Below are 136576 nucleotides of genomic sequence, written 5' to 3' on the forward strand. Positions count from 1 at the left end.
AAGCTTCTGTGAGGCTAATTGACATAATTTGAGGCAATTGGAGGTGTACCTGTGGATGTATTTCAAGGCCTACCTTAAAACTCAGTGCCTCTTTGCTTGACGTCATGGGAAAATCAAATGAAATCAGCCAAGACCTCAGAAAAAAAAATGTGGACCCCCATAAGTCTGGTTCATCCTTGGGAGCAAGTTCCAAACCCCTGAAGGTACCACATTCATCTGTACAAACAATAGTACGTAAGTATAAACACCATGGGACCACGCAGCCGTCATACCGCTCAGGAAGGAGACGTGTTCTGTCTCCTAGAGATGAACGTACTTTGGTGCAAAAAGTGCAAATCAATCCCAGAACAACAGCAAAGGACCTTGTGAAGTAGCTGGAGGAAACAGGAAGTAGCTGGAGGAAACGGGTACAAAAATATCTTTATCCACAGTTAAACGAGTCCTATATCGATATAACCTGAAAGGCCACTCAGCAAGGAAGAAGCCACTGCTCCAAGACCACCATAGAAAAGCCAGACTACGGTTTGCAACTGCACATGAGAACAAAGATCGTACCGTTTGGAGAAATGTCCACTGGTCTGATAAAACATAAAGAGAACTGTTCTAGAATTCACCAAATGTATTGTGGGAAGCTTGTGGAAGACTAGCCGAAACGTTTGACCCAAGTTAAACAATTTAAAGGCAATGCTACTAACGCCTACAATGTGAGAAATGTAAACAAGATGCTATAATAGTGTGTGTGGTTTGAGCTCCAAAAAAAGACATGAGTGTGATGTGCCCCTCTGTTTTAATGTTGAAATGCCATGAATGGAAGATGACAAAGGAGATAGTGATGAGGGTGAGAGCGTCCAGTATGAAAATAAAGACCCCATGGGATCTAAAATGAGTGTGGGGGCCCTCTAGTGTCTCCTTTCTGTCCGTTTGAGGATACTACAGTCACCCCTGGTGAAAGGATCTTGGAACACTGCTATTTAAGAGGTTGATTAAACCTTCAACGGTGGTGGTGCTATGTTGCATGTTATCTTGAATACCAATCAGCAGTTTGAGGACAGAATGAAATGGTGTAAACTTAACAGGTTGAACTTGTTGAGGACACTCTTCTAAAAAGGGGTTCCAACAGGGTTCTTGGCTGTTACCGAAGGAAAATCATTTTTGGTTCCAGGTAGAACCCTCTGTGGAATGGAGCCCAAAAGTGTTCTACCTCGGCACAGAAGGGGTTCTACCTGGAACCCAAAAGGAATCTCCTATGGGGACAGAGGAATAATCCTTTTAGGTTGTAGAAAGCACCTTGTTCTTAGTGTAGGTCTATATTGCAGTGGTGGTTCAGTGGTTTTCTGTAATAAAATAAATGGTTCATTGGTGGTGGGGAGTTAAGATGATCTGAAATAATATGAAACACTTTTAGCACTGCCTCTGATCTGGCGGTGTAACGGCGTTCTTCGTTTGTTGAAAGAGAGTCGGACCGAAATGCAGCGTGGTGGTTACTCATGATCTTTAATGAAAATAAAGTGACGATACATGAAATAACTAATAAATACAAAAACAACAAACGGAACGTGAAACCTAAATACAGCCTATCTGGTGAAACTACACAGAGACAGGAACAATCACCCACGAAATACAAAGTGAAACTCAGGCTACCTAAATACGGTTCCCCATCAGAGAAAACAAGAATCACCTGACTCTGATCGAGAACCGCCTCAGGCAGCCAAGCCTACACTCGACACACCCCTAATCAACCACAATCCCAATGCCTACAAAACCCCCAATACGACAACACAATAACCCATGTCACACCCTGGCCTGAACAAATAATAAAGAAAACACAAAATACTAAGACCAAGGCGTGACAGAACCCCCCCCCCCCCAAGGTGCGGACTCCCGGACGCACCTCAAAACCATAGGGAGGGTCCGGGTGGGCGTCTGTCCATGGTGGCGGCTCCGGCTCGGGACGTGGACCCCACTCCATAAATGTCATAGTTCCTCCCCTTCGCGTCCTGGGATAATCCACCCTCGCCGCCGACCATGGCCTAATAGTCCTCACCCAGAACCCCACAGAACTGAGGAGCAGCTCGTGACTGAGGGGCATCTCGGGACTGAGGGACAGCTCGGGACTGAGGGGCAGCTCGGGACTGAGGGGCAGCTCGGGACTGAGGGGCAGCTCTTGACTGAGGGGCAGCTCGGGACTGAGGGGCAGCTCGGGACTGAGGGGCAGCTCGGGACTGAGGCAGCTCGGGACTGAGGGGCAGCTCGGGACTGAGGGGCAGCCCGGAACTGAGGGGCAGCCCGGAACTGAGGGGCAGCCCGGAACTGAGGGGAAGCCCGGAACTGAGGGGAAGCCCGGAACTGAGGGGAAGCCCAGTACTGAGAGGAAGCCCAGTACTGAGAGGAAGCCCAGTACTGAGATGAAGCTCAGGTAGGTAGTAGGCTCCGGTAGATCCTGGCTGGCTGGCGGATCTGGAAGATTCTGGTTGACTAGCAGATCTGGAAGATTCTGGTTGACAGGCTGATCTGGAAGAATCTGGTTGACTGGCAGATCTAGAAGATCATGGCTGACTGGCGGATCTAGCTGCTCTATGCAGACTGACAGCTCTGACTGCTCCATGCAGGCTGACAGCTCCTTGCAGACTGACAGCTCTTTGCAGACTGGCAGCTCTGGCTGCTTCATGCAGACTGACAGCTCTGACTGCTCCATGCAGACTGGCAGCTCCTTGCAGACTGACAGCTCCCTGCAGACTGGCAGCTCCTTGCAGACTGACAGCTCTGACGGCTCCATGCAGACTGGCAGCTCCTTGCAGACTGACAGCTCCTTGCAGACTGGCAGCTCCTTGCAGACTGGCAGCTCCTTGCAGACTGACATCTCTGGCTGCTTCATGCAGACTGACAGCTCTGACTGCTCCATGCAGGCTGACAGCACCCTGCAGACTGGCAGCTCCTTGCAGACCGGCAGCTCCTTGCAGACTGACAGCTCCTTGCAGACTGACAGCTCCTTGCAGACTGGCAGCTCTTTGCAGACTGACAGCTCTGGCTGCTTCATGCAGACTGACATCTCTAACTGCTCCATGCAGGCTGACAGCACCCTGCAGACTGGCAGCTCAGGCTGCTTCAAACAGGCAGGAGGCTCCGGCAGCGCTGTAGAGAAGGAAGGCTCTGATAGTGCTGAACAGGCGGGAGACTCCGACAGCGCAGGAGGGAAGGAAGGCTCTGATAGCGCTGAACAGGCGGGAGACTCCGACAGCGCAGGAGGGAAGGAAGGCTCTGATAGCGCTGAACAGACAGGAGACTCCGGTAGCGCAGGAGAGGAGAAAGGCTCCGACAGCGCTGGAGAGGCGGGAGACTCCGACAGCACAGGAGAGGCGAGGCGCACTGTAGGCCTGATGCGTGATGCTGGCACTGGTGATACTGGAGCGAGGACACGCACAGGAAGCCTGGTGCGGGGAGCTGCTACCGGAGGACTGGTGTGTGGTGGTGACTCTGGATAGACCGGACCGTGCAGGCGCACTGGAGCTCTTGAGCACCGAGCCTGCCCAATCTTACCTGGCTCGATGCCCACTCTAGCCCGGCCAATACGAAGGGCTGGTATGAACCGTACCGGGATATGCACCCGCACTGGAGACACCGTGCGCTCACTAGCATAACACGGTGCCTGCCCGGTCTCTTTAGCCCCCCGGTAAGCACAGGGAGTTTGCGCAGGTCTCCTACCTGGCATAGCCATACTCCCTGTAAGCCCCCCCCCCAATACATTTTTGGGGCCGACTCTCAGGATTCCATCCGCGTCGCCGTGCTGCCTCTTCATACCAGCGCCTCTCCGCTTTAGCCGCATCTAGTTCTTCCTTGGGACGGCGATATTCTCCAGGCTGAGCCCAGGGTCCTTTTCCATCCAGTTCCTCCTCCCATGTCCAATTCTCCAAGTGATGCAGCCTCTCCCACTGCAACTGCTCTTCACGATTAGCAGGGAGAGTTGGCTCAGGTCTGACACCCGACTCAGCCACTCTCCCTCTGAGCCCCCCCCCAATACATTTTTGGGGCTGCTTTTCGGGTTTCCTTGCCAACCGTGTTCCCTCGTATCGTCGGCTCTTATCTCCGGCTGCCTCTGCTCTCCTAAGTGCCTCCACCTGTTCCCATGGGAGGCGATCTCTTCCAGCCAGTATCTCCTCCCAAGTGTAACAACCTTTGCCATCCAATACGTCTTCCCATGTCCATTCCTCCTTTCGCTTTTCCTGCCTGTTACCACGCCGCTCGGTCCGTGTGTGGTGGGTGATTCTGTAACGGCGTTCTTCATTTGTTGAAAGAGAGTCGGACCGAAATGCAGCGTGGTGGTTACTCATGATCTTTAATGAAAATAAAGTGACGATACATGAAATAACTAATAAATACAAAAACAACAAACGGAACGTGAAACCTAAATACAGCCTATCTGGTGAAACTACACAGAGACAGGAACAATCACCCACGAAATACAAAGTGAAACTCAGGCTACCTAAATACGGTTCCCCATCAGAGAAAACAAGAATCACCTGACTCTGATCGAGAACCGCCTCAGGCAGCCAAGCCTACACTCGACACACCCCTAATCAACCACAATCCCAATGCCTACAAAACCCCCAATACGACAACACAATAACCCATGTCACACCCTGGCCTGAACAAATAATAAAGAAAACACAAAATACAAAAGGACTTGAAAGTTACAGAAATGGTGTCAACTGTTAGGACAAGAGATAACAGCTAAATTAAATCCAACTGCTGCCATTGTGTGAAGATACACGCAAGCTGATATTGACTATTCTTGACTGCTGTCATATCGAGACTTACATTAATTATAATGGCATTATTGTTTTGTGCTGAAATTCACTATTTATCAAGGCTACTTGGCGATGATAATGATGTTTGTTCTACCAATGTTTTCATCATTTGACCTCACGTCTTGGTGGTTGGGGTATTTGATTTATTTTGTTGTTATAAAAAGAAGCTCTTACTGTGTTCCAACACCAATGCTTTCTGTTTTATAGTCGTAACAAAGACACTCCATGAATACAATTGATTGAACACTTGATTGTGGTGTTTTTAGTGTTTCATTTGTACCTATAGCCGACAGGAACATAAACCATTGAAAATGCTACTGTGTTATTTGAAATCAAATAAAACTGGTATTCTAATTATACCCATGGCTTTCATAAACACAACCAAATGATTATTTTTGCGATAACATATGAAATGTATTACACTGTTAGAATGTCCTAGTCAATATGACTGCTCATTAGAATGATGGGGGGTGTCTTGAGGCCCAGAGGTTTGTCATATATATATATGTAAACATTCATACACATAGCTCATATATTATACAGCGCCAAGCCAAACCGCCTGACTCAAGTCATCTTACGTACCCCTGCTAAAACAGGAACTAGCTCACACAGCCAGCAATAAAACTACCCCCCTAACACTATCCCCTCAGCTTTGTTGTCTCCCGACCCCAGGAAACAAAGACATTCCATCGCAAGAACACATACACCCAGCCATAAAACTGACCCCCTCTACTGGTCAGGGAGCTCAGAGAACAAGACTCTGCTATGCACCAATGGGGCCCGCTTCTGGCTAGAGCAAGGCCCGCCTCCAACCCTTTGTGACCAGTCAGAAGACCAAAACGACAAGACTCCACCTACTTTATTCTATGTATAAAAATGAATGTAACCTTTGTATAAGGCCTCTTTTTCACCTGACTCCTTGCCGAGTTATATGAACTAGATCCGTGCACGTAAAACTGCGGGACAAGATATCTTTGACTCATTAAAACTGTCTTTTGTTACAACTGAAATCCACTCCGTGATTTGGTCTCAACTCTCCAATATATAAACACCAATCATAACAGGTTCTAGAAGCCACATCAGTCTGGTCAGAGTGACTCAGTGTCACGACTTCCGCCAAAGTCGGCTCCTCTCCTTGTTCGGGCGGCGTTTGACGTCACCGGCTTTCCAGCCATCCTCGCTCCATTTCTCATATGTCCATTTGTTTTGTCTTGTTTCATACACACCTGGTTTTCATTCCATAATCACACTTTCTCTACCTCTCAGAGACATGGCTCCATAAACACTCTCCATGTGCTGCTTTGGTTGTGCCTGGCTACAATGTTTTCAGGAGAGACAGGATTGAGGGAAGAGGAGGGGGTGTGATGATTTACATTAAAGAACATATCCGATGTAAACAAATTGAGTGGTCATGTGATAATGAACTAGAATGTATCGGCCTGAACGTTACACTGTCTCCCCAAATGTCTTTTACCCTCATTGGAATGTATAGGCAACCTTCCACCAAAAGTGTGTTTTTTGATCAGTTTAATACCATGCTTAGGGAATGTGATTTTGGGAAAGAGGTCATCTTAATGGGAGATTTTAACATTAATTATGAAGACAAGTGTTGTAGGAAAACCCTCAAACGGATCACTAATACCTTTGACCTTACACAGCTAGTTAAAGGGCCAACCAGGGTGACTTGTTGCTCTAAAACACAGATTGATTTGGTGTTCAGTAATAAACCAGAGAGAGTGACTAAATCATTCAATATGGTTACTGGGCTGTCTGATCATAATCTGACACTTATAGCCAGAAAGCTGTCTAAGAGCAGGTTTAACCTCTCTACTGTTAGAAAGCCGGATCAACTCAGAATACCTAAGAGTGAATTAAATAATTTTGAAAAAGCAATTAAGGGAATAAACTGGAATGATCTCTTGTCCTATACAGACGTGGAAGCTGATAGTCAGGTTTTTCTATCCACAATCCAGACTACAATAAATGGCTTCCTAAAGAAAATCACATCCAAACCCTGCCAAAAGAGCACTTTTCCTTGGCTAAATGGAGAAATCTGGAAATTGATGAAAGAACGAGATTATGCTCTAAAAATAGCCCTAAAATCTAAATTAGAGCATGACAGACGTAGGTTTACCATGTTGAGAAATAAGGTGATGAAAGAAATCAGACAGGCCAAGGCAAACATTTTATTAACATAATTGGTGAAGCAAAGGGAAATTCTAAATTGATATGGGAGAATCTAAAAAAGTTAACAGGGAAAGACCATAGTAACACTGCAAAAAGACTAGAAATCATGGTGAATAACAATCTAACACAGGATGCAGTCGAAATAGCAATAGCCTTCAATTCCTACTTTATTGACTCTGTCAGGGTACTGACTCTGAACCCCTACACTTGTTTCTTGGGCTCAGTGCTAGTGAATGACACTCAACCTGTCTTCATCATAAGGGAGGTTTCTGAGTCAAAGGTGAACAAGGTGATTAGCTCACTAAAGAACTCTAAAGCCAAAGATGTGTTTGGGATGGACTCTACCTTTCTTAAAAACTACAAAGAGTCACTCATTGGCCCCATTACTAAGGTCACCAACACATCTATTGGTCTCGGTGTGTTTCCAAGGATATGGAAGTCGGCCATAATAACGGCCATCTTTAAATCAGGCGACCCTGCTAACGTGAGCAACTACAGGCCCATTAGTATATTACCTGTGGTGTCAAAGGTTGTTGAAAAGTGTGTAGCAGAACAACTGATTGCCCACCTCAACAACAGCCCCTTCACATTACACTCCATGCAGTTTGGCTTCAGAGCGAAACACTCCACAGAAACGGCCAACTGCTTTCTTCTGGAAAATGTGAAGTCCAAGATGGACAAAGGGGGTGCTGTTGGGGCTGTGTTTCTGGACCTAAGGAAGGCTTTTGATACTGTTAACCATGAGATTCTCATCACAAAATTGTCCAAGTTAAACTTTTCCCCTGATGCCTTGAGATGGATGAAATCATACCTTGAAGGCAGAACTCAGTGTGTCAGAGTGAGCAATGAGCTGTCGCCCACTCGTAGCTATGATGTGGGCGTGCCCCAAGGGTCAATACTGGGGCCCCTACTGTTCAGCCTGTACATTAATGATCTGCCTTCTGTCTGTACTGGGTCTGAAGTTCAAATGTATGCAGATGATACAGTGATATATGTGCATGCAAAGAGCAAACAACAAGCTGCACAAGAACTCACTACTGTAATGGTCCAGGTTACAAAGTGACTCAGTGACTCGTGTTTGCATCTCAATGTGAAAAAAACTGTTTGCATGTTCTTCACAAAGAGGGCAACAGATGCTACTGAGCCAGATGTCTATGTGTCAGGGGAGAAGCTCCAGGTGGTATCCGATTTTAAGTACCTTGGCATCATACTTGGTTCCAACCTTTCTTTTAAAAAGCATGTGAAAAAGGTAATTCAAATAACCAAATTCAACCTAGCTAATTTCCGATTTATACGAAATTGTTTGACTACAGAGGTAGCAAAACTGTACTTCAAATCTATGATACTCCCCCACTTAACATACTGCTTGACTAGTTGGGCCCAAGCTTGCTGTACAACATTAAAACCTATTCAGTCTGTCTACAAACAGGCTCTCAAAGTGCTTGATAGGAAGCCCAATAGCCATCATCATTGTCACATCCTTAGAAAGCATGAGCTCCTGAGTTGGGAAAATCTTGTGCAATACACTGACGCATGTCTTGTATTCAAGATCCTCAATGGCCTGGCTCCCCCTCCACTCAATATTTTTGTTAAACAGAAAACCCAGACATATGGCAGCAGATCCACAAGGTCTGCCATGAGAGGTGACTGTATAGTTCCCCTAAGGAAAAGCACCTTTAGTAAATCTGCATTCTCTGTGAGAGCTTCCCATGGGCCTCTTGGGCCTCTATAACTATATCTATTGTTTTTATTTTTGTTGTTGTTGTGTGATTTGGATTGATCCCCTCTACCACACGGAACCCCACTAATCTACTGACGGAGCGCAGGAGGTGGCTAACAACAGACCTCCATCCTATGCTAGCTTGCTACCGATGCCCTGGCTAGCTGTCTAAATCACCAACCAACCTCTCCACTCACCGGACCCTTTTGATCACTCGACTAAGCATGCCTCTCCTTAATGTCAATATGTCTTGTCCATTTCTGTTCTGGTTAGTGTTTATTGGCTTATTTCACTGTAGAGCCTCTAGTCCTGCTCACTATACCTTATCCAACCTATTAGTTCCACCACCCACACATGCAATGACATCTCCTGGTTTCAACGATGTTTCTAGAGACAATATCTCTCTCTTCATCACTCAATACCTAGGTTTACCTCCACTGTATTCACATCCTACCATACATTTGTCTGTACATTATACCTTGATGCTATTTTATCGCCCCCAGAAACCTCCTTTTACTCTCTGTTCCAGACGTTCTAGACGACCAATTCTCATAGCTTTTAGCCGTACCCTTATTCTACTCCTCCTATGTTCCTCTGGCGATGTAGAGGTGAATCCAGGCCCTGCAGTGCCTAGCTCCACTCCTATTCCCCAGGCGCTCTCTTTTGACGACTTCTGTAACCGTAATAGCCTTGGTTTCATGCATGTTAACATTAGAAGCCTCCTCCCTAAGTTTGTTCTATTCACTGCTTTAGCACACTCTGCCAACCCGGATGTTCTAGCTGTGTCTGAATCCTGGCTTAGGAAGACCACCAAAAACTCAGACATTTTAATTCCAAACTACAACATTTTCAGACAAGATAGAACTGCCAAAGGGGGCGGTGTTGCAATCTACTGCAAAGATAGCCTGCAGAGTTCTGTCCTACTATCCAGGTCTGTACCCAAACAATTTGAACTTCTACTTTTAAAAATCCACCTCTCTAAAAACAAGTCTCTCACCGTTGCCGCCTGCTATAGACCACCCTCTGCCCCCAGCTGTGCTCTGGACACCATATGTGAACTGATTGCCCCCCATCTATCTTCAGAGTTCGTGCTGCTAGCCGACCTAAACTGGAACATGCTTAACACCCCAGCCATCCTACAATCTAAACTTGATGCCCTCAATCTCACACAAATAATCAATGAACCTACCAGGTACCTCCCCAAAACCTTAAACACGGGCACCCTCATAGATATCATCCTAACCAACTTCCCCTCTAAATACACCTCTGCTGTCTTCAACCAAGATCTCAGCGATCACTGCCTCATTGCCTGCATCCGTAATGGGTCAGCGGTCAAACAACCTCCACTCATCACTGTAAAACGCTCCCTGAAACACTTCTGCGAGCAGGCCTTTCTAATCGACCTGGCCGGGGTATCCTGGAAGGATATTGATCTCATCCCGTCAGTAGAGGATGCCTGGATATTTTTTTTAAATGCCTTCCTAACCATCTTAAATAAACATGCCCCATTTAAGAAATTTAGAACCAGGAACAGATATAGCCCTTGGTTCTCCCCAGACCTGACTGCCCTTAACCAACACAAAAACATCCTATGGCGTTCTGCATTAGCATCGAACAGCCCCCGTGATATGCAGCTGTTCAGGGAAGCTAGAAATCATTATACACAGGCAGTTAGAAAAGCCAAGGCTAGCTTTTTCAAGCAGAAATTTGCTTCCTGCAACACTAACTCAAAAAAGTTCTGGGACACTGTAAAGTCCATGGAGAATAAGAACACCTCCTCCCAGCTGCCCACTGCACTGAAGATAGGAAACACTGTCACCACTGATAAATCCACCATAATTGAGAATTTCAATAAGCATTTTTCTACGGCTGGCCATGCTTTCCACCTGGCTACTCCTACCCCGGACAACAGCACTGCACCCCCAACAGCAACTCGCCCAAGCCTTCCCCATTTCTCCTTCTCCCAAATCCATTCAGCTGATGTTCTGAAAGAGCTGCAAAATCTGGACCCCTACAAATCAGCCGGGCTAGACAATCTGGACCCTTTCTTTCTAAAATTATCTGCCGAAATTGTTGCCACCCCTATTACTAGCCTGTTCAACCTCTCTTTCGTGTCGTCTGAGATTCCCAAAGATTGGAAAGCAGCTGCGGTCATCCCCCTCTTCAAAGGGGGGGACACTCTTGACCCAAACTGCTACAGACCTATATCTATCCTACCGTGCCTTTCTAAGGTCTTCGAAAGCCAAGTCAACAAACAGATTACCGACCATTTCGAATCTCACCATACCTTCTCTGCTATGCAATCCGGTTTCAAAGCTGGTCATGGGTGCACCTCAGCCACGCTCAAGGTCCTAAACGATATCTTAACCGCCATCGATAAGAAACATTACTGTGCAGCCGTATTCATTGATCTGGCCAAGGCTTTCGACTCTGTCAATCACCATATCCTCATCGGCAGACTCGACAGCCTTGGTTTCTCAAATGATTGCCTCGCCTGGTTCACCAACTACTTCTCTGATAGAGTTCAGTGTGTCAAATCGGAGGGTCTGCTGTCCGGACCTCTGGCAGTCTCTATGGGGGTGCCACAGGGTTCAATTCTTGGACCGACTCTCTTCTCTGTATACATCAATGAGGTCGCTCTTGCTGCTGGTGAGTCCCTGATCCACCTCTACGCAGACGACACCATTCTGTATACTTCCGGCCCTTCTTTGGACACTGTGTTAACAACCCTCCAGGCAAGCTTCAATGCCATACAACTCTCCTTCCGTGGCCTCCAATTGCTCTTAAATACAAGTAAAACTAAATGCATGCTCTTCAACCGATCGCTACCTGCACCTACCCGCCTGTCCAACATCACTACTCTGGACGGCTCTGACTTAGAATACGTGGACAACTACAAATACTTAGGTGTCTGGTTAGACTGTAAACTCTCCTTCCAGACCCATATCAAACATCTCCAATCCAAAGTTAAATCTAGAATTGGCTTCCTATTTCGCAACAAAGCATCCTTCACTCATGCTGCCAAACATACCCTTGTAAAACTGACCATCCTACCAATCCTCGACTTTGGCGATGTCATTTACAAAATAGCCTCCAATACCCTACTCAACAAATTGGATGCAGTCTATCACAGTGCAATCCGTTTTATCACCAAAGCCCCATATACTACCCACCATTGCGACCTGTACGCTCTCGTTGGCTGGCCATCGCTTCATACTCGTCGCCAAACCCACTGGCTCCATGTCATCTACAAGACCCTGCTAGGTAAAGTCCCTCCTTATCTCAGCTCGCTGGTCACCATAGCATCTCCCACCTGTAGCACACGCTCCAGCAGGTATATCTCTCTAGTCACCCCCAAAACCAATTCTTTCTTTGGCCGCCTCTCCTTCCAGTTCTCTACTGCCAATGACTGGAACGAACTACAAAAATCTCTGAAACTGGAAACACTTATCTCCCTCACTAGCTTTAAGCACCAACTGTCAGAGCAGCTCACAGATTACTGCACCTGTACATAGCCCACCTATAATTTAGCCCAAACAACTACCTCTTTCCCAACTGTATTTAATTTTTATTTATTTATTTATTTTGCTCCTTTGCACCCCATTATTTTTTATTTCTACTTTGCACATTCTTCCATTGCAAAACTACCATTCCAGTATTTTACTTGCTATATTGTATTTACTTTGCCATCATGGCCTTTTTTGCCTTTACCTCCCTTCTCACCTCATTTGCTCACATTGTATATAGACTTGTTTATACTGCATTATTGACTGTATGTTTGTTTTTACTCCATGTGTAACTCTGTGTCGTTTTATCTGTCGAACTGCTTTGCTTTATCTTGGCCAGGTCGCAATTGTAAATGAGAACTTGTTCTCAACTTGCCTACCTGGTTAAATAAAGGTAAAATAAATAAAATAAATAAATAAATAAATGTCTGGAATACACTGCCATCAGACACACATAACTGCACCACATATCACACTTTCACCAAATGCTTGAAGACATGGCTAAAGGTCAATCAGATTTGTGAACATGGTCCCTAGCTGTGTGTTGCCACTCTCCATGTTGTCTGTTGTCTGTAGCTTGTGAGGTGTGGAAACACTTTGTTGCTTTTATGAATTTTGTCTTGCTGCTTTTTGTTTTATGCTTCTCTGTCTGTATGCTACGTCTTGCTTGTCCTATGTTGCTCTGTCTGTATGCTATGTCTTGCTTGTCCTATGTTGCTCTGTCTGTATGCTATGTCTTGCTTGTCATATGTTGCTATGTCTTGCTTGTTCTATGTTGCTATTGTCTATATTGTAATTGTTTTTAATAACCTGCCCAGGGACTGCGGTTGAAAATTAGCCGGTTGGCTAAAACCGGCACTTTTACTGAAATGTTGATTAATGTGCACTGTCCCTGTAAAAATAAAAATAAACTCAACTCAACTCAACTCAACTGCATGTATTTAGTCCTCTCTTCCCCTCCATGTCTTTGTGTGTAATTGTGTCTTGTTATGCGAGTATTGTAAGGCGCTATACCTTTGTTAAATTCCGTACTTTGGAACGCCTATTTACTACATTCTGATCTCCTGGAGGAGTCGAGGAGCCAGTCCAGGAACATTCGGCTATGTTATATCACCTTGGTGCCATGATGGATCGTGTTGACTATGGACCACTGGGAGAGACAGGAAGTCTCCCCAGTGCCTCGACTAGCGCAACCGGGGTTGTCTCTACCCGTCTCATCCGGAGCAGGGTACGGGTAGAGGTAACCGGGGACGAGGAGGGCCCAGGAATTCGCCCTAGAATTCAGGACATTGGCCGCCGGAGCAGGCTGGAACGACAGAGCCGTCTTCGACCACTATCAGTGCAGCCTACGCGAGGTGTTTAATTTTGACCTATAGCCGACAGGAACATAAACCAATGAAAATGCTATTGTATTATTTGAAATCAAATAAAACTGGTATTCTAATGTTACCCATGGCTTTCATAAACACAACCAAATGATTATTTTTGTGACAGCATATATGAAATGTATTACACTGTTAGAATGTTGCAGTCAAAATGACTGCTCATCAGCTTGATGGGGGGTGTCATGAGGCCCAGCGGTTCTAGTGTTAACAGAGACCCTGAATCAGTCAGTTTGATTGTGAATCAGTAAGCTTGACTCTGAATCATGTGTCAGTCAGTCTGGTCAGAGTGACTCTATAAAGACAGACTGAATCAACAGAGAGTTAGAGAGAGACAGAGAGCGAGAGGGAGACTGTCTAGACTCAGACTGTTTTAACAGTATTGGTTTGACCACCAGAGAAAAGAAAGAAAGTAGTTATGAGCTGAACAATATGCCAGTGGAAGGGAGGACAGTACCAAGTAACCCAATTGTGGTTTGTGACTATTATGATTTCCCATTGTAGCCAATTCAGTTGCAGTGGAATAGAAACTCAGTGGCACCAGTTATGTGATCCAGACCCCAGATGGTAGGTGTTCTGCCCGTGTGTCATGTTAACATGCTGAAAGGGTATTATATGCGTGACTCTCCAGACAGCTCCTCAGGTAAGCCGGTCCAGCCCGTCTCCAGTGTGTCTGCGGTGGTGCTGAAGCCTAGCTGGGACCTAGAAGAGGATAAGGAGGACGGGTTGGAGTTACTCCATACGTTACAGCAGTGTGAACACAACAAGTTACCCTCTCAAATGGAACATGTGGCGAACAAATCAAAACTAATGATCTTATCCTGTTGATAAATAGTTTTCTCAATGTGTTTCAGGACGTTCCAAGTCGCACGTCCATCTTGGAACATGACGTGGATGTGGGGAACGCTGCTCCTATTCGTCAGCATCCGTACCGGGTTAACGCACATAGTCCATCTGTAAATAGCCCACCCAATCTACCTACCTCATCCCCATATTGTTTTATTTAATTTTCTACTCTTTTGCACACCAGTATCTCTACTTGCACATCATCATCTGCTCATTTATCACTCCAGTGTTAATCTGATCAATTGTAATTACTTCTCTACTATGGCCTATTTATTGCCTTACCTCCTCAAGCTATTTGCACACACTGTATATAGACTTTCTTTTTTTCTATGGTGTTATTGACTGTATGTTTGTTTATTCCATGTGTAACTCTGTGTTGTTGTTTGTGTCGCACTGCTTTGCTTTATCTTGGCCAGGTCGCAGTTGTAAATGAGAACTTGTTCTCAACTAGTCTACCTGGTTAATTAAAGGTGTTCTCAACTAGCCTACCTGGTTAAATAAAGGTGAAATAATAAATAAAAACCCTAAGAAAAGGGAGGTAATGAAAAGTGAAATAGCTTATTTATTACAGAATGACATGTGAAAACCCAGTAACAGCTCCTGTTGTTCCCCATGTATTCTTGTTCCTGAGCCTGACGGTACGTCCCGCTTATGTACGGACTATCGTCGTGTAAATTCGTTACAACATCTGATTATTTTCCTCTACCTCAACTTTAATGACTGCATTGATAGAATTGGCTCTGCTGCTTAAGTTAGTAAGTTAGATTTGCTAAAAGGTTATTGGCAGGCGCCTCTGAACTCTCGAGCTTCTGACATCTCGGCTTTCGTTACGCCTGATAACTTCGTACAATATATTGTGATACCCTTTGGAATGTGTAATGCACCTGCTACTTTTCAGCGCCTAGTTAACATTGTGTTCGTGGATGTGCCAGATTGGACTGTTTAAATTGACGATGTGTTTACTTGGTCTGATTAAATTGACGATTTGTTTACTTGGTCTGATTATCTTGCCACCTTGAAAAGGGTGTTTCAGCAGTTGGAGAAGGCTTCAACTAAAGAATGCTTCTTTAACCCCCAATTTGGCCCAAGTGTGAGTTTGGGAAGGCTACTGTGGCTTACTTGGGGAAGCAGGTGGGACGAGGTCAAGTGTGCGCCCAATAACTGGCAAAGTGGAAGCAATTGTTGCTTTTCCTGCTCTCACGACATGACGCCAGTTGTGCAGATTCCTGGGGATGGGAGGGTACTATCGTACGTTCTGTAAGAATTTTTCGACGGTATTAGCTCTCCTTACATCTCTGCTTAGTCCCAAAGTACCATTTAAGTGGTCCAAGGAATGTAACTATGCTTTAGATTCAGCGAAAGCACTACTTTGTAGTGCCCTAGTGCTTGTCGCCCCCCAACTTTGACAAACCTTTCAAGTTGGATGTAGACGCTAGTATAGTGGGGGTGGGTGGGTGCGTGAAGTCCTATGAGTGCCATCAGATGAAGATCATCAAAGGTTAGTGATTCATTTCATCTATATTTCTGCTTTTTGTGACTCCTCTCTTTGGCTGGAAAAATGGCTGTATGGTTGTCTGTGATTAGGCGCTGACCTAACATAATTGCATGGTGTGCTTTCGCAGTAAAGCCTTTTTGAAATCGGACTCTGTGGTTGGATTTACAAGAAGTTTATCTTTAAAATGGTGTATAATACTCGTATGTTGGAGGAATTTTAATTATGGGATTTCTATTGTTTTGAATTCGGCACCCTGCAATTTCACTGGCTGTTGTCGAGGTGGGTCGTTAGCATCCCACTGGCACCAGAGAGGTTTTTAATTGAAATTGTTCCCGGAAATTATTGGTGAATTATTCTGTTTCATTTGTTCCTGGGGAACACACCTTGGGAGTGTTTAGGCAAGAGGCCTGAGGGCATTCATAACCAGTAGTATTTAATCTGTCTATGCACACTAGGTAAGACGTGGGTGAACCACCCCCTGTATTGTGGTTAGTGCACCAAGTGGTGCTAAAGTTTAGGTAAGAAGTGGGAAGGCAGGTAAGGTAGGAGAGGGGACTCTTTAACCTCTAACTTTTCTTTGCTTTGCTTTGGTTCAGTCCAACTCCTTTTCCCCAATTTACCGTGTTTAGGAATAATACATTCCTGGTAAACTCTGTCGTCCTTCCCAGCACCTACGATCACATACCTTTTTCACTCCACAGGGAGTTGAGATGTACATAACATTCGGTTACAGATTTTTGGGTTACGGAATTATGAGTTTTAATCACTTAATAATTCACAAACAAAATATACATCAGAAAGCTCCACCATTACTTGTTACTTCTGTGAACTTTCATTATCCACCCTCCTCAAAAAGACAAATGTGAAAATATCTTAATATCTTACGTTTTAAGACTTTTTCTGGTGATGTTTTCTAAGATCTCTTTTACATCTGTTGATACAGAAATCAAAGTCTTCAATTGTTGAAAAACGGATCTAGAATTACATTTCCCAAAAATATACACTCTTAGATTTGATTTGACACCCAATTACACATGCTCCAATTAACATCACATTGGTTCTCATGCGTCCTTTTACATGGAAATGCCCTACTGTACCTCTAGAGATACTATCCATCCCCAACTAGTAATAAAGTGGTTGGACTGGTTGCTACTGGCCTCTCCAGCTTCAGGCTGAATCACACCCATGATGAGAGGAGGTTTACTGGACACACAGGGAGAACCTACAGGCTGAATCACACCCATGATGAGACTACCTTTAAGGCATAAGGGTTTGGTTAATGTTAGGGTTAAGGTTAGTGTTAAGGTTAGGGTCCGTTTTAGGTTTTGGTCAGACGGGCTGTCAATGGGATGTTGGTCAGAAAAGTCCATTTAGTCTTTCCCTTCTCAAACATGTCCTCCCCCTAAACAGCTCATATCATGTATTCCACCACCAGCACACCTGATTCACTAGTCAGAGGTTTGGATGATTAGTTGACCAGTGGTACAAAGTGGACTGGATCTAGGTGAACTATGTGGAGAGTCTTCCAGGGACAGTACAGTACAGACTGAGAAGCTAACAACAGTGTAGTTTACTCAACTCATTCAAACTATCATGAATATTGTTTAGAGAGAAGATGTGCACAAGGGCATAAAGTTTAAGATATAGCAAGAAAGGACAATATGCAAGGTAGCCAAAGTGGAATCAAAAGTCATGGGCCTAATCATCAATCAAATATGAAATATAAAACCCACATATAATCTACATATAAAGACAACATGTCATCTACATGTGTTATAGAATAGCTCCCTTCTCACATCCCAGGTCATGTTTGGACTGGAACGGGACAACTCAACGGGCTATGCGCATCTCCCCAATAGCCTACAGACAACTTTCCTGAGTGCAATGTCATTAATGTGACCGATATGTACAGTATAATAAGCAGAGTGAAGAAGGAAAAGATCCCACCTCTGACGCACAGCAGAGACATCACTGCTGAGATTTCCTCTGGAGCAAGAGTCCCTCTAGAATTTAAAAACAGTCATTGCGTTTCAATGAATGTCCTCCCCAAACGCTTGTTGCATCGTGAACTATCCTCCCAGTCCCTTGGGAGTTCATCGGATGGATGATGCGCCGCTGCCATTTACTTGGACGAGAAGTTGGACGAACGCTCCTCCAGCTCACGATACGAAATGGTGGAGAACTACAGTGTAATGATGTGTCGTTCACGAACGAACGGATCTTTTTGTTGAACCTCGGGAACCGAATTGCATCGGTGAAAGAACCGTTCATCTGGCTCTATGATTTGCAAACTGCTACTACTGCTTGTTGAGCTCAGAACAACGTTTTTCTGTAGATACATTACAACATCATTATCTAAAGGGGGTGAATCCTCAGTGCAGAAATAATAAATAGTGGGGAGAGTGGGTCAATCTGGTCCACGAGGATTTATTTCATTGAACTTTGGGCCCATACAAAGACAAATCACACAACATAGAATTCCAAATAACCTTAGGCAAAAATACACGAAATAAAAGTCAAGTGAAAATAGTTATAAATGTCTTTATCAATTATGAGTAGCTAAACATTATCGACTTTTGGACACTGATGCGCAGGAGAACCCCTAGCTGTCAATCAAGCAGGCGCGGTGAACGGATTATGACGCTCAAGCGTTCCAAATGACGCAACAATACAGCTCCAGAACAGAGAAAGTTAATGCGGAAGTTATTATTCGGTTCAACACTAAGACTGAGGTTTGACACGTGTGACTTGAGGTGAGTCAAATATTTACAAAAGTTTACAATACATTAACCATCCGCTTCGTTATATCTGTTGCTATCAATCACTCCATCTGTATCTACTCTTCTGTCTGTCTGTCGGACTATCTGAATTGTCTGTGTACTGTCTAGCCAGCATATGCCAGAAAGGTTCTTTCACATAGGCTCATATTCACAAAGTCTCATAGAAGGAGTGCTGATCAATTATCAGTTTGTCTTTTAAATCAAACTGAATACGTTTTGATGGACAGGAGGCGACCTGATCCTAGATCAGCACTCCTACCCTGAAACACTTTGTGAACACAATCCAGGTGTACTGTGATTATGAAGTTGTGATGAGGTATTATTATATTAGTTGTGCTGATGCATGATGGGTTGTAGGCTAGAGCTTGAGGACTCAACTCTGAAGACTGTTTCTGAATTCACTGACCTGGTGAGTAAATGTTGTGTACAATGGCACCATCTAGTGACAGAAACATAGAAACACACATTGTTGCTGAACGAAGGCATCTCTTTATTTTCCAGAAATAAAACTTGTAGACCTTTCCTGCAGTCTCTGAGGAGATGGACACCTCTTCTTCTTCTGGACGATCTCCGTCTCCTACTGGGACTGTCTTCTTACCCCCTCCTATCATGTGGAACAGTCTGTAAGTCATTCATCACATAACCTAGCTCTGGTCCAGGGCATTATGTGCGGCTTGCTGAAGGAAGGCTCAGTGTCTGCAAGCTGTACGTAACGCCCTGGACCAGAGTTACACATTACCCACCTCTGGCCATCATGGACAGTCAACTCATCACATTCACGTACTGTAAGTCACAGTTGTGTGATTTGTGTTATTAAAGACAGTTAAATTGAGCAGAAGTTGAATTATTATTTTAATATTGTAGTAAATTGTCTGAGTTCACTTCCTAAATAATGTGTTGACATTCCTTTGCTCCCAGCTACAGGCAGGCAGAGATGGAGGTTCACTTCCCGAGAGAAGAGAAGAAGACCTATACAGAGAAGGAAGCCCACATGCTTGAGTTGAGGGGGAAGGATCGAACGATCCGAAACCAGAAGAAGGAGATGGACAGACTTCAAGTCTGCCTCTGGGAGGAGGAAAAGAAGAAGAGGAATGGTGGAACAGAGAAGGACAAGATAATTGAACAATTACAGTCTGAGTCAGACAATCTAAGAGCCCTTTTAAAAGATGAAAGGAGGAGAAGAAGAGTAGAAAGGGGTATCATGACAGAGTGGAAGGCTGAGATCCTGAGACTGAGGGAGGCAGAGAGCCAGAGGGAGGCAGAGAGCCAGAGGGAGGCAGAGAGCCACAGGGAGGCAGAGAGCCAGAGGGAGTCAGAGAGCCAGAGAGATGCAGAGAGAGAGAGAGAAGCAGAGAGACAGAGAGAAGCAGAGAGCCAGAGAGATGCAGAGAGACAGAGAGAAGCAGAGAGACAGAGAGCAGCAGAGAGACAGAGGGAAGCAGAGAGACAGAGGGAAGCAGAGAGACAGATGGAGGCAGAGAGACAGAGGGAAGCAGAGAGAGCCACAGAAGCAATGGTGCACCAGAGAAAACTGCAGGAGATCCACAGACTCAAACAACTGCTGGATCTACTGATGGTGGACCTACAACTGGCCCACGTAAGACATGTCATTGTTATTATTAAAAGGCAGTGTATATTTACCCAGCTGAAAATGAATAGTGGCAGACAGCGGTACGCTAACCTAATGTTAACTTTTATTCCTTTCCTTAACCCTTACCTTAACCTCACTGAAACTATACCTAACCTTTACCTTAACCCAACCCTAGGTCCTGAACCTAACCTTCATTTATCTCAACCCCTATGCCTTTCTTCTGCCGGTTGAATATCCACTTCCTTATTAACGTCATTACTGTTGTTGTTGTTGATAACTGTATCTGTGAAGGTTGTAAATAGTTGCATTAGTGAAGCATCATTTGTAGGAGTAATTTCTACAAGCATAAACATCAGAGGCAACATTGTTGTAACATCACACAAATTGTAATTGGAATTTCTCAAAACCCTAACTGAATGGGCAAGAAGGTTGTGTGTTTGTATTTGTACACATTGTGGACATTGATACCATAAAATGTCTCGTAATTTTTTCAAACCATGTCAATACATTAATTGAGAATGAATTGTCCAGATGAATTGATCAAAATGACCCTGCTATTGATGTTGTCCAGTGTTTGATTCAATTACCTAGCTCTAGGTTGTATTTCTGTGTATCGTTCTCTGCAAATCCTTTGAAAGTATGTCTTGGTCATAGATTATCACTAATTTCACCTTTTAAAATGAAGCAAGAGATTGAGAGATTGAGGCTATGGCAGAAAGTCATGGAGGATCAGCGACCAAGACTGGCCTGGAACCACAAACCTATTGAAACAGGAAGAGAGAGGGAAAGAGAGAGGGAAAAAGAGAGAGAAAGGGAGATGGAACGTGAGAGAAAAGCAGAATCGGAAAGACAAGAAATGAAGAAGAAAGTGGAACAGGCAGAAGAAACGATAAAAGTGTTAGAACGAGAGATTGAGAGATTGAAAGAGATTGAGAAGGAAATCATATTTGAAAGAGAAAGAGACATGCGTATTGGAGAGAATGAGAAAGTCAAACTGGTTAACGAAAAGGTAAAAGAGTTAGAGAGAGAGGTTGAGAGACTGAAAGAAGATATGACAACAAAAGAGATTCAATACAAAATCAAATTTGAAAGAGCGAAAGAAGCGTTTAGAAGACAGAATGAGAGAGTGAAACAGGTTCACCAAAATGTACTAGTGTTAGACAGAGAGGTTGTGAGAATGAAAGAAGAGATTAGATGGAAAGACGAGACTGAACCAGAGAGAACATTTGATAGAGACAGAGAGAGAGAAAATGATTGGAGACGAAGTGAAGAGGAGATGAAAAATAGAGTGGAGAGAGAGATGGAGATGGAGACAGACCTCATCAATGACAAAAAGACGTCTGAATTGGAGGAAGTCTTCAAGAAAATCAAGGAACAGCAGATAGAATTAGAAAATATGGAAACAGACAAATATAAATGGAAACAGAACCAAATGGACATGGAGGAGAAGATGGAGGGTGAGCACAACAAACAGAAAGAGGTAGAAAGAAAGAGAATGGAGAAAACACCAAAACAGAGACAACAAGAAGATGAGAAGAAGAAGATGGAGAGAGAAGAAGAGGAGAGACTCAAACAGAAGCACATAGAGATGGAAGAGGAAGAAAGAGAGAGGGAGAAAGAGAGACAGAGACAGATCAGAAGACAGAGAATGGAGAAGAGACAGGAAATTATGGAAAGAGAAGAAGAGAGACAGAGAGAGATTGAAAGAGAGATTGAAGAAGAAAGATATAAACAGAAGCAAATAGAGATGGAAGAGGAAGAAAGAGAGAGGGAGAAAGAGAGACAGATACAGATTGAAAGAGAGATTGAAGAAGAAAGATGTAAACAGAAGCAAATAGAGATGGAAGAGGAAGAACGAGAAAGGGAGAAAGAGAGACAGAGGGAGATCAAAAGGAAGAGAATGGAGAAGAGACAGAAAATGATGGAAAGAGAAGAAGAGAGACAGAGAGAGATTGAAGAAGAAAGATGTAAACAGAAGCAAATAGAGATGGAAGAGGAAGAACGAGAAAGGGAGAAAGAGAGACAGAGGGAGATTGAAGAAGAAAGATGTAAACAGAAGCAAATAGAGATGGAAGAGGAAGAACGAGAAAGGGAGAAAGAGAGACAGAGGGAGATCAAAAGGAAGAGAATGGAGAAGAGACAGAAAATGATGGAAAGAGAAGAAGAGAGACAGAGAGAGATTGAAGAAGAAAGATGTAAACAGAAGCAAATAGAGATGGAAGAGGAAGAACGAGAAAGGGAGAAAGAGAGACAGAGGGAGATCAAAAGGAAGAGAATGGAGAAGAGACAGAAAAATATGGAAAGAGAAGAAGCGAGACAGAGAGAGATTGAAAGAGAGATTGAAGAAGAAAGATGTAAACAGAAGCAAATAGAGATGGAAGAGGAAGAAAGAGAGAGGGAGAAAGAGGTACAGATACAGATTGAAAGAGAGATTGAAGAAGAAAGATGTAAACAGAAGCAAATAGAGATGGAAGAGGAAGAACGAGAAAGGGAAAAAGAGAGACAGAGAGAGATCAAAAGGAAGAGAATGGAGAAGAGACAGAAAATGATGGAAAGAGAAGAAGAGAGACAGAGAGAGATTGAAGAAGAAAGATGTAAACAGAAGCAAATAGAGATGGAAGAGGAAGAAAGAGAGAGGGAAGAAGAGAGACAGAGAGAGATAGGTGAGAAAGAGAGACGACAACAACAAGAGGAGAGAAACAGAACGTTTGAGAGAGATCAAGAAGAAGATATATGGAAACAGAAGCAAATTGACATGGAGAAGGAGGGAAGAGAGGGGGAGAACAAGAGACAGAGAGAGATAGAAGAGATACAGAGACGACAACAACAAGAGGAGAGACAGAAACAAAAGGAGAAGGAGAAAGAAAGGGAGAAAGACAATGAGAATCAGAGAGAGATGGAATTAAGAGATCAGCAACAGAAAGAGATGGAGAGAGAAAATATGATTATGAGAGAAAGGGAGGAAGCAGGAAGAAGAAAGGAGGGGCAGAAAAATATTTGGGGGGAAATTGAGGGACAGAATGAACTGGAGATAGAACAGGAGAGAGAGATGGAAGAAAAGCAGGAAGTGATTAAGGAAGCAGAGGAAGTGTACAGGGAAAGAGAAGAGAGAGGAAAGGAAGTAAGCATGAAGAAACATGTAGTAGTTAATGTTAAAGCAAAAGCACGGGAAGTCTTCAATAGGCGTAAAGAGAGGAGGTTAGAAGTGTTGAAGGGGGAACGAGAACACATAGAAAGAGGACAACAAATCAGGAGGGAGAAGGAGGAAAGACGGCTGGAGATGGAAAGAAAACAGGAGAGGGCAAGACAACAAGAGGAGCAGGATAGAAAACAAGACATTGAAATTGCTAGACAGAAAGAAATGTTCAGACTAAGAGAGGAGGAGAGGCAGAGAGAGGAAGAGAGAGAGGAGCAGAGAAAGAGAGCCATTGAAGGCCATTTAGCTTTAATCAGAGAGAGAGAGAAGATTTTAGAGGTAAAGAAAAAAGAGGAGATGGTGGAAGAGGAAAGAAGGGAGATCCCTGAGTACAAGAGGGGTGACTTAGAGGACACTGAAGAGGAGGAGGAGAAGGAAGATGAGAAGGTGGACATTCTCCCACCTGATAAAAGTATCCGAAGGAGAGCTGTGGGCTGGGTAAACAAGAAGTGGGAGAAGAGGAACCTCAAAAAGATAGAGAGAACCTGTCAGAGAGAAGCTGAGGAGGGCGATAAGATCGTCCACATAGGTAAGACCTGTTTTCCCTCTACTTATGACATCATCCTCTGTAGTCTCCTCTACACACATACGTTCCACACCAGTCATCATGTTGCATCATTGTTTCAATATAAAACTACTGTCCAAAATGGTCAAGCTGATCTGGTATCAACTTAAATGTAATGTACACAGGGAATTTAGAATGGAAAACTCAACTGGATCTCAATGACCCTGGTCTAAAGTAGTGCATCATAGCCTTTTGAGGCCCTAAGAAACATTTTGTTCAGGTTTTTGACAATCTACACTTTGCAACGCGGCATAGAGAACATATTGCATTTTTTAAGCAAGTTTGCTGCAATTCTACACATTTTCCCATGGGGCGGAGAGAAGAATTAGCCATTTGAAATCTATTTCCTTCAATTCTACACATTTTGCCATGGGGTGGAGAGAAGAATTTGCCATTTTGAAATCTATTTCCTTCAATTCTACACATTTTGCCATGGGGTGGAGAGAAGAATTAGCCATTTTGAAATCTATTTCCTTCAATTCTCCACATTTTGCCATGACTTATGGCATGTTAAGATAATATCTGAATGAAATTGACTAACAAAATTAATGGGGGCTCACTGTAGTTCAAGGCCCCTGGGTAATTTGACCAAAAAAGGTTTTTGGGGGGTCAGGGGGCCCCTAGTTGCCATGGGAACCTAAGCAATCGCATATGCCTAGGGCCTGGCACTTTACAAAGAATAGGTGCCATTTGGGACTCATGTTAAACTTTGGGTCAGGTCAATTCGGGAGGGGAATTATTTACATTTATTAACAAATTCCATGCCATGCTCAAATGAGAAGAGTAAAGAATCATTGAGATCCAACTGGGTTTTCTATTCCTAATTCCCTGTGTCCATTACATTTAAGTTGACTTCAGATCCACTAAGTTGAATGAGAACTCTACTTCTTCTCTCCTTCCAGTCATCCCTGGACCCATAAGGCTAACCATGACCCGGGCAGAGAGAGAGAGGGAGAAGAGGAAGGAGCTGCTGAAGGCTGAGGAGAGAAGGAAGAAGTTGGAGGATTTCAATAAGCAGTGGAGAGTGCAGTCGCTGCTTAAAAAACACACTCATCAACAACTGAAGGAGGAGAGGGAGAAGATGAAGGAAAAGTACCTGGAGCAGATTAATCTGGAGGCTGATGAGCAAATCCAGAAGTTCAGCACCCAGTACATCACCCGGTGTCCAACCACCCAACACAGCCACGACTACAACCACGGTCAGGAATTGCCGGGGTGGGCGACAGGCCAACAAGTAAGCCAAGAGCCTGTTGCATCTGGAGATGGCCAGCAGGAGGGGCCAAGGAGGCAACAGGCATGGGCAGAGAACCAGGAGGGGAGTTCAGAGAACCAGCAGGAGGGGCCAGAGAACCATCAGGGGGGGCCAGACAGCCAGCAGCTAGAAGCTCCAGAAGAGGTTGAAACATCAGAGCCAACCTCCAACAACAAGAAAAAGCCAAGCATCTGGAAGAGAATTAAGATGGGGTAAAGAATGTTTAAACATCTATTCAAGTTTTACACTGTTAATATACATGTCATCACTTTAAAAAGTGACATTATCCAAATGTGAGGGTTTAGTGTACATGCAACACACATGTAAATATGTAGATACTTACCTGTCTCTGTGATGTCTTACAGCCTTCCTGATGTGCTGTCTGCCTAGAGCTGGAACTCAATGAAGCCACAGTTCCACTGAGGTTACGTTGGTAATTAAAAGTGTCGCCCAATAATTCCTCCTCCTCTTTAAGTCATCAAGCCACATTTCCTCCTCAAAACATTATAGTCTCCTCTAGCCAGCAAGTATCCTCTTTATCAGGCAACAAACCATCGAAGGTCAGTGACCCTCCTCCCCAGAGCAGAGACTCTCATCTTTATCCAAGTTAAATTCATCTCTGATCACCACCTCTACAGTCCTAGAAAATATCCCCAAAATTGGAAATGGTTTCAACAGACGTCCTCCCCTCAGACCAGTGGCTCCACAGACCAGAGTTTCTCATCTTTATTCAAGTTGAATGCAACTCTGATCATTTCCACCACCTCTCCTGTTAAGGGGAGGTGCTGAAAAGGAGGTCTGCAGGTAGCCTGGACCGGACCGGTAGCAGCTAAGTTGCTGGCTCCATCCCCGGGCAGAGCTGCTCAAGTCAGGCCAGTGATGTTTGATGATGTCATTTTTGTTTGCAAATTTATTAAAAAGCAATATTGTTGTTACGGTGTGGCTTGTTTTGTTATTTAGTAGAATTGAAACATCCAGTAGTCATGGTAGATGTTAGACTTTCAATGAGACACCTAACATTCCATCAGTTTGATACAATGTGTGACATGTTATATTAGAGAGGAGTCCTCTATACACATCTATTTTAGACCATAGGAGAAATATCAGATTGAAATAGCTTCTCTAAGAGTCTGAGGAGAGAGCAACAGTAGACGCATCGTTAGCTCTCCCACCTCCAGTTCAGTACTCGGGTCATTCCACCAATTTAGTACCTTTTGGGGAGTGTAACTTTTATTCCACCTAATTCTAACATTCTGTCATAAAGAGCACATGTTCAACTTAATAAAAAACATGTTTCCCATCTCAAGAGTAACAAATACATACTATAGCAAGTGCCTATTAAGTGCCAAATAAAGTGACAGGGTTGACTGTAACAGAGTTGACTATTTCATCTAGAATCAACCATAGATCCCCATGTGACAGGGGGAATGGAATGCAAGCTTACCAAACACATGTAAATAGTTTAAACATTTCTAGACTGTCTATCTATAGGTAACAGGGTTGATACATTATAATTAAAAGATTAGTTCACCGTTTTTATTGGTCAATCAAAATGGAATGATTCAATCATACATTGTTTTACAGCGGTGAAGTTAGCTTGATATTAAAGATTCAGACTTTACTCTTCAATTCCTCATATAATATATTTATATATATATTAATGTAATATTCTAAATCAGCTGATGATAGTGAATAAGTTAAACCTCTTGTTTTTCCAATTCGGTGTCATATTTACTTTTTGGAGGGGAAATGTAGCTAAAAATGTGCCATCCTCTGCTCAGAGGGTTAAGGGACCGTCTTAAAACTGCATCGCATACAATTGCCTGTAATTGAAAAAGGTCAATACCTTCTCAAAGACATGAAATAGAGTTCTAAAACAAATTTGACACTGTAAAGAGACCTTTTCTCTCGAATGCAATTAGTTAGATTTTTTTACTTCTGTAAAATCTACAAAATGTTAAATAAATGACTTTACAATGAAAACATCAATATCTTCCACCCCATATGACTTTCATGAATACAACCAACTGTTATTGGTTCAGGAACCTCATCCCTCCAATCAACAACAACAAGTTTTGTATTTCCTCACTTTAAGAATTTTCTATAAATTTAAATTCACTTTACATGAAAACAAATCTTAATATCATCCACCCCATATGACTTTCATGAGTAAAACTAACTCTTATTGGTTCAGGGACCTCATCCCTCAAATCGATAGCAATTACTTTTGTATTTTTTGACTTTGGTGATATTCTACCAACTTAAATTGACTTTATATTAAAAATACTTTCTTATAACGTCAATAGCTTCCCATATGACTTTAATGAATACATGTTTATTTATATGTATTTCTCCGTTATTTTACCTGGTAAATTGACTGAGAATACGTTCTCATGTTCAGCAATGACCTGGGGAATAGTTACAGGGGAGAGGAGGGGGATGAATGAGCCAAACTGGGGATTATTAGGTGACTGAGATGGTTTGAGGGCCAGATTGGGAATTTAGCCAGGACACCGGGGGTTAACACCTTTACTCTTACGATCAGTGTCATGGGATCTTTAATGACCTCAGAGAGTTAGGACACCCGTTTAACATCCCAGCCAAAAGACAACACCCTACACAGGGCAATGTCCCCAATCACTGCCCTGGGGTATTGGGATATTTTTTTTACTCTTTTAGGAAAGAGTGCCTCCTACTGGCCCTCCAACAGCATCTGGTCTTCCATCCAGGGACTGACCTGAACCAACCCTGCTTAACTTCAGAAGCAAGCCAGCAGTGGTATGCAGGGTGGTATGCTGCTGGCAAGAAACTATCATTGGTTCAGGAACCTCATAATAAACGTCAATTACTTTCTGTATTTTTTTAAAACTTTATATTTTTTTTATGAATTTGAATGGACTTTACCTGAAAAATGTTTCCCTAAAACTTCAGTAGCTTCCACTTTTATGAATACAACAAACTGATATTGGTTCAAAGACCTCTTCCCTCCAAACCACGGTAATTACGTTTGGACTTTTGGACATTACAAATTAAGTCAAATTGAAAACATTATTGGTGTTGTTGAATTAGGTTTTCATAATAGCAAGCTAGGACTGATGGTTTGGTTATCTAAAATAGCAAGTATGTTTGTTTGGTTACCAAGGCAACTACTGTAACTATCTAGTAAACTTGCTAGCTACTTTAATGGATGTTGAACACATTTCTACAGGCAAATGTGTTAAATTATAGCCATGGTATAAAAGGGATAATCAACTCAGGGCTTTATGGTTCTCTGGAAAATAATGTAAGTCCATGGAAGGTCAGTTCCACAGTGTTCATTATTTACCATAGAACTCATAGTCCCTCGTTGATTATCCCTTACATCACTTTATGAGCTGGATTTGCAGTGGAAGCTGCTGAGGAGACGACGGCTCATAATAATGGTTGGAATGGAGTGGAAAGATGTGGTTTCCATGTGTTTGATACCACTCAATTGACTTCATTCCAGACATTATTATGAGCCGTCTTCCCCTCAGCAGCCTCCACTGTTTTGCAATTAGTTTGTTTGTTTTCCGTTGTTAGCATTTAGCTAACAGCGTCTATGTGAATTTGCTATCAGTTTGTGCTAATTTGTTAGAATTCTGGAAATAGAGGGCAATAGGTTTTTCTTGTGTTTTTGGCACCCACTCATGTGCTATGCCGGTAATACTGTAAATCCCGGTATGAGAGAAGGATGGTATGACAATATGAACATCTGGATACCGCCCAAGCCTAATCACCACAACTACTACACCTACCTACCACAACTACCACACCTACTTATCCCAACTACCACATCTACCTACCACAACTACCACCCCTATGTACCACAACCACCACAACCAACCTACCAAAACTAACACACCTACCACACCTATCATCACCACAACTACAAAACCTACCATCACCAAACCTACCTAGCACAACCACCACACATACATCTGGATTCCGCCCAACCCTAATCACCACAACTACCCCACCTACCAAACACAACTACCAAACCTACCTACCACAACTACCACATCGACCTACCACAACTATCCTACCCACCATCAACACACCTACAATCCACCAACACCACAACTATCACATCTACTATCATCAAACTTACCACACCTACCAAACCTACCACAACTACCTACCCAAACTACCACACCTATAATCACCATACCTACCATATCTATCATCACCAAACCTACCAAACTTACCTACCATCACCACTTCTCTCACACCTACATCACAAAACACACCTGCCATACCTACCTTCACCAAACCATCCATCACCACACCTACCATCACCACACCTACCATAACCACAGCTACCTCATGTACCATCACCACACCCACCAAACCTACCTATCTACCTACCACAACTACCACAACTATCACACCTACCATCACCACACCCACCATACCTACCATCCATACACCTACCATCACCACACCTATCACACCTACAATCACTTCACCTACCATCATACATACCATCACCACACCTATCACACCTACCATCACCACAAAAACCATACCATAATTACTTCACCACACCTACCATCAGACCTGACATTACCACACCTAAAATCATCACATCTACCATAACCACACCTACCATCACAACACCTACCGTCACCACACCTACCATCATCACATCTACCATAACCACACCTACCATCACTACACATACCATCACCACATCTACCATAATCACACCTACCATACCTACCGTCACCACACCTACCATCACCACACCTACAACCACTCCACCTACCATCCCGACACCTATCACACCTACCATCCCTACCACCACCACACCTACCATTATAAATGTGGATGGGTATTCTGCTTCATTCAATGATTACGGTATTGTAGAAGGTAGATACAGGAGTAGCCTATAGTCTACAATAATAACGTCATTCAATGTACTATAGTATCATTTATTTAATTGATGAATGAAATTGTAAATCGGCTCCTTCATTCAGTGAATACTGGATGTCTTTCTATCTCTGGGAGGATGTTAATGAAGGCTTTTCAGCTGTTGAACTATGGCCATGTCCAACAAATGTCTAAATCTTTCTTTCTTTTAGTCAACAAGTGATGAGCCAGATCAACCAATCAACGTCACTGCAGCTGTTCTACCCCCCCCCCCCCCCTCCACAGCTCTTCCTCCACCACCAACCTCATCCTCTTCTCCTGTTCAACTCATTTGCCGCCAGACTAGAAAGGACTGTGCATACAGTTGAAGTCGCAAGTTTACACACACACCTACCAGGTTGGAGTCATTAAAACTAATTTTTCAACCACTCCACACATTTCTTGTTAACAAACTATAGTTTTGGTAAGTTGTTTAGGACATCTACTTTGTTCTTGAAACAAGTAATGTTTCCCCCAAAAATGTACAGACAGATTATTTCACTGATGATTAACTGTATCACAATTTCAGTGGGTCAGAAGTTTACATAAACTAAGTTGAATATTGCATTTAAACAGCTTGGAAAATTCCAGAAAATGATGTCATGGCTTTAGAAGCTTCTGATAGGCTAATTGACATAATTTGAGGCAATTGGAGGTGTACCTGTGGATGTATTTCAAGGCCTACCTTAAAACTCAGTGCCTCTTTGCTTGACGTCATGGGAAAATCAAATGAAATCAGCCAAGACCTCAGAAAAAAAAATGTAGACCCCCATAAGTCTGGTTCATCCTTGGGAGCAAGTTCCAAACCCCTGAAGGTACCACATTCATCTGTACAAACAATAGTACGTAAGTATAAACACCATGGGACCACGCAGCCGTCATACCGCTCAGGAAGGAGACGTGCTCTGTCTCCTAGAGATGAACGTACTTTGGTGCAAAAAGTGCAAATCAATCCCAGAACAACAGCAAAGGACCTTGTGAAGTAGCTGGAGGAAACAGGAAGTAGCTGGAGGAAACGGGTACAAAAATATCTTTATCCACAGTTAAACGAGTCCTATATCGATATAACCTGAAAGGCCGCTCAGCAAGGAAGAAGCCACTGCTCCAAGACCACCATAGAAAAGCCAGACTACGGTTTGCAACTGCACATGAGAACAAAGATCGTACCGTTTGGAGAAATGTCCACTGGTCTGATAAAACATAAAGAGAACTGTTCTAGAATTCACCAAATGTATTGTGGGAAGCTTGTGGAAGACTAGCCGAAACGTTTGACCCAAGTTAAACAATTTAAAGGCAATGCTACTAACGCCTACAATGTGAGAAATGTAAACAAGATGCTATAATAGTGTGTGTGGTTTGAGCTCCAAAAAAAGACATGAGTGTGATGTGCCCCTCTGTTTTAATGTTGAAATGCCATGAATGGAAGATGACAAAGGAGATAGTGATGAGGGTGAGAGCGTCCAGTATGAAAATAAAGACCCCATGGGATCTAAAATGAGTGTGGGGGCCCTCTAGTGTCTCCTTTCTGTCCGTTTGAGGATACTACAGTCACCCCTGGTGAAAGGATCTTGGAACACTGCTATTTAAGAGGTTGATTAAACCTTCAACGGTGGTGGTGCTATGTTGCATGTTATCTTGAATAACAATCAGCAGTTTGAGGACAGAATGAAATGGTGTAAACTTAACAGGTTGAACTTGTTGAGGACACTCTTCTAAAAAGGGGTTCCAACAGGGTTCTTGGCTGTTACCGAAGGAAAATCATTTTTGGTTCCAGGTAGAACCCTCTGTGGAATGGAGCCCAAAAGTGTTCTACCTCGGCACAGAAGGGGTTCTACCTGGAACCCAAAAGGGTTCTCCTATGGGGACAGAGGAATAATCCTTTTAGGTTGTAGAAAGCACCTTGTTCTGGACCCAAACTGTTACAGACCTATATCCATCCTGCCCTGCCTATCTAAGGTCTTCGAAAGCCAAGTCAACAAACAGGTCACTGACCATCTCGAATCCCACCGTACCTTCTCCGCTGTGCAATCTGGTTTCCGAGCCGGTCATGGGTGCACCTCAGCCACACTCAAGGTACTAAACGATATCATAACTGCCATCGATAAAAGACAGTACTGTGCAGCCGTCTTCATCGACCTTGCCAAGGCTTTCGACTCTGTCAATCACCATATTCTTATCGGCAGACTCAGTAGCCTCGGTTTTTCGGATGACTGCCTTGCCTGGTTCACCAATTACTTTGCAGACAGAGTTCAGTGTGTCAAATCGGAGGGCATGCTGTCCGGTCCTCTGGCAGTCTCTATGGGGGTGCCACAGGGTTCAATTCTCGGGCCGACTCTTTTCTCTGTGTATATCAATGATGTTGCTCTTGCTGCGGGCGATTCCCTGATCCACCTCTACGCAGACGACACCATTCTATATACTTTCGGCCCGTCTTTGGACACTGTGCTATCTAACCTCCAAACAAGCTTCAATGCCATACAACACTCCTTACGTGGCCTCCAACTGCTCTTAAACGCTAGTAAAACCAAATGCATGCTTTTCAACCGGTCGCTGCCTGCACCTGCATGCCCGACTAGCATCACCACCCTGGATGGTTCCGACCTAGAATATGTGGACGTCTATAAGTACCTAGGTGTCTGGCTAGACTGCAAACTCTCCTTCCAGACTCATATCAAACATCTCCAATCGAAAATCAAATCAAGAGTCGGCTTTCTATTCCGCAACAAAGCCTCCTTCACTCACGCCGCCAAGCTTACCCTAGTAAAACTGACTATCCTACCGATCCTCGACTTCGGCGATGTCATCTACAAAATGGCTTCCAACACTCTACTCAGCAAACTGGATGCAGTCTATCACAGTGCCATCCGTTTTGTCACTAAAGCACCTTATACCACCCACCACTGCGACTTGTATGCTCTAGTCGGCTGGCCCTCGCTACATATTCGTCGCCAGACCCACTGGCTCCAGGTCATCTACAAGTCTATGCTAGGTAAAGCTCCGCCTTATCTCAGCTCACTGGTCACGATGGCAACACCCATCCGTAGCACGCGCTCCAGCAGGTGTATCTCACTGATCATCCCTAAAGCCAACACCTCATTTGGCCGCCTTTCGTTCCAGTACTCTGCTGCCTGTGACTGGAACGAATTGCAAAAATCGATGAAGTTGGAGACTTTTATCTCCCTCACCAACTTCAAACATCAGCTATCTGAGCAGCTAACCGATCGCTGCAGCTGTACATAGTCTATTGGTAAATAGCCCATCCTTTTCACCTACCTCATCCCCATACTGTTTTTATTTATTTACTTTTCTGCTCTTCTGCACACCAATATCTCTACCTGTACATGACCATCTGATCATTTATCACTCCAGTGTTAATCTGCAAAATTGTAATTATTTGCCTACCTCCTCATGCCTTTTGCACACATTGTATATAGACCCCCCCTTTGTTTTCTACTGTGTTATTGACTTGTTAATTGTTTACTCCATGTGTAACTCTTTGTTGTATGCTCACACTGCTATGCTTTATCTTGGCCAGGTCGCAGTTGCAAATGAGAACTTGTTCTCAACTAGCCTACCTGGTTAAATAAAGGTGAAATAAAAAAATAAAAAAATAAAGTAGGTCTATATTGCAGTGGTGGTTCAGTGGTTTTCTGTAATAAAATAAATGGTTCATTGGTGGTGGGGAGTTAAGATGATCTGAAATAATATGAAACACTTTTAGCACTGCCTCTGATCTGGCGGTGTAACGGCGTTCTTCGTTTGTTGAAAGAGAGTCGGACCGAAATGCAGCGTGGTGGTTACTCATGATCTTTAATGAAAATAAAGTGACGATACATGAAATAACTAATAAATACAAAAACAACAAACGGAACGTGAAACCTAATACAGCCTATCTGGTGAAACTACACAGAGACAGGAACAATCACCCACGAAATACAAAGTGAAACTCAGGCTACCTAAATACGGTTCCCCATCAGAGAAAACAAGAATCACCTGACTCTGATCGAGAACCGCCTCAGGCAGCCAAGCCTACACTCGACACACCCCTAATCAGCCACAATCCCAATGCCTACAAAACCCCCAATACGGCAACACAATAACCCATGTCACACCCTGGCCTGAACAAATAATAAAGAAAACACAAAATACTAAGACCAAGGCGTGACAGAACCCCCCCCCCCCCCCCCCAAGGTGCGGACTCCCGGACGCACCTCAAAACCATAGGGAGGGTCCGGGTGGGCGTCTGTCCATGGTGGCGGCTCCGGCTCGGGACGTGGACCCCACTCCATAAATGTCATAGTTCCTCCCCTTCGCGTCCTGGGATAATCCACCCTCGCCGCCGACCATGGCCTAATAGTCCTCACCCAGAACCCCACAGAACTGAGGAGCAGCTCGTGACTGAGGGGCATCTCGGGACTGAGGGACAGCTCGGGACTGAGGGGCAGCTCCGGACTGAGGGGCAGCTCCGGACTGAGGGGCAGCTCCGGACTGAGAGGCAGCTCCGGACTGAGGGGCAGCTCCGGACTGAGGGGCAGCTCCGGACTGAGGGGCAGCTCCGGACTTAGGGGCAGCTCAGGATTGAGGGGCAGCTCCGGACTGAGGGGCAGCTCTGGACTGGCTGACGGCTCTGGCAGAGAAAAACACACATAGAAAAACACACATAGACTGCCCACCCCAACTCACGCCCTGACCATATTAAATAAAGACAAAACAAAGGAAACAAAGGTCAGAACATGACACAAAAGGATAGTTACATTCCTTGGACCACTTAAATGGTACTTTGGGACTAAGCAGAGATGTAAGGAGAGCTACTACTGTCGAAAAATTCTTACAGAACGTATGATAGTACCCTCCCATCCCCAGGAATCTGCACAACTGGTGACAAGTCGTGAGAGCAGGAAAAGCAACAATTGCTTCCACTTTGCCAGTTATTTGGCACACTTGACCTCGTCCTACCTGCGTCCCCAAGTAAGCCACAGTAGCCTTCCCAAACTCACACTTGGCCAAATTGAGGGTTAAAGAAGCATTCTCCAACCACTGAAACACACTTTTCAAGGTGGCGAGATGATAAGACCAAGTTGACGAATGAATCACCACATTGTCAAGGTAAGCAGTACAATTTGGCACATCCATGAACACAATGTTATCTAGGCGCTGAAAAGTAGCAGGTGCATTACACATTCCAAAAGGTATCACAGTATATTGTACGAAGTTATCAGGCGTAATGAAAGCTGAGATGTCAGAAGCTCGAGAGTTCAGAGGCGCCTGCCAATAACCTTTTAGCAAATCTAACTTACTAACGTAAGCAGCAGAGCCAATTCTATCAATGCAGTCATCTAAGTGAGGTTTGAGGATCTGGATTTCATTTAGTTGTTATCCCTTGTCCTAACAGTTAACTCAATTTCTGTAACTTTCAAGTCCTTGACACCTGTTGACATATGTTACACGCCTCGGACTGGGATGTGGTCAGCAGATAATAAACCTGAATTAACAGGGTAAAATGATGAGACGGAGAAACGTTACTAGTGTTCAGTAGTAGGAATTCTCCAAAATGTATTAAAATACTGTTCTCTTTTGTTACCGGGGGGCTAAAGAGACCGGGCAGGCACCGTGTTATGCTAGTGAGCGCACGGTGTCTCCAGTGCGGGTGCATAGCCCGGTACGGTTCATACCAGCCCTTCGTATTGGCCGGGCTAGAGTGGGCATCGAGCCAGGTAAGCTTGGGCAGGCTCGGTGCTCAAGAGCTCCAGTGCGCCTGCACGGTCCGGTCTATCCAGAGCCACCACCACACACCAGTCCTCCGGTAGCAGCTCCCCGCACCAGGCTTCCTGTGCGTGTCCTCGCTCCAGTATCACCAGTGCCAGCATCACGCATCAGGCCTACAGTGCGCCTCGCCTCTCCTGTGCTGTCGGAGTCTCCCGCCTCTCCAGCGCTGTCGGAGCCTTTCTCCTCTCCTGCGCTACCGGAGTCTCCTGTCTGTTCAGCGCTATCAGAGCCTTCCTTCCCTCCTGCGCTGTCGGAGTCTCCCGCCTGTTCAGCGCTATCAGAGCATTCCTTCCCTCCTGCGCTGTCGGAGTCTCCCGCCTGTTCAGCACTATCAGAGCCTTCCTTCTCTACAGCGCTGCCGGAGCCTCCTGCCTGTTTGAAGCAGCCTGAGCTGCCAGTCTGCAGGGTGCTGTCAGCCTGCATGGAGCAGTTAGAGATGTCAGTCTGCATGAAGCAGCCAGAGCTGTCAGTCTGCAAAGAGCTGCCAGTCTGCAAGGAGCTGTCAGTCTGCAAGGAGCTGTCAGTCTGCAAGGAGCTGCCGGTCTGCAAGGAGCTGCCAGTCTGCAGGGTGCTGTCAGCCTGCATGGAGCAGTCAGACCTGTCAGTCTGCATGAAGCAGCCAGAGCTGTCAGTCTGCAAGGAGCTGCCAGTCTGCAAGGAGCTGCCAGTCTGCAAGGAGCTGTCAGTCTGCAAGGAGCTGCCAGTCTGCATGGAGCCGTCAGAGCTGTCAGTCTGCAAGGAGCTGCCAGTCTGCAGGGAGCTGTCAGTCTGCAAGGAGCTGCCAGTCTGCATGGAGCAGTCAGAGCTGTCAGTCTGCATGAAGCAGCCAGAGATGCCAGTCTGCAAAGAGCTGTCAGTCTGCAAGGAGCTGTCAGCCTGCATGGAGCAGTCAGAGCTGTCAGTCTGCATAGAGCAGCTAGATCCGCCAGTCAGCCATGATCTTCTAGATCTGCCAGTCAACCAGATTCTTCCAGATCAGCCTGTCAACCAGAATCTTCCAGATCTGCTAGTCAACCAGAATCTTCCAGATCCGCCAGCCAGCCAGGATCTACCGGAGCCTACTACCTACCTGAGCTTCATCTCAGTACTGGGCTTCCTCTCAGTACTGGGCTTCCTCTCAGTACTGGGCTTCCCCTCAGTTCCGGGCTTCCCCTCAGTTCCGGGCTTCCCCTCAGTTCCGGGCTGCCCCTCAGTTCCGGGCTGCCCCTCAGTCCCGAGCTGCCCCTCAGTCCCGAGCTGCCTCAGTCCCGAGCTGCCCCTCAGTCCCGAGCTGCCCCTCAGTCCCGAGCTGCCCCTCAGTCCCGAGCTGTCCCTCAGTCCCGAGATGCCCCTCAGTCACGAGCTGCTCCTCAGTTCTGTGGGGTTCTGGGTGAGGACTATTAGGCCATGGTCGGCGGTGAGGGTGGATTATCCCAGGACGCAAAGGGGAGGAACTATGACATTTATGGAGTGGGGTCCACGTCCCGAGCCGGAGCCGCCACCATGGACAGACGCCCACCCGGACCCTCCCTATGGTTTTGAGGTGCGTCCGGGAGTCCGCACCTTGGGGGGGGGGGGGGGGGTTCTGTCACGCCTTGGTCTTAGTATTTTGTGTTTTCTTTATTATTTGTTCAGGCCAGGGTGTGACATGGGTTATTGTGTTGTCGTATTGGGGGTTTTGTAGGCATTGGGATTGTGGTTGATTAGGGGTGTGTCGAGTGTAGGCTTGGCTGCCTGAGGCGGTTCTCGATCAGAGTCAGGTGATTCTTGTTTTCTCTGATGGGGAACCGTATTTAGGTAGCCTGAGTTTCACTTTGTATTTCGTGGGTGATTGTTCCTGTCTCTGTGTAGTTTCACCAGATAGGCTGTATTAGGTTTCACGTTCCGTTTGTTGTTTTTGTATTTATTAGTTATTTCATGTATCGTCACTTTATTTTCATTAAAGATCATGAGTAACCACCACGCTGCATTTCGGTCCGACTCTCTTTCAACAAACGAAGAACGCCGTTACACCGCCAGATCAGAGGCAGTGCTAAAAGTGTTTCATATTATTTCAGATCATCTTAACTCCCCACCACCAATGAACCATTTATTTTATTACAGAAAACCACTGAACCACCACTGCAATATAGACCTACTTTATTTTTGAATTTTTTTATTTCACCTTTATTTAACCAGGTAGGCTAGTTGAGAACAAGTTCTCATTTGCAACTGCGACCTGGCCAAGATAAAGCATAGCAGTGTGAGCATACAACAAAGAGTTACACATGGAGTAAACAATTAACAAGTCAATAACACAGTAGAAAACAAAGGGGGGGTCTATATACAATGTGTGCAAAAGGCATGAGGAGGTAGGCAAATAATTACAATTTTGCAGATTAACACTGGAGTGATAAATGATCAGATGGTCATGTACAGGTAGAGATATTGGTGTGCAGAAGAGCAGAAAAGTAAATAAATAAAAACAGTATGGGGATGAGGTAGGTGAAAAGGATGGGCTATTTACCAATAGACTATGTACAGCTGCAGCGATCGGTTAGCTGCTCAGATAGCTGATGTTTGAAGTTGGTGAGGGAGATAAAAGTCTCCAACTTCATCGATTTTTGCAATTCGTTCCAGTCACAGGCAGCAGAGTACTGGAACGAAAGGCGGCCAAATGAGGTGTTGGCTTTAGGGATGATCAGTGAGATACACCTGCTGGAGCGCGTGCTACGGATGGGTGTTGCCATCGTGACCAGTGAGCTGAGATAAGGCGGAGCTTTACCTAGCATAGACTTGTAGATGACCTGGAGCCAGTGGGTCTGGCGACGAATATGTAGCGAGGGCCAGCCGACTAGAGCATACAAGTCGCAGTGGTGGGTGGTATAAGGTGCTTTAGTGACAAAACGGATGGCACTGTGATAGACTGCATCCAGTTTGCTGAGTAGAGTGTTGGAAGCCATTTTGTAGATGACATCGCCGAAGTCGAGGATCGGTAGGATAGTCAGTTTTACTAGGGTAAGCTTGGCGGCGTGAGTGAAGGAGGCTTTGTTGCGGAATAGAAAGCCGACTCTTGATTTGATTTTCGATTGGAGATGTTTGATATGAGTCTGGAAGGAGAGTTTGCAGTCTAGCCAGACACCTAGGTACTTATAGACGTCCACATATTCTAGGTCGGAACCATCCAGGGTGGTGATGCTAGTCGGTCATGCAGGTGCAGGCAGCGACCGGTTGAAAAGCATGCATTTGGTTTTACTAGCGTTTAAGAGCAGTTGGAGGCCACGGAAGGAGTGTTGTATGGCATTGAAGCTTGTTTGGAGGTTAGATAGCACAGTGTCCAAAGACGGGCCGAAAGTATATAGAATGGTGTCGTCTGCGTAGAGGTGGATCAGGGAATTGCCCGCAGCAAGAGCAACATCATTGATATACACAGAGAAAAGAGTCGGCCCGAGAATTGAACCCTGTGGCACCCCCATAGAGACTGCCAGAGGACCAGACAGCATGCCCTCCGATTTGACGCCCTGAACTCTGTCTGCAAAGTAATTGGTTAACCAGGCAAGGCAGTCATCCGAAAAACCGAGGCTCCTGAGTCTGCCGATAAGAATATGGTGATTGACAGAGTCGAAAGCCTTGGCAAGGTCGATGAAGACGGCTGCACAGTACTGTCTTTTATCGATGGCGGTTATGATATCGTTGAGTACCTTGAGTGTGGCTGAGGTGCACCCGTGACCGGCTCGGAAACCAGATTGCACAGCGGAGAAGGTGCGGTGGGATTCGAGATGGTCAGTGACCTGTTTGTTGACTTGGCTTTCGAAGACCTTAGATAGGCAGGGCAGGATGGATATAGGTCTGTAACAGTTTGGGTCCAGGGTGTCTCCCCCTTTGAAGAGGGGGATGACTGCGGCAGCTTTCCAATCCTTGGGGATCTCAGACGATATGAAAGAGAGGTTGAACAGGCTGGTGATAGGGGTTGCGACAATGGTGGCAGATAGTTTCAGAAATAGAGGGTCCAGATTGTCAAGCCCAGCTGATTTGTACGGGTCCAGGTTGGCCGAGGTTGAAGTAGCCAGGCGGAAGGCATGGCCAGCCGTTGAGAAATGCTTATTGAAGTTTTCGATAATCATGGATTTATCAGTGGTGACCGTGTTACCTAGCCTCAGTGCAGTGGGCAGCTGGGAGGAGGTGCTCTTGTTCTCCATGGACTTCACGGTGTCCCAGAACTTTTTGGAGTTGGAGCTACAGGATGCAAACTTCTGCCTGAAGAAGCTGGCCTTAGCTTTCCTGACTGACTGCGTGTATTGGTTCCGGACTTCCCTGAACAGTTGCATATCACGGGGACTATTCAAATCAAATTCAAATCAAATCAAATTTATTTATATAGCCCTTCGTACATCAGCTGATATCTCAAAGTGCTGTACAGAAACCCAGCCTAAAACCCCAAACAGCAAGCAATGCAGGTGTAGAAGCACGGTGCTATTGCAGTCCGCCACAGGATGTTTTTGTGCTGGTCGAGGGCAGTCAGGTCTGGGGTGAACCAAGGGCTGTATCTGTTCTTAGTTCTGCATTTTTTGAACGGAGCATGCTTATCTAAAATGGTGAGGAAGTTACTTTTAAAGAATGACCAGGCATCCTCAACTGACGGGATGAGGTCGATGTCCTTCCAGGATACCCGGGCCAGGTCGATTAGAAAGGCCTGCTCACAGAAGTGTTTTAGGGAGCGTTTGACAGTGATGAGGGGTGGTCGTTTGACTGCGGCTCCGTAGCGGATACAGGCAATGAGGCAGTGATCGCTGAGATCCTGGTTGAAGACAGCGGAGGTGTATTTGGAGGGCCAGTTGGTCAGGATGACGTCTATGAGGGTGCCCTTGTTTACAGTGTTAGGGTTGTACCTGGTGGGTTCCTTGATGATTTGTGTGAGATTGAGGGCATCTAGCTTAGATTGTAGGACTGGCGAGGTGTTAAGCATATCCCAGTTTAGGTCACCTAACAGAACAAACTCTGAAGCTAGATGGGGGGCGATCAATTCACAAATGGTGTCCAGGGCACAGCTGGGAGCTGAGGGGGGTCGGTAGCAGGCGGCAACCGTGAGAGACTTATTTCTGGAGAGAGTAATTTTCAAAATTAGTACTGGAGAGAGTAATTTTCAAAATTAGTACTGTTTGGGTATGGACCTGGAAAGTATGACATTACTTTGCAGGCTATCTCTGCAGTAAACTGCAACTCCGCCCCCTTTGGCAGTTCTATCTTGACGGAAGATGTTATAGTTTGGTATGGAAATCTCTGAATTGTTGGTGGCCTTCCTGAGCCAGGATTCAGACACAGCAAGGACATCAGGGTTAGCAGAGTGTGCTAAAGCAGTGAGTAAAACAAACTTAGGGAGGAGGCTTCTGATGTTGACATGCATGAAACCAAGGCTTTTTCGATCACAGAAGTCAACAAATGAGGGTGCCTGGGGACATGCAGGGCCTGGGTTTACCTCCACATCACCCGCGGAACAGAGAAGGAGTAGTATGAGGGTGCGGCTAAAGGCTATCAAAACTGGTCGCCTAGAGCGTTGGGGACAGAGAATAAGAGGAGCAGGTTTCTGGGCATGGTAGAATATATTCAGGGCATAATGCGCAGACAGGGGTATGGTGGGGTGCGGGTACAGCGGAGGTAAGCCCAGGCACTGGGTGATGATGAGGGAGGTTGTATCTCTGGACATGCTGGTAGTAATGGGTGAGGTCACCGCATGTGTGGGAGGTGGGACAAAGGAGTTATCAGGGGCGTGAAGAGTGGAACTAGGGGCTCCATTGTGAACTAAAACAATGATAACTAACCTGAACAACAGTATACAAGGCATATTGACATTTGAGAGAGACATACAGCGAGGCATACAGTAATCACAGGTGTTGAATTGGGAAAGCTAGCTAAAACAGTAGGTGAGACAACAGCTAATCAGCTAGCACAACAACAGCAGGTAAAATGGCGTAGACTAGGCAACGGGGCCAACAGATAGAACAAACAAGCAGAATGGAGTACCGTGATTAATGGACAGTCCAGCGTGCATCAGCTATGTAGCCAAGAGATCAGTGTCCAGGGGGCAGCGGTGGATGGGGCAGGGAAGCTGGCCTGGCGAGTGTTATCCAGGTAAAAAAAAACTAACAATGACTAAATAGCTTGTAGCTAGTTAGCTGGTTAGCTTCTGGAGGTTCTTGAGTGTGTTCTAAAAAATAAAATAAAAATAATAGCGATTCCGTATCACATTGGGTGAGGCAGGTTTCCGGAAGGTATAAACAAATTAAAAGTCAAAAGAGATAGAAAGTAAATATGGGTCCGGTGAGCGTTTGAGACGCGGCGATTCAGGCGGTTAGCAGGCCTGTGCTAACAAGCTAACAGTTTGTAGGCCAGGGCTAGACAAGGTAGCAGTTAGCGGGCCGGAGCTGGACAAGCTAGCAGTTAGCAGGCCGAATTAGCAAGCAGGGAGATAGCGAGGGCTAGAGAGTTAGCCTTTGGGGGACATCGCGATGGGTTGAGTCTGTTTATTCCTCTTCATGCGATGACATCGGTAGACCGGTCGTGGGCCCGGGTATTGTAGCTCAGGAGTAGCACAGGTGCTACGGCTAAGTAGCTAAGCTAAGTGGGTGGAAACGCTAGCCAGGAGTAATCCGAGGTTGCGGTTTAGCTAGATAGCTAGTTGCTGAAAAATCCAGCTGAAAGATGTTCCGTTTGCGGTGGGAATCCGGGGATGAAAAATAAATAGGTCCGTTGTGCTCTGGTTAAAGTCGCGTTGTACGAACAGGCGAGAGCTTTCCGAACTACAGGTTAGCTGATGACCGGTTAGCTGGAGACCGCTAACATACCCGCTGGTTAGCTGGCTAGCTTCAGTTGAGGGGTCCCGAAGTAAATATAAATACTTTAGGAAAAATAGCTACATTGGGTGAGTCGGGTTGCAGGAGAGTATTTGGAAGCTTAGGGTTTAGCAAAATGTTTTCAAAGAGATATGTGGAGAAAATATGTAAAAAAACGAAAAATAAACGATATATACAGGGACACGACAGGACAGGACGACCTACTGCTACGCCATCTTGGTAATACAGATGAAATAGTCAACTCTGTTACAGTCAACCCTGTCACTTTATTTGGCACTTAATAGGCACTTGCTATAGTATGTATTTGTTACTCTTGAGATGGGAAACATGTTTTTTATTAAGTTGAACATGTGCTCTTTATGACAGAATGTTAGAATTAGGTGGAATAAAAGTTACACTCCCCAAAAGATACTAAATTGGTGGAATGACCCGAGTACTGAACTGGAGGTGGGAGAGCTAACGATGCGTCTACTGTTGCTCTCTCCTCAGACTCTTAGAGAAGCTATTTCAGTCTGATATTTCTCCTATGGTCTAAAATAGATGTGTATAGAGGACTCCTCTCTAATATAACATGTCACACATTGTATCAAACTGATGGAATGTTAGGTGTCTCATTGAAAGTCTAACATCTACCATGACTACTGGATGTTTCAATTCTAATAAATAACAAAACAAGCCACACTGTAACAACAATATTGCTTTTTAATACATTTGCAAACAAAAATGACATCATCAAACTTCACTGGCCTGACTTGAGCAGCTCTGCCCGGGGATGGAGCCAGCAACTTAGCTGCTACCGGTCCGGTCCAGGCTACCTGCAGACCTCCTCCCAGACCTCCTTTTCAGCACCTCCCCTTAACAGGAGAGGTGGTGGAAATGATCAGAGTTGCATTCAACTTGAATAAAGATGAGAAACTCTGGTCTGTGGAGCCACTGGTTTGAGGGGAGGACTTCTGTTGAAACCATTTCCATTTTTGGGATGTTTTCTAGGACAGTAGAGGTGATCAGAGATGAATTCAACTAGGATAAAGATGAGAATCTCTGCTCTGGGGAGGAGGGTCACTGACCTTCGATGGTTTGTTGCCTGATAAAGAGGATACTTGCTGGCTAGAGGAGACTATAATGTTTTGAGGAGGAAATGTGGCTTGATGACTTAAAGAGGAGGAGGAATTATTGGGCGACACTTTTAATTACCAACGTAACCTCAGTGGAACTGTGGCTTCATTGAGTTCCAGCTCTAGGCAGACAGCACGTCAGGAAGGCTGTAAGACATCACAGAGACAGGTAAGTATCTATATATTTACATGTGTGTTGCATGTACACTAAACCCTCATAATGTCACTTTTTAAAGTGATGACATGTATATTAACAGTGTAAAACTTGAATAGATGTTTAAACATTCTTTACCCCATCTTAATTCTCTTCCAGATGCTTGGCTTTTTCTTGTTGTTGGAGGTTGGCTCTGATGTTTCAACCTCTTCTGGAGCTTCTAGCTGCTGGCTGTCTGGCCCCCCCTGATGGTTCTCTGGCCCCTCCTGCTGGTTCTCTGAACTCTCCTCCTGGTTCTCTGCCCATGCCTGTTGCCTCCTTGGCCCCTCCTGCTGGCCATCTCCAGATGCAACAGGCTCTTGGCTTACTTGTTGGCCTGTCGCCCACCCCGGCAATTCCTGACCGTGGTTGTAGTCGTGGCTGTGTTGGGTGGTTGGACACCGGGTGATGTACTGGGTGCTGAACTTCTGGATTTGCTCATCAGCCTCCAGATTAATCTGCTCCAGGTACTTTTCCTTCATCTTCTCCCTCTCCTCCTTCAGTTGTTGATGAGTGTGTTTTTTAAGCAGCGACTGCACTCTCCACTGCTTATTGAAATCCTCCAACTTCTTCCTTCTCTCCTCAGCCTTCAGCAGCTCCTTCCTCTTCTCCCTCTCTCTCTCTGCCCGGGTCATGGTTAGCCTTATGGGTCCAGGGATGACTGGAAGGAGAGAAGAAGTAGAGTTCTCATTCAACTTAGTGGATCTGAAGTCAACTTAAATGTAATGGACACAGGGAATTAGGAATAGAAAACCCAGTTGGATCTCAATGATTCTTTACTCTTCTCATTTGAGCATGGCATGGAATTAGTTAATAAATGTAAATAATTCCCCTCCCGAATTGACCTGACCCAAAGTTTAACATGAGTCCCAAATGGCACCTATTCTTTGTAAAGTGCCAGGCCCTAGGCATATGCGATTGCTTAGGTTCCCATGGCAACTAGGGGCCCCCTGACCCCCAAAAAACCTTTTTGGGTCAAATTACCCAGGGGCCTTGAACTACAGTGAGCCCCCATTAATTTTGTTAGTCAATTTCATTCAGATATTATCTTAACATGCCATAAGTCATGGCAAAATGTGTAGAATTGAAGGAAATAGATTTCAAAATGGCTAATTCTTCTCTCCACCCCATGGCAAAATGTGTAGAATTGAAGGAAATAGATTTCAAATGGCTAATTCTTCTCTCCGCCCCATGGGAAAATGTGTAGAATTGCAGCAAACTTGCTTAAAAAATGCAATATGTTCTCTACGCCGCGTTGCAAAGTGTAGATTGGGAGGAAATGTAGTCAAAAACCTGAACAAAATGTTTCTTAGGGCCTCAAAAGGCTATGATGCACTACTTTAGACCAGGGTCATTGAGATCCAGTTGAGTTTTCCATTCTAAATTCCCTGTGTACATTACATTTAAGTTGATACCAGATCAGCTTGACCATTTTGGACAGTAGTTTTATATTGAAACAATGATGCAACATTATGACTGGTGTGGAACGTATGTGTGTAGAGGAGACTACAGAGGATGATGTCATAAGTAGAGGGAAAACAGGTCTTACCTATGTGGACGATCTTATCGCCCTCCTCAGCTTCTCTCTGACAGGTTCTCTCTATCTTTTTGAGGTTCCTCTTCTCCCACTTCTTGTTTACCCAGCCCACAGCTCTCCTTCGGATACTTTTATCAGGTGGGAGAATGTCCACCTTGTCATCTTCCTTCTCCTCCTCCTCTTCAGTGTCCTCTAAGTCACCCCTCTTGTACTCAAGGATCTCCCTTCTTTCCTCTTCCACCATCTCCTCTTTTTTCTTTACCTCTAAAATCTTCTCTCTCTCTCTGATTAAAGCTAAATGGCCTTCAATGGCTCTCTTTCTCTGCTCCTCTCTCTCTTCCTCTCTCTGCCTCTCCTCCTCTCTTAGTCTGAACATTTCTTTCTGTCTAGCAATTTCAATGTCTTGTTTTCTATCCTGCTCCTCTTGTTGTCTTGCCCTCTCCTGTTTTCTTTCCATCTCCAGCCGTCTTTCCTCCTTCTCCCTCCTGATTTGTTGTCCTCTTTCTATGTGTTCTCGTTCCCCCTTCAACACTTCTAACCTCCTCTCTTTACGCCTATTGAAGACTTCCCGTGCTTTTGCTTTAACATTAACTACTACATGTTTCTTCATGCTTACTTCCTTTCCTCTCTCTTCTCTTTCCCTGTACACTTCCTCTGCTTCCTTAATCACTTCCTGCTTTTCTTCCATCTCTCTCTCCAGTTCATTCTGTCCCTCAATTTCCCCCAAAATATTTTTCTGCCCCTCCTTTCTTCTTCCTGCTTCCTCCCTTTCTCTCATAATCATATTTTCTCTCTCCATCTCTTTCTGTTGCTGATCTCTTAATTCCATCTCTCTCTGATTCTCATTGTCTTTCTCCCTTTCTTTCTCATTCTCCTTTTGTTTCTGTCTCTCCTCTTGTTGTTGTCGTCTCTGTATCTCTTCTATCTCTCTCTGTCTCTTGTTCTCCCTCTCTCTTCCCTCCTTCTCCATGTCAATTTGCTTCTGTTTCCATATATCTTCTTCTTGATCTCTCTCAAACGTTCTGTTTCTCTCCTCTTGTTGTTGTCGTCTCTCTTTCTCACCTATCTCTCTCTGTCTCTCTTCTTCCCTCTCTTTTTCTTCCTCTTCCATCTCTATTTGCTTCTGTTTACATCTTTCTTCTTCAATCTCTCTCTGTCTCTCTTCTTCTCTTTCCATCATTTTCTGTCTCTTCTCCATTCTCTTCCTTTTGATCTCTCTCTGTCTCTCTTTTTCCCTTTCTCGTTCTTCCTCTTCCATCTCTATTTGCTTCTGTTTACAGCTTTCTTCTTCAATCTCTCTTTCAATCTGTATCTGTCCCTCTTTCTCCCTCTCTCTTTCTTCCTCTTCCATCTCTATTTGCTTCTGTTTACATCTTTCTTCTTCAATCTCTCTTTCAATCTCTCTCTGTCTCGCTTCTTCTCTTTCCATATTTTTCTGTCTCTTCTCCATTCTCTTCCTTTTGATCTCCCTCTGTCTCTCTTTCTCCCTTTCTCGTTCTTCCTCTTCCATCTCTATTTGCTTCTGTTTACATCTTTCTTCTTCAATCTCTCTCTGTCTCTCTTCTTCTCTTTCCATCATTTTCTGTCTCTTCTCCATTCTCTTCCTTTTGATCTCCCTCTGTCTCTCTTTCTCCCTTTCTCGTTCTTCCTCTTCCATCTCTATTTGCTTCTGTTTACATCTTTCTTCTTCAATCTCTCTTTCAATCTGTATCTGTCTCTCTTTCTCCCTCTCTCTTTCTTCCTCTTCCATCTCTATTTGCTTCTGTTTACATCTTTCTTCTTCAATCTCTCTTTCAATCTCTCTCTGTCTCGCTTCTTCTCTTTCCATCATTTTCTGTCTCTTCTCCATTCTCTTCCTTTTCATCTCCCTCTGTCTCTCTTTCTCCCTTTCTCGTTCTTCCTCTTCCATCTCTATTTGCTTCTGTTTACATCTTTCTTCTTCAATCTCTCTCTGTCTCTCTTCTTCTCTTTCAATCATTTTCTGTCTCTTCTCCATTCTCTTCCTTTTGATCTCCCTCTGTCTCTCTTTCTCCCTTTCTCGTTCTTCCTCTTCCATCTCTATTTGCTTCTGTTTATATCTTTCTTCTTCAATCTCTCTTTCAATCTCTCTCTGTCTCTCTTCTTCTCTTTCCATAATTTCCTGTCTCTTCTCCATTCTCTGTCTTCTGATCTGTCCCTGTCTCTCTTTCTCCCTCTCTCTTTCTTCCTCTTCCATCTCTATGTGCTTCTGTTTGCGTCTCTCCTCTTCTTCTTCTCTCTCCATCTTCTTCTTCTCATCTTCTTGTTGTCTCTGTTTTGGTGTTTTCTCCATTCTCTTTCTTTCTACCTCTTTCTGTTTGTTGTGCTCACCCTCCATCTTCTCCTCCATGTACATTTGGTTCTTTTTCCATTTATATTTGTCTGTTTCCATATTTTCTAATTCTATCTGCTGTTCCTTGATTTTCTTGAAGACTTCCTCCAATTCAGATGTCTTTTTGTCATTGATGAGGTCTGTCTCCATCTCAATCTCTCTCTCCACTCTATTTTTCATCTCCTCTTCACTTCGTCTCCAATCATTTTCTCTCTCTCTGTCTCTATCAAATGTTCTCTCTGGTTCAGTCTCGTCTTTCCATCTAATCTCTTCTTTCATTCTCACAACCTCTCTGTCTAACACTAGTACATTTTGGTGAACCTGTTTCACTCTCTCATTCTGTCTTCTAAACGCTTCTTTCGCTCTTTCAAATTTGATTTTGTATTGAATCTCTTTTGTTGTTATATCTTCTTTCAGTCTCTCAACCTCTCTCTCTAACTCTTTTACCTTTTCGTTAACCAGTTTGACTTTCTCATTCTCTCCAATACGCATGTCTCTTTCTCTTTCAAATATGATTTCCTTCTCAATCTCTTTCAATCTCTCAATCTCTCGTTCTAACACTTTTATCGTTTCTTCTGCCTGTTCCACTTTCTTCTTCATTTCTTGTCTTTCCGATTCTGCTTTTCTCTCACGTTCCATCTCCCTTTCTCTCTCTTTTTCCCTCTCTCTTTCCCTCTCTCTTCCTGTTTCAATAGGTTTGTGGTTCCAGGCCAGTCTTGGTCGCTGATCCTCCATGACTTTCTGCCATAGCCTCAATCTCTCAATCTCTTGCTTCATTTTAAAAGGTGAAATTAGTGATAATCTATGACCAAGACATACTTTCAAAGGATTTGCAGAGAACGATACACAGAAATACAACCTAGAGCTAGGTAATTGAATCAAACACTGGACAACATCAATAGCAGGGTCATTTTGATCAATTCATCTGGACAATTCATTCTCAATTAATGTATTGACATGGTTTGAAAAAATTACGAGACATTTTATGGTATCAATGTCCACAATGTGTACAAATACAAACACACAACCTTCTTGCCCATTCAGTTAGGGGTTTGAGAAATTCCGATTACAATTTGTGTGATGTTACAACAATGTTGCCTCTGATGTTTATGCTTGTAGAAATTACTCCTACAAATGATGCTTCACTAATGCAACTATTTACAACCTTCACAGATACAGTTATCAACAACAACAGTAATGACGTTAATAAGGAAGTGGATATTCAACCGGCAGAAGAAAGGCATAGGGGTTGAGATAAATGAAGGTTAGGTTCAGGACCTAGGGTTGGGTTAAGGTAAAGGTTAGGTATAGTTTCAGTGAGGTTAAGGTAAGGGTTAAGGAAAGGAATAAAAGTTAACATTAGGTTAGCGTACCGCTGTCTGCCACTATTCATTTTCAGCTGGGTAAATATACACTGCCTTTTAATAATAACAATGAAATGTCTTACGTGGGCCAGTTGTAGGTCCACCATCAGTAGATCCAGCAGTTGTTTGAGTCTGTGGATCTCCTGCAGTTTTCTCTGGTGCTCCATTGCTTCTGTGGCTCTCTCTGCTTCCCTCTGTCTATCTGCCTCCCTCTGTCTCTCTGCTTCCCTCTGTCTCTCTGCTTCCCTCTGTCTCTCTGCTGCTCTCTGTCTCTCTGCTTCTCTCTGTCTCTCTGCATCTCTCTGGCTCTCTGCTTCTCTCTGTCTCTCTGCTTCTCTCTCTCTCTCTGCATCTCTCTGGCTCTCTGACTCCCTCTGGCTCTCTGCCTCCCTGTGGCTCTCTGCCTCCCTCTGGCTCTCTGCCTCCCTCTGGCTCTCTGCCTCCCTCAGTCTCAGGATCTCAGCCTTCCACTCTGTCATGATACCCCTTTCTACTCTTCTTCTCCTCCTTTCATCTTTTAAAAGGGCTCTTAGATTGTCTGACTCAGACTGTAATTGTTCAATTATCTTGTCCTTCTCTGTTCCACCATTCCTCTTCTTCTTTTCCTCCTCCCAGAGGCAGACTTGAAGTCTGTCCATCTCCTTCTTCTGGTTTCGGATCGTTCGATCCTTCCCCCTCAACTCAAGCATGTGGGCTTCCTTCTCTGTATAGGTCTTCTTCTCTTCTCTCGGGAAGTGAACCTCCATCTCTGCCTGCCTGTAGCTGGGAGCAAAGGAATGTCAACACATTATTTAGGAAGTGAACTCAGACAATTTACTACAATATTAAAATAATAATTCAACTTCTGCTCAATTTAACTGTCTTTAATAACACAAATCACACAACTGTGACTTACAGTACGTGAATGTGATGAGTTGACTGTCCATGATGGCCAGAGGTGGGTAATGTGTCACTCTGGTCCAGGGCGTTACGTACAGCTTGCAGACACTGAGCCTTCCTTCAGCAAGCCGCACATAATGCCCTGGACCAGAGCTAGGTTATGTGATGAATGACTTACAGACTGTTCCACAGGATAGGAGGGGGTAAGAAGACAGTCCCAGTAGGAGACGGAGATCGTCCAGAAGAAGAAGAGGTGTCCATCTCCTCAGAGACTGCAGGAAAGGTCTACAAGTTTTATTTCTGGAAAATAAAGAGATGCCTTCGTTCAGCAACAATGTGTGTTTCTATGTTTCTGTCACTAGATGGTGCCATTGTACACAACATTTACTCACCAGGTCAGTGAATTCAGAAACAGTCTTCAGAGTTGAGTCCTCAAGCTCTAGCCTACAACCCATCATGCATCAGCACAACTAATATAATAATACCTCATCACAACTTCATAATCACAGTACACCTGGATTGTGTTCACAAAGTGTTTCAGGGTAGGAGTGCTGATCTAGGATCAGGTCGCCTCCTGTCCATCAAAACGTATTCAGTTTGATTTAAAAGACAAACTGATAATTGATCAGCGCTCCTTCTATGAGACTTTGTGAATATGAGCCTATGTGAAAGAACCTTTCTGGCATATGCTGGCTAGACAGTACACAGACAATTCAGATAGTCCGACAGACAGACAGAAGAGTAGATACAGATGGAGTGATTGATAGCAACAGATATAACGAAGCGGATGGTTAATGTATTGTAAACTTTTGTAAATATTTGACTCACCTCAAATCACACGTGTCAAACCTCAGTCTTAGTGTTGAACCGAATAATAACTTCCGCATTAACTTTCTCTGTTCTGGAGCTGTATTGTTGCGTCATTTGGAACGCTTGAGCGTCATAATCCGTTCACCGCGCCTGCTTGATTGACAGCTAGGGGTTCTCCTGCGCATCAGTGTCCAAAAGTCGATAATGTTTAGCTACTCATAATTGATAAAGACATTTATAACTATTTTCACTTGACTTTTATTTCGTGTATTTTTGCCTAAGGTTATTTGGAATTCTATGTTGTGTGATTTGTCTTTGTATGGGCCTAAAGTTCAATGAAATACAAACAGCAACCATAGCCTACAAACATTTCCCACACAAATACAAATGTGGGTGTTTAGTGAGAATACAAAATAATAACAGAACAGCCATAACTGTACAAACAAACATACAATCACAACTCTGGTGCACCTGTCCAGGTCGAACTGTTCAATATGTCACCATCACCAACTGCTGGACTACACCTGTTCCCCGGGGTACAAGTTGATCCAGTTGATCCGTTTTCAATTGACCACTGTTACCTCAAGAACCACCTATTCCAATGAAGTATAACCTCTTATTAGTTTGTCCCTGTGACAGTCAAATCCCAACGCCCTTACCGCCTGCCTGTTGAGTGTGTCTGTTGATTGTGGTGCTCTCTTTGGATCTCATCTCTCCGCTGTCGTAGTGATGGGCTTTCTGAGTCTTTTCGGTGAACCGGCACATTTGGCTCCGTTCAAGTAAAAGAGCGGGTTCATTTGGCTCATAAACGGATCTTCCTTCAAAATGATTAAAATCAATCTAGAACAATGAAAATAAATGCTAATATTAAATGTAAAGAACAAACCGTAGGCTTCAATTAAGTCAGATCGTGAAATGCGCGTAAAAAAAAGAAGAATTCGTTTTTAAGCATGAAATAAATCCTCGTGGACCAGATTGACCCACTCTCCCCACTATTTATTATTTCTGCAGTGAGGATTCACCCCCTTTAGATAATGATGTTGTAATTTATCTACAGAAAAACGTTGTTCTGAGCTCAACAAGCAGTAGTAGCAGTTTGCAAATCATAGAGCCAGATGAATGGCTCTTTCACCGATGCAATTCGGTTCCCGACGTTCATCAAAAAAGATCCTTTCAAAAAGATCCGTTCGTTCGTGAACGACACATCATTACACTGTAGTTCTCCACCATTTCGTATCGTGAGCTGGAGGAGCGTTCGTCCAACTTCTCGTCCAAGTAAATGGCAGCGGCGCATCATCCATCCGATGAACTCCCAAGGGACTGGGAGGATAGTTCACGATGCAACAAGCGTTTGGGGAGGACATTTATTGAAACGCAATGACTGTTTTTAAATTCTTGAGGGACTCTTGCTCCAGGGGAAATCTCAGCAGCGATGTCTCTGCTGTGCGTCAGAGGTGGGATCTTTTCCTTCTTCACTATGCTTATTATACTGTACATATCGGTCACATTAATGACATTGCACTCAGGAAAGTTGTCTGTAGGCTATTGGGGAGATGCGCATAGCCCGTTGAGTTGTCCCGTTCCAGTCCAAACATGACCTGGGATGTGAGAAGGGAGCTATTCTATAACACATGTAGATGACTTGTTGTCTTTATATGTAGATTATATTTGGGTTTTATATTTCATATTTGATTGATGATTAGGCCCATGACTTTTGATTCCACTTTGGCTACCTTGCATATTGTCCTTTCTTGCTATATCTTAAACTTTATGCCCTTGTGCAGATCTTCTCTCTAACCAATATTCATGATAGTTTGAATGAGTTGAGTAAACTACACTGTTGTTAGCTTCTCAGTCTGTACTGTACTGTCCCTGGAAGACTCTCCACATAGTTCACCTAGATCCAGTCCACTTTGTACCACTGGTCAACTAATCATCCAAACCTCTGACTAGTGAATCAGGTGTGCTGGTGGTGGAATACATGATATGAGCTGGTTAGGGGGAGGACATGTTCTGAGAAGGGAAAGACTAAATGGACTTTTCTGACCAACATCCCATTGACAGCCCGTCTGACCAAAACCTAAAACGGACCCTAACCTTAACACTAACCTTAACCCTAACATTAACCAAACCCTTATGCCTTAAAGGTAGTCTCATCATGGGTGTGATTCAGCCTGTAGGTTCTCCCTGTGTGTCCAGTAAACCTCCTCTCATCATGGGTGTGATTCAGCCTGAAGCTGGAGAGGCCAGTAGCAACCAGTCCAACCACTTTATTACTAGTTGGGGATGGATTGCATCTCTAGAGGTACAGTAGGGCATTTCCATGTAAAAGGACGCATGAGAACCAATGTGATGTTAATTGGAGCATGTGTAATTGGGTGTCAAATCAAATCTAAGAGTGTATATTTTTGGGAAATGTAATTCTAGATCCGTTTAAATTTAAATTAAAAACCTCTCTGGTGCCAGTGGGACGCTAACGACCCACCTCGACAACAGCCAGTGAAATTGCAGGGTGCCGAATTCAAAACAATAGAAATCCCATAATTAAAATTCCTCCAACATACGAGTATTATACACCATTTTAAAGATAAACTTCTTGTAAATCCAACCAGAGTCCGATTTCAAAAAGGCTTTACTGCGAAAGCACACCATGCAATTATGTTAGGTCAGCGCCTAATCACAGACAACCATACAGCCATTTTTCCAGCCAAAGAGAGGAGTCACAAAAAGCAGAAATATAGATGAAATGAATCACTAACCTTTGATGATCTTCATCAGATGGCACTCATAGGACTTCACGCACCCACCCACCCCCAATATACTAGCGTCTACATCCAACTTGAAAGGTTTGTCAAAGTTGGGGGGCGACAAGCACTAGGGCACTACAAAGTAGTGCTTTCGCTGAATCTAAAGCATAGTTACATTCCTTGGACCACTTAAATGGTACTTTGGGACTAAGCAGAGATGTAAGGAGAGCTACTACTGTCGAAAAATTCTTACAGAACGTACGATAGTACCCTCCCATCCCCAGGAATCTGCACAACTGGAGTCAAGTCGTGAGAGCAGGAAAAGCAACAATTGCTTCCACTTTGCCAGTTATTGGGCGCACACTTGACCTCGTCCCACCTGCTTCCCCAAGTAAGCCACAGTAGCCTTCCCAAACTCACACTTGGCCAATTTGGGGGTTAAAGAAGCATTCTTTAGTTGAAGCCTTCTCCAACTGCTGAAACACCCTTTTCAAGGTGGCAAGATGATCAGACCAAGTAAACAAATGTATCACCACATCGTCAATTTAAACAGTCCAATCTGGCACATCCACGAACACAATGTTAACTAGGCGCTGAAAAGTAGCAGGTGCATTACACATTCCAAAGGGCATCACAGTATATTGTACGAAGTTATCAGGCGTAACAAAAGCTGAGATGTCAGAAGCTCGAGAGTTCAGAGGCACCTGCCATTAACCTTTTAGCAAATCTAACTTACTAATGTAAGCAGCAGAGACAATTCTATCAATGCAGTCATCTAAGTGAGGTAGAGGAAAAGAATCAGATGTTGTAACGAATTTACACGACGATAGTCCGTACATAAGCGGGACGTACCGTCAGGCTCAGGAACAAGAATACATGGGGAACAACAGGAGCTGTTACTGGGTTTTCACATGTCATTCTGTAATAAATAAGCTACTTCACTTTTCATTACCTCCCTTTTCTTAGGTTTTTTAAATTGATTATTTCACCTTTAATTAACCAGGTAGACTAGTTGAGAACACCTTTAATTAACCAGGTAGACTAGTTGAGAACACCTTTAATTAACCAGGTAGACTAGTTGAGAACACCTTTAATTAACCAGGTAGACTAGTTGAGAACACCTTTAATTAACCGGGTAGACTAGTTGAGAACACCTTTAATTAACCAGGTAGACTAGTTGAGAACACCTTTAATTAACCGGGTAGACTAGTTGAGAACACCTTTAATTAACCAGGTAGACTAGTTGAGAACACCTTTAATTAACCAGGTAGACTAGTTGAGAACACCTTTAATTAACCAGGTAGACTAGTTGAGAACACCTTTAATTAACCAGGTAGACTAGTTGAGAACACCTTTAATTAACCAGGTAGACTAGTTGAGAACACCTTTAATTAACCAGGTAGACTAGTTGAGAACACCTTTAATTAACCAGGTAGACTAGTTGACAACACCTTTAATTAACCAGGTAGACTAGTTGAGAGACGGGCTGGACCGGCTTACCTGAGGAGCTGTCTGGAGAGTCACGCATATAATACCCTTTCAGCATGTTAACATGACACACGGGCAGAACACCTACCATCTGGGGTCTGGATCACATAACTGGTGCCACTGAGTTTCTATTCCACTGCAACTGAATTGGCTACAATGGGAAATCATAATAGTCACAAACCACAATTGGGTTACTTGGTACTGTCCTCCCTTCCACTGGCATATTGTTCAGCTCATAACTACTTTCTTTCTTTTCTCTGGAGGTCAAACCAATACTGTTAAAACAGTCTGAGTCTAGACAGTCTCCCTCTCGCTCTCTGTCTCTCTCTAACTCTCTGTTGATTCAGTCTGTCTTTAGAGTCACTCTGACCAGACTGACTGACACATGATTCAGAGTCAAGCTTACTGATTCACAATCAAACTGACTGATTCAGGGTCTCTGTTAACACTAGAACCGCTGGGCCTCATGACACCCCCCATCAAGCTGATGAGCAGTCATTTTGACTGCAACATTCTAACAGTGTAATACATTTCATATATGATGTCACAAAAATAATCATTTGGTTGTGTTTATGAAAGCCATGGGTAACATTAGAATACCAGTTTTATTTGATTTCAAATAATACAATAGCATTTTCATTGGTTTATGTTCCTGTCGGCTATAGGTCAAAATTAAACACCTTGCGTAGGCTGCACTGATAGTGGTCGAAGACGGCTCTGTCGTTCCAGCCTGCTCCGGCGGCCAATGTCCTGAATTCTAGGGCGAATTCCTGGGCCCTCCTCGTCCCCGGTTACCTCTACCCGTACCCTGCTCCGGATGAGACGGGTAGAGACAACCCCGGTTGCGCTAGTCGAGGCACTGGGGAGACTTCCTGTCTCTCCCAGTGGTCCATAGTCAACACGATCCATCATGGCACCAAGGTGATATAACATAGCCGAATGTTCCTGGACTGGCTCCACGACTCCTCCAGGAGATCAGAATGTAGTAAATAGGCGTTCCAAAGTACGGAATTTAACAAAGGTATAGCGCCTTACAATACTCGCATAACAAGACACAATTACACACAAAGACATGGAGGGGAAGAGAGGACTAAATACATGCAGTTGAGTTGAGTTGAGTTGAGTTTATTTTTATTTTTACAGGGACAGTGCACATTAATCAACATTTCAGTAAAAGTGCCGGTTTTAGCCAACCGGCTAATTTTCAACCGCAGTCCCTGGGCAGGTTATTAAAAACAATTACAATATAGACAATAGCAACATAGAACAAGCAAGACATAGCAACATATGACAAGCAAGACATAGCATACAGACAGAGCATCATAGGACAAGCAAGACGTAGCATACAGACAGAGCAACATAGGACAAGCAAGACATAGCATACAGACAGAGCAACATAGGACAAGCAAGACGTAGCATACAGACAGAGAAGCATAAAACAAAAAGCAGCAAGACAAAATTCATAAAAGCAACAAAGTGTTTCCACACCTCACAAGCTACAGACAACAGACAACATGGAGAGTGGCAACACACAGCTAGGGACCATGTTCACAAATCTGATTGACCTTTAGCCATGTCTTCAAGCATTTTGTGAAAGTGTGATATGTGGTGCAGTTATGTGTGTCTGATGGCAGTGTATTCCAGCCATGGGAAGCTCTCACAGAGAATGCAGATTTACTAAAGGTGCTTTTCCTTAGGGGAACTATACAGTCACCTCTCATGGCAGACCTTGTGGATCTGCTGCCATATGTCTGGGTTTTCTGTTTAACAAAAATATTGAGTGGAGGGGGAGCCAGGCCATTGAGGATCTTGAATACAAGACATGCGTCAGTGTACTGCACAAGATTTTCCCAACTCAGGAGCTCATGCTTTCTAAGGATGTGACAATGATGATGGCTATTGGGCTTCCTATCAAGCACTTTGAGAGCCTTTTTGTAGACAGACTGAATAGGTTTTAATGTTGTACAGCAAGCTTGGGCCCAACTAGTCAAGCAGTATGTTAAGTGGGGGAGTATCATAGATTTGAAGTACAGTTTTGCTACCTCTGTAGTCAAACAATTTCGTATAAATCGGAAATTAGCTAGGTTGAATTTGGTTATTTGAATTACCTTTTTCACATGCTTTTTAAAAGAAAGGTTGGAATCAAGTATGATGCCAAGGTACTTAAAATCGGATACCACCTGGAGCTTCTCCCCTGACACATAGACATCTGGCTCAGTAGCATCTGTTGCCCTCTTTGTGAAGAACATGCAAACAGTTTTTTTCACATTGAGATGCAAACACGAGTCACTGAGCCACTTTGTAACCTGGACCATTACAGTAGTGAGTTCTTGTGCAGCTTGTTGTTTGCTCTTTGCATGCACATATATCACTGTATCATCTGCATACATTTGAACTTCAGACCCAGTACAGACAGAAGGCAGATCATTAATGTACAGGCTGAACAGGAGGGGCCCCAGTATTGACCCTTGGGGCACGCCCACATCATAGCTATGAGTGGGCGACAGCTCATTGCTCACTCTGACACACTGAGTTCTGCCTTCAAGGTATGATTTCATCCATCTCAAGGCATCAGGGGAAAAGTTTAACTTGGACAATTTTGTGATGAGAATCTCATGGTTAACAGTATCAAAAGCCTTCCTTAGGTCCAGAAACACAGCCCCAACAGCACCCCCTTTGTCCATCTTGGACTTCACATTTTCCAGAAGAAAGCAGTTGGCCGTTTCTGTGGAGTGTTTCGCTATGAAGCCAAACTGCATGGAGTGTAATGTGAAGGGGCTGTTGTTGAGGTGGGCAATCAGTTGTTCTGCTACACACTTTTCAACAACCTTTGACACCACAGGTAATATACTAATGGGCCTGTAGTTGCTCACGTTAGCAGGGTCGCCTGATTTAAAGATGGCCGTTATTATGGCCGACTTCCATATCCTTGGAAACACACCGAGACCAATAGATGTGTTGGTGACCTTAGTAATGGGGCCAATGAGTGACTCTTTGTAGTTTTTAAGAAAGGTAGAGTCCATCCCAAACACATCTTTGGCTTTAGAGTTCTTTAGTGAGCTAATCACCTTGTTCACCTTTGACTCAGAAACCTCCCTTATGATGAAGACAGGTTGAGTGTCATTCACTAGCACTGAGCCCAAGAAACAAGTGTAGGGGTTCATAGTCAGTACCCTGACAGAGTCAATAAAGTAGGAATTGAAGGCTATTGCTATTTGACTGCATCCTGTGTTAGATTGTTATTCACCATGATTTCTAGTCTTTTTGCAGTGTTACTATGGTCTTTCCCTGTTAACGTTTTTAGATTCTCCCATATCAATTTAGAATTTCCCTTTGCTTCACCAATTATGTTAATAAAAAAGTTTGCCTTGGCCTGTCTGATTTCTTTCATCACCTTATTTCTCAACATGGTAAACCTACGTCTGTCATGCTCTAATTTAGATTTTAGGGCTATTTTTAGAGCATAATCTCGTTCTTTCATCAATTTCCAGATTTCTCCATTTAGCCAAGGAAAAGTGCTCTTTTGGCAGGGTTTGGATGTGATTTTCTTTAGGAAGCCATTTATTGTAGTCTGGATTGTGGATAGAAAAACCTGACTATCAGCTTCCACGTCTGTATAGGACAAGAGATCATTCCAGTTTATTCCCTTAATTGCTTTTTCAAAATTATTTAATTCACTCTTAGGTATTCTGAGTTGATCCGGCTTTCTAACAGTAGAGAGGTTAAACCTGCTCTTAGACAGCTTTCTGGCTATAAGTGTCAGATTATGATCAGACAGCCCAGTAACCATATTGAATGATTTAGTCACTCTCTCTGGTTTATTACTGAACACCAAATCAATCTGTGTTTTAGAGCAACAAGTCACCCTGGTTGGCCCTTTAACTAGCTGTGTAAGGTCAAAGGTATTAGTGATCCGTTTGAGGGTTTTCCTACAACACTTGTCTTCATAATTAATGTTAAAATCTCCCATTAAGATGACCTCTTTCCCAAAATCACATTCCCTAAGCATGGTATTAAACTGATCAAAAAACACACTTTTGGTGGAAGGTTGCCTATACATTCCAATGAGGGTAAAAGACATTTGGGGAGACAGTGTAACGTTCAGGCCGATACATTCTAGTTCATTATCACATGACCACTCAATTTGTTTACATCGGATATGTTCTTTAATGTAAATCATCACACCCCCTCCTCTTCCCTCAATTCTGTCTCTCCTGAAAACATTGTAGCCAGGCACAACCAAAGCAGCACATGGAGAGTGTTTATGGAGCCATGTCTCTGAGAGGTAGAGAAAGTGTGATTATGGAATGAAAACCAGGTGTGTATGAAACAAGACAAAACAAATGGACATATGAGAAATGGAGCGAGGATGGCTGGAAAGCCGGTGACGTCAAACGCCGCCCGAACAAGGAGAGGAGCCGACTTTGGCGGAAGTCGTGACACTGAGTCACTCTGACCAGACTGATGTGGCTTCTAGAACCTGTTATGATTGGTGTTTATATATTGGAGAGTTGAGACCAAATCACGGAGTGGATTTCAGTTGTAACAAAAGACAGTTTTAATGAGTCAAAGATATCTTGTCCCGCAGTTTTACGTGCACGGATCTAGTTCATATAACTCGGCAAGGAGTCAGGTGAAAAAGAGGCCTTATACAAAGGTTACATTCATTTTTATACATAGAATAAAGTAGGTGGAGTCTTGTCGTTTTGGTCTTCTGACTGGTCACAAAGGGTTGGAGGCGGGCCTTGCTCTAGCCAGAGCGGGCCCCATTGGTGCATAGCAGAGTCTTGTTCTCTGAGCTCCCTGACCAGTAGAGGGGGTCAGTTTTATGGCTGGGTGTATGTGTTCTTGCGATGGAATGTCTTTGTTTCCTGGGGTCGGGAGACAACAAAGCTGAGGGGATAGTGTTAGGGGGGTAGTTTTATTGCTGGCTGTGTGAGCTAGTTCCTGTTTTAGCAGGGGTACGTAAGATGACTTGAGTCAGGCGGTTTGGCTTGGCGCTGTATAATATATGAGCTATGTGTATGAATGTTTACATATATATATATGACAAACCTCTGGGCCTCAAGACACCCCCCATCATTCTAATGAGCAGTCATATTGACTAGGACATTCTAACAGTGTAATACATTTCATATGTTATCGCAAAAATAATCATTTGGTTGTGTTTATGAAAGCCATGGGTAACATTAGAATACCAGTTTTATTTGATTTCAAATAACACAGTAGCATTTTCATTGGTTTATGTTCCTGTCGGCTATAGGTACAAATGAAACACTAAAAACACCACAATCAAGTGTTCAATCAATTGTATTCATGGAGTGTCTTTGTGGTGTTGGAACACAGTAAGAGCTTCTTTTTATAACAACAAAATAAATCAAATACCCCAACCACCAAGACGTGAGGTCAAATGATGAAAACATTGGTAGAACAAACATCATCATCATCGCCAAGTAGCCTTGATAAATAGTGAATTTCAGCACAAAACAATAATGCCATTATAATTAATGTAAGTGTCGATATGACAGCAGTCAAGAATAGTCAATATCAGCTTGCGTGTATCTTCACACAATGGCATCAGTTGGATTTAGGTTACTTTGCCTGCTTGTAAATGTGGGCTAAAAGTGGGGATGTTTCATATTATTTCAGATCATCTTAACTCCCCATCACCAATGAACAATTTATTTTATTACAGAAAACCACTGAAACACCACTGCAATATAGACCTACACTAAGAACAAGGTGCTTTCTACAACCTAAAAGGATTATTCCTCTGTCCCCATAGGAGAACCCTTTTTGGTTCCAGGTAGAACCCCTTCTGTGCCGAGGTAGAACACTTTTGGATTCCATTCCACAGAGGGTTCTACCTGGAACCAAAAATGATTTTCCTTTGGTGACAGCAGAGAACCCTGTTGGAACCCCTTTTTTCAAAGAGTTTGAGTTTAGTTTATTTTTACAGGGACAGTGCACATTAATCAACATTTCGGTAAAAGTGCCGGTTTTAGCCAGCCGGCTAATTTTCAACCGCAGGTTATTAAAAACAATTACAATATAGACAATAGTAACATAGAACAAGCAAGACATAGCAACATATGACAAGCAAGACATAGCATACAGACAGAGCAACATAGGACAAGCAAGACATAGCATACAGACAGAGCAACATAGGACAAGCAAGACGTAGCATACAGACAGAGCAACATAGGACAAGCAAGACATAGCATACAGACAGAGCAACATAGGACAAGCAAGACATAGCATACAGACAGAGCAACATAGGACAAGCAAGACATAGCATACAGACAGAGCATCATAGGACAAGCAAGACGTAGCGTACAGACAGAGAAACATAGGACAAGCAAGACGTAGCATACAGACAGAGAAACATAGGACAAGCAAGACGTAGCATACAGACAGAGCAACATAGGACAAGCAAGACATAGCATACAGACAGAGAAGCATAAAACAAAAAGCAGCAAGACAAAATTCATAAAAGCAACAAAGTGTTTCCACACCTCACAAGCTACAGACAACAGACAACATGGAGTGGCAACACACAGCTAGGGACCATGTTCACAAATCTGATTGACCTTTAGCCATGTCTTCAAGCATTTTGTGAAAGTGTGATATGTGGTGCAGTTATGTGTGTCTGATGGCAGTGTATTCCAGACATGGGAAGCTCTCACAGAGAATGCAGATTTACTAAAGGTGCTTTTCCTTAATAGGCACTTGCTAGAGTATGTATTTTTTACTTTTGAGATGGGAAACATGTTTTTTATTAAGTTGAACATGTGCTCTTTATGACAGAATGTTAGAATTAGGTGGAATAAAAGTTACACTCCCCAAAAGGTACTAAATTGGTGGAATGACCCGAGTACTGAACTGGAGGTGGGAGAGCTAACGATGCGTCTACTGTTGCTCTCTCCTCAGACTCTTAGAGAAGCTATTTCAATCTGATATTTCTCCTATGGTCTAAAATAGATGTGTATAGAGGACTCCTCTCTAATATAACATGTCACACATTGGATCAAACTGATGGAATGTTAGGTGTCTCATTGAAAGTCTAACATCTACCATGACTACTGGATGTTTCAATTCTAATAAATAACAAAACAAGCCACACTGTAACAACAATATTGCTTTTTAATACATTTGCAAACAAAAATGACATCATCAAACATCACTGGCCTGACTTGAGCAGCTCTGCCCGGGGATGGAGCCAGCAACTTAGCTGCTACCGGTCCGGTCCAGGCTACCTGCAGACCTCCTTTTCAGCACCTCCCCTTAACAGGAGAGGTGGTGGAAATGATCAGAGTTGCATTCAACTTGAATAAAGATGAGAAACTCTGGTCTGTGGAGCCACTGGTCTGAGGGGAGGACTTCTGTTGAAACCATTTCCATTTTTGGGATGTTTTCTAGGACAGTAGAGGTGGTGATCAGAGATGAATTTAACTTGGATAAAGATGAGAATCTCTGCTCTGGGGAGGAGGGTCACTGACCTTCGATGGTTTGTTGCCTGATAAAGAGGATACTTGCTGGCTAGAGGAGACTATAATGTTTTGAGGAGGAAATGTGGCTTGATGACTTAAAGAGGAGGAGGAATTATTGGGCGACACTTTTAATTACCAACGTAACCTCAGTGGAACTGTGGCTTCATCGAGTTCCAGCTCTAGGCAGACAGCACATCAGGAAGGCTGTAAGACATCACAGAGACAGGTAAGTATCTATATATTTACATGTGTGTTGCATGTACACTAAACCCTCACATTTGAATAATGTCACTTTTTAAAGTGATGACATGTATATTAACAGTGTAAAACTTGAATAGATGTTTAAACATTCTTTACCCCATCTTAATTCTCTTCCAGATGCTTGGCTTTTTCTTGTTGTTGGAGGTTGGCTCTGATGTTTCAACCTCTTCTGGAGCTTCTAGCTGCTGGCTGTCTGGCCCCCCCTGATGGTTCTCTGGCCCCTCCTGCTGGTTCTCTGAACTCTCCTCCTGGTTCTCTGCCCATGCCTGTTGCCTCCTTGGCCCCTCCTGCTGGCCATCTCCAGATGCAACAGGCTCTTGGCTTACTTGTTGGCCTGTCGCCCACCCCGGCAATTCCTGACCGTGGTTGTAGTCGTGGCTGTGTTGGGTGGTTGGACACCGGGTGATGTACTGGGTGCTGAACTTCTGGATTTGCTCATCAGCCTCCAGATTAATCTGCTCCAGGTACTTTTCCTTCATCTTCTCCCTCTCCTCCTTCAGTTGTTGATGAGTGTGTTTTTTAAGCAGCGACTGCACTCTCCACTGCTTATTGAAATCCTCCAACTTCTTCCTTCTCTCCTCAGCCTTCAGCAGCTCCTTCCTCTTCTCCCTCTCTCTCTCTGCCCGGGTCATGGTTAGCCTTATGGGTCCAGGGATGACTGGAAGGGGAGAAGAAGTAGAGTTCTCATTCAACTTAGTGGATCTGAAGTCAACTTAAATGTAATGGACACAGGGAATTAGGAATAGAAAACCCAGTTGGATCTCAATGATTCTTTACTCTTCTCATTTGAGCATGGCATGGAATTAGTTAATAAATGTAAATAATTCCCCTCCCGAATTGACCTGACCCAAAGTTTAACATGAGTCCCAAATGGCACCTATTCTTTGTAAAGTGCCAGGCCCTAGGCATATGCGATTGCTTAGGTTCCCATGGCAACTAGGGGCCCCCTGACCCCCCAAAAACCTTTTTTGGTCAAATTACCCAGGGGCCTTGAACTACAGTGAGCCCCCATTAATTTTGTTAGTCAATTTCATTCAGATATTATCTTAACATGCCATAAGTCATGGCAAAATGTGGAGAATTGAAGGAAATAGATTTCAAAATGGCTAATTCTTCTCTCCACCCCATGGCAAAATGTGTAGAATTGAAGGAAATAGATTTCAAATGGCTAATTCTTCTCTCCGCCCCATGGGAAAATGTGTAGAATTGCAGCAAACTTGCTTAAAAAATGCAATATGTTCGCTACGCCGCGTTGCAAAGTGTAGATTGGGAGGAAATGTAGTCAAAAACCTGAACAAAATGTTTCTTAGGGCCTCAAAAGGCTATGATGCACTACTTTAGACCAGGGTCATTGAGATCCAGTTGAGTTTTCCATTCTAAATTCCCTGTGTACAATACATTTAAGTTGATACCAGATCAGCTTGACCATTTTGGACAGTAGTTTTATATTGAAACAATGATGCAACATGATGACTGGTGTGGAACGTATGTGTGTAGAGGAGACTACAGAGGATGATGTCATAAGTAGAGGGAAAACAGGTCTTACCTATGTGGACGATCTTATCGCCCTCCTCAGCTTCTCTCTGACAGGTTCTCTCTATCTTTTTGAGGTTCCTCTTCTCCCACTTCTTGTTTACCCAGCCCACAGCTCTCCTTCGGATACTTTTATCAGGTGGGAGAATGTCCACCTTGTCATCTTCCTTCTCCTCCTCCTCTTCAGTGTCCTCTAAGTCACCCCTCTTGTACTCAGGGATCTCCCTTCTTTCCTCTTCCACCATCTCCTCTTTTTTCTTTACCTCTAAAATCTTCTCTTTCTCTCTGATTAAAGCTAAATGGCCTTCAATGGCTCTCTTTCTCTGCTCCTCTCTCTCTTCCTCTCTCTGCCTCTCCTCCTCTCTTAGTCTGAACATTTCTTTCTGTCTAGCAATTTCAATGTCTTGTTTTCTATCCTGCTCCTCTTGTTGTCTTGCCCTCTCCTGTTTTCTTTCCATCTCCAGCCGTCTTTCCTCCTTCTCCCTCCTGATTTGTTGTCCTCTTTCTATGTGTTCTCGTTCCCCCTTCAACACTTCTAACCTCCTCTCTTTACGCCTATTGAAGACTTCCCGTGCTTTTGCTTTAACATTAACTACTACATGTTTCTTCATGCTTACTTCCTTTCCTCTCTCTTCTCTTTCCCTGTACACTTCCTCTGCTTCCTTAATCACTTCCTGCTTTTCTTCCATCTCTCTCTCCTGTTCTATCTCCAGTTCATTCTGTCCCTCAATTTCCCCCAAAATATTTTTCTGCCCCTCCTTTCTTCTTCCTGCTTCCTCCCTTTCTCTCATAATCATATTTTCTCTCTCCATCTCTTTCTGTTGCTGATCTCTTAATTCCATCTCTCTCTGATTCTCATTGTCTTTCTCCCTTTCTTTCTCCTTCTCCTTTTGTTTCTGTCTCTCCTCTTGTTGTTGTCGTCTCTGTATCTCTTCTATCTCTCTCTGTCTCTTGTTCTCCCTCTCTCTTCCCTCCTTCTCCATGTCAATTTGCTTCTGTTTCCATATATCTTCTTCTTGATCTCTCTCAAACGTTCTGTTTCTCTCCTCTTGTTGTTGTCGTCTCTCTTTCTCACCTATCTCTCTCTGTCTCTCTTCTTCCCTCTCTCTTTCTTCCTCTTCCATCTCTATTTGCTTCATTTTACATCTTTCTTCCTCAATCTCTCTCTGTCTCTCTTCTTCTCTTTCCATCATTTTCTGTCTCTTCTCCATTCTCTTCCTTTTGATCTCCCTCTGTCTCTCTTTCTCCCTTTCTCGTTCTTCCTCTTCCATCTCTATTTGCTTCTGTTTACATCTTTCTTCTTCAATCTCTCTCTGTCTCTCTTCTTCTCTTTCCATCATTTTCTGTCTCTTCTCCATTCTCTTCCTTTTGATCTCCCTCTGTCTCTCTTTCTCCCTTTCTCGTTCTTCCTCTTCCATCTCTATTTGCTTCTGTTTACATCTTTCTTCTTCAATCTCCCTCTGTCTCTCTTTCTCCCTTTCTCGTTCTTCCTCTTCCATCTCTATTTGCTTCTGTTTACATCTTTCTTCTTCAATCTCTCTCTGTCTCTCTTCTTCTCTTTCCATCATTTTCTGTCTCTTCTCCATTCTCTTCCTTTTGATCTCCCTCTGTCTCTCTTTCTCCCTTTCTCGTTCTTCCTCTTCCATCTCTATTTGCTTCTGTTTACATCTTTCTTCTTCAATCTCTCTTTCAATCTGTATCTGTCTCTCTTTCTCCCTCTCTCTTTCTTCCTCTTCCATCTCTATTTGCTTCTGTTTACATCTTTCTTCTTCAATCTCTCTTTCAATCTCTCTCTGTCTCGCTTCTTCTCTTTCCATCATTTTCTGTCTCTTCTCCATTCTCTTTCTTTTGATCTCCCTCTGTCTCTCTTTCTCCCTTTCTCGTTCTTCCTCTTCCATCTCTATTTGCTTCTGTTTACATCTTTCTTCTTCAATCTCTCTCTGTCTCTCTTCTTCTCTTTCCATCATTTTCTGTCTCTTCTCCATTCTCTTCCTTTTGATCTCCCTCTGTCTCTCTTTCTCCCTTTCTCGTTCTTCCTCTTCCATCTCTATTTGCTTCTGTTTACATCTTTCTTCTTCAATCTCTCTTTCAATCTGTATCTGTCTCTCTTTCTCCCTCTCTCTTTCTTCCTCTTCCATCTCTATTTGCTTCTGTTTACATCTTTCTTCTTCAATCTCTCTTTCAATCTCTCTCTGTCTCGCTTCTTCTCTTTCCATCATTTTCTGTCTCTTCTCCATTCTCTTTCTTTTGATCTCCCTCTGTCTCTCTTTCTCCCTTTCTCGTTCTTCCTCTTCCATCTCTATTTGCTTCTGTTTACATCTTTCTTCTTCAATCTCTCTCTGTCTCTCTTCTTCTCTTTCCATCATTTTCTGTCTCTTCTCCATTCTCTTCCTTTTGATCTCCCTCTGTCTCTCTTTCTCCCTTTCTCGTTCTTCCTCTTCCATCTCTATTTGCTTCTGTTTACATCTTTCTTCTTCAATCTCCCTCTGTCTCTCTTTCTCCCTTTCTCGTTCTTCCTCTTCCATCTCTATTTGCTTCTGTTTACATCTTTCTTCTTCAATCTCTCTTTCAATCTCTCTCTGTCTCGCTTCTTCTCTTTCCATCATTTTCTGTCTCTTCTCCATTCTCTTCCTTTTGATCTCCCTCTGTCTCTCTTTCTCCCTTTCTCGTTCTTCCTCTTCCATCTCTATTTGCTTCTGTTTACATCTTTCTTCTTCAATCTCCCTCTGTCTCTCTTTCTCCCTTTCTCGTTCTTCCTCTTCCATCTCTATTTGCTTCTGTTTACATCTTTCTTCTTCAATCTCTCTCTGTCTCTCTTCTTCTCTTTCCATCATTTTCTGTCTCTTCTCCATTCTCTTCCTTTTGATCTCCCTCTGTCTCTCTTTCTCCCTTTCTCGTTCTTCCTCTTCCATCTCTATTTGCTTCTGTTTACATCTTTCTTCTTCAATCTGCATCTGTCTCTCTTTCTCCCTCTCTCTTTCTTCCTCTTCCATCTCTATTTGCTTCTGTTTACATCTTTCTTCTTCAATCTCTCTCTGTCTCTCTTCTTCTCTTTCCATAATTTCCTGTCTCTTCTCCATTCTCTGTCTTCTGATCTGTCTCTGTCTCTCTTTCTCCCTCTCTCTTTCTTCCTCTTCCATCTCTATGTGCTTCTGTTTGAGTCTCTCCTCTTCTTCTTCTCTCTCCATCTTCTTCTTCTCATCTTCTTGTTGTCTCTGTTTTGGTGTTTTCTCCATTCTCTTTCTTTCTACCTCTTTCTGTTTGTTGTGCTCACCCTCCATCTTCTCCTCCATGTCCATTTGGTTCTTTTTCCATTTATATTTGTCTGTTTCCATATTTTCTAATTCTATCTGCTGTTCCTTGATTTTCTTGAAGACTTCCTCCAATTCAGACGTCTTTTTGTCATTGATGAGGTCTGTCTCCATCTCCATCTCTCTCTCCACTCTATTTTTCATCTCCTCTTCACTTCGTCTCCAATCATTTTCTCTCTCTCTGTCTCTATCAAATGTTCTCTCTGGTTCAGTCTCGTCTTTCCATCTAATCTCTTCTTTCATTCTCACAACCTCTCTGTCTAACACTAGTACATTTTGGTGAACCTGTTTCACTCTCTCATTCTGTCTTCTAAACGCTTCTTTCGCTCTTTCAAATTTGATTTTGTATTGAATCTCTTTTGTTGTCATATCTTCTTTCAGTCTCTCAACCTCTCTCTCTAACTCTTTTACCTTTTCGTTAACCAGTTTGACTTTCTCATTCTCTCCAATACGCATGTCTCTTTCTCTTTCAAATATGATTTCCTTCTCAATCTCTTTCAATCTCTCAATCTCTCGTTCTAACACTTTTATCGTTTCTTCTGCCTGTTCCACTTTCTTCTTCATTTCTTGTCTTTCCGATTCTGCTTTTCTCTCACGTTCCATCTCCCTTTCTCTCTCTTTTTCCCTCTCTCTTTCCCTCTCTCTTCCTGTTTCAATAGGTTTGTGGTTCCAGGCCAGTCTTGGTCGCTGATCCTCCATGACTTTCTGCCATAGCCTCAATCTCTCAATCTCTTGCTTCATTTTAAAAGGTGAAATTAGTGATAATCTATGACCAAGACATACTTTCAAAGGATTTGCAGAGAACGATACACAGAAATACAACCTAGAGCTAGGTAATTGAATCAAACACTGGACAACATCAATAGCAGGGTCATTTTGATCAATTCATCTGGACAATTCATTCTCAATTAATGTATTGACATGGTTTGAAAAAATTACGAGACATTTTATGGTATCAATGTCCACAATGTGTACAAATACAAACACACAACCTTCTTGCCCATTCAGTTAGGGGTTTGAGAAATTCCGATTACAATTTGTGTGATGTTACAACAATGTTGCCTCTGATGTTTATGCTTGTAGAAATTACTCCTACAAATGATGCTTCACTAATGCAACTATTTACAACCTTCACAGATACAGTTATCAACAACAACAACAGTAATGACGTTAATAAGGAAGTGGATATTCAACCGGCAGAAGAAAGGCATAGGGGTTGAGATAAATGAAGGTTAGGTTCAGGACCTAGGGTTGGGTTAAGGTAAAGGTTAGGTATAGTTTCAGTGAGGTTAAGGTAAGGGTTAAGGAAAGGAATAAAAGTTAACATTAGGTTAGCGTACCGCTGTCTGCCACTATTCATTTTCAGCTGGGTAAATATACACTGCCTTTTAATAATAACAATGACATGTCTTACGTGGGCCAGTTGTAGGTCCACCATCAGTAGATCCAGCAGTTGTTTGAGTCTGTGGATCTCCTGCAGTTTTCTCTGGTGCACCATTGCTTCTGTGGCTCTCTCTGCTTCCCTCTGTCTCTCTGCCTCCCTCTGTCTCTCTGCTTCCCTTTGTCTCTCTGCTTCCCTCTGTCTCTCTGCTGCTCTCTGTCTCTCTGCTTCTCTCTGTCTCTCTGCATCTCTCTGGCTCTCTGCTTCTCTCTGTCTCTCTGCTTCTCTCTCTCTCTCTGCCTCCCTCTGGCTCTCTGCCTCCCTCTGGCTCTCTGCCTCCCTCAGTCTCAGGATCTCAGCCTTCCACTCTGTCATTATACCCCTTTCTACTCTTCTTCTCCTCCTTTCATCTTTTAAAAGGGCTCTTAGATTGTCTGACTCAGACTGTAATTGTTCAATTATCTTGTCCTTCTCTGTTCCACCATTCCTCTTCTTCTTTTCCTCCTCCCAGAGGCAGACTTGAAGTCTGTCCATCTCCTTCTTCTGGTTTCGGATCGTTCGATCCTTCCCCCTCAACTCAAGCATGTGGGCTTCCTTCTCTGTATAGGTCTTCTTCTCTTCTCTCGGGAAGTGAACCTCCATCTCTGCCTGCCTGTAGCTGGGAGCAAAGGAATGTCAACACATTATTTAGGAAGTGAACTCAGACAATTTACTACAATATTAAAATAATAATTCAACTTCTGCTCAATTTAACTGTCTTTAATAACACAAATCACACAACTGTGACTTACAGTACGTGAATGTGATGAGTTGACTGTCCATGATGGCCAGAGGTGGGTAATGTGTCACTCTGGTCCAGGGCGTTACGTACAGCTTGCAGACACTGAGCCTTCCTTCAGCAAGCCGCACATAATGCCCTGGACCAGAGCTAGGTTATGTGATGAATGACTTACAGACTGTTCCACATGATAGGAGGGGGTAAGAAGACAGTCCCAGTAGGAGACGGAGATCGTCCAGAAGAAGAAGAGCTGTCCATCTCCTCAGAGACTGCAGGAAAGGTCTACAAGTTTTATTTCTGGAAAATAAAGAGATGCCTTCGTTCAGCAACAATGTGTGTTTCTATGTTTCTGTCACTAGATGGTGCCATTGTACACAACATTTACTCACCAGGTCAGTGAATTCAGAAACAGTCTTCAGAGTTGAGTCCTCAAGCTCTAGCCTACAACCCATCATGCATCAGCACAACTAATATAATAATACCTCATCACAACTTCATAATCACAGTACACCTGGATTGTGTTCACAAAGTGTTTCAGGGTAGGAGTGCTGATCTAGGATCAGGTCGCCTCCTGTCCATCAAAACGTATTCCGTTTGATTTAAAAGACCAAACTGATTATTGATCAGCACTCCTTCTATGAGACTTTGTGAATATGAGCCTTTGTGAAAGAACATTTCTGGCATATGCTGGCTAGACAGTACACAGACAATTCAGATAGTCCGACAGACAGAAGAGTAGATACAGATGGAGTGATTGATAGCAACAGATATAACGAAGCGGATGGTTAATGTATTGTAAACTTTTGTAAATATTTGACTCACCTCAAATCACACGTGTCAAACCTCAGTCTTAGTGTTGAACCGAATAATAACTTCCGCATTAACTTTCTCTGTTCTGGAGCTGTATTGTTGCGTCATTTGGAACGCTTGAGCGTCATAATCCGTTCACCGCGCCTGCTTGATTGACAGCTAGGGGTTCTCCTGCGCATCAGTGTCCAAAAGTCGATATGTTTAGCTACTCATAATTGATAAAGACATTTATAACTATTTTCACTTGACTTTTATTTCGTGTATTTTTGCCTAAGGTTATTTGGAATTCTATGTTGTGTGATTTGTCTTTGTATGGGCCCAAAGTTCAATGAAATAAATCCTCGTGGACCAGATTGACCCACTCTCCCCACTATTTATTATTTCTGCAGGGAGGATTCACCCCCTTTAGATAATGATGTTGTAATTTATCTGCAGAAAAACGTTGTTCTGAGCTCAACGAGCAGTAGTAGCAGTTTGCAAATCATAGAGCCAGATGAATGGCTCTTTCACCGATGCAATTCGGTTCCCGACGTTCATCAAAAAAGAACCGTTCAGAAAGAGCCGTTCGTTCGTGAACGACACATCATTACACTGTAGTTCTCCACCATTTCGTATCGTGAGCTGGAGGAGCGTTCTTCCAACTTCTCGTCCAAGTAAATGGCAGCGGCGCATCATCCATCCGATGAACTCCCAAGGGACTGGGAGGATAGTTCACGATGCAACAAGCGTTTGGGGAGGACATTCATTGAAACGCAATGACTGTTTATAAATTCTAGAGGGACTCTTGCTCCAGGGGAAATCTCAGCAGCGATGTCTCTGCTGTGCGTCAGAGGTGGGATCTTTTCCTTATTCACTATGCTTATTATACTGTACATATCGGTCACATTAATGACATTGCACTCAGGAAAGTTGTCTGTAGGCTATTGGGGAGATGCGCATAGCCCGTTGAGTTGTCCCGTTCCAGTCCAAACATGACCTGGGATGTGAGAAGGGAGCTATTCTATAACACATGTAGATGACTTGTTGTCTTTATATGTAGGTTATATTTGGGTTTTATATTTCATATTTGATTGATGATTAGGCCCATGACTTTTGATTCCACTTTGGCTACCTTGCATATTGTCCTTTCTTGCTATATCTTAAACTTTATGTCCTTGTGCAGATCTTCTCTCTAAACAATATTCATGATAGTTTGAATGAGTTGAGTAAACTACACTGTTGTTAGCTTCTCAGTCTGTACTGTACTGTCCCTGGAAGACTCTCCACATAGTTCACCTAGATCCAGTCCACTTTGTTCCACTGGTCAACTAATCATCCAAACCTCTGATTAGTGAATCAGGTGTGCTGGTGGTGGAATACATGATATGAGCTGGTTAGGGGGAGGACAGGTTTGAGAAGGGAAAGACTAAATGGACTTTTCTGACCAACATCCCATTGACAGCCCGTCTGACCAAAACCTAAAATGGACCCTAACCTTAACACTAACCTTAACCCTAATATTAACCCTAACCTTGACCCTAACCTTAACCCTAACCTTAACCCTAACCTTAACCCTAACCTTAACCCTAACCTTGACCCTAACATTAACCCTAACCTTGACCCTAACATTAACCCTAACCTTAACCCTAACCTTAACCCTAACTGTAACCCTAACCTTATCCCTAACCTTGACCCTAACCTTAACCCTAACCTTAACCCTAACCTTAACCCTAACCTTGACCCTAACCTTGACCCTAACCTTAACCCTAACATTAACCCTAACATTAACCCTAACATTAACCCTAACCTTGACCCTAACCTTAACCCTAACCTTAACCCTAACATTAACCCTAACCCTAACCCTAACCTTAACCCTAACCTTAACCCTAACATTAACCCTAACATTAACCCTAACATTAACCCTAACCTTGACCCTAACCTTAACCCTAACCTTAACCCTAACCTTAACCCTAACATTAACCCTAACCTTAACCCTAACCTTGACCCTAACATTAACCCTAACCTTAACCCTAACATTAACCAAACCCTTATGCCTTAAAGGTAGTCTCATCATGGGTGTGATTCAGACTGTAGTTTCTCCCTGTGTGTCCAGGAAACCTCCTCTCATCATGGGTGGGATTCAGACTGTAGTTTCTCCCTGTGTGTCCAGTATACATCCTCTCATCATGGGTGGGATTCAGCCTGAAGCTGGAGAGGCCAGTAGCAACGACCCTGACCACTTCATTACTAGTTGGGGATGGATAGTATCTCTAGAGGTACAGTAGGGATTTTCCATGTAAAAGGATTGTCTATTGTGTATTGGTTGTGAAATTGTTAGATATTACTGCACTGTCGGAACTAGAAGCACAAGCATTTCGCTAGACTCGCAATAACATCTACTAACCATGTGTTGTGACGAGTAAAATTAGATTTTGATTTGAGCACCAATTATAATGTTCATAAGATCATGTGTAATTGGGTGTCAAATGAAATCTAAGAGTGTATATTTTTGGTAAATGTAATTCTAGATACATTTTTCAACCAGTGAAGGCTTTGATTTCTGGGTCAACAAATGGAAAAGGGATCTTAGAAAAGATTAGCAGAAAAAGTCTGAAGAGGTCCAATATCAGAACTACATTAAACCAGAATCATGTTGACATAAAGACCCCTGACTACTATTATCAACACTCACATTTGAGTTTGTAGAAATCGTTTTGGTAAAATTCCCTTGTGCCTTGTAATTCCGTTACTAAAACCCCACATAACTTCAAGATATTTTCACATTTGTCTTTGTGAGGAGGGAGGATAGTGAACGTTCACAGAAGTAACCAGTAATGGTGGAGCTAACAATTCGTTCTAGTGATTTTTCTGATGTATATTTTTGGGGGTGAATTATTAAGTGATTAAAACTCGTAATTCTGTTTCCTAAATGCTTGTGGAATTACCAAGAAATCTGTAACCGAATTACTGCAACTGAATTGGCTGAAATGGGAAATCATAATATTCACAAACCACAATTGGGTTACTTGGTACTGTCCTCCCTTCCACTGGCATATTGTTCAGCTCATAACTACTTTCTCTCTTTTCTCTGGTGGTCAAACCAAGAGTGTTAAAACAGTCTCTCTGGATGATCTCTGTCTGTCTCTCTTTCTCTCTCTCCAACCACCAAGACGTGAGGTCAAGTGATGAAAATATTGTCAGAACAAACATCATTATCATTGCCAAGTAGCCTTGATAAATAGTGAAACTCAGCACAAAAGCAATAATGCCATTATAATTAATATAAGTCTCGATATGACAGCAGTCAATTAATATCAGCTTGTGTGTATCTTCACACAATGGCATCAGTTGAATTTCATTTAGCATGTGTTTATATTTTTCGTCACTTTCTGAAAACTTCAATAGCTTCTGACCCATAAGACTTTCCTCAATACAACCAACTTTTATTGGTTCAGGGACCCTCCAATCAACAGCAATTACTTTGGTTTTAAATTGACTTTCATTAAAAAGTACTGTTACTCAGATCAAAAACAGGGGAACCCAAGAGTGGACTCAGATGCGGAAGCAGGGATGAATGAACCAAAATGTTTATTGTACACAGAGAGATGTGGAGTGCAGAACCGGGGTAGCTCAGATGAGTTACATAAAAACCAGAAGTGTAGAGTGAGGTTGGAGTTGGACAGGTTAAACAGGTCCTGAGGGGAATCCAAGGCGGTGGTGGTGAGTGAAGTCCAGAGCAAGTTCATTGGGTGGTGAGATGTGGTACAGGAGACAGAGACAGAGTGGTAACTGCAACTAGAGGACTAAATGGTGTAACAAGCACAGCAGGGCAATAGGATCTTGAGAACTAAGAAAAGGCTGGTATAACAACTGACTGAGCAGAGATTACGATCTGGCAGAATGGAAGTGGCAGGAATAATTTTATGTAGAGGTCTTGATCTATGGGACGATTTGCAGCTGGTAGGGATCTACTCTGACTCCAGCACACCTGTCTCCAACCACACAATCAGAGAGAGAGTTTTGAGTTTTAAATAATCTTTATTGGGTCTGGGGCCCACCACACAATCAGAGAGAGAGAGAAAAAGAAAGAAAGAAAATTGCAGGTGAAGACGCCACCGGATGAACACCAGAGGGCGTAGTGGGAGCAGATGTGACAAATGTTTCATGTTTCAAATGTTTCATTTTGTCGCTATACCAAGGTTGGTAGCAACATGTGAAAATCGTTATTAAATCAATATGTATTGGTCACATACACATGGTTAGCAGATGGTAGGTTAATGTAAGGTTATGGAAATGGGTTGCAGCTCAAGTTGACCACAAAACCCACAATGCAATGCTCTCTCTCTCTTTGGGTTGTCTGGCTAGCTAGCTACTTAGGTAGCTAGCAAACATAGCGACACACAATAATACAAAAGTAGCTAGCTAGCTGTACCATCGCCTAAACACACTGACCTATCAATCTCACAGAATTCAATTTGCAGTAAATCTCAGTCCAGAGTGAATACATTGAATACATTGATACCATTGCTATGGTAACAACAGCCCTTTCCCACATTTCCCACAAACACACAGGGAACATTGAGAGATGGTACTTGAAGGAAAAACTGAGATGAATAATGTGCTACACTGTTTAGATTGAGCACATCTATGCAAAGAATAGACTTTGTCATGACAATATGAACACAAGGATGTGTTGTAAACAAGTACGCCCATACCAAATATTGACTGATTTGTCAATCTGGAGTCCCGGTAATTGTTTTTAAAGCGTTATGAAATGTGACAGTTTGTTATCCCCTATCTCCAGTGACGATAACCATGTAGCTATGATGCATCCCTACACAATTCTCTGACCACTTAGATGTGAAATCATATGGGAAAATATAAATTTTACCCACTGATAGAACAAACATTTACATTTTAGTCACTTAGCTGACAGTCTTATCCAGTGCATGTTTACAGGAGAAATTAGGGTTAAGTGACTTGCTCAAGGGCACATCAACATATCTGTCACCTAGTCAGCTTGGGGATTTGAACCAGCAACCTTTCCGTTATTGGCCCAACACTGTTAACTAGGCTACCTGCCACCCATAGGCTTGCACCAAATTGACAGCAGTTTCATGATTTTTGTTTCTGGGGGTGGATTATCACCTTAAGGTAGTCAACTGGTCACACACTGCCCTAAAATGGCCAGTGGAGCGGAAGCTGGTCTCTGTAACCTTTTCATTCATACAAGTCATATGGAATGGAAGTAATTCAAATTTGAAGAAAGTATTTGTCATGTTAACACAATTAACATTGATAAAAAATTGACAATGTCCAAAAGTCCAAACGTATCTGCCGTGGATTGGAGGGAAGACCAATAACAATTGGTTGTATTCATGCAACCAATTGTTGTATTCATGTCCTCCAAGTTTTAAGGAAGAATTCATTACATCAAATGAAATGTATAGAAAATGAATAGAACATTTGAAAAAGTAAAACATCACACATGGAATTGCCGTTGATTGGAGGGAAGAGGTCCGTGAACCAATATCAGTTTGTTGTATTCATAAAAGTATTTTGGGGTGGAAGCTAGTGAAGTTTTAGGTAAGTACTGTTCATGTTAAGTCAATTCAAATTCATTAAAGAAATACAAAAAGTAATTGCCGTTTATTGGTGGGATGAGGTTCCTGAACCAATAACAGTTGTTATCATAAAGGTAATATGGGGTGGAAGTTGGTATAGGGGTCGAGGACCGCGTCCGGGAGCACGCAGCGATGCTCCACCATCTTGGCGCTGCCATGGACTGCGTCGTCCAAACCCTCCAGCACCTCCACCAGCACAACAGGGGCCTCCACTGGCCCCTGGAGCGGGATGGAACGACAGGGCCCTGATCGACCACTATCGCTGCAGTTTGCGCGAGGATGTCCGTCGGGAGCTGGCCTTCACCCTCACCTTCAACCAGCTGGTGGACCTGTCCATTCGGCTGGATAACCTGCTGGCTACCCGCGGACATCCAGATCGGGGTCTGTCAGTTCCATCCTCCAGCACCACTGCTCCGATGCCCATGGTGCTGGAGGTGCTGCGTTTAGGGAGACCGGAGGAGGTTCCATCTCGTGCACCATCTGTGGCCGAAGAGGTCACACGTCTTCCGGCAATACGGGGTGCCTGAGGATATAGTGTCTGATCGGGGTCCCCAGTTCACTTCGAGGGTCTGGAGGGCGTTCATGGAACGTTTGGGGGTCTCGATCAGACTTACCTCAGGTTTTCACCCCGAGAGTAATGGGCAGGTGGAGAGAGTTACCAGGATGTGGGTAGGTTTCTGAGGTCTTATTTCCAGGACCGGCCGGAGGAGTGGGCTGCGTTCGTGCCCTGGGCAGAGATGGCCCAGAACTCGCTCCGCCACTCCTCCACTAACCTTGCCCCATTCCAGTGTGTACTGCGGTACCAGCCGGTTCTGGCTCCTTGGCATCAGAGTCAGATCGAGGCTCCTGCGGTGGACGACTGGTTCAGGCGCGTGGAGGAGACATGGGAAGCCGCTCATGTTCACCTCCAGCGGGGCCGTGCGGCGCAGGAAAGCCAGCGCAGACCATCACCACGGTGAGGGCCCGGTTTTCGCACCGAGGGACTGGGGTCTGGCTCTCTACCCAAAACCTGCCCCTCCGCCTGCCCTGCCGGAAGCTGGGGCCACTTAAAATCCTGAGGAGACTGAACAAGGTTAGTTACAGGTTATAGCTTCCCCCAGATTACCATTTTAACCCCTCGTTCAATGTGTCTCTCCTCAGGCCAGTGGTGGCTGGCCCGCTCCAGGAGTCTGAGGTGCGGGAGGTTCCTCTGCCCCCTCTGGACATCGAGGGGGCCCCGGCGTATTCCTTTCGCTCCATCCATACTGGATTCGAGGCGTCAGGCGAGGGGCCTTCAGTACCTCATGGAGTGGGAGGGGTACGGTCCGGAGGAGAGATGCTGGGTTCCGGTGGAGGACGTGTTGGACCCTTCAATGCTGGTGGTACTGTCACGACTTCCGCCGAAGTCGGTCCTTCTCCTTGTTCAGGGCTCATACTGCAGTGTGCGTCGCCGGTCTTCTAGCCATCATCGATCCACTTTTCATTTTCCATTTGTTTTGTCTTGTTTTCCCATATACCTGGTTATCATTTCCCTCATTACTTGTTGTATATTTAACCCTCTGTTCTCCCCATGTCTTTGTGTGGAACTGTTTGTTGTAAGTGCTTGTGCACGGCGGGTTATTTTGTAACCACATTTTGTTGTCCTGGATGCCGTTTGTTTTGTTATTTTATTCATTTGTATTTTATTTTATTTATCCGTTATTTTACCAGGTAAGTTGACTGAGAACACGTTCTCATTTGCAGCAACGGCCTGGGGAATAGTTACAGGGGAGAGGAGGGGGATTAATGAGCCAATTGTAAACTGGGGATTATTAGGTGACCTTGATGGTTTGAGGGCCAGATTGGGAATTTAGCCAGGACACCGGGGTTAACACCCCTACTCTTACGATAAGTGCCATGGGATCTTTAATGACCTCAGAGAGTCAGGACACCCGTTTAACGTCCCACCCGAAAGACGGTACCCTACACAGGTACCCTACACAATCACTGCCCTGGGGCATTGGGATATTTTTTAGACCAGAGGAAAGAGTGCCTCCTACTGGCCCTCCAACACCACTTCCAGCAGCATCTGGTCTCCCATCCAGGAACTGACCAGAACCAACCCTGCTTAGCTTCAGAAGCAAGCCAGCAGTGGTATACTCTGGTTATTACCCAGTTCTGCTCTCCTGCGCCTGACTTTCCTGCCACCAGTTACGCACCCCTTACAGTTAACCAATAACAGTCTCTTGACAACAAGGTTGATGAAATCCGAGCAAGGGTAGCATTCCAGAGGGACATCAGAGACTGTAATGTTCTTTGCTTCACGGAAACATGGCTCACTGGAGAGACACTATCGGAGTCGGTGCAGCCAACTGGTTTCTCCACGCATCGCGCAGACAGAAACAAACATCTTTCTGGTAAGAAGAGGGGCGGGGGCGTATGCTTCATGGTTATTAACGTGACATGGTGTGATCATAACAACATACAGGTACTCAAGTCCTTCTGTTCACCTGATTTAGAATTCCTCACAATCAAATGTCGACCGCATTATCTACCAAGGGAATTCTCTTCGATTATAATCACAGCCGTATATATTCCCCCCCCAAGCAGACACATCGATGGCTCTGAACAAACTTTATTTGACTCTTTGCAAACTGGAATCCATTTATCCGGAGGCTGCATTCATTGTAGCTGGGGATTATAACAAGGCTAACCTGAAAACAAGACTCCCTCAATTTTATCAGCATATCGATTGCGCAACCAGGGCTGGAAAAACCTTGGATCACTGCTATTCTAACTTACGCGACGCATATAAGGCCCTGCCCCGCCCTCCTTTCGGAAAAGCTGACCATGACTCCATTTTGTTGATCCCTGCCTACAGGCAGAAACTAAAAACAAGAAGCTCCCGCGATGAGGTCTGTTCAACGCTGGTCCGACCAATCTGATTCCACGCTCCAAGACTGCTTCCATCACGTGGACTGGTATATGTTTCGTATTGCGTCAGACAACAACATTGACACATACGCTGATTCGGTGAGCGAGTTCATTAGAACGTGTGTTGAAGATATCGTTCCCATAGCAACGATTAAAACATTCCCAAACCAGAGACCGTGGATTGATGGCAGCATTCGAGTGAAACTGAAAGCTCGAACCACTGCTTTTAATCAGGGCAAGGTGACCGGAAACATGACCGAATACAAACAGTGTAACTATTCCCTCCGCAAGGCAATCAAACAAGCTAAGCGTCAGTATAGAGACAACGTAGAATCTCAATTCAACGGCTCAGACACAAGAGGCATGTGGCAGGGTCTATAGTCAATCACGGATTACAAGAAGAAAACCAGCCTCGTCACGGACCAGGATGTCTTGCTCCCAGGCAGACTAAATAACTTTTTTGCCCGCTTTGAGGACAATACAGTGCGACTGACACGGCCCGCAACTAAAACATGCGGACTCTCCTTCACTGCAGCCGACGTGAGGAAAACATTTAAACGTGTCAACCCTCGCAAGGCTGCAGGCCCAGACGGCATCCCCAGCCGCGCCCACAGAGTATGCGCAGACCAGCTGGCCGGTGTGTTTACGGACATATTCAATCAATCCCTATCCCAGTCTGTTGTTCCCACATGCTTCAAGAGGGCCACCATTGTTCCTGTTCCCAAGAAAGCTAAGGTAACTGAGCTAAACGACTACCGCCCCGTAGCACTCACTTCCGTCATCATGAAGTGCTTTGAGAGACTAGTCAAGGACCATATCACCTCCACCCTACCTGACACCCTAGACCCATTCCAATTTGCTTACCGTCCAAATAGGTCCACAGACGATGCAATCTCAACCACACTGCACACTGCCCTAACCCATCTGGACAAGAGGAATACCTATGTGAGAATGCTGTTCATCGACTACAGCTCGGCATTTAACACCATAGTGCCCTCCAAGCTCGTCATCAAGCTCGAGACCCTGGGTCTCGACCCCGCCCTCTGCAACTGGGTACTAGACTTCCTGACGGGCCGCCCCCAGGTGGTGAGGGTAGGCAACAACATTTCCACCCCGCTGATCCTCAACACTGGGGCCCCACAAGGGTGCGTTCTGAGCCCTCTCCTGTACTCCCTGTTCACCCATGACTGCGTGGCCACGCACGCCTCCAACTCAATCATCAAGTTTGCGGACGACACAACAGTGGTAGGCTTGATTACCAACAACGACGAGACGGCCTACAGGGAGGAGGTGAGGGCCCTCAGAGTGTGGTGTCAGGAAAATAACCTCACACTCAACGTCAACAAAACTAAGGAGATGATTGTGGACTTCAGGAAACAGCAGAGGGAACACCCCCCTATCCACATTGATGGAACAGTAGTGGAGAGGGTAGTAAGTTTTAAGTTCCTCGGCGTACACATCACAGACAAACTGAATTGGTCCACCCACACAGACAGCATCGTGAAGAAGGTGCAGCAGCGCCTCTTCAACCTCAGGAGGCTGAAGAAATTCGGCTTGTCACCAAAAGCACTCACAAACTTCTACAGATGCACAATCGAGAGCATCCTGTCGGGCTGTATCACCGCCTGGTACGGCAAATGCTCCGCCCACAACCGTAAGGCTCTCCAGAGGGTAGTGAGGTCTGCACAACGCATCACCGGGGGCAAACTACCTGCCCTCCAGGACACCTACACCACCCGATGTCACAGGAAGGCCATAAAGATCATCAAGGACAACAACCACCCGAGCCACTGCCTGTTCACCCCGCTATCATCCAGAAGGCGAGGTCAGTACAGGTGCATCAAAGCTGGGACCGAGAGACTGAAAAACAGCTTCTATCTCAAGGCCATCAGACTGTTAAACAGCCACCACTAACATTGAGTGGCTGCTGCCAACACACTGACTCAACTCCAGCCACTTTAATAATGGGAATTGATGGGAAATGATGTAAAATATATCACTAGCCACTTTAAACAATGCTACCTAATATAATGTTTACATACCCTACATTATTCATCTCATATGTATACGTATATACTGTACTCTATATCATCTACTGCATCTTTATGTAATACATGTATCACTAGCCACTTTAACTATGCCACTTTGTTTACATACTCATCTCATATGTATATACTGCACTCAATACCATCTACTGTATCTTGCCTATGCCGCTCTGTACCATCACTCATTCATATATCTTTATGTACATATTCTGGACCCTTTAGGACCCCCATAGAGACTGCCAGAGGTCCGGACAACCGGTCCTCCAATTTGACACACTGAACTCTATCTGAGAAGTAGTTGGTGAACCAGGTGATCCAGTCATTTGAGAAACCAGGGCTATTGAGTCTGCCGATAAGAATGCGGTGATTGACAGAGTCGAAAGCCTTGGGCAGGTCGATGAAGACGGCTGCACAGTACTGTCTTTTATCAATGGCGGTTATGATATCGTTTAGGACCTTGCGCGTGGCTGAGGTGCACCCATGACCAGCTCGGAAACCAGATTGCATAGTGGAGAAGGTACGGTGGGATTTGAAATACGGAGTGTAGGGGTTGGTAATGTTCTCTAGTTGCGCCGTGATTGGCTCAGTGTTCTGTCATTCAAGGGGACACTACGTCACTGCAAAATCTATGAGGAGAGCTCCAAAATTCAAGCGCCTTGGGTGCTGCCATAGAGTTACATTAGAAGTGCCCATCCAAGAATACTCAAGGTCATTGGCCACAGATAAAATTACATCAAATTAGTTTATATATACCGTAGCTTTGATTGGACTGATCATGTCAACATCATATTTTCTAAATCTTAGCTACTAACCTGCAGTCATCATCATGAATCCGGTCAACAATCTACTGGTAAATCCTTTCCAATCCTTGTCATATGAAGAGAAATTATGAAGAGCAATTATAGATAAAATGTATCGGAGCTCATCAACCATTGGACATAAACATTACACAAGTTGGAAATCGCAAATTCAACAATAGGTGGTTTGGAAGGAATCGGTGGCTAACTGCAAGCTTAACAATGCAATCACTAGCCTGCTATTCAGTATGACTTCTGCCGCATTCAAAACCCCTGGAAACTCAGAACTGGGAACTCTTAGACTTCAGTGAGTTCAAGACAACTGGGAACTCTGACTGGGAACTCTTAGACTTCAGTGAGTTCAAGACAACTGGGAACTCTGACTGGGAACTCTTAGACTTCAGTGAGTTCAAGACAACTGGGAACTCTGACTGGGAACTCTTAGACTTCAGTGAGTTCAAGACAACTGGGAACTCTGACTGGGAACACTTAGACTTCAGTGAGTTCAAGACAACTGGGAACTCTGACTGGAAACTCTTAGACTTCAGTGAGTTCAAGACAACTGGGAACTCTGACTGGGAACTCTTAGACTTCAGTGAGTTCAAGACAACTGGGAACTCTGACTGGGAACTCTTAGACTTCAGTGAGTTCAAGACAACTGGGAACTCTGACTGGGAACTCTTAGACTTCAGTGAGTTCAAGACAACTGGGAACTCTGACTGGGAACTCTTAGACTTCAGTGAGTTCAAGACAACTGGGAACTCCGACTGGGAACTCTTAGACTTCAGTGAGTTCAAGACAACTGGGAACTCTGACTGGGAACTCTTAGACTTCAGTGAGTTCAAGACAACTGGGAACTCTGACTGGGAACTCTTAGACTTCAGTGAGTTCAAGACAACTGGGAACTCTGACTGGGAACTCTTAGACTTCAGTGAGTTCAAGACAACTGGGAATTCTGACTGGGAACTCTTAGACTTCAGTGAGTTCAAGACAACTGGGAACTCAGACTGGGAACTCTTAGACTTCAGTGAGTTCAAGACAACTGGGAACTCTTACTGGAAAAACAGGTTTTGAACGTTCATCCAACTCAGAACTCCAAGTCGGGAACTTGGGCCTCTTTCTTATGCTCTAACCTGAAGATCACTGACGTCATGATTCAACCTTGTTTTCCCAGAGTTCCCAGTTGTCTTGAAGCACCATACATCCAGAGAATGACAGACTTTGATGACAAGGTTTAATGTCCTGTATACTGCTCTATAAATGATGTAATATGCTAGGGAGATATGTATACTGTAGCGAAGAAAGTAATACTATGTGTATGTTTTGTAGTAAGCTGTTAGGAGCCCATGTGCCTCACCCTAATAATGTTGTCACTTTCCCCTCTCATAACTTAGCCTACTGCACTGACTTGATTGTGCACATGTAGACTATAGCCTGTTTTAGAGAAATGTAATCATCAAATATTGTAAGAGCTTTCATTGTCTGCTTATATGCAGTTATGACTTGGTGTACAGGGAGAATACTGTAAGAATGGCCCATGTTCAAAATTCTGTCGCTGTACATTTCAAAAGTGCTGAACAAATGGTTATATTGACTAGGTCCATCCTAGCTCTCTCATTGTCTTAATCAAAATGGCTGTTTGCCTGTGGTCCACTCGTTGTCCCCTTATGCCATAGTTTGTACATCTCAATTGTCAGTGGAAACCACATTTGTTGAAGCAAGTCAGCCATATCAGCTATGTTTTTTAAAGGATTCTCTCCATGGTGCTGAAAAGAAACCTCTGCTGTTGGGACAGCTTTATGTAGACCCTAACAGTTTGTGGGCTTCGTTTGTTAAAGCTATAGTGCACTTTTGTTACTAAAGCACCTTATACCACCCACCACTGCGACCTGTATGCTCTAGTCGGCTGGCCCTCGCTACATATTCGTCGTCAGACCCACTGGCTCCAGGTCATCTACAAGTCCATGCTAGGTGAGCTCCGCCTTATCTCAGTTCACTGGTCACGTTGGCAACACCCACCCGTAGCACATGCTCCAGCAAGTGTATCTCACTGATCATCCCTAAAGCCAACACCTCATTTGGCCGCCTTTTGTTCCAGTTCTCTGCTGCCTGTGACTGGAACGAATTGCAAAAATCGCTGAAGTTGGAGACTTTTATCTCCCTCACCAACTTCAAACATCTGCTATCTGAGCAGCTAACCGATCGCTGCAGCTGTACATAGTCTATCGGTAAATAGCCCACCCAATTTTACCTACCTCATCCCCATACTGTTTATATTTATTTACTTTTCTGCTCTTTTGCACACCAGTATCTCTACCTGCACATGACCATCTGATCATTTATCACTCCAGTGTTAATCTGCAAAATTGTAATTATTCGCCTACCTCCTCATGCCTTTTGCACACAATGTATATAGACTCTCTTTTTTTCTACTGCGTTATTGACTTGTTAATTGTTTACTCCATGTGTAACTCTGTGTTGTCTGTTCACACTGCTATGCTTTATCTTGGCCAGGTCGCAGTTGTAAATGAGAACTTGTTCTCAACTAGCCTACCTGGTTAAATAAAGGTGTTCTCAACTAGCCTACCTGGTTAAATAAAGGTGTTCTCAACTAGCCTACCTGGTTAAATAAAGGTGTTCTCAACTAGCCTACCTGGTTAAATAAAGGTGTTCTCAACTAGCCTACCTGGTTAAATAAAGGTGTTCTCAACTAGCCTACCTGGTTAAATAAAGGTGTTCTCAACTAGCCTACCTGGTTAAATAAAGGTGTTCTCAACTAGCCTACCTGGTTAAATAAAGGTGTTCTCAACTAGCCTACCTGGTTAAATAAAGGTGTTCTCAACTAGCCTACCTGGTTAAATAAAGGTGTTCTCAACTAGCCTACCTGGTTAAATAAAGGTGTTCTCAACTAGCCTACCTGGTTAAATAAAGGTGTTCTCAACTAGCCTACCTGGTTAAATAAAGGTGTTCTCAACTAGCCTACCTGGTTAAATAAAGGTGTTCTCAACTAGCCTACCTGGTTAAATAAAGGTGTTCTCAACTAGCCTACCTGGTTAAATAAAGGAGAAATAAAAATAAATAAAAATAAAAAAATGTAAAAATGTAATGGTTTTGTTGGAATATTAAAGATCCACATCTTTTGAACTACCCTCTGCACCTGACTCCTGCACTCACTACTTATTGAAGCCGTGACACCATGGTGCTGTAAAGAAACCTCTGCTGTTGGGACAGCTTTATGTCGACCCTAACAGTTTGTGGGCACCGTTTGTTAAAGCTATAGTGCAATTCATGTATTGTTTAGTGTTGTGTTGTGTAGTGGCTTTGCTGGCATTCATCTAAAACATTTTGGGGTAGTTTTCCCCACCAAGATGTACATGCTGCAATCACCACTGGGTGGGTGAATTATTACACCACTACCCTGTTACCTATAGATAGACAGTCTAGAAATGTTGAAACTATTTACATGTGTTTGGTAAGCTTGCATTCCATTCCCCCTGTCACATGGGGATCTATGGTTGATTCTAGATGAAATAGTCAACTCTGTTACAGTCAACCCTGTCACTTTATTTGGCACTTAATAGGCACTTGCTATAGTATGTATTTGTTACTCTTGAGATGGGAAACATGTTTTTTATTAAGTTGAACATGTGCTCTTTATGACAGAATGTTAGAATTAGGTGGAATAAAAGTTACACTCCCCAAAAGGTACTAAATTGGTGGAATGACCCGAGTACTGAACTGGAGGTGGGAGAGCTAACGATGCTAACGATGTACTGTTGCTCTCTCCTCAGATTCTTAGAGAACTCCTGTATCTACCTTCTACAATACCGTAATCATTGAATGAAGCAGCATACCTATCCACATTTATTATGGTAGGTGTGGTGGTGGTAGGGATGGTAGGTGTGATAGGTGTGGTGATTGTAGGTGTGGTGATTGTAGGTGTGGTGACGGTAGGTATGGTAGGTGTGGTTATGGTAGGTGTGGTGATTGTAGGTGTGGTGATGGTAGGTATGGTAGGTGTGATTATGGTAGGTGTGGTGATGGTATGTGTAGTGGTGGTAGGTGTGACGGTAGGTGTTGTGAAGGTAGGTATGGTAGGTGTGGTTATGGTAGGTGTGGTGATGGCAGGTCTGATGAGGTGCTTCTACACCTGCATTGCTTGCTGTTTGGGGTTTTAGGCTGGGTTTCTGTACAGCACTTTGAGATATCAGCTGATGTACGAAGGGCTATATAAATTAATTTGATTTGATTTGATTTGATTTGATGATAGGTGTGGCGAAGTAATTATGGTATGGTTTTTGTGGTGGTGGTAAGTGTGATAGGTGTGGTGATGGTATGTATGATGGTAGGTGAAGTGATTGTAGGTGTTATAGGTTGTGGTGATGGTAGGTGTATGGATGGTAGGTATGGTGGGTGTGGTGACGGTAGGTGTAATGGTAGGTATGGTCATGGTAGGTGTGTTTATGTTAGGTGTGATAGTTGTGGTAGGTAGGTGTGGTAGGTAGGTAGGTAGGTAAGTTTGGTGGGTGTGGTGATGGTACGTGAGGTAGCTGTGGTTATGATAGGTGTGGTGATGGATGGTTTGGTGAAGGTAGGTAGGTAGGTATGGTAGGTGTGTTAGGTTTTGTGATGTAGGTTTGAGAGAAGTGGTGATGGTAGGTAAGTTTGATAGGTTTGGTGATGATAGATATGGTAGGTATGGTGATTATAGGTGTTGTAGTTTGGGTAGGTGTGGTAGGTAGGTTTGGTGATGGTAGGTGTGGTAGGTTTGATGATAGTATATGTGATAGTTGTGGTATTGGTGGATTGTAGGTGTGTTGATGGTAGGTGTGATAGTTGTGGTAGGTCGATGTGGTAGTTGTGGTAGGTTGGTGTGGTAGGTGTGGCAGTTTTGGTAGGTAGGTGTGGTAGTTGTGGTACATATGTGTGGTGGTTGTGTTAGGTAGGTTTGGTGATGGTAGGTTTTGTAGTTGTGGTGATGATAGGTGTGGTATGGTAGGTGTGGCAGTTGTGTTAGTTTTGGTAGGTTGGTGTGGTACATATGGGTGGTAGTTGTGGTAGGTAGGTGTGGTAGTTTTGGTAGGTTGGTGTGGTAGTTGTGGTACATATGGGTGGTAGTTGTGGTAGGTAGATGTGGTAGTTGGGATAAGTAGGTGTGGTAGTTGTGGTAGGTAGATGTGGTAGTTGGGATAAGTAGGTGTGGTAGTTGTGGTGATTAGGGTTGGGGGGTATCCAGATTTTTATATTGTCATACCATTCTTCTCTTATACCGGGATTTACAGTATTCCCGGCATAGCACATGAGTGGGTGCTAAAAACACAAGAAAAACCTATTGCCCTCTATTTCCAGAATGCTAACAAATTAGCACAAACTGATAGCAAATTCACATAGACGCTGTTAGCTAAATGCTAACAACGGAAAACAAACAAACTAATTGCAAAGCAGTGGAGGCTGCTGAGGGGAAGACAGCTCATAATAATGTCTGGAATTAAGTCAATTGAGTGGTATCAAACACATGGAAACCACATCTTTGATGTGGTTGATACCACTCCATGGACTCCATTCCAACCATTATTATGAGCCGTCGTCTCCTCAGCAGCTTCCACTGTTGCAAAGAAAGGCAAATTCAGCTCATAAAGTGATGTAAGGGATAATCAACGAGGGACTATGAGTTCTATGGTAAATAATGAACACTGTGGAACTGACCTTCCATGGACTTGCATTATTTTCCAGAGAACCATAAAGCCCTGAGTTGATTATCCCTTTTATACCATGGCTATAATTTAACACATTTGCCGGTAGAAATGTGTTCAACATCCATTGAAGTAGCTAGCAAGTTTACTAGATAGTTACAGTAGTTGCCTTGGTAACAAACCAACATACTTGCTAGTTTACATAACCAAACCATCAGTCCTAGCTTGCTATTATGAAAACCTAATTCAACAACACCAATAATGTTTTCATTTTGACTTCATTTGTAATGTCCAAAAGTCCAAACGTAATTACCGTGGATTGGAGGGAAGAGGTCTGTGAACCAATATCAGTTTGTTGTATTCATAAAAGTGGAAGCTACTGAAGTTTTAGGGAAACATTTTTCAGGTAAAGTCCATTCAAAATCATAAAAAAAATATAAAGTTTTTAAAAAATACAGAAAGTAATTGACGTTTATTATGAGGTTCCTGAACCAATGATAGTTTCTTGCCAGCAGCATACCACCCTGCATACCACTGCTGGCTTGCTTCTGAAGTTAAGCAGGGTTGGTTCAGGTCAGTCCCTGGATGGAAGACCAGATGCTGTTGGAGGGCCAGTAGGAGGCACTCTTTCCTAAAAGAGTAAAAAAATATCCCAATACCCCAGGGCAGTGATTGGGGACATTGCCCTGTGTAGGGTGTTGTCTTTTGGCTGGGATGTTAAACGGGTGTCCTGACTCTCTGAGGTCATTAAAGATCCCATGACACGGATCGTAAGAGTAAAGGTGTTAACCCCCGTGTCCTGGCTAAATTCCCAGTCTGGCCCTCAAACCATCTCAGTCACCTAATAATCCCCAGTTTACAATTGGCTCATTCATCCCCCTCCTCTCCCCTGTAACTATTCCCCAGGTCATTGCTGAAAATGAGAACGGATTCTCACTCAATTTACCTGGTAAAATAACGGATAAATAAATATAAATTAAAAATATATTCATTAAAGTCATATGGGGTGGAAGATATTGATGTTTTCATTGTAAAGTGATTTATTTAACATTTCGTAGATTTTACAGAAGTAAAACAATTTAACTAATTGCATTCGAGAGAAAAGGTCTCTTTACAGTGTCAAATTTGTTTTAGAACTCTGTCATGTCGTTGAGAAGGTATTGACCTTTTTCAATTACAGGCAATTGTATGCGATGCAGTTTTAAGACGGTCCCTTAACCCTCTGAGCAGAGGATGGCACATTTTTTGCTACATTTCACCTCCAAAAAGTAAATATGACACCGAATTGGGAAAAACAACTTATTCCCTATCAGCCAATTTAGAATATTACATTAATATATATTTTTATTTTATTTAAGTAGGCAATTCTGAATCGTTAATATCAAGCTAACTTCACCGCTGTAAAACAATGTATGATTGAATCATTCCATTTTGATTGACCAATAAAAACGGTGAACTAATCTTTTAATTATAATGTATCAACCCTGTTACCTATAGATAGACAGTCTAGAAATGTTTAAACTATTTACATGTGTTTGGTAAGCTTGCATTCCATTCCCCCTGTCACATGGGGATCTATGGTTGATTCTAGATGAAATAGTCAACTCTGTTACAGTCAACCCTGTCACTTTATTTGGCACTTAATAGGCACTTGCTATAGTATGTATTTGTTACTCTTGAGATGGGAAACATGTTTTTTATTAAGTTGAACATGTGCTCTTTATGACAGAATGTTAGAATTAGGTGGAATAAAAGTTACACTCCCCAAAAGGTACTAAATTGGTGGAATGACCCGAGTACTGAACTGGAGGTGGGAGAGCTAACGATGCGTCTACTGTTGCTCTCTCCTCAGACTCTTAGAGAAGCTATTTCAATCTGATATTTCTCCTATGGTCTAAAATAGATGTGTATAGAGGACTCCTCTCTAATATAACATGTCACACATTGTATCAAACTGATGGAATGTTAGGTGTCTCATTGAAAGTCTAACATCTACCATGACTACTGGATGTTTCAATTCTACTAAATAACAAAACAAGCCACACTGTAACAACAATATTGCTTTTTAATACATTTGCAAACAAAAATGACATCATCAAACATCACTGGCCTGACTTGAGCAGCTCTGCCCGGGGATGGAGCCAGCAACTTAGCTGCTACCGGTCCGGTCCAGGCTACCTGCAGACCTCCTCCCAGACCTCCTTTTCAGCACCTCCCCTTAACAGGAGAGGTGGTGGAAATGATCAGAGTTGCATTCAACTTGAATAAAGATGAGAAACTCTGGTCTGTGGAGCCACTGGTTTGAGGGGAGGACTTCTGTTGAAACCATTTCCATTTTTGGGATGTTTTCTAGGACAGTAGAGGTGGTGATCAGAGATGAATTCAACTTGGATAAAGATGAGAATCTCTGCTCTGGGGAGGAGGGTCACTGACCTTAGATGGTTTGTTGCCTGATAAAGAGGATACTTGCTGGCTAGAGGAGACTATAATGTTTTGAGGAGGAAATGTGGCTTGATGACTTAAAGAGGAGGAGGAATTATTGGGCGACACTTTTAATTACCAACGTAACCTCAGTGGAACTGTGGCTTCATTGAGTTCCAGCTCTAGGCAGACAGCACATCAGGAAGGCTGTAAGACATCACAGAGACAGGTAAGTATCTATATGTTTACATGTGTGTTGCATGTACACTAAACCCTCACATTTGGATAATGTCACTTTTTAAAGTGATGACATGTATATTAACAGTGTAAAACTTGAATAGATGTTTAAACATTCTTTACCCCATCTTAATTCTCTTCCAGATGCTTGGCTTTTTCTTGTTGTTGGAGGTTGGCTCTGATGTTTCAACCTCTTCTGGAGCTTCTAGCTGCTGGCTGTCTGGCCCCCCCTGATGGTTCTCTGGCCCCTCCTGCTGGTTCTCTGAACTCCCCTCCTGGTTCTCTGCCCATGCCTGTTGCCTCCTTGGCCCCTCCTGCTGGCCATCTCCAGATGCAACAGGCTCTTGGCTTACTTGTTGGCCTGTCGCCCACCCCGGCAATTCCTGACCGTGGTTGTAGTCGTGGCTGTGTTGGGTGGTTGGACACCGGGTGATGTACTGGGTGCTGAACTTCTGGATTTGCTCATCAGCCTCCAGATTAATCTGCTCCAGGTACTTTTCCTTCATCTTCTCCCTCTCCTCCTTCAGTTGTTGATGAGTGTGTTTTTTAAGCAGCGACTGCACTCTCCACTGCTTATTGAAATCCTCCAACTTCTTCCTTCTCTCCTCAGCCTTCAGCAGCTCCTTCCTCTTCTCCCTCTCTCTCTCTGCCCGGGTCATGGTTAGCCTTATGGGTCCAGGGATGACTGGAAGGAGAGAAGAAGTAGAGTTCTCATTCAACTTAGTGGATCTGAAGTCAACTTAAATGTAATGGACACAGGGAATTAGGAATAGAAAACCCAGTTGGATCTCAATGATTCTTTACTCTTCTCATTTGAGCATGGCATAGAATTTGTTTATAAATTAAAATAATTCCCATCCCGAATTGACCTGACCCAAAGTTTAACATGAGTCCCAAATGGCACCTATTCTTTGTAAAGTGCCAGGGCCGGCCCTAGGCATATGCGATTGCTTAGGGCCCCATGGCAACTAGGGGCCCCCTGACCCCCCCAAATAACTTTTTTGGTCAAAATTGCTAATTCTTCTCTCCGCCCCATGGGGAAATGTGTAGAATTGCAGCAAACTTGCTTAAAAAATGCAATATGTTCTCTACGCCCCGTTGCAAAGTGTAGATTGGGAGGAAATGTAGTCAAAAACCTGAACAAAATGTTTCTTAGGGCCTCAAAAGGCTATGATGCACTACTTTAGACCAGGGTCATTGAGATCCAGTTGAGTTTTCCATTCTAAATTCCCTGTGTACATTACATTTAAGTTGATACCAGATCAGCTTGACCATTTTGGACAGTAGTTTTCTATTGAAACAATGATGCAACATGATGACTGGTGTGGAACGTATGTGTGTAGAGGAGACTACAGAGGATGATGTCATAAGTAGAGGGAAAACAGGTCTTACCTATGTGGACGATCTTATCGCCCTCCTCAGCTTCTCTCTGACAGGTTCTCTCTATCTTTTTGAGGTTTCTCTCCTCCCACTTCTTGTTTACCCAGCCCACAGCTCTCCTTCGGATACTTTTATCGGGTGGGAGAATGTCCTTCTTTACCTCTAAAATCTTCTCTCTCTCTCTGATTAAAGCTAAATGGCCTTCAATGGCTTTCTTTCTCTGCTCCTCTCTCTCTTCCTCTCTCTGCCTCTCCTCCTCTCTTAGTCTGAACATTTCTTTCTGTCTAGCAATTTCAATGTCTTGTTTTCTATCCTGCTCCTCATGTTGTCTTGCCCTCTCCTGTTTTCTTTCCATCTCCAGCCGTCTTTCCTCCTTCTCCCTCCTGACTTGTTGTCCTCTTTCTATGTGTTCTCGTTCCCCCTTCAACACTTCTAACCTCCTCTCTTTACGCCTATTGAAGACTTCCCGTGCTTTTGCTTTAACATTAACTACTACATGTTTCTTCATGCTTACTTCCTTTCCTCTCTCTTCTCTTTCCCTGTACACTTCCTCTGCTTCCTTAATCACTTCCTGCTTTTCTTCCATCTCTCTCTCCTGTTCTATCTCCAGTTCATTCTGTCCCTCAATTTCCCCCAAAATATTTTTCTGCCCCTCCTTTCTTCTTCCTGCTTCCTCCCTTTCTCTCATAATCATATTTTCTCTCTCCATCTCTTTCTGTTGCTGATCTCTTAATTCCATCTCTCTCTGATTCTCATTGTCTTTCTCCCTTTCTTTCTCCTTCTCCTTTTGTTTCTGTCTCTCCTCTTGTTGTTGTCGTCTCTGTATCTCTTCTATCTCTCTCTGTCTCTTGTTCTCCCCCTCTCTTCCCTCCTTCTCCATGTCAATTTGCTTCTGTTTCCATATATCTTCTTCTTGATCTCTCTCAAACGTTCTGTTTCTCTCCTCTTGTTGTCGTCTCTCTTTCTCACCTATCTCTCTCTGTCTCTCTTCTTCCCTCTCTCTTTCTTCCTCTTCCATCTCTATTTGCTTCTGTTTACATCTTTCTTCTTCAATCTCTCTCTGTCTCTCTTCTTCTCTTTCCATCATTTTCTGTCTCTTCTCCATTCTCTTCCTTTTGATCTCTCTCTGTCTCTCTTTTTCCCTTTCTCGTTCTTCCTCTTCCATCTCTATTTGCTTCTGTTTACATCTTTCTTCTTCAATCTCTCTCTGTCTCTCTTCTTCTCTTTCCATCATTTTCTGTCTCTTCTCCATTCTCTTCCTTTTGATCTCTCTCTGTCTCTCTTTTTCCCTTTCTCGTTCTTCCTCTTCCATCTCTATTTGCTTCTGTTTACAGCTTTCTTCTTCAATCTCTCTTTCAATCTGTATCTGTCCCTCTTTCTCCCTCTCTCTTTCTTCCTCTTCCATCTCTATTTGCTTCTGTTTACATCTTTCTTCTTCAATCTCTCTTTCAATCTCTCTCTGTCTCGCTTCTTCTCTTTCCATATTTTTCTGTCTCTTCTCCATTCTCTTCCTTTTGATCTCCCTCTGTCTCTCTTTCTCCCTTTCTCGTTCTTCCTCTTCCATCTCTATTTGCTTCTGTTTACATCTTTCTTCTTCAATCTCTCTCTGTCTCTCTTCTTCTCTTTCCATCATTTTCTGTCTCTTCTCCATTCTCTTCCTTTTGATCTCCCTCTGTCTCTCTTTCTCCCTTTCTCGTTCTTCGTCTTCCATCTCTATTTGCTTCTGTTTACATCTTTCTTCTTCAATCTCTCTTTCAATCTGTATCTGTCTCTCTTTCTCCCTCTCTCTTTCTTCCTCTTCCATCTCTATTTGCTTCTGTTTACATCTTTCTTCTTCAATCTCTCTTTCAATCTCTCTCTGTCTCGCTTCTTCTCTTTCCATATTTTTCTGTCTCTTCTCCATTCTCTTCCTTTTGATCTCCCTCTGTCTCTCTTTCTCCCTTTCTCGTTCTTCCTCTTCCATCTCTATTTGCTTCTGTTTACATCTTTCTTCTTCAATCTCTCTCTGTCTCTCTTCTTCTCTTTCCATCATTTTCTGTCTCTTCTCCATTCTCTTCCTTTTGATCTCCCTCTGTCTCTCTTTCTCCCTTTCTCGTTCTTCCTCTTCCATCTCTATTTGCTTCTGTTTACATCTTTCTTCTTCAATCTCTCTTTCAATCTGTATCTGTCTCTCTTTCTCCCTCTCTCTTTCTTCCTCTTCCATCTCTATTTGCTTCTGTTTATATCTTTCTTCTTCAATCTCTCTTTCAATCTCTCTCTGTCTCTCTTCTTCTCTTTCCATAATTTCCTGTCTCTTCTCCATTCTCTGTCTTCTGATCTGTCTCTGTCTCTCTTTCTCCCTCTCTCTTTCTTCCTCTTCCATCTCTATGTGCTTCTGTTTGCGTCTCTCCTCTTCTTCTTCTCTCTCCATCTTCTTCTTCTCATCTTCTTGTTGTCTCTGTTTTGGTGTTTTCTCCATTCTCTTTCTTTCTACCTCTTTCTGTTTGTTGTGCTCACCCTCCATCTTCTCCTCCATGTCCATTTGGTTCTGTTTCCATTTATATTTGTCTGTTTCCATATTTTCTAATTCTATCTGCTGTTCCTTGATTTTCTTGAAGACTTCCTCCAATTCAGACGTCTTTTTGTCATTGATGAGGTCTGTCTCCATCTCCATCTCTCTCTCCACTCTATTTTTCATCTCCTCTTCACTTCGTCTCCAATCATTTTCTCTCTCTCTGTCTCTATCAAATGTTCTCTCTGGTTCAGTCTCGTCTTTCCATCTAATCTCTTCTTTCATTCTCACAACCTCTCTGTCTAACACTAGTACATTTTGGTGAACCTGTTTCACTCTCTCATTCTGTCTTCTAAACGCTTCTTTCGCTCTTTCAAATTTGGTTTTGTATTGAATCTCTTTTGTTGTCATATCTTCTTTCAGTCTCTCAACCTCTCTCTCTAACTCTTTTACCTTTTCGTTAACCAGTTTGACTTTCTCATTCTCTCCAATACGCATGTCTCTTTCTCTTTCAAATATGATTTCCTTCTCAATCTCTTTCAATCTCTCAATCTCTCGTTCTAACACTTTTATCGTTTCTTCTGCCTGTTCCACTTTCTTCTTCATTTCTTGTCTTTCCGATTCTGCTTTTCTCTCACGTTCCATCTCCCTTTCTCTCTCTTTTTCCCTCTCTCTTTCCCTCTCTCTTCCTGTTTCAATAGGTTTGTGGTTCCAGGCCAGTCTTGGTCGCTGATCCTCCATGACTTTCTGCCATAGCCTCAATCTCTCAATCTCTTGCTTCATTTTAAAAGGTGAAATTAGTGATAATCTATGACCAAGACATACTTTCAAAGGATTTGCAGAGAACGATACACAGAAATACAACCTAGAGCTAGGTAATTGAATCAAACACTGGACAACATCAATAGCAGGGTCATTTTGATCAATTCATCTGGACAATTCATTCTCAATTAATGTATTGACATGGTTTGAAAAAATTACGAGACATTTTATGGTATCAATGTCCACAATGTGTACAAATGCAAACACACAACCTTCTTGCCCATTCAGTTAGGGGTTTGAGAAATTCCGATTACAATTTGTGTGATGTTACAACAATGTTGCCTCTGATGTTTATGCTTGTAGAAATTACTCCTACAAATGATGCTTCACTAATGCAACTATTTACAACCTTCACAGATACAGTTATCAACAACAACAACAGTAATGACGTTAATAAGGAAGTGGATATTCAACCGGCAGAAGAAAGGCATAGGGGTTGAGATAAATGAAGGTTAGGTTCAGGACCTAGGGTTGGGTTAAGGTAAAGGTTAGGTATAGTTTCAGTGAGGTTAAGGTAAGGGTTAAGGAAAGGAATAAAAGTTAACATTAGGTTAGCGTACCGCTGTCTGCCACTATTCATTTTCAGCTGGGTAAATATACACTGCCTTTTAATAATAACAATGACATGTCTTACGTGGGCCAGTTGTAGGTCCACCATCAGTAGATCCAGCAGTTGTTTGAGTCTGTGGATCTCCTGCAGTTTTCTCTGGTGCACCATTGCTTCTGTGGCTCTCTCTGCTTCCCTCTGTCTCTCTGCCTCCCTCTGTCTCTCTGCTTCCCTCTGTCTCTCTGCTTCCCTCTGTCTCTCTGCTGCTCTCTGTCTCTCTGCTTCTCTCTGTCTCTCTGCATCTCTCTGGCTCTCTGCTTCTCTCTGTCTCTCTGCTTCTCTCTCTCTCTCTGCATCTCTCTGGCTCTCTGACTCCCTCTGGCTCTCTGCCTCCCTGTGGCTCTCTGCCTCCCTCTGGCTCTCTGCCTCCCTCAGTCTCAGGATCTCAGCCTTCCACTCTGTCATGATACCCCTTTCTACTCTTCTTCTCCTCCTTTCATCTTTTAAAAGGGCTCTTAGATTGTCTGACTCAGACTGTAATTGTTCAATTATCTTGTCCTTCTCTGTTCCACCATTCCTCTTCTTCTTTTCCTCCTCCCAGAGGCAGACTTGAAGTCTGTCCATCTCCTTCTTCTGGTTTCGGATCGTTCGATCCTTCCCCCTCAACTCAAGCATGTGGGCTTCCTTCTCTGTATAGGTCTTCTTCTCTTCTCTCGGGAAGTGAACCTCCATCTCTGCCTGCCTGTAGCTGGGAGCAAAGGAATGTCAACACATTATTTAGGAAGTGAACTCAGACAATTTACTACAATATTAAAATAATAATTCAACTTCTGCTCAATTTAACTGTCTTTAATAACACAAATCACACAACTGTGACTTACAGTACGTGAATGTGATGAGTTGACTGTCCATGATGGCCAGAGGTGGGTAATGTGTCACTCTGGTCCAGGGCGTTACGTACAGCTTGCAGACACTGAGCCTTCCTTCAGCAAGCCGCACATAATGCCCTGGACCAGAGCTAGGTTATGTGATGAATGACTTACAGACTGTTCCACATGATAGGAGGGGGTAAGAAGACAGTCCCAGTAGGAGACGGAGATCGTCCAGAAGAAGAAGAGGTGTCCATCTCCTCAGAGACTGCAGGAAAGGTCTACAAGTTTTATTTCTGGAAAATAAAGAGATGCCTTCGTTCAGCAACAATGTGTGTTTCTATGTTTCTGTCACTAGATGGTGCCATTGTACACAACATTTACTCACCAGGTCAGTGAATTCAGAAACAGTCTTCAGAGTTGAGTCCTCAAGCTCTAGCCTACAACCCATCATGCATCAGCACAACTAATATAATAATACCTCATCACAACTTCATAATCACAGTACACCTGGATTGTGTTCACAAAGTGTTTCAGGGTAGGAGTGCTGATCTAGGATCAGGTCGCCTCCTGTCCATCAAAACGTATTCAGTTTGATTTAAAAGACCAAACTGATAACTGATCAGCACTCCTTCTATGAGACTTTGTGAATATGAGCCTATGTGAAAGAACCTTTCTGGCATATGCTGGCTAGACAGTACACAGACAATTCAGATAGTCCGACAGACAGACAGAAGAGTAGATACAGATGGAGTGATTGATAGCAACAGATATAACGAAGCGGATGGTTAATGTATTGTAAACTTTTGTAAATATTTGACTCACCTCAAGTCACACGTGTCAAACCTCAGTCTTAGTGTTGAACCGAATAATAACTTCCGCATTAACTTTCTCTGTTCTGGAGCTGTATTGTTGCGTCATTTGGAACGCTTGAGCGTCATAATCCGTTCACCGCGCCTGCTTGATTGACAGCTAGGGGTTCTCCTGCGCATCAGTGTCCAAAAGTCGATAATGTTTAGCTACTCATAATTGATAAAGACATTTATAACTATTTTCACTTGACTTTTATTTCGTGTATTTTTGCCTAAGGTTATTTGGAATTCTATGTTGTGTGATTTGTCTTTGTATGGGCCTAAAGTTCAATGAAATACAAACAGCAACCATAGCCTACAAACATTTCCCACACAAATACAAATGTGGGTGTTTAGTGAGAATACAAATTAATAACAGAACAGCCATAACTGTACAAACAAACATACAATCACAACTCTGGTGCACCTGTCCAGGTCGAACTGTTCAATATGTCACCATCACCAACTGCTGGACTACACCTGTTCCCCGGGGTACAAGTTGATCCAGTTGATCCGTTTTCAATTGACCACTGTTACCTCAAGAACCACCTATTCCAATGAAGTATAACCTCTTATTAGTTTGTCCCTGTGACAGTCAAATCCCAACGCCCTTACCGCCTGCCTGTTGAGTGTGTCTGTTGATTGTGGTGCTCTCTTTGGATCTCATCTCTCCGCTGTCGTAGTGATGGGCTTTCTGAGTCTTTTCGGTGAACCGGCACATTTGGCTCCGTTCAAGTAAAAGAGCGGGTTCATTTGGCTCATAGACGGATCTTCCTTCAAAATGCTTAAAATCAATCTAGAACAATGAAAAGAAATGCTAATATTAAATGTAAAGAACAAACCGTAGGCTTCAATTAAGTCAGATCGTGAAATGCGCGTAAAAAAAAGAAGAATTCGTTTTTAAGCATGAAATAAATCCTCGTGGACCAGATTGACCCTCTCTCCCCACTATTTATTATTTCTGCAGTGAGGATTCACCCCCTTTAGATAATGATGTTGTAATTTATCTACAGAAAAACGTTGTTCTGAGCTCAACAAGCAGTAGTAGCAGTTTGCAAATCATAGAGCCAGATGAATGGCTCTTTCACCGATGCAATTCTGTTCCCGAGGTTCAACAAAAAGATCCTTTCAAAAAGATCCGTTCATTCGTGAACGACACATCATTACACTGTAGTTCTCCACCATTTCGTATCGTGAGCTGGAGGAGCGTTCGTCCAACTTCTCGTCCAAGTAAATGGCAGCGGCGCATCATCCATCCGATGAACTCCCAAGGGCCTGGGAGGATAGTTCACGATGCAACAAGCGTTTGGGGAGGACATTCATTGAAACGCAATGACTGTTTTTAAATTCTTGAGGGACTCTTGCTCCAGGGGAAATCTCAGCAGTGATGTCTCTGCTGTGCGTCAGAGGTGGGATCTTTTCCTTCTTCACTATGCTTATTATACTGTACATATCGGTCACATTAATGACATTGCACTCAGGAAAGTTGTCTGTAGGCTATTGGGGAGATGCGCATAGCCCGTTGAGTTGTCCCGTTCCAGTCCAAACATGACCTGGGATGTGAGAAGGGAGCTATTCTATAACACATGTAGATGACTTGTTGTCTTTATATGTAGATTATATTTGGGTTTTATATTTCATATTTGATTGATGATTAGGCCCATGACTTTTGATTCCACTTTGGCTACCTTGCACCATATTGTCCTTTCTTGCTATATCTTAAACTTTATGTCCTTGTGCAGATCTTCTCTCTAAACAATTGTCATGATAGTTTGAATGAGTTGAGTAAACTACACTGTTATTAGCTTCTCAGTCTGCACTGTACTGTCCCTGGAAGACTCTCCACATAGTTCACCTAGATCCAGTCCACTTTGTTCCACTGGTCAACTAATCATCCAAACCTCTGATTAGTGAATCAGGTGTGCTGGTGGTGGAATACATGATATGAGCTGGTTAGGGGGAGGACAGGTTTGAGAAGGGAAAGACTAAATTGGCATTTCTGACTAACATCCCATTGACAGCCCGTCTGACCAAAACCTAAAACGGACCCTAACCTTAATCCTAACCTTAACCCTAACATTAACCCTAACATTAACCAAACCCTTAAGCCTTAAAGGTAGTCTCATCATGGATGTGATTCAGACTGTAGTTTCTCCCTGTGTGTCCAGTAAACCTCCTCTCATCATGGGTGTGATTCAGACTGTAGTTTCTCCCTGTGTGTCCAGTATACATCCTCTCATCATGGGTATGATTCAGCCTGAAGCTGGAGAGGCCAGTAGCAACCAGCCCGGCCACTTTATTACTAGTTGGGGATGGATAGTATCTCTAGAGGTACAGTAGGGATTTTCCATGTAAAAGGATTGTCTATTGTGTATTGGTTGTGAAATTGTTAGATATTACTTGTTAGATATTGCTGCACTGTCGGAACTAGAAGCACAAGCATTTCGCTAGACTCGCAATAACATCTACTAACCATGTGTTGTGACCAATAAAATTAGATTTTGATTTTAGCACCAATTATGACGTTCATAGGAGCATGTGTAATTGGGTGTCAAATGAAATCTAAGAGTGTATATTTTTGGTAAATGTAATTCTAGATACATTTTTCAACCAGTGAAGGCTTTGATTTCTGGGTCAACAGATGGAAAAGGGATCTTAGAAAAGATTAGCAGAAAAAGTCTGAAGAGGTCCAATATCAGAACTACATAAAACCAGAATCATGTTGACATAAAGACCCCTGACTACTATTATCAACACTTACATTTGGGTTTGTAGAAATCGTTTTGGTAAAATTCCCTTGTGCCTTGTAATTCCGTTACTAAATCCCACATAACATCAAGATATTTTCACATTTGTCTTTGTGAGGAGGGAGGATAGTGAAAGTTCACAGAAGTAACCAGTAATGGTGGAGCTAACAATTAGTTCTAGTGATTTTTATGATATATATTTTGGTTGTGAATTATTAAGTGATTAAAACTCATAATTCCGTTACCAAATTATACTATACTAGCATATACGTCCAGCTTAAATGGTTTGTCAAAGTTGGAGCGACAAGCACTGGGGCACAACCAAGTAGTGCTTTGGCTGAATCTAAATGTAATGGCAGATTTCCTCCTCTTCGTCAGAGGTGTTGCAAGGATCGGGCCAAAACGCAGTGTGGTAAGTGTCCATGTTTTAATAGAATAAACTGAATGTGACACAATATAAAATAACAAAGTGAATATTAATGAAACAGTCCCGTGTGGCACAAAGACTGACACAGGAAACAAACACCCACAAAACAACAGTGAAACCCAGGCTACCTAAATATGGTTCTCAATCAGGGACAACGATAAACAGCTGCCTCTGATTGAGAACCATATCAGGCCAAACATAGAAATAGAAAAACATAGAAACACACACAGACTGCCCACCCCAACTCACGCCCTGACCATACTAAATAAAGACAAAACAAAGGAAAATAAAGGTCAGAACGTGACAGTACCTCCCCCCCAAAGGTGCGGACTCCGGCCGCAAAACCTGAACCTATAGGGGAGGGTCTGGGTGGGCATCTGTCTGCTGTGGCGGTTCTGGTGCGTGACGTGGACCCCACTTCACCAAAGTTCTGGTACGCCTCTTCGCCCGCCTCTGTGGCCTCTTTAAAGCGGCGACCTTCGCCACCGACCTAGGACTGGCAACCCTACTAAAGGGCCCCACTGGACTGAGGGGCAGCTCCGGACTGAGGGGCAGCTCCGGACTGAGGGGCAGCTCCGGACTGAGAGGCAGCTCCGGACTGAGAGGCAGCTCCGGACTGAGGGGCAGCTCTGGACTGAGGGGCAGCTCCGGACTGAGGGGCAGCTCTGGACTGGCTGACGGCTCTGGCAGAGAAAAACGCACATAGAAAAACACACATAGACTGCCCACCCCAACTCACGCCCTGACCATACTAAATAAAGACAAAACAAAGGAAACAAAGGTCAGAACGTGACACAAAAGCATAGTTACATTCCTTGGACCACTTAAATGGTACTTTGGGACTAAGCAGAGATGTAAGGAGAGCTACTACTGTCGAAAAATTCTTACAGAACGTATGATAGTACCCTCCCATCCCCAGGAATCTGCACAACTGGTGACAAGTCGTGAGAGCAGGAAAAGCAACAATTGCTTCCACTTTGCCAGTTATTTGGCACACTTGACCTCGTCCTACCTGCGTCCCCAAGTAAGCCACAGTAGCCTTCCCAAACTCACACTTGACCTCATCCTACCTGCGTCCCCAAGTAAGCCACAGTTGCCTTCCCAAACTCACACTTGGCCAAATTGAGGGTTAAAGAAGCATTCTCCAACCACTGAAACACACTTTTCAAGGTGGCGAGATGATAAGACCAAGTTGACGAATTAATCACCACATTGTCAAGGTAAGCAGTACAATTTGGCACATCCACGAACACAATGTTATCTAGGCGCTGAAAAGTAGCAGGTGCATTACACATTCCAAAGGGCATCACAGTATATTGTACGAAGTTATCAGGCGTAATGAAAGCTGAGATGTCAGAAGCTCGAGAGTTCAGAGGCGCCTGCCAATAACCTTTTAGCAAATCTAACTTACTAACGTAAGCAGCAGAGCCAATTCTATCAATGCAGTCATCTAAGTGAGGTTTGAGGATCTGGATTTCATTTAGCTGTTATCTCTTGTCCTAACAGTTGACACCATTTCTGTAACTTTCAAGTCCTTGACACCTGTTGAAATATGTTTACACGCCTCGGAATGGGATGTGGTCAGCAGATAATAAGCCTGAATTAACAGGGTAAAATGATGAGACGGAGAAACGTTACTAGTGTTCAGTAGTAGGAATTCTCCAAGATGTATTAAAATACTGTTCTCTTTTGTTAATCTTTTTGGTTTTCAAAACCAGGTATCCATTACAACTCTATTATTGCATTACATCTCCACATTTCATACTCCAGTATCAAAAAAATAAAAGGTCTGAGGTGAAAATACTATCACCACACATCTACACATTCACATTATATATAACTCACTGTACTATCAGTGTCAATTTGGGAAAAGCTATAAATTACTGGAGGCCTGTGCTAAACATTGCTACAACCATTATATTATAACTACTAACATGTAAGCTATCAGACTGAGATAAACTAGCCTAAAGCTATCTAGTGCTTAGCCAAGCTAAATTTGGTTAGCATCAAGTTAGCAAACTGTTAAATGCTATTTTTGTAAAAATATTAACACATTTTATATCACATATTTACATATATTACCTGAACTAAATAACTGAGTCTTTGTTAGAAAATAAAACAAATAGGATCTAAAACGTTGTTGAAAAGAAGTACAGAAAGTTCAGACGCCATCTTGATCCCTCCTCTTACATGTAAACCATTAGCAACCTAGCCAGCCTCCATTACTTACAATGGGGAAAATACCAACCAGTTTATCACTCTGTTAAAACTCCCTTCAATTGCCTTCAAACATGACCAAACTCATGGACTATGTAGTTAACCATGTTACCTCAATATGCTGAGAGTCATATTGCACTTTTGCACATTACGGAACTTGATTAATAGGATAAAACGATGAGACGGAGAAACGTTATTAGTTTTCAGTAGTAGGCATTCTCCAAGATTTTGAGGTCTTAGAGGTTTCTTCTTCAATCTCACTAACGCTCCCCATTGACATCACAGCTCCCCCTAGCAGCAGTAATCATATACATTACTTTAAATGCAAATACCTGGGAGGCCTAGAAAATGATACAAGGGATGGCTCCATCAGATAACAAATGAAATAAAACATAAAGAATATGACCATACGTATTTGAGAACAAGGTGCTTTCTACAACCTAAAAGGATTATTCCTCTGTCCCCATAGGAGAACCCTTTTTGGTTCCAGGTAGAACCCCTTCTGTGCCGAGGTAGAACACTTTTGGGCTCCATTCCACAGAGGGTTCTACCTGGAACCAAAAATGATTTTCCTTCGGTAACAGCCAAGAACCCTGTTGGAACCCCTTTTTAGAAGAGTGTCCTCAACAAGTTCAACCTGTTAAGTTTACACCATTTCATTCTGTCCTCAAACTGCTGATTGGTATTCAAGATAACATGCAACATAGCACCACCACCGTTGAAGGTTTAATCAACCTCTTAAATAGCAGTGTTCCAAGATCCTCCACCAGGGGTGACTGTAGTATCCTCAAACAGACATAAAGGAGACACTAGAGGGCCCCCACACTCATTTTAGATCCGAAGGAGTCTTTATTTTCATACTGGATGCTCTCACCCTCATCACTATCTCCTTTGTCATCTTCCATTCATGGCATTCCAACATTAAAACAAGAGGGGCACATCACACTCATGTCTTTTTTTGGAACTCAACCCCCCCCCCCACACACACACACAATTATAGCATCTTGTTTACATTTCTCAAATTGTAGGTGTCCAGCTGAGGCCCTGGATGGACCATATTGCAATGAGATGGGCACAGGGGTATGTACAGTTGATGTCGGGAGTTTACATACACCTTAGCCAAATACATTTAAACAGAGTTTTTCACAATTCCTGACATTTAATCCAAGTAAAGAATCCCTGTTTTAGGTCAGTTAGGATCACCACTTTCTTTTAAGAATGTGAAATGTCAGAATAATAGGACAGAGAATGATTTATTTCAGCTTTTATTTCTTTCATCACATTCCTAGTGGGTCATAAGTTTAAATACACTCAATTAGTATTTGGTAGCATTGCCTTTCAATTGTTTAACTTGGGTCAAACGTTTCGGGTAGCCTTCCATAAGCTTCCCACAATAAATTTGGTGAATTTTAGAACAATTTTTGTTTCATCAGACCAGAGGACATTTCTCCAAAAGTACGATCTTTGTCCACATGTGCAGTTGGAAACCGTTGTCTGGCTTTCCTATGGTGGTTTTGGAGCAGTGGCTTCTTCCTTGCTGAGGGCCTTTCAGGTTATGTCGATATAGGACTCGTTTTACTGTGGATAAAGATATTTTTGTACCTGTTTCCTCCAGCTACTTCACAAGGTCCTTTGCTGTTGTTCTGGGATTGATTTGCACTTTTTGCACCAAAGTACGTTCATCTCTAGGAGACAGAACACGTCTCCTTCCTGAGCGGTATGACGGCTGCATGGTCCCATGGTGTTTATACTTGCGTACTATTGTTTGTACAGATGAATGTGGTAGCTTCAGGGGTTTGGAACTTGCTCCCAAGGATGAACCAGAATTGTGGAACCAGACTTCAAATCAAATGTATTTATATAGCCCTTCGTACATCAGCTGATATCTCAAAGTGCTGTACAGAAACCCAGCCTAAAACCCCAAACAGCAAGCAATGCAGGTGTAGAAGCACGGTGGCTAGGAAAAACTCCCTAGAAAGGCCAGAACCTAGGAAGAAACCTAGAGAGGAACCAGGCTATGTGGGGTGGCCAGTCCTCTTCTGGCTGTGCCGGGTGGAGATTATAACAGAACATGGCCAAGATGTTCAAATGTTCATAAATGACCAGTCGGGTCAAATAATAATAATCACAGTGGTTGTCGAGGGTGCAACAAGTCAGACACCTCAGGAGTAAATGTCAGTTATCCTTCTCCTGAAAGCGAGGTTCCTCTCCAAAGCCTTTTATATTGGCCAGGGTGTCGACATCTACATTCATCTCAGTGGACTGGTTACGACCTGAACTCTCCTTATAACCATCATCTAAATCAGGATTAGAAACCTGCATCCCTCCTAACAGATCACTCTATTTCCTGTGACCTCACAACCAGTCTGAGTAGTCAGTCCACTGGTGAGGAGGGAGTCTGTTGAACATTGTGTTCCTCTTGAGTTCAAAGACAACCAGTCTCAGTAGTCAGTCCACTGGTGAGGAGGGAGTCTGTTGAACATTGTGTTCCTCTTGAGTTCAAAGACAACCAGTCTCAGTAGTCAGTCCACTGGTGAGGAGGGAGTCTGTTGAACATTGTGTTCCTCTTGAGTTCAAAGACAACCAGTCTCAGTAGTCAGTCCACTGGTGAGGAGGGAGTCTGTTGAACATTGTGTTCCTCTTGAGTTCAAAGACGACCAGTCTCAGTAGTCAGTCCACTGGTGAGGAGGGAGTCTGTTGAACATTGTGTTCCTCTTGAGTTCAAAGACGACCAGTCTCAGTAGTCAGTCCACTGGTGAGGAGGGAGTCTGTTGAACATTGTGTTCCTCTTGAGTTCAAAGACGACCAGTCTCAGTAGTCAGTCCCACTGGTGAGGAGAGTCTGATGAACACTGTGCTCCTGTTCTGGTAAAAGTTCAGGTCAGTCCGTCCATGGAATGGAGTTGAAAAACAACCAGTCTGACAGGAAATCAACAAGGCTGAAGGTGTAACAGTGGTGTCCAACATCCTCAGGGCAGGTCCACATGTTGAGGATGGAGTCAGACTTCATGTCCCTCTAGTATGGCAAATAGAGGATCTGTGAATAAAATGAAGAGAGAAATGATGCAATCAACTTTCCGGAGGTGGTTAAATATTATATATATATTTATTTGTACCTTTATTTAACTAGGCAAGTCAGTTAAGAACAAATTCTTATTTTCAATGACGGCCTACCGGGGAACAATGGGTTAACTGCCTCGTTCAGGGGGCAGAACAACAGATTTTGTACCTTGTCAGCTCGGGGATTTGAACTTGCAACCTTTCGGTTACTAGTCCAACACTCTAACCACTAGGCTACACTGCGTGATTAGTGCCAGTGTTAATCACAGTGTTTAGTGCCAATGTTAATCACAGTGTTTAGTGCCAGTGTTAATCAGTGTTTAGTGCCAGTGTTAATCACAGTGTTTAGTGCCAGTGTTTAGTTCCAGTGTTAATCAGTGTTAATCACAGTGTTTAGTTCCAGTGTTAATCATAGTGTTTAGTGCCAGTGTTTAGTGCCAGTGTTAATCACAGTGTTTAGTGCCAGTGTTAATCACAGTGTTTAGTGCCAGTGTTTAGTGCCAGTGTTAATCACAGTGTTTAGTGCCAGTGTTAATCACAGTGTTTAGTTCCAGTGTTAATCAGTGTTAATCACAGTGTTTAGTTCCAGTGTTAATCATAGTGTTTAGTGCCAGTGTTTAGTGCCAGTGTTAATCACAGTGTTTAGTGCCAGTGTTAATCATAGTGTTTAGTGCCAGTGTTTAGTGCCAGTGTTAATCACAGTGTTTAGTGCCAGTGTTTAGTGCCAGTGTTAATCACAGTGTTTAGTGCCAGTGTTTAGTGCCAGTGTTAATCACAGTGTTTAGTGCCAGTGTTAATCACAGTGTTTAGTGCCAGTGTTTAGTGCCAGTGTTAATCACAGTGTTTAGTGCCAGTGTTTAGTGCCAGTGTTAATCACAGTGTTTAGTGCCAGTGTTAATCACAGTGATGTCCACTCCACATACAGTATAATAATTGGATAACATTGACATCCCAAATAAGCTATTCTTCTAAGCCACAATGTTTGCGTTGAGGTAGGCAGCCCAATTCTGATAAATGTTCCATTAATTTACATTTTGACCAATCACATCAGATCTTTTTCAATGCTGATTTGATTGGTCAAAAGACCAATTACTGAAGAAAACAAATTCAGAATTGGGCTGCCTGTCAGCAAAATTGTACAAAAAAAATCTGATTCTTAAATATAATATTTAGGGATTTAACACACCTTTAGGCATTTGGGGTTTTCACTTGTGTAGAGTTGAAAGTGTTTAGTCCAACATGAGGGGCTGATAGGACCACGCTGCTTTAGGGATACTCTGCTGGAAACACAAACACATGTATGAAGATATCAGCCCAAGCAATTACAGCTAATTCACATTCCTTTAAGTGTTGACCTGAATGCTGTTGGCACCAGTCAGATTCTATGAATTCACATTCCTTTAAGTGTTGACCTGAATGCTGTTGGCACCAGTCAGATTCTATGAATTCACATTCCTTTAAGTGTTGACCTGAATGCTGTTGGCACCAGTCAGATTCTATGAATTCACATTCCTTTAAGTGTTGACCTGAATGCTGTTGGCACCAGTCAGATTCTATGAATTCACATTCCTTTAAGTGTTGACCTGAATGCTGTTGGCACCAGTCAGATTCTATGAATTCACATTCCTTTAAGTGTTGACCTGAATGCTGTTGGCACCAGTCAGATTCTATGAATTCACATTCCTTTAAGTGTTGACCTGAATGCTGTTGGCACCAGTCAGATTCTATGAATTCACATTCCTTTAAGTGTTGACCTGAATGCTGTTGGCACCAGTCAGATTCTATGAATTCTTAAAATGTTAACAATTTACCCCCCCCCCCCCCCCCATAAGAAACAAATGACTTGCATACCTTTTCATCCAGAGGCTCACGTGTCACAACTAGCTACGGATTCTGATTCATACACGGTGTCTGGAGAAGGGGAGACTTGTGCACTGAGACGAGTTGACTGAGTGAGAGGGTCACTCACAAAACAGAGGACAAAAACAGAAAAACAAATCCGATCGAACTGCAGTTCCTCGCAATAAAATGACAGCTCTAAGAATGTCAGTGGAAGTATCCTTAAAAAATAAAAATGTAAAAATAATCTTGGTTTACGGTAGAATAACTCCCTGTTCAAAAAAGGAACATATTGGTAACAGTAAGGCAGGTCTGGATACAGTCTCTAAATCTTTCCACTAAAAAAGGACCATATTGGTAACAGTAAGGCAGGTCTGGATACAGTCTCTAAATCTTTCCACTAAAAAATGAACATATTGGTAACAGTAAGGCAGGTCTGGATACAGTCTCTGAATCTTTCCAAAAAAAAATAAAAAAAATAAAAAATATGATCCATCATAGTAGGTTATTTCACTAATGCTACTACTACATACTTCTTAGAAAATAAAACATCTTTGTCTTTTTATTTCTAACAAAAAAAGGATCAGTTGTTCTTCTATAGAGGCTTGTATTTGTCGTGGAGTTCGTTTCGTCAATGAATACGTCGTAAAATAGTTAAGAAAACAAAAAAAGTCCAGCAATAATCCTGCTGTATTCAGTCTCTATAGCAACACCAGATATCAACAGTTAAACAGGAAGGAAGGCCAAGGGAATCTGCACAAATCCACGATTCAAAGACTAAACCCTTAATACAAATACATTGTCTCCCTATTTTCACTTAATCCTAAAAAGACTACTGCTACTCCTTCTTGTGTACCAATTTCTGAATTGGTCCAAGAAACGCTGGCGTAGCCCTCCATTAAACATTTAGCTACAGTATATCCCTAATGAATACACATCTCCGTTAGGCTCGTTGACTGTGTTCTAGGGTGACTAATAGAGTGGAAGTCTACGGACTTCAGGGAGACCTAAAACTAACAATAGGAAACCTTTCACATTCCAAGTGTGATCCAAAGATCAATGTAGCATACAGTCATTTGAAAACCCACGTTTTTAAACTGTGAAACTATTGTGATAAAGGCAGCCCAATATATGAAGGTAGAGTTAAGTCATAGCCTTTGCTTTACCTATATGAAGGTCTGTGTGTATTAAGCAGGTAGACCTACTTCAGGACAGAAAGACTTTAAAACACAATGTCCTCCCTACAGCTGAGACAGAAGCCAACCAGCACAAATAGTCAGAGTGATGCTGAGTAGCTGGAGCTGGTTTCCAATCTGGTCATTGATTTGTCATTGTAATGTGTGTATCAGTCAGTTTCTGTTTTTCCACAGTTAGGCTCCATCCTGTCCAGACTGAAACTACATCCTGTCCAGACTGAAGCTCCATCCTGTCCAGACTGAAGCTCCATCCTGTCCAGACTGAAGCTCCATCCTGTCCAGACTGAAGCTCCATCCTGTCCAGACTGAAGCTCCATCCTGTCCAGACTGAAGCTCCATCCTGTCCAGACTGAAGCTCCATCCTGTCCAGACTGAAGCTCCATCCTGTCCAGACTGAAGCTCCATCCTGTCCAGACTGAAGCTCCATCCTGTCCAGACTGATTCTGGGTGTTTCTCTCTACCACACAAGTGATCAACAGCCCTTCTTCCTTTTGGCAAAACTCTTGTTGTCTCTGCTTTCTGCAGTGATTTTAAACAGTTGTTTTGTAATTAGTCCAGAGCCATTCCCAGGTACAAGTCGTCTTCTTGAACTGAGGGACTTTATGACTTAGCCTTTTGCAGATGTTCAATAGGCCCCTGATCTGTATCCAGCAAGGATTTGTTAGCATTTCTTCTCAGAACCAGTCTCGACTACAAAGCATTTTGAAACTTCGGTAAGAATCCACCTCGTGTTGCACTTCATCACATATAACAATATCAATCTTTTTCTATTTTTTTTCAGGCAAATTAGAAACTGGTGTTTCACAGCGAGCAGATCAGACTTTTCTTTCCATCTTGTATCCCCCCCCCCCCCGAGATCTCAATCAGGAAGTAAAGGAAGTGCTTTTCTTTTCCCTGGCAGATCCATCTCATCTCAATGAGGTTCTACTTGTCTGACAACTTTCTTTTCCTTCTTGGCTATAAACATGTATTTATCCTCATTAAATCCCTTTTTTCCCCTGGTTACTTCTGTCAAGTCTATGGTATTTTGTCTCGAGTGATTCTGCATTGGACCGTCTGGTTATATCTGTGAAGTTGGCTCGGTTTTACTTCCGAAAGGACCACTTTCTGCAGCTGGTAGTGGTGACTGTGGAAGGCTGAATACATTTCCAGTCGGAATATTACTGGGTGTTGATTCATGCCATGATCCATCTTTGATCAAATGCTCTTCAGATGTTCTGACAGTATCTTGGTCTTTGCAGAAATAAACCCGTTTGACCTCAGAGTGAAGATCTGACTCCTCCTCCTCCTCCTTTATGCAGATCTCAGCAGGTCCATTATCCCGGTCAAGCATCGCTGCTTCATCAGTGGAGACTGTTTCAGCTGTCTCCACAGAGATAGTGTCTTTACCATGATGAGGATAAACCAGCCTTGCGTTTTGTTCCATATTTTTTTCAGGAAAATAATCTGAAAGCACATTTGTTTTTGCTTGGCTTTTAAGCACACTTGGTATTATGAACACCTCTTTTGAGACTGCTCTTTTTCTCATGAGCTCAGATTTGTGTTTCTGAACCATTCGTTTCACTTTACAGCAAATATGCAGTGGAAATAGATTACGTCTCTGATTTTGCAAACTAAGATCAAAATTGTATTTTAGAATATCAACGAGAATGCACACACTTTTTTTTTTTTAGGATTGGATTTTATCCTAGCATATTTATGCACCTCAAATATTACACCGTTTGTCAGTAAATTCAATTCCAGTTTCTTTTTAGATGGTTTGGATGTGACATCAAGGTCCAGACCTATTTCCTCACAGAGTGGGTAGCACGCTTTGGCTTTCACCATATTTTTGGTGTGAGACGTCACATTTGATTGGTCCAAGTTGGTAACGACAATTTGCTTTCTTTCGTCAGTACAAAGTGCAAGGTCAGTCTCATCAGAGATTCTCTCTATTTTGACAAGACGAGGTTCTATTTGTACTACTTCAGAGAAATGGCCTCCCTCGGTCTCCTTGGTTACTAACATGTCCATGTCTTTCTTCTTGCTCATTAAATTCAATCTCCTTTTTGATACTTTTTTCATTTGGTATTTCGGCTCAAGTGATGCTGTAGTGACCTTCTGGTTAGTGGACATCTCCGCAGGGTTCTTTAGTTTGCGTGACTTCTTTAGGAAATCTTCATTTTCAAGTCCCAATCTCCATGTACCGTTTGTACCTGTCTTGCGCTGTAAAACTGCTTTTAACCTTCCCATAATATCTTCGGCCAGCTCAGTTTTCCCACTTTTTAAATCCAAGTCAAAGTTATGCTCGAGAAACTCACACACAACCTGCTTCCAATTTCCACACACTAGTGAGGCAAAATCAGCCAATTCAAACATTACATCTCTGGTCAATAGATGCAAGTCAAGTTTCTTATTTTTCCCATATTTTGATTTCACAACAAGGTCAAGTCCTTTTCCCTTACAGATTGGGTAGAGTTCACTCAATGCTTCTTCTACAGTGGGCATCATGAAGGATTGATCCATTGTTATATCTGTCTGAGTTGGGAAGGTTTCCGTCTGGACATGTTGAGGACGGACGATGCCCATATAAGGCTCATACTTTGTGCAGGTATCATTACGTCCATTTTCAGGGCCAAGGATTGCCGTCTCATCAGCACACCGTGTCACATCTGTCTCAGTGGAGAAGCTCTCAGTCGTCACATGCAGAGGAGAGATCAGGCCCACAACAGGCTCCTCCTTTATGCAAATGTCAAAAGGTGTAGGATTTGACAAGCTGTTTTGCAAATAGAACTGTGCCCATTTAAGGGAGTGTTCCAAAACTGTAACTGTCTTTGGATCAGGAAGGTCAAAGACCTCTGTTAACCACTCAGGTGTTCTCTTAGAACGCATCTTCAGCATTTCTTTTAATTTCTTTTCTACCCTGTTTGAAAAGTCATATTGTTGTTCATTTTGTACACCAAGAACAAAGTTGTAATCTAGAATATCAAAGATAACATGAGGGCGAGATCTATTAATGTTTCTAGCATATTCTGACACCTCAAGCATTACACCAACTGTCAGTAAATGCAAATTCAGTTTCTGTTTCGCTCCAGATCCAACATGGAAATCTACACCGATCTCCTTGCACTTGACGTATGGATCTTTCCAATATCTCCCAAACTTTCTTAGGTTGGGTCTTGAGTAACTGCCACGACACTGACGTATCCATTTATCCTCTAACGTTTTCTGGCATTGTAGTCTTGGACTTAAATTGGCATTGTAGTCTTCCTCTTCATCAGAGGGAAAGTTCAATGGCTCACAATATTCTGGAAGAATAGGCCTAGTAGATACAGCTAAATGACAGTCGTTTTCTGTAGCAGGCGAGGTTAGCACAGAATGAATGGCAGTACTAGGGCTTGGGATATTAACATTGTCAGAGGGCAATTTATTATTGGTCTGTGTTTGGCTAGAAACCTGTGAAGTTGGGTTGATTTGAGCTTCAAAATAACCACTGAAAGTGGATGCATGTCCTGTCAGAATATCACTGGACGGTGCTAAATGCCATGACTGCTCTTTGATTGAATTCCCTTCAGATGTGCCGATGGGATCTTGATCTTTACAGAAATAAAGCACTTTGACAGCCCTGTTCTCCCCATCACTTGCTCCGGTCATTTCAGGAAAAAGACGTAAAATCTGCCCGTGGCTTGTTGTTTGGGGACTGATGGGAGGTACATGTGAATGCTCTTTCAGTAAACCCACATGGTAACCTGTTTCTGTGTTTTCTGACAATGTTGAATTTGGGTAATCTATCCAGGCATTAATTGAATCAGACCAAATTACTGTATGGGATATCTCCCTCTCATCTTCCTCTAGTTTAACGTCAACATCCATTTTGCACCAATGTCTCTACAAAGACAAAGTAATCAAAAACACCCCGATGACATTACTCTCCACATGAACTAGACAGATAATGTAATTTCCACTATATAAATTACCTAGCCAAATGCCTACATCGTATTTGGAGATGTAGCTATATAACCATGAGAAACACTCTTCGCGCCACTTCGATACAGTTACGACCGGAAGTTACTTTTTCGTAGCAGATTAGTACAAAGTATTACGCAAAGGGTTATGAGAATCAATGTAGCAGGTTAGGACAATTTGGTTAAGGTTATGAAAAATAATTAGGGATGGCAAAACTGCCCTCCTAACCTGCTATTAAAATAATTTCGGGTCGTAGCTCTTACCGAAATGGCGAGTAAAAGAACTAGGTTAGTTGTCCGTAACCTGCTAACTAACGCTTTACCTTTACAGGTGATGGGTAACTGCAAATCCCTTGGCCTTCATTCTATTTAGATAAATGTTGAAAAATATTTCCAAAAACGTCGTATACTACCTAGTACACTGAAAACGTAGCAGTACGCACCGGAGTGGAATATTTTACGGAAGCGTTTTGAAGTCGACGTCTGAGGGTTGTGGCTCCAGGAAGTACAGGCGGAAGTGATGTCATATTCCTTATTCTTTCGCCATGCGATTTGCTCTTGGCTAGAAAGGAGTACAGCTATGGACAGAAGTTGATATATATATATTTCTTTTATCAAACAAATCGAAGTACTTGTTTCTCTCCAAATGGGTATAGAATACAACCTTTTAGTTTCAAGTAAGGGCTTTTTACACTATTAGAATGCACGTTCACGTCATTGTGTGTGCTGGTACAGGCTGCTGCACCTACAATTGAGTGAATTATAATATGAACAAACAGCGCTGACATTGACATTTTAGTCATTTTGCAGACACTCTTATCCAGAGCGATTTACAGGAACAATTAGGGTTAAGTGCCTTGCTCAAATGTACCTTGGCAGATGTGTTACCGGGTAATCTCTGGTAGTGAAGTGAGCTGTATCATAGTCCTGTCACTGCTTCACTCCCTGGCTACATCAATATATATAAAAAATATTTAAATAAAAAGAGTTCAACAATTTTGTTGACTTTCTGCTCACTTTATTGCATTAGTGAGCCCTCAAATGATACTTAAGCTTAATTTGCTACATAGGTTATCTGCCTTTTTTGCAATTATTTTCCATTGGACAAAAGATGTAACCCACAAATATTTTGGCTTAGGTTTTTTCAAAAGTACCAATGTTTTTAAATTACTTGATTTGATTTCAACTAATTTATGTTAGTTTATTTGTTATGCATGCTTTAACATTAGGTTTCCATGCTGGTAGTAGTGTCTGGGGTTTTGATTTAAAATGTATGTTTGTGCCATGTTGTATCCCCCCCCCCCTCCTGATCCTGCTCGGGGATTCGGTTACTGACCCAACGCTCTTAACCTCTAAGCTACCTGCATTACCAAGTGGTTCACATTTTTCCAAATAGGGTCCCCTGCATTTTCTAGTGTCAATTTGGGGTCATCTGCAGAAAAAGTTTAGGGACCCCTGACATAGCAGGAAGGCCGGTTACCGACCAGACACGCAGGGCATTAGCCTGGTGGCCACTACTTTTTATGTCAAGTGTATTTCACCATGTCTCAGACTTTACAGAACAAATGATTTAAAAAAATTATTGAATTATAATAATGAATAAATAAAAACAAAGACACAACAAAGGTCATGGAATAGAGTTCAAAGATGACCAGTCTGGCAGGAAATCAAATAGCATGCAACACGTGTAGACCTTACAGTGAAATGCTGAATACAACAGGTGTAGTAGACCTTACAGTGAAATGCTGAATACAACAGGTGTAGTAGACCTTACAGTGAAATGCTGAATACAACAGGTGTAGTAGACCTTACAGTGAAATGCTGAATACAACACGTGTAGACCTTACAGTGAAATGCTGAATACAACATGCGTAGACCTTACAGTGACATGCTGAATACAACACGTGTAGACCTTACAGTGAAATGCTGAATACAACACGTGTAGACCTTACAGTGAAATGCTGAATACAACACGTGTAGACCTTACAGTGAAATGCTGAATACAACACGTGTAGACCTTACAGTGAAATGCTGAATACAACACGTGTAGACCTTACAGTGAAATGCTGAATACAACACGTGTAGACCTTACAGTGAAATGCCGAATACTTACTTACAAGCCCCTAACCAACAATGCTTTAAGAAGTTAAGAAAAATAAGTGTTAAGTAAAAAATAAAAAAGTAATAGCAGCAGTAAAATAACAATAGCGAGACTATATACAGGGGGTAAATACAGGGGGTACTGGTACAGAGTCAATGTGGAGGCTATATACAGGGGTTAAATACAGGGGGTACTGGTACAGAGTCAATGTGGAGGCTATATACAGGGGTTAAATACAGGGGGTACTGGTACAGAGTCAATGTGGAGGCTATATACAGGGGGTACCGGTACAGAGTCAATGTGGAGGCTATATACAGGGGTTACCAGTACAGAGTCAATGTGGAGGCTATATACAGGGGTTACCAGTACAGAGTCGATGTGGAGGCTATATACAGGGGTTACCAGTACAGAGTCGATGTGGAGGCTATATACAGGGGTTACCAGTACAGAGTCAATGTGGAGGCTATATACAGGGGTTACCAGTACAGAGTCAATGTGGAGGCTATATACAGGGTATTACGGTACAGAGTCAATGTGGAGGTTAAATACAGGGGGTACCGGTACAGAGTCAATGTGGAGGCTATATACAGGGGGTACTGGTATAGAGTCAATGTGGAGGCTATATACAGGGTGTACCGGTACTGAGTCAATGTAGAGGCTAGATACAGGGGTTACCGGTACCGGCTCAGGACCTCAGACTTGGGAGAAGGTTCGCCATCCAACAGGACAACAACCCTAATCACACAGACAAGACAACACAAGAGTAGCTTCGAGACAAGTCTCTGAAAGTCCTTGAGTGGCCCAGCCAGAGCCTGGACCCAATCGAACATCGCTGGAGAGACCTGAAAATACAGTGGAGCAAAGAAGTATTTAGTCAGCCACCAAAGGTGTTATTTTACACCATCATTTGCAAATGAATTCATAAAAAATCCTACAATGTGATTTTCTGGATTTTTTTTCTTCTAATTTTGTCTGTCATAGATGAAGTGTACCTATGATGAAAATTACAGGCCTCTCTCATCTTTTTAAGTGGGAGAACTTGCACAATTGGTGGCTGACTAAATACTTTTTTGCCCCACTGTATATATAATAGATATATCTAAGGTTAGCTTGACATGGTGTAATTGACTCAACACAAACACACAACACTTCAGATGTCTTCTTGAGTCATGGGGGCATTTCCGAATGCATTGTACTTCTGCCAGGTAATTCTACTTTGCAGTTAACATTTAATTCAGAACGTGTTGGTGAAAGTATTTCTGTCAACCCACAAGACGGTTATCACATCAACTGGCCACACACAGAGTGATAGACAGGGGCAATATTGCTGGAAATTAATTAGCAAATATTGTGTTAAGTTTGGCTTTTTAAGCCAATAGTGGCTAACCAGGGGTGGGATAATGTTGATTAGATAATAGCTGGGAGCTCGCAGAGTCTTAAACTTGTTATTGACAGTTTGCATTGGAACAAGTGAAAATCTAATGTACTTTCAGAACTGTTTGGCTACTGATAGGTGGGCAGCGAGCTACTGGGATCTATCTGTTGGAGAGCCCTGGCTAGATGGGGAATATTTATATCCCCTTCGTGGTTCATCACGTAAGCAAAAGGGAATATGTTCCATCATCTATGTTTGTTTTGTCTTCAGATCAATGTAGCATACAGTCACTAGAGGGCTTTGAAATACATTTCTTTTTTAAACTGTGAAACTATTGTGATAAAGGCAGCCCAATATATGAAGGTAGAGTTAAGTCATAGCCTTTGCTTTACCTATATGAAGGTCTGTGTGTATTAAGCAGGTAGACCTACTTCAGGACAGAAAGAAAATACTTTAAAACACAATGTCCTCCCTACAGCTGAGACAGAAGCCAACCAGCACAAATAGTCAGAGTGATGCTGAGTAGCTGGAGCTGGTTTCCAATCTGGTCATTGATTTGTCATTGTAATGTGTGTATCAGTCAGTTTCTGTCATTTCTTCAGTTGGGCTACATCCTGTCCAGAGTTAAAGGATCCATGCAGCCTGTGTGGAAATATATATATAAAACACACGAAAACCACGTTTTTGACCGCACAGGGCCTTTAAAGTGGCACTCAGCAGATGAAACAATAGCAAATAGTTTTCCCCGCCCATTTCTGTAAAAAGCTGAAGGAGAAACACTCTCAAATTCATAGACAGAGGTATGGATGCAACGACTGACCATCCATTATATCAAAATCGTAGTTTGAACCATGTTTTGAGGCTATACAGCAAGGATTTGTTTTTAATTTCTGCTCAGAACCAGTCTCAACTACAAAGCATTTTTGACAGAGAGATCAGACTCTTCCGCATGCTCCTGATTTAAAGTCACAAGGGGGTATTAAGATCATTCCCATGGGAGCTAACAGGCATAGGATCATCTGCAGTTGTTTGTTGAGTGAACTGAGACTTTGCCAAGGTCCCTGGCCCACCATACGAGAGCAGACTGAACATTTAACAGACCTCCCTCAAGTAGCTGGATACACTGCAGAGAGAACTGGGAGAGAACTGGCAGAGAACTGGCAGAGAACTGGGAGGGAACTGGCAGAGAACTGGCAGAGAACTGGCAGAGAACTGGCAGAGAACTGGCAGAGCGGTGTTGGCAGAGCTCAGTCCAACCGGATGAAGCTCCCGCCCCCAAAAAGTGGAGCAGCTGCAGGGTACCGAAGTGGCTGCCAATGTGCCATTCTGGGGTTTTGGTGTGGCTCCTGTTGCAGTGTTGGGGCTGCCAATGCGCCATTCTGGGGCACAGGAGGTCTTGGTGTGGCTCCTGTTGCAGGGTTGGGGCTGCCAATGTGCCATTCTTGGGCACAGGAGGTCTTGGTGTGGCTCTTGTTGCAGGGTTGGGGCTGCCAATGTGCCATTCTGGGGCACAGGAGGTCTTGGTGTGGCTCCTGTTGCAGGGTTGGGGCTGCCAATGTGCCATTCTGGGGCACAGGAGGTCTTGGTGTGGCTCCTGTTGCAGTGTTGGGGCTGCCAATGCGCCATTCTGGGGCACAGGAGGTCTTGGTGTGGCTCCTGTTGCAGGGTTGGGGCTGCCAATGTGCCATTCTTGGGCACAGGAGGTCTTGGTGTGGCTCTTGTTGCAGGGTTGGGGCTGCCAATGTGCCATTCTGGGGCACAGGAGGTCTTGGTGTGGCTCCTGTTGCAGGGTTGGGGCTGCCAATGCGCCATTCTGGGGCACAGGAGGTCTTGGTGTGGCTCCTGTTGCAGGGTTGGGGCTGCCAATGCGCCATTCTGGGGCACAGGAGGTCTTGGTGTGGCTCCTGTTGCAGGGTTGGGGCTGCCAATGCGCCATTCTGGGGCACAGGAGGTCTTGGTGTGGCTCCTGTTGCAGGGTTGGGGCTGCCAATGCGCCATTCTGGGGCACAGGAGGTCTTGGTGTGGCTCTTGTTGCAGGGTTGGGGCTGCCAATGTGCCATTCTGGGGCACAGGAGGTCTTGGTGTGACTCCTGTTGCAGGGTTGGGGCTGCCAATGTGCCATTCTGGGGCACAGGAGGTCTTGGTGTGGCTCCTGTTGCAGGGTTGGGGCTGCCAATGCGCCATTCTGGGGCACAGGAGGTCTTGGTGTGGCTCCTGTTGCAGGGTTGGGGCTGCCAATGCGCCATTCTGGGGCACAGGAGGTCTTGGTGTGGCTCCTGTTGCAGGGTTGGGGCTGCCAATGCGCCATTCTGGGGCACAGGAGGTCTTGGTGTGGCTCCTGTTGCAGGGTTGGGGCTGCCAATGCGCCATTCTGGGGCACAGGAGGTCTTGGTGTGACTCCTTTTGCAGGGTTGGGGCTGCCAATGTGCCATTCTGGGGCACAGGAGGTCTTGGTGTGGCTCCTGTTGCAGGGTTGGGGCTGCCAATGCGCCATTCTGGGGCACAGGAGGTCTTGGTGTGGCTCCTGTTGCAGGGTTGGGGCTGCCAATGTGCCATTCTGGGGCACAGGAGGTCTTGGTGTGGCTCCTGTTGCAGGGTTGGGGCTGCCAATGCGCCATTCTGGGGCACAGGAGGTCTTGGTGTGGCTCCTGTTGCAGGGTTGGGGCTGCCAATGCGCCATTCTGGGGCACAGGAGGTCTTGGTGTGGCTCCTGTTGCAGGGTTGGGGCTGCCAATGTGCCATTCTGGGGCACAGGAGGTCTTGGTGTGGCTCCTGTTGCAGGGTTGGGGCTGCCAATGCGCCATTCTGGGGCACAGGAGGTCTTGGTGTGGCTCCTGTTGCAGGGTTGGGGCTGCCAATGCGCCATTCTGGGGCACAGGAGGTCTTGGTGTGGCTCCTGTTGCAGGGTTGGGGCTGCCAATGCGCCATTCTGGGGCACAGGAGGTCTTGGTGTGACTCCTGTTGCAGGGTTGGGGCTGCCAATGTGCCATTCTGGGGCACAGGAGGTCTTGGTGTGGCTCCTGTTGCAGGGTTGGGGCTGCCAATGCGCCATTCTGGGGCACAGGAGGTCTTGGTGTGGCTCCTGTTGCAGGGTTGGGGCTGCCAATGCGCCATTCTGGGGCACAGGAGGTCTTGGTGTGGCTCCTGTTGCAGGGTTGGGGCTGCCAATGCGCCATTCTGGGGCACAGGAGGTCTTGGTGTGGCTCCTGTTGCAGGGTTGGGGCTGCCAATGCGCCATTCTGGGGCACAGGAGGTCTTGGTGTGGCTCCTGTTGCAGGGTTGGGGCTGCCAATGCACCATTCTGGGGCACAGGAGGTCTTGGTGTGGCTCCTGTTGCAGGGTTGGGGCTGCCAATGCGCCATTCTGGGGCACAGGAGGTCTTGGTGTGGCTCCTGTTGCAGGGTTGGGGCTGCCAATGCGCCATTCTGGGGCACAGGAGGTCTTGGTGTGGCTCCTGTTGCAGGGTTGGGGCTGCCAATGCGCCATTCTGGGGCACAGGAGGTCTTGGTGTGGCTCCTGTTGCAGGGTTGGGGCTGCCAATGCGCCATTCTGGGGCACAGGAGGTCTTGGTGTGGCTCCTGTTGCAGGGTTGGGGCTGCCAATGCGCCATTCTGGGGCACAGGAGGTCTTGGTGTGGCTCCTGTTGCAGGGTTGGGGCTGCCAATGCGCCATTCTGGGGCACAGGAGGTCTTGGTGTGGCTCCTGTTGCAGGGTTGTTGCTGCCAATGCGCCATTCTGGGGCACAGGAGGTCTTGGTTTGGCTCTTGTTGCAGGGTTGGGGCTGCCAATGCGCCATTCTGGGGCACAGGAGGTCTTGGTGTGACTCCTGTTGCAGGGTTGGGGCTGCCAATGTGCCATTCTGGGGCACAGGAGGTCTTGGTGTGGCTCCTGTTGCAGGGTTGGGGCTGCCAATGCGCCATTCTGGGGCACAGGAGGTCTTGGTGTGGCTCCTGTTGCAGGGTTGGGGCTGCCAATGCGCCATTCTGGGGCACAGGAGATCTTGGTGTGGCTCTTGTTGCAGGGTTGGGGCTGCCAATGCGCCATTCTGGGCCACAGGAGGTCTTGGTGTGGCTCTTGTTGCAGGGTTGGGGCTGCCAATGCGCCATTCTGGGGCACAGGAGGTCTTGGTGTGGCTCCTGTTGCAGGGTTGGGGCTGCCAATGCTCCATTCTGGGGCACAGGAGGTCTTGGTGTGGCTCCTGTTGCAGGGTTGGGGCTGCCAATGTGCCATTCTGGGGCACAGGAGGTCTTGGTGTGGCTCCTGTTGCAAGGTTGGGGCTGCCAATGCTCCATTCTGGGGCACAGGAGGTCTTGGTGTGGCTCTTGTTGCAGGGTAAAATTAGCTAAATGTAACTGCTTTACAAATGCTCAGGCAGCTGCCATTTTCCGTTGGGAAAGAAAAGGCGTCCCTGCATTTCCTAGAAAAAGCAGCTCCCCACAATGAAGTGGGATAAAAAATTTAAAAAATTCAGAAAATGTAAACATCACAGATATAAATTCCCACTGTGATAAAATGCAATGTGTGTTGTGTTGTACTACTGAATGAAACTGTGAGGAGATTAACTCAGACCAGCCTTTCTCATTGAATTTACATTAACTATATTACTTTACTGGGCTGCTTTTAGCTAAACTTGTATATAATATAACTTATTCTGGGAGCTTATTTAATGTGTATGAACAGGAGGCAGTGACAGGAGGCAGTGACAGGAGGCAGTGACAGGAGGCAGTGACAGGAGGCAGTGACAGGAGGCAGTGATAGGAGGCAGTGACAGGAGGCAGTGACAGGAGGCAGTGACAGGAGGCAGTGACAGGAGGCAGTGACAGGAGGCAGTGACAGGAGGCAGTGACAGGAGGCACGATGAGAACGCTGTTCAACTTTTGCCTGCCGTATAGCCTCCTGCTGCTCCTTCGCCAGCCCCACGCCAGCCAGGATGCCTAAATGCCCCAGGTGCTCTTGTTTTTTAATAATGTCTAGTACAGACATGGAAACAGGGATGACAGGGTTGACAGGGATGACAGGGATGACAGGGATGACAGAGAAGATATGGATGACAGGGATGACAGGGAGAACAGGGATGACAGGGAGGACAGGGATGACAGAGATGACATGGATGACAGGGAGGACAGGGATGACAGGGATGACAGGGATGACAGAGATGACATGGATGACAGAGATGACATGGTTGACAGGGAGGACAGGGATGACAGAGAAGACATGGATGACAGGGTTGACAGGGAGAACAGGGAGGACAGGGATGGTAACGGTTGATCTGGCTCAGGTTTAAGGAGACATGCCATTCCACAGATAATTCTTTTTCTTCACCAAAGAAAACAAGTGATACACAACAAATACAGACAAAACTTGGACACATCACATCAACTGAACAAAACAACGAGGAAGTAGAGGACATGTTTACAATTACAGTGTGTCAGAGAACATTCCCAAAGTGGCATCCATCACATTCAAATTGAAAGTCAGTAAATCAGATGTGAAGTTTGAAGTGGACACTAGGGGGCAGTGTAACCACAAGGAACAGGTCAGAGTGCTGAAAGCTGTAGGACTTAAAGTCTTGTTCTCTGCATCTCAAAGTACACAGACTAGACACATTATTTACCTTTATATAACTAGGCAAGTCAGTTAAGAACTAATTCTTATTTCAATGACGGCCTAGGATTAGGTGGAGCTATTGTAAAAGTGACTTGGTTACCTGTTGTAGTCCTGTCAGGAACCAGACCAGTCCTGCTAGACACAGTGACTCAGTTACCTGTTGTCGCCCTGCTAGACACAGTGACTCAGCTACCTGTTGTTGTCCTGCTAGACACAGTGACTCAGCTACCTGTTGTTGTCCTGCTAGACACAGTGACTCAGCTACCTGTTGTTGTCCTGCTAGACACAGTGACTCAGTTACCTTTTGTAGTCCTGTCAGGAACCAGACCAGTCCTGCTAGACACAGTGACTCAGCTACCTGTTGTTGTCCTGCTAGACACAGTGACTCAGTTACCTTTTGTAGTCCTGTCAGGAACCAGACCAGTCCTGCTAGACACAGTGACTCAGGTACCTGTTGTTGTCCTGCTAGACACAGTGACTCAGCTACCTGTTGTTGTCCTGCTAGACACAGTGACTCAGTTACCTTTTGTAGTCCTGTCAGGAACCAGACCAGTCCTGCTAGACACAGTGACTCAGCTACCTGTTGTCGTCCTGCTAGACACAGTGACTCAGTTACCTGTTGTCGTCCTGCTAGACACAGTGACTCAGCTACCTGTTGTCGTCCTGCTAGACACAGTGACTCAACTACCTGTTGTCATCCTGCTAGAAACAGTGACTCAGCTACTTGTGGTCGTCCTGCTAGACACAGTGACTCAGCTACCTGTTGTCGTCCTGCTAGACACAGTGACTCAGTTACCTTTTGTAGTCTTATCAGGAACCAGACCAGTCCTGCTAGACACAGTGACTCAGGTACCTGTTGTTGTCCTGCTAGATACAGTGACTCAGCTACCTGTTGTCGTCCTGCTAGACACAGTGACTCAGCTACCTGTTGTCGTCCTGCTAGACACAGTGACTCAGGTACCTGTTGTCGTCCTGCTAGATACAGTGACTCAGGTACCTGTTGTCGTCCTGCCAAACACAGTGACTCAGCTACCTGTTGTTGTCCTGCTAGACACAGTGACTCAGCTACCTGTTGTCGTCCTGCTAGACACAGTGACTCAGCTACCTGTTGTCGTCCTGCTAGACACAGTGACTCAGCTACCTGTTGTTGCCCTGCTAGACACAGTGACTCAGCTACCTGTTGTTGTCCTGCTAGACACAGTGACTCAGCTACCTGTTGTTGTCCTGCTAGACACAGTGACTCAGCTACCTGTTGTTGTCCTGCTAGACACAGTGACTCAGCTACCTGTTGTTGTCCTGCTAGACACAGTGACTCAGTTACCTTTTGTAGTCCTGTCAGGAACCAGACCAGTCCTGCTAGACACAGTGACTCAGCTACCTGTTGTTGTCCTGCTAGACACAGTGACTCAGTTACCTTTTGTAGTCCTGTCAGGAACCAGACCAGTCCTGCTAGACACAGTGACTCAGGTACCTGTTGTTGTCCTGCTAGACACAGTGACTCAGCTACCTGTTGTTGTCCTGCTAGACACAGTGACTCAGTTACCTTTTGTAGTCCTGTCAGGAACCAGACCAGTCCTGCTAGACACAGTGACTCAGCTACCTGTTGTCGTCCTGCTAGACACAGTGACTCAGTTACCTGTTGTCGTCCTGCTAGACACAGTGACTCAGTTACCTGTTGTCGTCCTGCTAGACACAGTGACTCAGCTACCTGTTGTCGTCCTGCTAGACACAGTGACTCAGCTACCTGTTGTCGTCCTGCTAGACACAGTGACTCAGTTACCTGTTGTCGTCCTGCTAGACACAGTGACTCAGCTACCTGTTGTCGTCCTGCTAGACACAGTGACTCAGTTACCTGTTGTCGTCCTGCTAGACACAGTGACTCAGCTACCTGTTGTAGTCCTGCTAGACACAGTGACTCAGCTACCTGTTGTCGTCCTGCTAGACACAGTGACTCAGTTACCTGTTGTAGTCCTGCTAGACACAGTGATTCAGTTACCTGTAGTAGCCCTGTCAGGAACCAGACCAGTCCTGCTAGACACAGTGACTCAGGTACCTGTTGTTGTCCTGCAAGATACAGTGATTCAGGTACCTGTTGTTGTCCTGCTAGACACAGTGACTCAGCTACCTGTTGTAGTCCTGTTAGACACAGTGACTCAGTTACCTGTTGTAGTCCTGCCAGACACAGTGACTCAGCTACCTGTTGTCGTCCTGCTAGACACAGTGACTCAGCTACCTGTTGTCGTCCTGCTAGACACAGTGACTCAGTTACCTGTTGTCGTCCTGCTAGACACAGTGACTCAGCTACCTGTTGTCGTCCTGCTAGACACAGTGACTCAGCTACCTGTTGTCGTCCTGCTAGACACAGTGACTCAGCTACCTGTTGTCGTCCTGCTAGACACAGTGACTCAGCTACCTGTTGTTGCCCTGCTAGACACAGTGACTCAGCTACCTGTTGTTGTCCTGCTAGACACAGTGACTCAGCTACCTGTTGTTGTCCTGCTAGACACAGTGACTCAGCTACCTGTTGTTGTCCTGCTAGACACAGTGACTCAGCTACCTGTTGTTGTCCTGCTAGACACAGTGACTCAGTTACCTTTTGTAGTCCTGTCAGGAACCAGACCAGTCCTGCTAGACACAGTGACTCAGCTACCTGTTGTTGTCCTGCTAGACACAGTGACTCAGTTACCTTTTGTAGTCCTGTCAGGAACCAGACCAGTCCTGCTAGACACAGTGACTCAGGTACCTGTTGTTGTCCTGCTAGACACAGTGACTCAGCTACCTGTTGTTGTCCTGCTAGACACAGTGACTCAGTTACCTTTTGTAGTCCTGTCAGGAACCAGACCAGTCCTGCTAGACACAGTGACTCAGCTACCTGTTGTCGTCCTGCTAGACACAGTGACTCAGTTACCTGTTGTCGTCCTGCTAGACACAGTGACTCAGTTACCTGTTGTCGTCCTGCTAGACACAGTGACTCAGCTACCTGTTGTCGTCCTGCTAGACACAGTGACTCAGCTACCTGTTGTCGTCCTGCTAGACACAGTGACTCAGTTACCTGTTGTCGTCCTGCTAGACACAGTGACTCAGCTACCTGTTGTCGTCCTGCTAGACACAGTGACTCAGTTACCTGTTGTCGTCCTGCTAGACACAGTGACTCAGCTACCTGTTGTAGTCCTGCTAGACACAGTGACTCAGCTACCTGTTGTCGTCCTGCTAGACACAGTGACTCAGTTACCTGTTGTAGTCCTGCTAGACACAGTGATTCAGTTACCTGTAGTAGCCCTGTCAGGAACCAGACCAGTCCTGCTAGACACAGTGACTCAGGTACCTGTTGTTGTCCTGCAAGATACAGTGATTCAGGTACCTGTTGTTGTCCTGCTAGACACAGTGACTCAGCTACCTGTTGTAGTCCTGTTAGACACAGTGACTCAGTTACCTGTTGTAGTCCTGCCAGACACAGTGACTCAGCTACCTGTTGTCGTCCTGCTAGACACAGTGACTCAGCTACCTGTTGTCGTCCTGCTAGACACAGTGACTCAGTTACCTGTTGTCGTCCTGCTAGACACAGTGACTCAGCTACCTGTTGTCGTCCTGCTAGACACAGTGACTCAGTTACCTGTTGTCGTCCTGCTAGACACAGTGACTCAGCTACCTGTTGTTGTCCTGCTAGACACAGTGACTCAGCTACCTGTTGTTGTCCTGCTAGACACAGTGACTCAGCTACCTGTTGTTGTCCTGCTAGACACAGTGACTCAGCTACCTGTTGTTGTCCTGCTAGACACAGTGACTCAGTTACCTTTTGTAGTCCTGTCAGGAACCAGACCAGTCCTGCTAGACACAGTGACTCAGCTACCTGTTGTTGTCCTGCTAGACACAGTGACTCAGTTACCTTTTGTAGTCCTGTCAGGAACCAGACCAGTCCTGCTAGACACAGTGACTCAGCTACCTGTTGTCGTCCTGCTAGACACAGTGACTCAGTTACCTTTTGTAGTCCTGTCAGGAACCAGACCAGTCCTGCTAGACACAGTGACTCAGCTACCTGTTGTTGTCCTGCTAGACACAGTGACTCAGTTACCTTTTGTAGTCCTGTCAGGAACCAGACCAGTCCTGCTAGACACAGTGACTCAGCTACCTGTTGTCGTCCTGCTAGACACAGTGACTCAGTTACCTGTTGTCGTCCTGCTAGACACAGTGACTCAGCTACCTGTTGTCGTCCTGCTAGACACAGTGACTCAGCTACCTGTTGTCGTCCTGCTAGACACAGTGACTCAGTTACCTGTTGTCGTCCTGCTAGACACAGTGACTCAGCTACCTGTTGTCGTCCTGCTAGACACAGTGACTCAGTTACCTGTTGTCGTCCTGCTAGACACAGTGACTCAGCTACCTGTTGTAGTCCTGCTAGACACAGTGACTCAGCTACCTGTTGTCGTCCTGCTAGACACAGTGACTCAGTTACCTGTTGTAGTCCTGCTAGACACAGTGATTCAGTTACCTGTTGTAGCCCTGTCAGGAACCAGACCAGTCCTGCTAGACACAGTGACTCAGGTACCTGTTGTTGTCCTGCAAGATACAGTGATTCAGGTACCTGTTGTTGTCCTGCTAGACACAGTGACTCAGCTACCTGTTGTAGTCCTGTTAGACACAGTGACTCAGTTACCTGTTGTAGTCATGCCAGACACAGTGACTCAGCTACCTGTTGTCGTCCTGCTAGACACAGTGACTCAGCTACCTGTTGTCGTCCTGCTAGACACAGTGACTCAGCTACCTGTTGTCGTCCTGCTAGACACAGTGACTCAGTTACCTGTTGTCGTCCTGCTAGACACAGTGACTCAGCTACCTGTTGTCGTCCTGCTAGACACAGTGACTCAGTTACCTGTTGTCGTCCTGCTAGACACAGTGACTCAGCTACCTGTTGTTGTCCTGCTAGACACAGTGACTCAGCTACCTGTTGTTGTCCTGCTAGACACAGTGACTCAGCTACCTGTTGTTGTCCTGCTAGACACAGTGACTCAGCTACCTGTTGTTGTCCTGCTAGACACAGTGACTCAGTTACCTTTTGTAGTCCTGTCAGGAACCAGACCAGTCCTGCTAGACACAGTGACTCAGCTACCTGTTGTTGTCCTGCTAGACACAGTGACTCAGTTACCTTTTGTAGTCCTGTCAGGAACCAGACCAGTCCTGCTAGACACAGTGACTCAGGTACCTGTTGTTGTCCTGCTAGACACAGTGACTCAGCTACCTGTTGTTGTCCTGCTAGACACAGTGACTCAGTTACCTTTTGTAGTCCTGTCAGGAACCAGACCAGTCCTGCTAGACACAGTGACTCAGCTACCTGTTGTCGTCCTGCTAGACACAGTGACTCAGTTACCTGTTGTCGTCCTGCTAGACACAGTGACTCAGCTACCTGTTGTCGTCCTGCTAGACACAGTGACTCAGTTACCTGTTGTCGTCCTGCTAGACACAGTGACTCAGCTACCTGTTGTCGTCCTGCTAGACACAGTGACTCAGCTACCTGTTGTCGTCCTGCTAGACACAGTGACTCAGTTACCTGTTGTCGTCCTGCTAGACACAGTGACTCAGCTACCTGTTGTCGTCCTGCTAGACACAGTGACTCAGTTACCTGTTGTAGTCCTGCTAGACACAGTGACTCAGCTACCTGTTGTAGTCCTGCTAGACACAGTGACTCAGCTACCTGTTGTCGTCCTGCTAGACACAGTGACTCAGTTACCTGTTGTTGTCCTGCTAGATACACTGATTCAGGTACCTGTTGTTGTCCTGCTAGACACAGTGACTCAGCTACCTGTTGTAGTCCTGTTAGACACAGTGACTCAGTTACCTGTTGTAGTCCTGCCAGACACAGTGACTCAGCTACCTGTTGTCGTCCTGCTAGACACAGTGACTCAGCTACCTGTTGTCGTCCTGCTAGACACAGTGACTCAGTTACCTGTTGTCGTCCTGCTAGACACAGTGACTCAGCTACCTGTTGTCTTCCTGCTAGACACAGTGACTCAGCTACCTGTTGTCGTCCTGCTAGACACAGTGACTCAGTTACCTGTTGTCGTCCTGCTAGACACAGTGACTCAGCTACCTGTTGTTGTCCTGCTAGATACACTGATTCAGGTACCTGTTGTCGTCCTGCTAGACACAGTGACTCAGCTACCTGTTGTCGTCCTGCTAGACACAGTGACTCAGTTACCTGTTGTAGTCCTGCTAGACACAGTGACTCAGCTACCTGTTGTAGTCCTGCTAGACACAGTGACTCAGCTACCTGTTGTCGTCCTGCTAGACACAGTGACTCAGTTACCTGTTGTAGTCCTGCTAGACACAGTGATTCAGTTACCTGTTGTAGCCCTGTCAGGAACCAGACCAGTCCTGCTAGACACAGTGACTCAGGTACCTGTTGTTGTCCTGCTAGATACACTGATTCAGGTACCTATTGTTGTCCTGCTAGACACAGTGACTCAGCTACCTGTTGTAGTCCTGTTAGACACAGTGACTCAGTTACCTGTTGTAGTCCTGCCAGACACAGTGACTCAGCTACCTGTTGTTGTCCTGCTAGACACAGTGACTCAGCTACCTGTTGTTGTCCTGCTAGACACAGTGACTCAGCTACCTGTTGTTGTCCTGCTAGACACAGTGACTCAGCTACCTGTTGTTGTCCTGCTAGACACAGTGACTCAGTTACCTTTTGTAGTCCTGTCAGGAACCAGACCAGTCCTGCTAGACACAGTGACTCAGCTACCTGTTGTTGTCCTGCTAGACACAGTGACTCAGTTACCTTTTGTAGTCCTGTCAGGAACCAGACCAGTCCTGCTAGACACAGTGACTCAGGTACCTGTTGTTGTCCTGCTAGACACAGTGACTCAGCTACCTGTTGTTGTCCTGCTAGACACAGTGACTCAGTTACCTTTTGTAGTCCTGTCAGGAACCAGACCAGTCCTGCTAGACACAGTGACTCAGCTACCTGTTGTCGTCCTGCTAGACACAGTGACTCAGTTACCTGTTGTCGTCCTGCTAGACACAGTGACTCAGCTACCTGTTGTCGTCCTGCTAGACACAGTGACTCAGTTACCTGTTGTCGTCCTGCTAGACACAGTGACTCAGCTACCTGTTGTCGTCCTGCTAGACACAGTGACTCATCTACCTGTTGTCGTCCTGCTAGACACAGTGACTCAGTTACCTGTTGTCGTCCTGCTAGACACAGTGACTCAGCTACCTGTTGTCGTCCTGCTAGACACAGTGACTCAGTTACCTGTTGTAGTCCTGCTAGACACAGTGACTCAGCTACCTGTTGTAGTCCTGCTAGACACAGTGACTCAGCTACCTGTTGTTGTCCTGCTAGACACAGTGACTCAGTTACCTGTTGTTGTCCTGCTAGATACACTGATTCAGGTACCTGTTGTTGTCCTGCTAGACACAGTGACTCAGCTACCTGTTGTAGTCCTGTTAGACACAGTGACTCAGTTACCTGTTGTCTTCCTGCTAGACACAGTGACTCAGCTACCTGTTGTCGTCCTGCTAGACACAGTGACTCAGTTACCTGTTGTCGTCCTGCTAGACACAGTGACTCAGCTACCTGTTGTTGTCCTGCTAGATACACTGATTCAGGTACCTGTTGTCGTCCTGCTAGACACAGTGACTCAGCTACCTGTTGTCGTCCTGCTAGACACAGTGACTCAGTTACCTGTTGTAGTCCTGCTAGACACAGTGACTCAGCTACCTGTTGTAGTCCTGCTAGACACAGTGACTCAGCTACCTGTTGTCGTCCTGCTAGACACAGTGACTCAGTTACCTGTTGTAGTCCTGCTAGACACAGTGATTCAGTTACCTGTTGTAGCCCTGTCAGGAACCAGACCAGTCCTGCTAGACACAGTGACTCAGGTACCTGTTGTTGTCCTGCTAGATACACTGATTCAGGTACCTGTTGTTGTCCTGCTAGACACAGTGACTCAGCTACCTGTTGTAGTCCTGTTAGACACAGTGACTCAGTTACCTGTTGTAGTCCTGCCAGACACAGTGACTCAGCTACCTGTTGTCGTCCTGCTAGACACAGTGACTCAGCTACCTGTTGTCGTCCTGCTAGACACAGTGACTCAGTTACCTGTTGTCGTCCTGCTAGACACAGTGACTCAGCTACCTGTTGTCGTCCTGCTAGACACAGTGACTCAGTTACCTGTTGTCGTCCTGCTAGACACAGTGACTCAGCTACCTGTTGTCGTCCTGCTAGACACAGTGACTCAGTTACCTGTTGTCGTCCTGCTAGACACAGTGACTCAGCTACCTGTTGTCGTCCTGCTAGACACAGTGACTCAGGTACCTGTTGTTGTCCTGCTAGACACAGTGACTCAGCTACCTGTTGTTGTCCTGCTAGACACAGTGACTCAGCTACCTGTTGTAGTCCTGCTAGACACAGTGACTCAGGTACCTGTTGTTGTCCTGCTAGACACAGTGACTCAGCTACCTGTTGTAGTCCTGCTAGACACAGTGACTCAGTTACCTGTTGTTGTCCTGCTAGACACAGTGACTCAGGTACCTGTTGTTGTCCTGCTAGACACAGTGATAGCTGAGTCAATGTGTAAAATTTGATTTGATTTGATTTGCTTTTGGATATGTATCGTTTTACAATAAAGCCCTCTGCCTCCACCTGCTGGACAGACGAGATATTACAAGTGTAGATCGGAGTGTGTATTTGTATTTATTATGGATCACAATTAGCTGCCAACTTCTCTTCTTGGGGTCCGGCAAAGTTAAGGCAGTTATACAATTTTAAAAACATTAGATTACATTCGTAACAGATTTCACAACACACCAAGTGTGTGTCCTTTAGGTCCCTACTCTACGACCACATCTCTATTGTCCCACTGCAGCAATATGTTGGACTAAAGACAGAAAACCTCTCATCCCGATAGAGCGTCTTAGCTGTGTAGATGTCAGTTGTTTTATATAGAGAGGATGAGGATAGTCAGTTCAGTTCTTTGTCTTAGTATTTCAGGAGCTGCGTGTGTGTGTGTGTGTGTGTGTTGTGTGTTGTAATGCATAATCACGTTGCTGCATACTGTTTCTATGTTGTCGTGTGTCCTGCTGGATTTGAGCTTTTAAACAATCAAAATGTACCAGACAAGATTGTCACCTTCCTGTCTCTTTTCTTTACAGTCCTCCCGTCCTCCCCCTCTTCCGATCCAAAATAAAAAATATCCAAAATAATATTCCCCCCTCATCTTCTTTTGGCTTGGCCTGAGATGAAGATGTGTCTGTCATATGGTCTGAAGGTATTACTCCATCCAACCCCCCCCCCCCCCCCCACCACCCCCCGTCCGCTATAATTCAATGTTTCCAATCTTTCCAATCTAAAAATTTATTTTTCATTTTGTAATACCATCAAGGGACTTGCCTGCATGGATCCATTTGTGAATATTACGATCGTTTTAGTTCATTCTAACAATATGCGTTTCAGAGAATAAAAACATGTAGTATCATGTGAATCTGGAGCGTCCACATTAATAAAGCCAGTCTCTCCCCCCCCCATTATTGATACATTTAAAGGGATGTGATTCTACCTTCTTGGTCGTTCTCTTTGGTCACGAGAGTTTCTTATGCATCATTATGCTTAAACTTTTAGTTGTGTTTGGGGCTGATGGAAAAAGCAGCCATTTTGTACAAATGATTCACCTTTTCTATGTTTTGTACAAATGATTCACCTTTTCTATGTTTGGTACAAATGATTCACCTTTTTTCTATGTTTTGTACAAATGATTCACCTTTTCTATGTTTTGTACAAATGATTCACCTTTTCTATGTTTGGTACAAATGATTCACCTTTTCTATGTTTGGTACAAATGATTCACCTTTTTTCTATGTTTTGTACAAATGATTCAACTTTTCTATGTTTGGCACAAATGATTCACCTTTTCTATGTTTTGTACAAATGATTCACCTTTTCTATGTTTGGTACAAATGATTCACCTTTTCTATGTGCGTCCAAATGATTCACCTTTTCTATGTTTGGTACAAATGATTCACCTTTTCTATGTTTGGTACAAATGATTCACCTTTTCTATGTTTGGTACAAATGATTCACCTTTTCTATGTTTGGTACAAATGATTAACCTTTTCTATGTTTGGTACAAATGATTCACCTTTTCTATGTGCGTCCAAATGATTCACCTTTTCTATGTTTGGTACAAATGATTCACCTTTTTTCTATGTTTTGTACAAATGATTCACCTTTTCTATGTGCGTCCAAATGATTCACCTTTTCTATGTTTGGTACAAATGATTCACCTTTTCTATGTTTGGTACAAATGATTCACCTTTTCTATGTTTGGTACAAATGATTAACCTTTTCTATGTTTGGTACAAATGATTCACCTTTTCTATGTGCGTCCAAATGATTCACCTTTTCTATGTTTGGTACAAATGATTCACCTTTTCTATGTGCGTCCAAATGATTCACCTTTTCTATGTTTGGTACAAATGATTCACCTTTTCTATGTTTGGTACAAATGATTCACCTTTTCTATGTGCGTCCAAATGATTCACCTTTTCTATGTTTGGTCCAAATGATTCACCTTTTCTATGTTTGGTACAAATGATTCACCTTTTCTATGTGCGTCCAAATGATTCACCTTTTCTATGTTTGGCACAAATGATTCACCTTTTCTATGTGCGTCCAAATGATTCACCTTTTCTATGTTTGGTACAAATGATTCACCTTTTCTATGTGCGTCCAAATGATTCACCTTTTCTATGTTTGGTACAAATGATTCACCTTTTCTATGTTTGGTACAAATGATTCACCTTTTCTATGTTTGGTACAAATGATTAACCTTTTCTATGTTTGGTACAAATGATTCACCTTTTCTATGTGCGTCCAAATGATTCACCTTTTCTATGTTTGGTACAAATGATTCACCTTTTCTATGTGAGTCCAAATGATTCACCTTTTCTATGTTTGGTACAAATGATTCACCTTTTCTATGTTTGGTACAAATGATTCACCTTTTCTATGTTTGGTACAAATGATTCACCTTTTCTATGTGCGTCCAAATGATTCCCCTTTTCTATGTGCGTCCAAATGATTCACCTTTTCTGTGTTTGGCACAAATTATTCACCTTTTCTATGTGCGTCCAAATGATTCACCTTTTCTATGTTTGGTACAAATGATTCACCTTTTCTATGTTTGGTACAAATGATTCACCTTTTCTATGTGCGTCCAAATGATTCACCTTTTCTATGTTTGGTACAAATGATTAACCTTTTCTATGTTTGGTACAAATGATTCACCTTTTCTATGTGCGTCCAAATGATTCACCTTTTCTATGTTTGGTACAAATGATTCACCTTTTCTATGTGCGTCCAAATGATTCACCTTTTCTATGTTTGGTCCAAATGATTCACCTTTTCTATGTTTGGTACAAATGATTCACCTTTTCTATGTTTGGTCCAAATGATTCACCTTTTCTATGTTTGGTACAAATGATTCACCTTTTCTATGTTTGGTACAAATGATTCACCTTTTCTATGTGCGTCCAAATGATTCACCTTTTCTATGTTTGGTACAAATGATTCACCTTTTCTATGTTTGGTACAAATGATTCACCTTTTCTATGTGCGTCCAAATGATTCACCTTTTCTATGTTTGGTACAAATGATTCACCTTTTCTATGTTTGGTACAAATGATTCACCTTTTCTATGTTTGGTACAAATGATTCACCTTTTCTATGTGCGTCCAAATGATTCACCTTTTCTAGGTTTGGTCCAAATGATTCACCTTTTCTATGTTTGGCACAAATGATTCACCTTTTCTATGTGCGTCCAAATGATTCACCTTTTCTATGTTTGGTACAAATGATTCACCTTTTCTATGTGCGTCCAAATGATTCACCTTTTCTATGTTTGGCACAAATGATTCACCTTTTCTATGTTTTGTACAAATGATTCACCTTTTCTATGTTTGGTACAAATGATTCACCTTTTCTATGTGCGTCCAAATGATTCACCTTTTCTATGTTTGGTACAAATGATTCACCTTTTCTATGTTTGGTACAAATGATTCACCTTTTCTATGTGCGTCCAAATGATTAACCTTTTCTATGTTTGGTACAAATGATTCACCTTTTCTATGTGCGTCCAAATGATTCACCTTTTCTATGTTTGGTACAAATGATTCACCTTTTCTATGTTTGGTACAAATGATTCACCTTTTCTATGTGCGTCCAAATGATTCACCTTTTCTATGTTTGGTACAAATGATTCACCTTTTCTATGTGCGTCCAAATGATTCACCTTTTCTATGTTTGGTACAAATGATTCACCTTTTCTATGTGCGTCCAAATGATTCACCTTTTCTATGTTTGGTACAAATGATTCACCTTTTCTATGTGCGTCCAAATGATTCACCTTTTCTATGTTTTGTCCAAATGATTCACCTTTTCTATGTTTGGCACAAATGATTCACCTTTTCTATGTGCGTCCAAATGATTCACCTTTTCTATGTTTGGTACAAATGATTCACCTTTTCTATGTGCGTCCAAATGATTCACCTTTTCTATGTTTGGCACAAATGATTCACCTTTTCTATGTTTTGTACAAATGATTCACCTTTTCTATGTTTGGTACAAATGATTCACCTTTTCTATGTGCGTCCAAATGATTCACCTTTTCTATGTTTGGTACAAATGATTCACCTTTTCTATGTTTGGTACAAATGATTCACCTTTTCTATGTGCGTCCAAATGATTCACCTTTTCTATGTTTGGTACAAATGATTCACCTTTTCTATGTGCGTCCAAATGATTCACCTTTTCTATGTTTGGTACAAATGATTCACCTTTTCTATGTTTGGTACAAATGATTAACCTTTTCTATGTTTGGTACAAATGATTCACCTTTTCTATGTTTGGTACAAATGATTCACCTTTTCTATGTGCGTCCAAATGATTCACCTTTTCTATGTGCGTCCAAATGATTCACCTTTTCTATGTTTGGTACAAATGATTCACCTTTTCTATGTTTGGTACAAATGATTCACCTTTTCTATGTTTGGTACAAATGATTCACCTTTTCTATGTGCGTCCAAATGATTCACCTTTTCTATGTTTGGTACAAATGATTCACCTTTTCTATGTTTGGTACAAATGATTCACCTTTTCTATGTGCGTCCAAATGATTAACCTTTTCTATGTTTGGTACAAATGATTCACCTTTTCTATGTGCGTCCAAATGATTCACCTTTTCTATGTTTGGTACAAATGATTCACCTTTTCTATGTTTGGTACAAATGATTCACCTTTTCTATGTGCGTCCAAATGATTCACCTTTTCTATGTTTGGTACAAATGATTCACCTTTTCTATGTGCGTCCAAATGATTCACCTTTTCTATGTTTGGTACAAATGATTCACCTTTTCTATGTTTGGTACAAATGATTCACCTTTTCTATGTGCGTCCAAATGATTCACCTTTTCTATGTTTGGTACAAATGATTCACCTTTTCTATGTGCGTCCAAATGATTCACCTTTTCTATGTTTGGTACAAATGATTCACCTTTTCTATGTGCGTCCAAATGATTCACCTTTTCTATGTTTTGTCCAAATGATTCACCTTTTCTATGTTTGGCACAAATGATTCACCTTTTCTATGTGCGTCCAAATGATTCACCTTTTCTATGTTTGGTACAAATGATTCACCTTTTCTATGTGCGTCCAAATGATTCACCTTTTCTATGTTTGGCACAAATGATTCACCTTTTCTATGTTTTGTACAAATGATTCACCTTTTCTATGTTTGGTACAAATGATTCACCTTTTCTATGTGCGTCCAAATGATTCACCTTTTCTATGTTTGGTACAAATGATTCACCTTTTCTATGTTTGGTACAAATGATTCACCTTTTCTATGTGCGTCCAAATGATTCACCTTTTCTATGTTTGGTACAAATGATTCACCTTTTCTATGTGAGTCCAAATGATTCACCTTTTCTATGTTTGGTACAAATGATTCACCTTTTCTATGTTTGGTACAAATGATTCACCTTTTCTATGTGCGTCCAAATGATTCACCTTTTCTATGTTTGGTACAAATGATTCACCTTTTCTATGTTTGGTACAAATGATTCACCTTTTCTATGTGCGTCCAAATGATTCACCTTTTCTATGTTTGGTACAAATGATTCACCTTTTCTATGTGCGTCCAAATGATTCACCTTTTCTATGTTTGGTCCAAATGATTCACCTTTTCTATGTTTGGTACAAATGATTCACCTTTTCTATGTTTGGTACAAATGATTAACCTTTTCTATGTTTGGTACAAATGATTAACCTTTTCTATGTTTGGTACAAATGATTCACCTTTTCTATGTTTGGTACAAATGATTCACCTTTTCTATGTTTGGTCCAAATGATTCACCTTTTCTATGTGCGTCCAAATGATTCACCTTTTCTATGTTTGGTCCAAATGATTCACCTTTTCTATGTTTGGTCCAAATGATTCACCTTTTCTATGTTTGGTCCAAATGATTCACCTTTTCTATGTTTGGTACAA

General features: G+C 43.7%; 6 protein-coding genes and 2 long non-coding RNA genes across 10 annotated transcripts; 1 reads left to right on the forward strand and 7 right to left on the reverse strand.

Annotated features, from left to right (window-relative positions):
- Positions 1-23805: 23805 nt before the first annotated feature.
- On the forward strand, positions 23806-25541 carry LOC116361735 (cilia- and flagella-associated protein 251-like). The gene is made up of 2 exons (XM_031816053.1): positions 23806-24037; positions 24976-25541. The coding sequence occupies exons 1-2, from the start codon at positions 23806-23808 to the stop codon at positions 25539-25541; spliced, it is 798 nt and encodes a 265-aa protein (XP_031671913.1).
- Positions 25542-44232: 18691 nt separating this feature from the next.
- Positions 44233-45918, reverse strand: LOC116361736 (cilia- and flagella-associated protein 251-like). The gene is made up of 2 exons (XM_031816054.1): positions 45687-45918; positions 44233-44798 (listed from the first exon to the last, which is right to left on the reverse strand). The coding sequence occupies exons 1-2, from the start codon at positions 45916-45918 to the stop codon at positions 44233-44235; spliced, it is 798 nt and encodes a 265-aa protein (XP_031671914.1).
- A 4541-nt stretch (positions 45919-50459) lies between these two features.
- LOC116361734 (uncharacterized) lies at positions 50460-51243 on the reverse strand. Its single transcript, XR_004207646.1, has 3 exons — positions 51096-51243; positions 50660-50711; positions 50460-50567 (listed from the first exon to the last, which is right to left on the reverse strand). It is a non-coding gene; the product is annotated as an uncharacterized LOC116361734 (long non-coding RNA).
- An 11912-nt stretch (positions 51244-63155) lies between these two features.
- LOC116361737 (trichohyalin-like) lies at positions 63156-65397 on the reverse strand. The gene is made up of 2 exons (XM_031816056.1): positions 64610-65397; positions 63156-63721 (listed from the first exon to the last, which is right to left on the reverse strand). Exons 1-2 carry the CDS (start codon positions 65391-65393, stop codon positions 63156-63158), a joined length of 1350 nt encoding a protein of 449 aa, XP_031671916.1. The 5' UTR covers positions 65394-65397.
- A 3407-nt stretch (positions 65398-68804) lies between these two features.
- Positions 68805-71021, reverse strand: LOC116361730 (uncharacterized). Its single transcript, XR_004207644.1, has 4 exons — positions 70889-71021; positions 70456-70507; positions 70242-70363; positions 68805-69946 (listed from the first exon to the last, which is right to left on the reverse strand). It is a non-coding gene; the product is annotated as an uncharacterized LOC116361730 (long non-coding RNA).
- Positions 71022-76545: 5524 nt separating this feature from the next.
- Positions 76546-92017, reverse strand: LOC116361738 (uncharacterized). The gene is made up of 5 exons (XM_031816057.1): positions 91957-92017; positions 90688-91249; positions 77385-77533; positions 76841-76959; positions 76546-76698 (listed from the first exon to the last, which is right to left on the reverse strand). The coding sequence occupies exons 2-5, from the start codon at positions 91221-91223 to the stop codon at positions 76546-76548; spliced, it is 957 nt and encodes a 318-aa protein (XP_031671917.1). The 5' UTR covers positions 91224-91249; positions 91957-92017.
- An 11724-nt stretch (positions 92018-103741) lies between these two features.
- LOC116361732 (uncharacterized) lies at positions 103742-113456 on the reverse strand. Of its 3 annotated transcripts, XR_004207645.1 has the most exons (4): positions 113397-113456; positions 107826-108034; positions 107161-107254; positions 104996-105951 (listed from the first exon to the last, which is right to left on the reverse strand). XR_004207645.1 is itself a non-coding variant. In XM_031816052.1 (3 exons), the coding sequence occupies exon 1, from the start codon at positions 112859-112861 to the stop codon at positions 110642-110644; it is 2220 nt and encodes a 739-aa protein (XP_031671912.1). In that variant the 5' UTR covers positions 112862-113456; the 3' UTR covers positions 103742-105951; positions 107161-107251; positions 107826-110641. The 3 variants fall into 3 exon arrangements, 2 of the variants coding, with proteins under 2 accessions (XP_031671912.1, XP_031671911.1); XM_031816052.1 differs by having other exon boundaries at positions 103742-105951; positions 107161-107251; positions 107826-113456; XM_031816051.1 differs by having other exon boundaries at positions 103742-105951; positions 107826-113456.
- A 4220-nt stretch (positions 113457-117676) lies between these two features.
- On the reverse strand, positions 117677-120721 carry LOC116361739 (extensin-like). The gene has a single exon (XM_031816058.1). It carries the CDS (start codon positions 120719-120721, stop codon positions 117677-117679), a length of 3045 nt encoding a protein of 1014 aa, XP_031671918.1.
- Between the last annotated feature and the right edge of the window lie 15855 nt (positions 120722-136576).

The sequence above is a fragment of the Oncorhynchus kisutch genome, unplaced genomic scaffold (assembly GCF_002021735.2).
Source record: "Oncorhynchus kisutch isolate 150728-3 unplaced genomic scaffold, Okis_V2 scaffold736, whole genome shotgun sequence".
NCBI lineage: Eukaryota > Metazoa > Chordata > Actinopteri > Salmoniformes > Salmonidae > Oncorhynchus > Oncorhynchus kisutch.

What these genes read in the sequence shown, in the direction of transcription:
- LOC116361738 (XM_031816057.1), bottom strand. Translation starts at nt 91,223, where the DNA reads ATGACCCGGGCAGAGAGAGAGAGGGAGAAGAGGAAGGAGCTGCTGAAG. An exon ending in TGGAAGAGAATTAAGATGGG is followed by an intron (nt 77,534 to 90,687) that starts GTAAAGAATGTT and finishes CAGTCTCCTCAG; the next exon opens with GATTTTAAGTGGCCCCAGCT. An exon ending in GCCGCACGGCCCCGCTGGAG is followed by an intron (nt 76,960 to 77,384) that starts GTGAACATGAGC and finishes CTTCGGCCACAG; the next exon opens with ATGGTGCACGAGATGGAACC.
- LOC116361737 (XM_031816056.1), bottom strand. Translation starts at nt 65,393, where the DNA reads ATGATTATGAGAGAAAGGGAGGAAGCAGGAAGAAGAAAGGAGGGGCAG. An exon ending in CGATAAGATCGTCCACATAG is followed by an intron (nt 63,722 to 64,609) that starts GTAAGACCTGTT and finishes CTCCCCTTCCAG; the next exon opens with TCATCCCTGGACCCATAAGG.
- LOC116361736 (XM_031816054.1), bottom strand. Translation starts at nt 45,918, where the DNA reads ATGGTGGAAGAGGAAAGAAGGGAGATCCTTGAGTACAAGAGGGGTGAC. An exon ending in CGATAAGATCGTCCACATAG is followed by an intron (nt 44,799 to 45,686) that starts GTAAGACCTGTT and finishes CTCTCCTTCCAG; the next exon opens with TCATCCCTGGACCCATAAGG.
- LOC116361735 (XM_031816053.1), top strand. Translation starts at nt 23,806, where the DNA reads ATGGTGGAAGAGGAAAGAAGGGAGATCCCTGAGTACAAGAGGGGTGAC. An exon ending in CGATAAGATCGTCCACATAG is followed by an intron (nt 24,038 to 24,975) that starts GTAAGACCTGTT and finishes CTCTCCTTCCAG; the next exon opens with TCATCCCTGGACCCATAAGG.
- LOC116361732 (XM_031816052.1), bottom strand. Translation starts at nt 112,861, where the DNA reads ATGGATGTTGACGTTAAACTAGAGGAAGATGAGAGGGAGATATCCCAT.
- LOC116361739 (XM_031816058.1), bottom strand. Translation starts at nt 120,721, where the DNA reads ATGGAGCATTGGCAGCCCCAACCTTGCAACAGGAGCCACACCAAGACC.